Source organism: Necator americanus, chromosome V, assembly GCF_031761385.1.
Source record: "Necator americanus strain Aroian chromosome V, whole genome shotgun sequence".
Classification (NCBI taxonomy): domain Eukaryota; kingdom Metazoa; phylum Nematoda; class Chromadorea; order Rhabditida; family Ancylostomatidae; genus Necator; species Necator americanus.
Genome location: NC_087375.1, coordinates 10,818,288 through 10,934,890, shown reverse-complemented (window position 1 = coordinate 10,934,890; position 116,603 = coordinate 10,818,288). Strand labels below are relative to the sequence as shown.

Genomic DNA, 116,603 nt, shown 5'->3' with positions numbered 1-116,603 from the left:
CTTGGTACACAACCTGTATTTTCTCTTTCAAGTCTATTTTTCAGTCTATGTATACTCTTTGTGTGGCTACATGGTCTCAAGTGGAACCTCTTTCATTGTTTTTAAATTCATCGATGTATCTTTAGAAAAGGAATTTTATAAGCGCCCCTATCTCAACTTCTTTGATTCTACTCATAAATATTCGGTCTCAAATTTGATTTTTAATCAAAATACTAACCCAGAATGTCGTAGCGGATGAGCGGGTGAGGAAAATTGTTTGAATCAACATTATTTAAGGTCCCATAAAGTGAGAAAGAGACAGCATGTAAAGAAAATAGATATCTCACTTTGAAACCTCCTAGGTACAATAAAAGAAAATGTAGACGAAAGAGCAACTAATGATTTGTGTTTTCCGTAAATATGTGAAAAATCTAAGATTTCAGTAGTTGATTGATTAAAAACAACGGCAGACATATTGTCCAACATTTATCTTTATAATGAATATTTATTGCAAAATTTAGAGTTAAAAGTTAGTAGATGGTAAGTTAGTAGTTAAATCAAAGTTTTTTAGTTGGTAGATAGTAAGTTAGTAGTTAAATTAAAGTTGCTATCTGTAAAATATTAATACTAGAATTATTTTTGTCAAAAATAAACGATGAAGACTTGATGCGTTGGAACTCGCCAGTAAATACAGCAGTAATGTCGTTGTCCTTCAGAGTTCCATAAAATTTCTCAGAAATGTATTTATTTTTGTAGGAAAAAGAACAAAATCCACTTATAAATTGACAAAGGAAAAGATTATTAGTGATAAAGAAGAGTTACGTGGTATATCATTTTTGAACTTTATTTCTTTAAAAGATTTTTTTTAAATTTTTGACCTTTACATTGATCGATCCGTTAAAAAAAGTTTATGAACGGATAAATGCATCAAAATCTGCACCCATCAAAATCTGCACAAAAACTCACGTCTCACCTCCTGCGCAGAACCTTCGAGAACGGCTTTAGCCATACCTAGACAGCTTTATCTACCTATACCTAAGTAAGAGAACAAACGCCTAAAGCATTTTACTTCGTGATGGTTCCTATTTCTTGTTTTTATTTGTTTTACTTTCATTTATTTTGATATTCTACTACTTGACATTCTACGTCTACTTTAGCGCAACACTAGTAAATAGGCAAATAAATCAACAAACAAACAAATGTTGTGACAATTTCCTATTGTCACAACATTTGTTTTAAATCCTGAACAATTCGGACAGAAGAGAAGAGGAAAAAGAGTAGTGGAGAAACATAAAAGACTTTTCGTCTCCTCAAAAAAGCAGTACTCCCCCCAATCCCAAAGGTGAAGTGAATTGAAATGAGGTAATTGTTCAGTTAAAAAAAAAACTCCTTTCACATGAATAGCTAGGATCTTTTCTGACATCAAATTGGTTTTCAAGCAAGTTTTCGGTGCAAAATGTTGCGATGGTGAGTTTTTTTTTTCCACTTTCCCATGAGAATAACTTCTTGTCACTCGACGTAATTCTGGATCACGCCAGCAATACATTCCAGCACTTACGTTATTTCTCGCTTGAGTTCCGTTTCCTATCTTTTGCTTCTTTTCATCCTATATATACTATACAAGTAAATGAATAAATGAATGAGTAACAACCAATAAATTATATATGGAAAAAAAATAAATAAATAAGAAAAATATTTTCACGATCACCGTCATTCTAAACAATTTTTTGGACTTTACACGAATTAATCCGACAAATTTTCTTTATTTGATTAAGATCTATAACATGTCAAGATTTGCTATTATCTTAACGAGTATCTAAATATCTTAAAATATATTACATATATAAAAAATAAATATACAGTATTCCCCTTAATTTGTCTATATATGTAATATAAAGTATGATGTATGCAATATGATGATGTATAACTAACTTACATATCTAATACAAAGACGAAAATCTAATAGATACTGCTACATACTGCAAAAAGTTTTAAAATTCACCACACGCTCGACGAAGATGGAAAAATGTGACGTTCGGATAAATTCTGGATAGAAATAGTTTTGCGCTTCTGAATTAATGCATGTAGGATGCAAAGAGAATTAATGAGAATTGTGGCTGCATGGAAAAGTTAACGATCCACGTAGAAATCACGTTTGAAAAGAAATTTTACGGTGGCTTATTGTGAGGATTCGGACGAGTTATTGTATCAGTTAGAGGGACAAGAACCGATGTCATGCATGGAACTCATCCGATATGGGAAGAGAATGCGTATTTATCCGATGAAGCAGTGAATAAATGTGCTCTAAACTCATCCGTAGAACAAAAAATTAACATATTTGACTATTAATCAGTAGTAATTATCTTTATTATTTTTTAAAATTATTTTACTGTAACTCAGTCAAAAACATAAAGAAATTCTTGCAGATTCTCTGTTAGATGTGAATTAAAGTAGAAATTAGAATATATCACTTGTTATTGGATGTAATTCTATATGCAACATTATTTACTTATTTTTCGTTTATTTTTGTGATATGTCACTAGAACTAATTTGTTTATTTCTTCAGTGATTTCCGATATCACAACACGAAAAGGTGTGGAGGTGGACGTTCTCATTGGATTGCAGTAATGGAACATAAGTTCATAATTATTAGCTGGAACGAAGAAATCCAAGACTGTTCCAGTAAAATTAAACAAAGCAAAGAGCAAATAAACAACAGAGTGGAAATTAAAAAAAAAACAAGAGATGTTTTTGTTATTGTTTCTAAGGTTCTAAAAAGTAGTTTGATGAAAGAACGCTAAAAAACAAACAAACAAGAAACTTGTTTTGAATTGCAAACTGTTTAACGACCGAAAATCCACGAAAAATAATTGTTCGACGTTCACCAAAGAACTTGAGCGGAGAATTTGATCATTCTCTTCAAAGTGAAGCCTAGCCTACCTCGAAAACAAGTTTAGGCTGTTTTTTTGGATTGTAGCATAATTTGTGTTGCCTTCCACACTTTCTCGAAAAAAATTTAACAGGTAGATTTTGTGGAAGAAAGAGATGACTACGATAAGATTTTTAGGAAGATCTTACGGATAGAAATCACGAAGAACAATGGTTGGTGGTGCTGGTACGAAAATCCAGAAGAAGGATTAGAAGCGTAATCGCCGGCGCTGCTTGATGCTGGGGCTAGTCACGGCTCCTTCCCGAACTATGTGACGGCTAATCATTATGGAAACCAGTAACCAGAACAAGAGTCGCGCAGATAAGACGCCCGCGGCGCTTGTATCCGGCGCTCGCCTGGATCTTGCGGCATGAAGCTCGACGGCGGTGAATTAAGCGGGAAATAATGTATTACATAGTGGATGCGTCGCAACAAGTACTGTACTAGAAGAATAAGTAATGTGATAAACGAAAATGTTCATCTGCATGTGGTTTCACGCATCATATCTAAAAAATAGATAAAAATAAGCAAAATAAGATAATTAAAATAAATAATAAATAAAATAAAATAAAGATAAAATTACTGTGAGTAAATACAAAACAAATATGAATACAAAATAGCCAAAAAAACGTAATTGAAGTTTCATGTCGGATGTGAGACTTTTCCATTGAATTATCCTTAAATATCGGAGGAAATTAACGGTGAAGTCGGCGGAAAAAAACAAGAGGAATTTGGCGAAAAAAAAACAAAGAGAAGAAGTTATCGTAAAATAGACAGAAAATCCAGTAATGAGAGGACATAGAGTTAAGGAGTACGGTGTTTATAAATTCAGATATGAATGTGTCTACGCGTTCAACTTCAATTCAGAATCGTTTGAGGTTTATAAGTCAGCCTTAAAATGAGTTGCAGGGGCTTTGAAGACGTTCGAAGACAGTGTTTTGTTGTCCTCCCAGACAAGCGTGGTAGTAGTTCATCAGTCTCTTTGAAATGAAAGACTTGGCTGGCACTACGGCGGTTTTGAACCATTTATTGTTTAGACACAGGCGAACCTCTTACCGACTTAAAGGCGGATCAGGATTCCAGGGAAAGTCATTGGACTCATGAAGGTTTACTTCTTCTCCCTTAATACGCGTTGCCAACGATCGTTCAGCTGTAGATTGGAAATCAGAAATAAGGTTTAAAAATAAGTAGAAATCAGAAATAGGGCCGAAATTTTTCTCTGATTTTATATACCACTCCTATCACGACATATCGACGGAAAAACACCTAGACCATGATGTAAGGATTTGTGTCCTCCAACTCTTGAAAAAACTCTTCAGATTAGAGCACTTTACGAGTTGATTTCTGAAAAAGGAGGTGCTAGCATAAAAAAAAATTGCTTAAATTTCTTTGAGAAATGAAGAACTGCGTAATTTGCGGAGAATAGTGTTCGATGAATCTTCTGTGGATGCCTGCGATTACTTTTAAAATAGAATAAAATAACTGTGTAGTTTTTGAAAAGAAAGAAAAGAAAGAAAAAAATCTATACATATAATGGGTTTTATCAACGAAATTGAGAAAAGCGCTCCTTATGTACCCCTTGCGCACGCGTACGCACACCACACGTATACGTAAAAGTCACGGACGATTACGCACGTAGCGGATCAATGAATGAAACATAACAGAAGCAATAGATATGAATAACAGATGCGATAAACATTAAAGTACTTAGAGGATCGTATCTAAGAAGTTTCTAGCAATTTTTTTCTCAAAATAAATGGAAAAAATAAGCGTGAAATTGAAAAATGACTAGCAGCCGTGGTATAAAACAAAAACGACAAGTTTTCGTGAAACGAAAAACGTGTTCTCGAGCGCGTGGATCTTCATTAGAGGCCGGTGATTTACGGTTTTTTCATTGCTGTTCGAAAAAAAAAGAAACAGGAAAATTTTCGAAAATATGTTGAAGGAGATAAAAAATCCGAGCCAATATTAACGAGCTTTTATTGATTGATTGGTGAACACAGTGAAGCCCTAAAACAGTAGCTCAATTATTTCTTATCTCTTTTGCTCTGTCTCATAGAATCGGATAAATATGGCTCTCTGTTTTGAACGTTGAGGAATTTTGAATTTGGATGATGTTGTAAGTTTTTTTTTTCTGACTCACAGACAACTTTTACAAGTTCTGCTCCTACGAAACAATGCTCAGCTCCAGAAATTCGCGAAAGCTGTTCGAGATAAGCGGGAGAGACTAGCATCGGCTTATCTCCTTCATGACAACGCGAGACCCCACATAGCTAAAGAGACCCATCAAAAAAAAAATCGAAGAGCTAGGATGGAACACAGTGGCCCATCCCCCAATTTTCTGACTTATCCTTCTCTGATTTTCATTTATTCCGCCCTTGAGGGGGTCTTTGTTCGGGAAACATTCACCAACTTCTATGAAGTTGGTCAGGCGGTCGTCGACTTTTTCAACTCACAAATTCCCTGGTTTTGGGAGAAGGAAATTGCTGATCGGTGGAGGACTGTAGGGAGCAACAATGCAGATGCGATTGTGTTGTTGACTGATTTCCATTGTATGAAAATAAAGAAGAAAAAATTACAAAACTGACAATACTTTCTCGTCAACCTATTACAAAGATGGAGAACACACTTTGTTCTATGTTTTCCTGCAAGTAGTTCTGTTTTATTTTTTCTATTATCTGTGATTACATGTCGCTGACCGATTCTTCACGCAACGTTGGGTGCATATGAACAATTAAGTAAACAAATATCTTTACCAGTACCCCTAACACTATCGAACGAAACGGATTAGGAATCGACCTGGATGATTTCTGGATATCTGTCTTGTCTAAAATTTCTTTTCATGGATGGAGAGAGGAGATTTCATGGATTGTATACTTATAGAGCAACTAAACGCACAAATACAGAAGTGATAGAATAACACAACAACGAATGAGGAGACTCTCATAACTAAAGAGGAGGAAAACGACCATTATTCATCGTTTACTCACAGATTACAGGATGAGTGATGCGGCGCAGTCCGTGATTGTCAGAGAGAAGCGCGAAAAAGTCGCGACAGGGGTATGTAGGACTTTCGAATTCATGGATGAGTCAACTTTAAATGAATGTAGTGTTGTTCATTCATCCTGGATTTAGAGGATTATCTGAATCCTATCTTCCCTTATCCTATTAGGAACGCTTGTTGTAGGAGAGGAGATCACGGAATTTGATTGTTTCATTGATCATTGATCGTGACCCCCAAGAAGGTGCGGCATCGAAAGCGAGTAGGCCGAACAGGACGTTTTTGTCTCAAACTTTCTTTTTGCTCAGACAATTCTTTTGTTCTTGAATTTTTGTGGATACACAGTAGATTTTTGTTGAATTTTGCTGTGTTCAATAATAGAATAAATATATTATATAGAATAAATAATAGAATAATAATATTTGATAATAGAATGAAAAACAATAGGATGATTAAACTGGATAATACTAGTATGAATACAAAGTAAATAAATTTTCACCTTAGAAAATCATTTTTAAAGTGGAGTAAATTTTTCAAAATGAAGTTTAGATATGAACTAAAGAGGAGATATATGTATGTACGATGCGATGGAGGTATGTGGAGGTGACAGAGAACAACACACTCATTTCTCTTCGTTTAAGGAAAGAGACATTGTCAGAAAGATCTGACACATCCAGCCTATCAAATCATGAAAAGATGATCACCAAAAGTTTCTTGATGTTTCACGAATCGATCAATTAGGAACAAAGGAACCGCTCAAAAAAGAAGAAAAAAATTAACGATCCTTCGTTATCAACGTTCCGCGAATGGATAATCACGATGATGTCCGTCCGAAACTATTGTAAAGTTAGTGAAATTGATTTGAAACAACATTTTTTTTCTCACAGAACTATGAGCTTTTTGTTGTTGATACGAAAAAATCATCCAGCAATGATTGCCCGCCAAAAATTGAGGTCTGAAGATTTTTTTCCAGAAAAATTCCACTGGTAAAGATGCAGCTAATAAGTACTATCCACTTATTTACTTACTTTATATCGGTCTCTACGCTAACAACTATGAAATCGATCTAACAAAGAACTCTTCTTCACTAAATGAGGTTGGAACAGCAGTGGAAGAGTATTTTTCATTATGAACGTGTGAACAACTGAAGATTCACCATGGAAAATGTACCAGAAATTTGGAGAAGTAATAGTTTATTACAGTAAATAACGAAGAATCACGTCTTATAAATTTGAGAGAATTTGAGAAAAATATCGTTAATTTTAATCCTAAAAAAATTGGCGCATCAGTAAAGATTTGAGCATTAAAAGTGAGATGTGCCAATTAAAAAATTCTGCTAATATTCTTTTGATACATACTAATATTCTACTACTTTTGTGTTTGTTTCTCTCGTAAATTCGGCACTTGAATCTATTTGCTACAGGAATAAATAAATAAATAACTGAATGAATGATCACAATGAATTTCTCGATAAGAAGTAAAATGAGTGGAATATGTAGTACAAGGGTGAAGCCTCCTTGTACTTACTCTGCCAGTTTTCTCCGTGAGGAAAGCAAAGAAAAAGTATAATTTTAGGAACTTAGAGTGAATGTCTCGAAAATACTACCTATAGATACCTATAGAATACCCGAGAATAAACTCCAGGACAAAACGGAAATCCTAGGCTAATAGGACACCACTTCTAAAAAATAGATCTTCCACCCCCGGAAGCAGTCATTGCTCATGGAATCCATACGTGAAGAAGATTCCATTATGAATCCACGAAAATCCGATAACTGTTCGTAAATTAATAGAAATGTCTTGGATAAGAAAAGAAGACGAGAAACCTCAAAATGAGCACAGGGAACAAAGATGGTTATAGATTGGGCCGGTGTGAATCTCTGCCACCTCCTTACCACTCACTTCCTACTTCCACATTGGTCCGACACTGCCTCGATCGACTTCGCCGGGAATTCTCACCTCATTTCAAACTGTTTTTTTTTCTTATCAAGAGCATTTAAGGTCATTAATTAGGTGCCTAATAGGATCCAAATCAAAGCTCTGCCACATAGATCCTCATCCTCAGAGTATCGATTTTTCATTTTCACTCACGGATTCATTTTCATTGAAAAAGTGGAGGCATGGAAACTGTACATAGGTTACGGTATGCTATAGACAAAGGAAATAGTTTCTTCTCACTTCGCTTCCAGTCTCCAATTTTCGTTTTCAGTTTTTTTTCATTTGCCACACTATCTTTTTATGAGTTGCTCGCTTATTATATGTCTCTAAAAGTTCGCCAGGACAAAAATTGAAAGAAGAAAAAGAATCGAGAATAAGGATAACATTTACGCTAGGAAGTACTATTAAAATAAGTAAATTAAACAAATAGTAATTAATATTAAAATAGATATTTAAAAGTAAAAAAAATATTAAAATGAGTAAAGCAGATATAATAAGTAAATAAGTACATAAATATAATTAATAATAAAATAGTTATTTAAAAGTAAAAAATATTAAAATGAATAAAGTAGATATAATGAAAATAAGTACATAAATATAATGAAATAAATAGTTCTACATCATAGAAATTGAAATGTGGATGCTGATAGCTCAGTTTTACTATATATATGCTTCCATTACGATGGGTGCACACATTTCTCACTATCCACCTTTTTTCTATTCGGTATTTAAGCGTTAGTATCGAATAAGAGGTAGGAATTCACCTCTGGGATCAATCTGTTCTCACCTCCTTACATTCGAGCAACACAAAAAAAAACCGCGGATTTTTTTTTTCTCGATTGAATTGCTCTGCTCAGCTAAACACGTACAATACATAGTGTCTATTGTACAATTCATTAACCAATATTCAAAAATACAATCTGCACATAACAACGTAAATTCGAAGGTGAAAAAAAAAACTGGATTTGCAAATTTTAATCTAGCAAATCGAGGACAAATCCAATCGATCAAACAGGCTGTTTGACTATACACGAATGGTGTGAAAAATGTCAAAGGAAATACAGTATAAACGTGGATTCACACAATTCGAATTGAGTAATCAGGGATGAATACTAACGTGAACAAAGACGATATGGGTATGGATCAGGCCGTTCAGTGCTAAACTGTCTATGTATGCTTGAGTAGCCGTCGATTTAGTCGGCTGACAGAAAAAAAAAACGAAAAGAAACGAGATCGTGCGAAGAGTGCGGCAAAGGTACGCGGGGGCCCTTCGATGTGATATGTAGAATACGAATCTATTGTTAACTTTACGGATTACTACACAATCTCCTGAAAATCTCCAGAATCTTCAGACTACTTCTAGTGACTAGTATGAAGAGAAAAAAAAATGAAAAAAGAAGAGAAATTAAAGGAAGTGAGAATTTTTCTAGAAAATATCAACGAAAACAAACTGCACAGTACTAGTTACACGGGCATCACAGAAATGCTGACTTTGGGGGGAAAAACAAACGGAACATGCCGTGACCGTAGCGCGCGCGATATAAGCACCGTTAGCAAGAATGCAACCAACGCAACGTATATATGTATGTGTGTACGTATCGCTGTTGTTTGTTCATAGCTAAACGTAAACGGGCGTAAGATTGTGGTCCTTCTCGAACTCACTCCATCGTGCATCGTCACTTTCGTGCGTCAAAAATCGTTCACCAACTGTTTTCTCCAATAGCCGAAGGTCCGACCAAAGCTCATATCCCTTAAAATGCGAGTTATTTGTAGGTGCAAGTCTAAAAATCATTGATGAATTTTTAAAAAAAAATTGTATTTTAATGACCTGGTCCTCAAAAATAGCATCAGTCTTCCTAACTATCGATTGAAGTGACAATAAAAAAGTGGCTGATGGTCAGGGAACTTTCTGGCAATAAAAAAACAGAAAGTAATCGAAAAAAAACCCATGTAAGTTATTGTTTTTCAAAGGCACATTCACCAAAATCTACGTTTAGAGTCAATTTCAGAGATTTTTTCGACTTACAGCATCTCTGTTACAGGAAGCACAACTCCCACCTTCATAAATCTGTGCATTAGTTAGGAAACAATCTTTTGCGCACTTCTTAGGAAAACATGGGTTATTTTGGAACGAAGTACTATCTCTAATTAACTTTTTCAAATTTTTCCAGCAAGATAGAAAAAAATCGAGATAAAAAGCAGAAAATCAAGACAGTAAAACGATCGGTTGAGTATGGCGAATGGTGCTGGGCGGTGCTCACAAAGTCATGTCATGTCCAGAAGCAACGCTTCTTATCCTCCTCCACTCCCAAAAAACCGCACAAATTTTCCGAAGAGCAAGATCAACATCCAGGACAAATAGTATTTATAAATTACTCCCACCTATAGCCTCCAGTTTTTTTTAGCAAAAAAAAGCTCAGTGAGTGAAGGGGTAATTTTCCACTCGATACCTACCTGCATCCAAATGTGTGCTAGCGCCTTTGAGACTGTGAATCGTTTACTCATTTTCACCTGGAGTAGGCCGTTGATGAATTCGATTGCTGAAAGGAAAATCTAAGAAAAAAGAAAAGAAAAGAAAAAAAAAGAAAAGCAGGAAAATCTAAGAAAAAAGGAACGCATTACTTGTCTTTTATGATATTTCTTTTTACGTTAGAACAAAGAACTCAAAAATATTATTCTTTGAAACGATGCGGTTGATCGAGGGTGAGGGTATGGAAATCCTATCAAGAAATCCTCTATGATGAATAAATAAATTCGCCGGCTAGTTCTCATGTCAAAAGATATACTCCGCTACTATTCCGCTAAAAATATATCACTACTATAAATATGTGGTTTTAAATATAAAGAAATATATACTGTAGTTTCGGAGAAAAAAAAAGAAGCATTAGGATGAGTTTTAAAGAAGGGGAACCATGCCCAACCAAAAAAATCATCAAATTCTTCAATGATTTCAGACTACTACTATTGAATTAATTTAAAACCCTCAGAAACTCAAAGTCATTCACCTCAAAACGCTACATATATGTACAATTCCATAAAGTGAGGGATTAACACGAAAATTTCAAGCTAGAAATTTATAGGTATGTAATGAGAATGGAATTTATTTTGACAAAAAGCAAAAAGAAAATCTCTGACCGTTATCACCGATTTCCTTCCATAAATTAGGTGGATACATGAACTCAGCATTTTGTATTTGATCAAGAATGTCTTCGTCCTCGTTGAAGGGAAACGTACCAGAAAGGCTAGAAATAGAACGATTGATCTGCTGATTTGACTAATACGGGTTAATGGTAATGATCTGATGATCAGGTTATAATCAGTTGGCAGCGAAATTCAGTTTTTTTTTTCTTCTCTTTCGTTCTTCCGAGAAGTCTTACCTGACGTACACAATCACTCCAACACTCCACATGTCCAGAGAACGATTGAAACCTTTGTTACAAAGCACCTCCGGTGCAAGATAGGCCGGAGTGCCTACCACGGATCGACGGAACGATTTCTCACCGATGATCCTCGCGAAGCCAAAATCGCAGAGTTTCACCTGGGAAAGGAAAATTAGGGAAAAAAAGTTGAAAAAAAGAACACATCAAAAACAAATGCGAAGAAAAGATACACACCTGCGGAAAATCCGAATTCGAAGTCAACAGGATGTTCTCTGGCTTCAAATCACAATGGACGATATTTTGATTGTGGAGATAGCGAAGAGCAACAAGAATCTGCCAAATATTCCAAATAAGCAGAAAAAAACAACAGAAGGAAAGAAAATAAAATTAACAGCCAATATTGTTGCATAAATGTGGAAAAGTGGACGTTAGCGCAAAGGAAATAGATGAATAGATTAGTAAATATTGGAAAAAAACTGAAAAAAATGGAAAATGGGATTTTGGAAAAAATGGAGAATGGTTACCTGCGCAACAAGGAATTGCGTGATCCTCTCGCTTAGCCGTCCTTTCTCGCTTGACAATATCATCTCTAACATATCACCCTAGAATACGATAAAATTACGCAACTGATAATTTTAAAAAATTCTTCAAAAATCAAAAAAAAGAAATCCATAAAACACACCTTCAACTTTTCCATGACAACAAATATTCGATCCGGGGTTTCAAGCATTTGTTGGAAATCAACAACACCTGGGTGATGGACTTTCTGGAAACGATAAAAATCGTTTTAATACTAGAAGATATTTATGGGTATAAACAGAAAACAAGTACAATTTTAATTTTCCAAAAAAAGATTTTTTGTAGAATTTCTTTACGCCCCGTTTCTGTAACATTTTATCCGTTTATAGTTCGTGTCAGCTTTATTGTAGCCACATTTTGTTCCTTTCTTTTTACCCATCAATCACTAGTTACGCACGTCATAGTACTTCAAGTTAACTCTCTTACTACTGATTACGACTCAATACTCGGATGGCCCGTTTTCACTGATCGCGCGGCATCCAGCATCGTTTCCATTCATTCCCACCTCTGGCCACCGTCATTCAAGAAATTCGCAAGTTTCGCGAGTGACTTTGACGAGGTCCTTGAGCCGAATCCAGCTGATATCTCAGTTGATTCATATGTGACGCTGATACATCAGCTCATCTCATCTCGATGGCGGTCTCCCTGGAGAGAATTTAGCATCGCTTAGGATATATCCAAGCGATTTTATAGTTTCAGCAAAAGATAGAACACTCACATATCCCTAATCAGATGAATAATGATTCATCGTTAGAAAAGCATACCCTACAAAGGTTTGAGAAGACCCCATTTTGCATGTAGATCTTATTCTGAGTTCAGAACCAAAGCAAGCTGTTTCTCACCTCAGGATTTTTTTTCGCTGAGAAATAAATGGGAAATTTCTCAACTACGATGCGTCAATTTACGCGAAAAAGGACCAGCAGTTAAGCGAAAAGAGTCCAACTAAAACCTCGACCAACCCGATTCGGTCACAAAACGTTCTGACCGACACGGCACTTGCTGCGGATTTTTAAAGAAAAATAGTCCCGATCGATGGGATCAAGTGTCCCCAAGGATAGCACGCATCAAAATCCTAATCCTGGGAGGACGGTGGCGCTTTGTCGAACCGAACAAGGTGCAATTGTCCGACTTTAAAAGCCGGACACCATTAAAATGTAATGGCAAAATCGTACGTCTCCTAGATAATTTGCAACCTATTACATTTACTATACGACATACCTGCAATATATGTACTTCGGCTCGTAATAAATCCTCTTTGTTTGGCGGGAATTTCAATTTGTCTATTAATTTTACAGCAACATGTTTCCCGGATTTTCGATGAATTCCACCATAAACAGTGCCGAATTGACCGGATCCGAGAACCTAAACGAGGAATTAGCAGTTTCACAAAAAAAGAGAGGGAAAGAAGAAATCCTCCCTTCTCAACTAATGTTCGGCCCGAAATTCTTTTCTGTAAGAAACTTTTCATCATTCTCGATCATGTCATAATTTAAAAAAGTCATTCATTCTAGTGTTTTAGAAAATTTCACAGACTTGCTTTCAATTTCTACCAAGTAATCTCTTCTGTTTTATTTCTGGATACCACAAAATTCAAATAAAAAATGACAAAAAAAAACCCCACAAAAAACCACTTTCGTACAATGATTACAAATTACTGCTTCATGCATAAAAATTACAGATTTCAAGCTGAGAAACATTGTCAGAAAACACAAAAGATGGTAAATAATAAGGAATAAAAATATGAAATTTTAAGAATTTTCAGCTTTGAGGAGATGGAGAAATTAAACGTTCTCCTTTTAGTTAAGTGTTGGGAAAAATAAATGGATCGTTTCGTATAGATAAAATAGTTTAATTTAATATAATTTCAAAAAAGAAGAAAAAAAAACAAACCTCTTCAGCAAACAGCTGATAAAGCTGAGAGAATTCCTGTTCACTTTGAATAGTAGTGCCAAGTCGTCCTCTTTCGCCTAGAAAATCGTAATTCTGTGAAAAAAAAGAGTGAGAACGTAAGAGAAAATCGAAATAAAACGTAGATTTAAAAAAGAAAATTTCAAAATTCAATTATTACTCATTTAGAACTCAATCCCTAATGAACAAAAAAAAACGAAACTAAAAAAAAATTATTTTCGCTCTTTAGACGGGTATTCGATGCAATAATGAGTCGTCCGTCCCAGAATTAAAAAATAGAACCAATATTGCCTTAGAAACTCTGGAATTATCTCCTGAACGTACTTTCATTAGGGACTTTCAGTTTCGCCATGTCGTTTCCTCGTTTTTGACCAGCGGTTGACGATTGTGGTGTGACCGGCATCAGTGCCGCCTGGATCGCCGCCGACCATGATTGCGCCGAGTCCAACGAGTCGTCTCCTGATGGTGAACCAGCTGAATAGAAAGAAAAGATTTATTGAAAAAATTGAAACACTGCGAAATGTCTGCTTCTCCATAGGCGTTTCCCATAGACGAGTTACCCAACGATGGAGTTGGACCAGCTATTTTTTCACCTTTAAATTTTGCCTCCTGATATTTTTTCAGATTTCACAATTTCAACAAAAAATTTCATTTTTTTCCCTTTCCCACCAAGATTTCCACTTTTTGCCAAAACTACCTGATCTTTGAATGGAATTGTCAGTTTATCGTCAGGTCCTGTCCTCCAAAAGTGAATAGGCACTTATATTCTAAAGAGCATCAGTTCTAAAGAAGGAAATTCTTCTTATAGGGAAAAAACTTGAACGAGTTAAACAAAAATTCTCATAATGTTGTGGTCCTTCATTTAACGAGAGATCTAACACCGCAACAGACGAAAAAAAAAGCAATTTCTGACAAATTTACCTAGTTTCCCTTAGAAAGTATGTTATTAAAAAGTATGTTTGCTACGTTACAAATGCACTTTATCTGACATATTCCAAATGATATATTCACATGGATGTTTTGTCATAAACATGAGCCCGTAAACTCGTTCGAATAGAAATCACCTCGACTTGTCGACGGAAATTCTGCAGCGTAGTGATTTGTGATGTTGTTGGTCACAGGTTTTCTTTTAGAGAAATGAATGAGGGGAAAATCGTAGGCGCACAGGTAACCGGGTTCAAGCAACATCATACTGAGAAACAAAAAAAACGATGATAAACTCATCATGAATGGATGAAATAAGGTGAAACGGAATGAAAAACAGAAATATGAACGGGTTATGGCTACATATACATTGCAAATAATTTATAGGTAAAAGATTCAGAACATTTCACAGCAATCATCAAAGCATCATATTATCCCAGAGCGATTAAGACTGGCGCCGAATAATGTCTCCCAAGTCTCAGGAAAATCTGTTGATAAACTGGAAAACATCAGCGTATAACGGGATGTTGATGATTGCTGCCGATTTACAACCGCACTGTGTAGGAAAGGAGGAGAAAAAGTGGAGGAAATCAGTGAAACGTGGCATTATTTGTTGTGGAATGCAAAGATGTTCACAAAGCAGAAGCCTACTAGAATTATTTTTCAAACTTAATAAATTAAAAGACTTTTTCCGCCGAAAATTGACCAAATTATTTTTTTTCCATTCAAATACTAATAAAATGTTTTGGTACTGTCTGCGAACAATTTCTATAGCACCTCTTCCAAAATATGGTTTTTTTAATGAATTATCACTCGATTCGTTCGAAATTCGACTCGACTACGTCGTGAATCGCGTGGGCATTAAGTAATGTAATTACGTGGAAATAAGATTTGAGGACTAAGCATACATTGGCTTCATCTTCATCCACTGCAATTTCTTAATTTTTTTCCCAGGCACGTCTAGCATTTCTACGTGTTCATGGAGAGCGAAAGAAAATGCTCAAAAACTTCAACATTTGATTATTCGCAACACGTACAATACAAAAAAGAGGTGAACCATAGAAAATTGTCGATGTTTTCGTGAGGAAAGTGCATAGGACAATTGAGCCAAGTGTATACTCGTAGAGTTTATATTGAGTTATACTAGAGTGTAGAATTACGAATTTATCACAGAGGTCACGACCATAACAAAAGAAGTAATGCTGTTTTGGGATACCGCTGTGTGAAACCGACTTAAACCAAATTCTCAACTAAAAGACAAAACTGCAGTTTAGGATTTAGAGGAAAAAATAATGTTAGAACATAAGTATCGAAAATGAATAAGAAAACGGGATAATTCTGTGAGCGGTGCGTCCCAAGGATTTTAGTGGATCATTGATAGGATAAGGATAAGGATAACGGATAAAGTGCACGGCGTAGAGACAAATCTGCGCGTTCGACTTCAATCCAGGATTCGTTTGAGGGGGTTCGAGGAGGTTTATGAATGCGGCGGCTGCAGCCTACACAATGACTTGCGTGGGCGAGCCGATGAGTCAGTTTAGTGTTTCCATCCTCCCAGGCAAGTTTGACACCAACTTATCGAACCCGGAGGGATGAGGATGAGATGAAAGCATGGTTGGCACTAGATCGATTTCAAACCATCTACTGTAGGGTCACAGCCGAATGTCTAGCCGGGTTCTCTCCGACTCAGACTCCCGCAAGACTATTACTTCCTCATTACTGTTATCTGTGAAAATATTCTTGCACAAATCATAGCCCTGGCCCAGGTAACTACTGATACTAACTGACTTAAGACATACCTCTGAATCCTCTTTTAAGCGCTTACTAACGCTTAGTTTAAAAAAAGATATTTATTTACAAATAAGCACATGGCTATCAGAGATGAAAATCTCTCGCCAAATATAAATAATATAAGTATTCCAAGATAAACTGCCTAATAACGACGTGCGCAAAAACGGACGAATGCAGGAATTTCTTGGCGTATCTCACTACATACTACATTATGCTTCATTACATAAAATAAATATAAATATAAAATGACACAAGTAAGAATATATATATATATATAAATTACGCGTGATAGCTAAACCAAGCGATCTTTGGCATTGGCTTAGTCGAAGAGCAGTGTAGTATATCAAAATATGGTTTTTCGGCCATAAATGAGTTTGTATAACCCCGAGGTTACCAAAATCTAACAATACGAAGGCTAACATCCAACGAACAACATATTGTACATAGTATAGCCTTTGGCCAAACTTCGCTATAGGAGACCTATAGCGGAGTTTGGCCAGATCATTCAGGAAACGGCTAGAACTGGTGGCGAGGCGTTCGTCTCTGATAGCCATGTGCTTAATTGACCGACTCAGACACATCGGACGAAAACTGCCCTAAAAAAGCCGACAAGAAAAGCTCCACGAACGAGATAGCGGTTCGATTGGTCCCACTTGGAAGATGAGAGAGCACTTGCAAGATATGAATAGTTGAGTTCGAATATGTAGTTGTAAACAATTCTTGGACGAGATATTATTGAGTGGTAGCGAGAGTTCTTGGTTTAATGAGTTTTCTCTAGTTACTGTAGCTAATTTTTCTTCCAAAATTTTATGTTGACTACCTAAATATACGCAGAGAAGTAGCGATCAATTCAAACTACAGCTTTATTCAAACACATAATTTACATATACTTACTAAATATTACTAAATATATAAAATCCAGAACAAAAGCCAAAAACTATTTCTGGATTTTTCCGTTCTCGCCTAGCACTCTTAGCTTCTTTTCTTTTTTTTTTGTTGAGAAGTAGCGGTAATTTCAACCGCTGCAACGGTTAGAACATTCTGCGAACCGTTCGTCAAACATACGATTGGAACAAGGTCAGTGAGAACTCATGTAACTATATGGTCATAGAAAGAAGATTTATTTATTCATAATTTACGCGAAAAATCATCGCTAGTCGCTAATTTATAAATATTTTCATAATTTGATTCCACAGTCAAAAATTAAAAAAAAAACATTCACTTTTTTCCTACAGGACCTTAAAGCAAAAAGAAGGACTTTTAGGATTTAGCGATTTTTCAAAATATGTACGGTGTTTCTAGCCACGTTCCCAGCAACAAGTCGAAAAAGAGGTTAGAGAAGAATGAGCGAGAGGGCGTGTAGCTGAATGGAGGTGTTTTAAATGCAAATAGAACGGCTAAGGTCCGAATGCAAATTCCCTGTGTTTGATGTCCAGCCGAATTATTAGAGCGTTACAACTCTAAGAAGGAAAGAACGAAAGGAAAAATTCTAAAAAAAAAACTGTATGTACGCCCATACATACAAAAATTCCAAAATTAATTAGAAACATAGTAGGACTCAGGCTAGTTCAAAAAAAGTCGGAAAGCATATATCAAAAAAAACAACAGAAATAGAGGATTTTCCCATTGGAATAGAATAAATGCAACATTTCAAAGCTATATATCGGCCGAATTGAGAATAAGAATGAGACTAGGGCGTAGTCGAACCCGAGGTACAAAAATCAAGGACGCAACTATGTGACGTGAACGTATACCACCGTTTAATAGGACAACACGGCGAGGTTAGGAGGTGTAAGAAGCGCAAAGAATTGTAACGGTCGTATAGTTAAAATGCGAAAGATACGCAACGCACGGCGAGCGAAACATTATCTCCATCCAGATAGATCAGAGCCAGCCGAAGGAATGTATGAAACGAGTTCAGCGAAAGCCACAAAACGACGACGACGATCGCGGAAGGCGGACTGTGGCCGGTCGAAACGACGAACAGTTCAAATCGCCATGCGATCCGCTGTGTTCTTCTTCACTTCTTCGTACCTTTGGATTTCCACAAGGAACAGCGAACAGGAGAAAAGAAGGAGAAAGGAGAAGAAAAAGAGAAGAGAAAAAACAATGGAGAGGAAAAAATGGAGATTCTTTAAAAAAAAAAACTCGAGTCGGAGTTAAGGAAAGAGGTAGAGCGATCTAGCGAGCTATTGGCGTAATGTCTGAAGATGTGTGCCGCACAATGATGTCCGAAGTTCTGCCTTTGTACTCTGAAAGGGCTATGACGTAGTCGAATAGAAGGGACAGAAATCAAGGACGCGTTACGGTGACGTACGCGTATACCGTTTAATGCTTATGCCTTCAAAGATTCTAGAATTTTCAAGGAGGGAAAGAAAATTATTCCCGACCACACCCATTCTTGTGACATTGAAAAATCAGGATTCTTTCAGTGGTTGGATTCATTCCTCAGCAGGAAGACAAATATTTCAGTGGCAAGAGAATAAAAAGGTTAAGACCTTGCAATATCAGGTTATTTACACAACGAAGGCGTTCTTCTGCAGGCAGTGATAAGATCAAAATAGTGATATCAATTTCACAGTGATAAAATCACACCATTATTACCTGTTCTGTTTTAAAAGTTCAGTTGTTGCGACAAATTCTAAACATAGCCGCTCAGAAGTGGGTCCATATTGATATCAGAGAAAAAGAGCGAAGAAAACGACAGAAATTCTTGGAAGCTGCAGTCAGACAGGAACAGAAATCACAAAAACACTAATGTATTCTCTATGGAGAACACTCCAAACATTCAAGAGAGTAAGGTGATTGAAGAAAATTTCCGTTCTGACATGCTTCCCAACAATTTCTAATTATTCTAAGCAAGTCGGAATGGGGAGTGGGCGGAAGTTGGCGAACGCTATGTAATATGGCGCCTGTCTTTCCGGTCGAATTTGCGTAGAAAGAAAACTTTCACGCTCGAATAACAGTTTCCGTGGAAGTTTTACAATGTTTTTATTCTTTAATGATCAGATTCAATGTCATGTAGAAAGAAGTTTTTAGATCAGGAAAAAAAAAACTTGTCAAGATACCCAAATTATTACCCAATATTTATTTATGTTAGGGGGGTTGTTTGGGGGGGGGGGGGAGGAGGGGGGGGGGTTCCTCCTTTCAAGACGCTTAAGATCCGCCCCCCTTTTTTTTTTTTTTTTTTTTTAGGGGGGGGCCCCCCCCCCCTTTTTTTTTCCTTTCCTTTTTCTATTCCTCCCCCTCTCTTTTCCCCCCCCCCCAATTTGGGGGGTGCCTGATATGGAGGATAGACGAGAAAAGAAAGATAGAAGAAAAATAGTATGAAATCCCACTTGACGTTACGTATGATGACGAAAAAGTCGGATGAAATTCTCAAGGAAAGGGGATTTTCAGAAATAAAAATAAATTAAATTTTTAAATGTGTTTTCTTTCACAGCATAAAAATATGATATTATTGAACTACTAAATGTTTGGATGTTTAATTTTATTCTCGAATAGAAGGAACACATGAATTCGTGCAGATCCACATCAATAGCCTCAGTTTAAAGCAGAAAAGAGAAAATGGGGGCGTAGCTGGAACGGAGCGCCTGAAGAATGGCGGTGCCCTCTCGCCCGAAGAATGGCGTTTCCAGATGCTTGAGATAAAGACAGATTTTCTATGTAAGTAGTTTTTCGCTCTTAACGCAATGCATAAGTGTTAGCTGTTTGGTAGACGTGCTTGTCGACGTCACCGATGGTAATTCTGACGTCGATGCGTAGGTTCTCGCATCATAATCCGTATTACCGCCGCCGTCGTTTCGACGTCATTCAATCGAAAATAGACGACACAACCAACCGGTGAGCAAATCCTGACCAGTTTCGTTCAGATACGGTGTGCGTGTGTGTGTGTTTTTAGGTGATACGGATTGGTTTCGGCAAAAATCGCCTGAGAATATGGACTGGTTTCGAAGCCGCAATGAACGATCAAACCATAATCGCCAGTTAAACAAGCAGGAATCATTGACGTCAATCTTTTTCGCACAAAATCTGCGTAAACAATTTGTTGCAGCGATGTGGTGGTGTAGATGAAAATTTGCAACAAATTTGCAAAAGCTCATTTATCTATGCTCATTTTTTTCGGTCCATTTTTTTGAAATAAACTTATTTCTATAACAACTAGTTCGACATTTACAAAAAGAAATTCTTTGTGATGGAAGTCTTTCCGATAGACAAGAAATGAAATACTTCAATAGTTAGTGATTGAGTTGGTTGGGACTCTTATCGCTTGTTCCTGTGCTCTTTCGTCTGTTTCTGAAGGAACAAACTTAGAAAATGTTCGCTCTGCAAATAAAAGATTCTAGTTGCATTGCACTTAAGTGTGCACCGAATCTATCCTAAACGGGATTTTCTTTTTTTTTCGAAGTTCAAAATGAAATTCGAGGTTGAATAAGTTAGCAGTGACTGCTTCTGGATTTTTACAAAGCAATTTCTCGGCTTCTCGCCCTAGCTGTTAGTTTACAAGGAAGTATTCGGCATATCACGAAATTGACGGTGTTGGGATCTCTCCACGAAAAGATAGAGTTAGAAGGTGAAGATCACAAAAAAATGGGTGTGCTCACGCTCAATTCTTCCTAATCGTCCTGAAAAAAGGCGTGGGGAACGGCATTTGTCTTTGAAGTTTTGCTACGAGACACCTTATAACGAGTAGTCTTCTTTTGAAAATAATTTTTTTTTATATGATATGGCGAAACAAAAGCATTATGCGGTTTAGCAAACCGGTTTTGCAATGAAGTTTGGATAAGCGCGCATTTTTGTCGCTTACATAATTGCGACGTAAGGCATCCGGTGAATCCGAATTTTTTTTATGCTTTAATATTCCACCGGAGCAGAATTTTTATTTGCATAGATTAATCGTGGGATAGGCAGGGTTGTTCAGAAAGTTGCGGCTCCTGTACATATGCCAACTCTCTGAGCAGCCTAGTCATTCATTGTTTGAATGGGCAGCTGAGAAAATCTCATTGATTTTCGTTCGCCCGCTTGCAGATGCAGCGCGTACAAAGGTGGCGCGTTATAAGGTGCCTCAAGCCTAAAGGCTGTTTCGCACGCCGTTTTTCAGCGCTTTTTTTCAAACTCGTGATTTACATCCCTAACCTTATCTCTTTCCTTTTGATAAATCCCTACATCCTCAATTTTGTGCTGCTACCATTAAAAAAGTCCAAGAACCAGTTTGACAGCAAGTACATCGAACAGCAGTAAATCCGTAAGCTTCTCCAAGAAAAAAATGATTGACGCACAATGCCTGTCCCACGATTAATCTATGCAAATAAAAATTCTGCTCCGGTGGAATATTAAAGCATAAAAAAAATTCGGATTCACCGGATGCCTTACGTCGCAATTATGTAAGCGACAAAAATGCGCGCTTATCCAAACTTCATTGCAAAACCGGTTTGCTAAACCGCATAATGTTTTTATTTCGCCATCATATAAAAAAATTATTTTCAAAAAAAGCAGGGATGATTCCGGAAAAGCGAACCATTCTGCGACATCTATTCAAGAAACGTTTTGTAGAAATACTACTCCAACTTTTTAAAATGTTTGACTGAATGCTGAATAAAATTGTTTTCATTAAGAAATGAATTAAAAAAAAAGAAAACAAAATAAAGGCAAAACATACACATATGTATGTGAATCTATGTTCCATTTAGACTTTCAAGGAAAAGAAGGTAATATCTCCATCTTTTTTTTATTCAGAAAGAACTGTAGACAATTTACGTATCTTGAAGATAGTCACTTTTTTAAATGCAATTTCAGCTGCTTTAAAACCATATTCAGCTAATTAGTCAATAATAATGATTAACTTTTGTGGAAACAAATATCCTATTTTCTTCCTTGTAGAATTTGAAAAATATCCATGCAAAGTGGCAACAGAAAATTTTTCATCTGTGCACCTTTCTTTTTCGCACAACCAATCTATCAGAACTGGTGCGAAACAAAAGAACAAGAAGAATGGAATAAATCACGAACATTTCAGAAACCAGTGTCGGTTTTTTCTTTCACACGCAACTGTTTTGGTTTCTGCTTTTGTCTTCGAGAACACGACCGTCGAAAAAAAGAGGATCGTTTTGGTTGAACTTAGAGATCGGGGCCCAAAGTGAAAGTCAATCACACTGTCCTGTCCCAGTTCACAATGACATGTTGTCGTAGAAGTGCAAACGGGCAAACAGATAACAACGGACGAGCGATGAACGCTCGAAGAGCGAGAATTCAGCCAAGCAAGCACAACATTCCGGGCATTGCTGCACATCACTGGCCCCATGAGAATGACTGGTCAGGTCACTTCTTTGTAGCATGGATAGCTCACGGTTTGATATCGTCGCTGATCCAACAACAAATCCCCAGTAAATCCCAAAAGTAATAACCAAAAAACAAATATTAATACCATTAATATCTTGAGTCAGTGCAAGAAATGAGACGATAAATGTAAACACGTTTTGATTGACGTACATATGGTAGGAAGCCAGGAAGTTATCTTCGCTTAAAGGACAGATTTATGTACGCTGCTGTCTGAGATAACTATAAAATATCCATTAAAGCCTACATAGGTTTTTCTTTCTCCAAGCAATATATCCAACCAATGATAAAAACCTGTGCGCTGACTGTTCTAAATGTCACTTCTTGTCAGCGCGTTCGAAACGAATCAAAATTGAAGAATTTAGACATGAATCTGAATTCAGCAGGATGTCTTCTAAAACATAACGCTCTAAATTCAACAGTGAACAAATTATTTTACGTAATAAAAAAGAAACATTCAAAAAGTGATTTTCGATTCTGTGCAAGTTTCTCGGAATTTATACTGGGGTTAAAATTAGCGCAATCTTTCAATGAGAAAAATTACCACCACAATGCTACGGGGAGTACAAAAATGTAGTGAAGATGCAAAGGTGTGAGTCCAAAAAAGGATTTCAAGGAGAATAAGAAAAACACAAACGAGTTCAAGAAGGACACCTTCTCAAGGAGAACCATTGACTCCTATGTATAAAGAGTGGTAGATAGCCGGAGCTAGGGTGAGGGGTGGGGAGGATTGGCGCAATAGTTTGCGTCTCACTAAAACGTCCCGAAAAAACGTTCGAGAAACGCCTTACGAGGTTACAGCATCAAATTGAAGAGATTAACGCAATTTGAACATTATTATTGAGAAAAAAAAACAAAGAGTCTTTCAAGAGTAAAGTACATCTAAGTATAGAATATATTTGAAATCAGCATCAAATTTATGATCAATCTTTTTTTAAAGTCTTCTCATGCGTTTCATAGGAGAAAGCAGTGTTAGGCGAATTTCTCAAGGATCTCATAGGATTATCAGAACAATGTACGTTACGCCGTACGCTTTTTTTTAAACCTACAGTAAAATTATCATATTTACCTTTTCTTCTCAAGAAAGGTTATTCAAAAGATATTAACTACTTGATTGCTCAAATTTTTTTTGGTCACCTAATGCGTTCTAAGTTGAGATCAACTCAATTGAATCATTAATTGATTAATAGTTTCTGAGATCTAGAAGTTTTGATGAAACGAACGACAGCAATATGGAGTATAAAATATCAATCTGCTGCTAAATTCGTGAATCAGTTTTATTTGAGGTGTTCGCTGTCATCTATTTACACAAACTGAACAAACTCATCACGATCTCCGCTAATTGCTTAGCACAAACATAAGCAGCACAAATTTCGTTCTTAAATTTTATTCGCTTTTCGTTTCGAAACAACTCAAAGACAAGTGAGATTGAATTAGATAGATATCAATGTAGCATGGGTTATGCACTAAGCAAGTGGGATCAGTTTTCCTGGGAGTAAAGTCAATGGAGCTCAGGAGAAGATCAAAGGGTGAAGAGTTTGTAGCTGATACGAGGAAAGAAAAATCTAACAAAATTAACTACTGAAAAAAAAAATTGTAAATTGCAACAGTTGTTTTTTGAAAAATCTGATGCCAAAAAAATTTCTCGAAATTCTTGAAATGTCAAAACACCAAAAACGTAAATGGGTGAAATTAGCAAGCGAGTCTTTTCTTATTTTTTTCCTTCTTCAAGCGCTTCTTCTCCTATTTTCTCTGTCCTTTTTTACCCTTTCCGAAAAAAAAAACGAACGTACAGAAATCGTACCAAATATCGAATTAAAAGAAACATTGCGGCGAAAAGCTCAAACAATGTCAAGACTAGCAGTTAAATTCCATGAAAAAAGGAATAAATCCATGTTCCCACGAAATATCGGTCTTTTGCCGAGAATGTTGCGATGCTTTTGCTTACGTAACGTGCGCTAAACAACAGCGACGCGATTTTTGGACGAGATAACCGCGCCAAGTTGCAAATTCTTCGGCACACGATAGCATCGTGCGCTAAAAGAATACAACATAGCAAGTTCTTGGCAAAGCAACAAAGTATTGGGAACCTTGAACCGAACAAAAACCAGCTCAGCACACAGCGCTGAGCCGGCTGGAACAGGTTGTGCGTGTAGGTGGCTGGGTGAAAGCAAACCATGTGTTCGTGTAATGATGTCCACAAGTGAAAAGAAAACTACGAAAAATTCCGTTTGGCAATTTTCAAAATTTACGTAAGCAAATCCGAAGATTTTTTTTTATCTAATTCAGTGAAAACATCGATTTTGCTCGAAGAAGCCAAAAGACGTCACATCCACACTTCGAATTCCCAAGAAAAAAAGGTTCACAAAGTTCACAATATTAATATAAAAGAAAGAAAAAAAGAGAAACTTCAACAGTAACCAGCACAAATTTCTGGACTTCATAAATTTTCCCCGTAGAGAACTCTGAAATCTTTTCGTTTTAGTTCTTTGTTTCCTAGTAATGTGTGGAGTTTTTTGCAAAGTGACATAAAAAAAGAAAACGTGGCAAAAAAACATCGCACTGATAGGAGGAATCGAAAATTTTGTGTTCCATGACAAGACATCAAAAAAGAAAAAAATGAAAGGCAGCAAGATCAAAAATTGGAGCTGTAAAATATGAAAAAAATACAGAAATCAGCATATTCAACAGCTGTGATGTTGATGCATTTGTTTAGTTTGCTGTATAACGCACATTTTACTGGTTTCACTAGTTTGTGTACATTGTATACAACAAAAACTAAACGAAAATGGTATGTGGGTTGTTCCAATGAAGTTTTTTTTTCGGCAAAAACCGTAAATATTACCGTGAAACAAACACAAAGCCCAACCGTAACATCGAGAAACGTCTCATTTCGACTAAAAAAAGCACAAATGTTGTCTGTTAGGCAGCCTGTGTTCGTAAAAGAATTGTGAACTGAAGACTCTCCGAAGCCTGCTACGAGAGATCGGATACCAGTTACCGTAGAACCGGTTACGTAACTGTAAAACGCTATTGAACAGTCTGGATCTCAACCAAGGTCTCGGTGAATCATCGGTGAACTGGATGCTCTCGAGTCAACTCAAAAGATGAATGGGACGTCTAGAATCCAGATTTTTTTTTGTAGGATTATGTGACAGGAAAAGAAAACACCATTCAATGGGTAAAAGTCGTACATTTACACAGCAAATATGTACATATGTGATGTGTGTATGTGTGCCAAATGGAGGTGAGAAATGTATAAATCGGTCATCTAACGTTGTTCAAGAAATTTCTGGAAAATTTTAGACGATTTCAAATTGCCAGTGTAATTTGAATTTGCATTATTCTACTTCATAAAAAGATACATAATATGTACTCTAAGAAAAGAAAATTAATGTTTTTAGCCATTTACGTTTTATTTGGCACTTTTTTTTGAGATTACTGCCATCAACACCTTTTTCTTGTCATATGACCATAATTCGAAAATTTTCCAAAACAACTATAGCAATTTTCTTTATGTTCACATCTTAAAACAGCACTGGATGGGATTCGTCCTTTAATAGTTGGGCACCTTGATACTATAGAGAAAGAAAGCGTGAGACAAAAGAAAAGGAAAGAAAGAAAGAAATGGAGGTCGTAATGAAACCCACAAAGGAGGTAAAAATGATAAGAGTTGTGGGATTGTTGGCTATATAATTATTTGAAAGAAGATTTTTTCTAACTTTACGAAAGATCGTCTTAAAAATAGTTACTCAAAGAAAAAAGGAGGTGAAAAGGAAGAAAGAAAAAAGGAAAGAGAGACTGTTAGAAGAGAAAGAAAGAAAGAAAGAAAGAGAGAGGAAAACTGCAGAATAAAAAAGCTAGAGATATATCTGTTACGACTTTCCAACTACATTTAGACACATATTTAGCATGAATGAAAGTTATCCATCCGTTTTAAATGATTAAGTGTACCTAAAATATATTTCTACATCCATTTTGGGTCTAAAGAAGAAACTTATGAATGTATGATGAAGGAAAAGAGAGCGAAAGCTAGTAAAGCTATTCATACAGAAAGGAAGTCCAGGAAATCAAAGATGACATCTAAGATGAGTGAACGGTCTCACTAACGAAACAAACAACAGCAAAATGCAGGTTTGCAGAGAGTGCAAAAAAAAAACAATGATTGATATGGAAAGTTCTTCGTTCGTCTCTCTTTGGATTTTCTCCTAAGATCGAGATGAACAGTCCAAAGTAACTGAGGAATACGAAACACGTCACGAAGAAAACTATGTAATTGTTCACTTTTGCTGAGTTGTAAGACAGATATGCCAGTCAAAAAGGAGAGAGAATCCGAAACTGTTAGAAAAAAAGAGAGGTAGGAGAAAAAAAGAAGAAAAAATGAAAGAAATGAAAGAAAAGAGAAATGAACGAATGATTTTGATGTAAATAACGTACAAAATGTGGAGAAAACACACACGATATGAATAATATGACATAATCGAAAAGAATCCAACTCATTCTCGTGCTCAAATGCGCTTTCTACGGTTTGTTATCTAATTTTTACCCATCTAAATGGTTCTAGATTCATTGCAGGAGAGAGCAGATTATTTCTGGAATCGTCGGCAACAATCCCCAGCAACAACTTTTACATGAATCCTTCTATTCCTGAGCTTGACAGCGATGAAAACATCGAAAATTTCGTACTGCTACGTATGTACTGTTTCGTTGTATGGTAAGATCGTCCAGACTCGTCGTGAGTTTCACGTGTTTTTCTCTCGACACGGTCATTGGTCTTTTCTATACTGCATAACTACAAACAACTGATAAGACCTACATGTGCCTGAAATACAGGCGCACACCTTTTCGAACCTGTACGTGACTGAAACAGATTTTTGTGATCTGCTCCAGGTAGTTTTCTCCAGCTTCATAAGTGGAATTGGAGAAATTTCGAAGAAAAGAAAAGATGGGAAACGCCTATAGGAGTGAATGTATCTGTACAGCATAAAGATCGCTGTATTACAAAAAAAAACAGCGAGAAAAAAAGCGTATTGCGAACGAACCAATATAGTAGGTGCAGTCCTGGGTGCGTATCTCAAAATAGTGAGTTCGAGATCGCTTCAGCGTGTCGTGATCTATGTTCTTTAGATCCAGAACCTCATTTAATGGGATTTCCTAGAAACATCATTTTGATAATCGCCAAAGAAAGAGTGTTTAAATTTTTAATTAAATTAATATAAACTAAAACTTGGTTCAGGTTGATTTTTACTTAAAGGCATCACCCCACGAATCTGAGGTGGTACGGATTTCAGGTGGAGTATTCGCATACGGGGTCGTAGATTATAGAGAGAAAGGTGATTCCGTCCATTTCTTCCTAATTGCCATTAAAAAAACGGAAGATACGGCTACGAGCGTTCCGGCGCGCTACTTTCTACAAAGAGTTCGAGTGGAGCCAGCCTTGTGCATGCGCCTCATCTTCCAGGAAGTTTCTTTTTGCGGCAAATTAGGAAGAAATGGACGGCCCTCCCTCTCCAAAATCTACTATCCCGTATTCGAATACTCCACCTGAAATCCGTACCACCTCAGATTCGTGGGATGATGCCATTAAAAAGTGGCCGATCTCTTATCGTCTCGCATAGATAAAAATATCTGACGATGTCGTGACGACGATGATTCATGACGTCATAAGAAACTCAACACAACCCAAGTGTAAGGACTCCAAATGTGAGGAACTGTGAATGTTTGACTTGTGACGGCTATTTAGTTAGTAATTTTTGTTTGTATATTTATTATTGTACACTACATATTTGGCTAGTTTTTTTTTTTCAAACAGTATGCCCACGTGACAATTTGGGATTCGAAGGCCGTAATCCACTTGCTGCATTTTCCCCTTTGACTGATATGGAACTAGAAATTTGACGTGATTCCAATCCAACCTTTGAGTTTCGTTTTTTTTCCTGGATCTCCGAAACCTTTGTACATGTGATCTGCACGTGCTAGAGCCTACATTTATGCGAGGAACAATTTCAGGGAGCAATAAATAGGTATGGTAGGCGATTAGCTATGTGATTGACGTACATACGTATGTACGCGTAGAAAAAAACGAACAATAAAAATTCAACTATGTCAGTTGATGGAAATATTGCCTTAGATAAAAACTATCCTCGAACTCTGTGATGAGCAATTGTTTTCTAGAATTTTCACAATACTTTCTCACAATATTTCCCATTTTTATTTTCAAAGTAAAACTATTGCTCCACCCCTTTCAATCTTGAGATCTTAATCTTGAGTTCAGTCAATCAACCAAATGAGACATCAGCTATAGATAAACAATGAGTAAACGAAAGAGCCGAAAAAAGCCGTTAAAAATTTACAAAAAGAGAGAGAAAAGACGATGAATCAACTAAAAAAAAAACTCAAGAGCTCATCCATACCTTAAAGTATCGCGTCGAGGTTTCATCCTGGTACATGATTAGGCTTTTCGTATCCAATCGCCAATAGTGTTTCTTCCTCTGAAGGAAAAAAGAATGATAAAAAATGGAGGGAAAAAAGAAGAAATCTGATCCTTATTCGCTTACCATATTCATTTGATTCGTATAGTGCACCACCCAACCTTCTTTCAATACCTTATTACTTTTCCGTTTTGTTTGTTTCTTCGACATAACAACTCGCATAAGAGGAATATTCTGGAAGAGAAACGAAAATAGTTAAACTTAAATTGATAAGGAAAAGGGCGAAAGAATTAGAATCCTAGGCAAACCTGGCTCTCTGTGCTAATCACATCATCATCCGGGCTTGATTGACCGTTGAAATTTTCGGATCCATGTAATGGAGCGCTCGGTGTGTTTTGCGCCTTCTTGTGACCACGTAGATCATCTCCGTGGTCTTCTGTTGTTCCTTGAATAAGGAATATTTTAGGAATCGCTTCAGGAAGAAGGGCAAATACCGTGTTAAAACAAAATGAAGGACACACAGGACAAGTTACAACAAAGTTAAGTGAGTTTGAAAGGTCTATCTTGTAGCTTCAATGTCCCCCCTTCTTTAAATCGGTATGATTTAAAGAAATGGAATCGTTTCCGAAAAAAATAAGATGATTCTTCGTCAAAATTCCCTCACAAATTCCAACACTTCCAACAATTCCACAACAGTATCCCGTCATCAGAAATATTCCTTATATTGGCTGTCCATCCTAATAATTGTCTTTCTTTTCATCTAGTCATTCTAGGAAAATCACTCAACATTTTCCTAAAAAAAGAAATTTTTCGCATGTATTCAGTCGTGAAATTCCAGAAATTTCCTTGCTAGAAACTGTGGAGAATCATTTTTCTAGGCTTTTTTTTTTCTTTTTTCTAGAACGGAAATTTGTAGAATTTGAACGATCTACTATACTTTTTAAGCATAAACTGAACGTTTCGGGGAAAATGTTAGAAGAACAGTGCAGTTATGAATGTGTTAAAATCACACAACACATTTGAACACCGACGGTTAGTACTACGTACGGTACTTGGCGGTAGCATTCATGCGTTACTATAAGCTATGTAAGCCACACTTTACAGCACTAAAGCTAATAAAAGGAAAAAAAAATGCAAATTTACAACTCTGAAGAAAACGAGTTTGTGGCGATGCGGACACATCCAAGACTGTTCAAAAGATTAAAATAATATAGGAGTATTCCAGAAATTCGTCATATGCCATCATCCCCGACAACTCGTTCTTTTCAATCAAGATCGATAGATCAATCATCATTCGCTACCCGCTGCTTGATCCGCATCGTACGGCACACTGCACATGCGCAGATTCTCCATGCTGCCACCGAGACTCCGACCTAGTAGATCAGAAAATTCAATATTACTTTAATATTATGGGCATAGAACGATTATCTGCACTCAAATCTATGGATTTGAATCAGTTATCCAATTTTCACCTTAAAAAAGCGTGTAATTTAACACTATAAATCGCTGAAATCGGATGTAAAGGTTCGTAAGGTTTTCCGGCGGAAAATCACCGGAGAAATCCGGAAAAACTCTGGAAAATGTCGCCACAAACTCCCCATTTTCAAAATGTTCAGCAAAACTCAAATTTCAATTCAAAATTCCACAAGAAATGCATAAGTCTACATATTTTTTGTAATTCATCAAAACTCCTACCATATACCTGCGAACCACAAGTACATTCTGGTTAAAGGCATCACCCCACGAATCTGAGGTGGAGCAGATTTCGGGTGGAGTATTCGTATAAAGTATGGGAGACTACGGAAAAAAGGGTGATTCCGTCCATTTCTTCCTAATTGCCGTAAAAAACGGCCCGGAAGATACGGCTTCATTCGTTTTGGCGCACCATTTTGTACAAGAGGTTCGATTGGAGCGCGCCAGTCTTGTGCGGCGCCGCATCTTCCGGGCCGTTTTTCACGGCAATTAGCAAGAAATGGACGGAATCACCTCCCTCTCCGTAGTCTCCCATCCCGTATACGAATACTCCACCTGAAATCTGCACCACATCAGATTCGTGGGGTGATGCCTTTAAACTTTGATTTGACTCTACAAATTTGTTCGCCATCGCCAAAGTGTTGTTTTCGTGCAAATTTCCGGATCATGCAGTATTTTTTTCACAGATCTTACACTGCTGTTTTATGTCACAGTACAAATTTTTACAGTACTGTCTTACAGTTCTTTTATGTAGCATCAATTCTCGTAATTTCCATCCGACTTGCGCGTAATTTTTGTCGCGATTTCGTCCCAGCGATCCTCATGAGTCCTCTCGATATCTAATCTAAGGGATGAAGACTCACTACAGCTACAGGTCATTCTATCATGCTGGGACTGACTAATTACAAAAACAGGATCACAACGCTATCTTTTTACTATCTGATAAAACTACTTGAGAATACTAGGATATCGATTTTGAACAAAAAACAACAGTAGGGACACTAAATCTACATCAAGCGCATCAAATCCTAATTGAATAGTGGTTCTTAAAGAAATTAATGGTTCAGAAATTCTCCTTAACTTAAGGGTTCTTTACGTCTAACGGGCTCAATAAATAAACAGCCATCTCAGTCGCACTTCTTATGACAAACAAAATTTGCAGTCTGAGAAGAACCTTTTCTGGAAAGTTATGGCCAATAGTTCGTCCAACCTTTTCATACTGATACTGTAATAAAAGAAGAATTTAATCTCGCTTTTTTTGAAAGTTTTCAAAAATTTTAAAAAGTTTTTTTTTTCAATGGGGGAGAACATCCAAAAAACACTAAACTAGAAATTTGTACGTCAATAATTATGTACTTTACTTGGAGCATCCTCTAAACAACAAATAAAAATCCAGATTATTTCAAAAATTAGACCATGTCCAATTTAGAGGAATGATGATCAATTTGAAATAGCTTTGATTAGCTCGCAGTGAACTGCCACTACGGTAACCGGGACCACTCTCTCCCTTTAAGGTTGCCTCAATCCACTATATCAATACGCTAGATCGAGGATCAGCTGAAGACGGGAAAATATGGAATGCTTCATCGTTTTTTTTGTGTATGATGTCGCTATGGCTTCTTCATCTCATTGTCAGCTCGGGGAGTGATTCTGTCAGTACCTGAGTTGACTTTGATGGACATCACTTCTTCCGGTTACTGTACTCGGAATTCACCAATGAGAGGGGTCGAATAGTTGGAGAAAAGCAACGTTAGTAACGTTACTACAGCCAGCAAAGCGCCAATACTTAGCATTCTCGTCGTATGCGAGATAAAAGCGGTAGAGGCGAAGCGATTAGAAGCGATAAACGACCGACTATGAACAGACAAAGCACATTTAATAGCTGTAGCGGCTGGAAACAAATTATACTAAACTTACCATCGTCAGATGTACCCAATAAGAAGTGATTGGACGAAGTGTTACCGGGACAATCCTTAGCAACGAATTCGCTGCACTTCTTGTGACAATTATATTTGCAGTCTGAAAAACGGGTTTTATTAAAATATTTTAGCCACAATTGAAACAACTTCCCGATACTGATACTGTAACGGGAAAAAAAGAACTTAATTTCATTTTTTTAAAAGTTCCAAACAAATGTACGAAAGTCTTTAAGACCGATTTAAAAAAAAAGAGGAGCGTGTCTGGCTGATGATCGGAACGGAGAAATAAACAAATGCTTCCGTCGCGTTCAGCTCACAAACATTAATGAGAATGTCTGCGAAATTTTGAAAAGTGACATCTTTGAATAACACTACCTCCTTGAATGTTTTCGAGTCACAGAATAGATGATCTATCGCTAGCAATTTAAGAAAAATATAACCAATTCTTTGAGGACAGAATTTAAAAAAAAGATGTTAGAAATTTCAAATGTGGGAACAAGCCTAATAATAGAGTTGCTATACCCTGCTGGTGCTTGCCCTAAAGAAATTCAGCTAATGTGAAACGTCTTCTTTTTTTCTGCGTTTAGGTGCAACTATGAACTTCGTAGACGTCAATAGGAAAAGGAAATAGAAAAGACTAAGCAAATAAGTAAATATCCTAGTGAGGAAGCATCAGAATCCACACAACGAAAATGAATGAATATCGAAATATTCTGGGAACAGGAGGAAAAAGAAGAGAATGATTTGAAAGTCAACACAAGAAAAGTATCTCACCTCGACATTGTATGCCTTGACGTATGAGTCCTTTGAGGAGCTTCTTACAGTATTGGCAAACAGTTGGCCGTTTATAGCTGTGCACTTGAAAAGTGTGTGGTACCTGGAAATTTCTGCATGTTGAAAATCCATAGAATTTATTTGATTTCCATTTTTCAGGTAAAAAAACAGTGTTGAAGTGTTTGAGATTCATTTTTGAATTCTAAGGCAACAACCAACAAAAAGTCAAGCAGTGAGAAAACAATGGAAATAAAAAACGAACGGAAACAAAGAAAAATTCAGACGGTCGTACATTGACAAAGAAAAAAACTAACAGAAGAAATCTTATTGATTTCCCCAATTTGAGCATGAATTCCAAGTTCTTAATGAATATTTTAGTACATTTTTCAAGAATTAAAACGAAAATTATTTTCTCCAAAAGCGAATTTTCCTCGAAACACGCCAATGCCACGAAATAAACAGAATTACCTTGACCCTTGTAGCTTCAGCAACCTCCATCCACAATGGCCGTCCACTCCACGAACAACTGCGATCTTTTCGAGGCATTTGCAAAAACTAGACGGTACAAAAGTAATAAGCATATAGAGTAAGTCATTGTTATAGAGGGCGCATGTAAATATAGTGAAGAAGAAATGATTTCGAATGAAATCTTGCTTCCCTTACATTGCCTCCGACAGGATCACCACAATCTGCATCGGGTGTGATGAAAATATCTGGAGCCAATTGTATACTACCAATAGTTGAAGATGGTCGAGCCGTATCCAATCCATCCAGACAGGAGTCACGACGGGATTGCTGGAAATGTCCAGAGCAGTAATTAGAAATAAAAGCTAAAGTCTAACGGTTGTAACAAAGAAAAACACAGAAAATTTCTCTTACCCGCCTGTCCCCACAAAAGTTTAGCACGTTTGATGTGGTAGGTGACAATGGAATGGCGCTTGGTCTCCTTTGTCGTGAACCGTTGCAGTTGTTCGGGATCTTTGACGCGCATCTTTTATGATAGTTCAGGCCACAACCTTCAAAAAAGAGAGGTAAGAAAATATTTTTTAATGAAAAGTCCAACCAAAAAAATGTAAAAATAACTAACTGTTGCAATTTTAATTATAATTGTACTAAAATTATGTAAAAATTTAGACAAAAGCACGTAAAGGACGTGCGCTCACGCTTCATCTTCGCAGAAACACACATGCGCGCTCACGTGAGCATGCAGCGCGAGCGCAAACTCATTATTATTAAATATTGAATAAATTAAAATTGAATAGTAAATATAAGATATTGAATAAAGTTGAAAATAATAAAAATAATAATAAAATGACATAAAATGATGAAAAATAATACATTAAATTAAAATAATAGTAACATTATAAAGCAGTTGCAAGTGCAGGCAAAATAGGTAACTACGTAAAATTTTAAAAACTCGATGAAAACAAATCTTGGATGGATTTTTCCCGAAACGTACCTTGACATTTAAGTCCTTGTTTGACGAGACCGAAAAGAAGTTCACCACAGAAATCACAAAATGTTGGTGCCTTATAGGAATGCACGTAGAGTGTGTGTGGATGCACCACCAGCCGCTCATGTTGCGGGCAGGCTGAAATGGAGGTGTTCAGCACGAGGATACGAGTAATAAAAGGAAAAATTTCGGATAGCCCTGAAGTAAAAAAGGGGTCCCTTAGGGGTTAAAAATTGAGGGAATCCGTTTGAGAAACGGTAGTGAAACGGCGATGTTTTACCTATGGCTGGTAGGTGAACGACAGACAATGAAATGCAGAGATCACATTCCGTTTCTTTTCATTTGTTGTTTTTTTCATTAATATTTTATTGGAAAACTTGTTGTTAGGAAACAGATATGAAATAGAAATAGATGCTCTAGGGTAAACATGCCAGCACATTTTCCAGCGAGCGGAATTACGAGCTGATCTGAAATCCTACACACAAAAACTGTCAAATCGATTCCTATACAGATAATTGTAACCTTCAGAATGTCACTTTTATCTGCTTTTAAAAATTTAGAAACGAAATCTAAGAAAAAAGTGATGATAAAGAAAAAAAAAAGCAGATCGTAAGATAACTCAATACTAAGGGAGGAGATCGAAGAATACTCACTAAGAATTGGACTTAAAATTTTGGAAAAAAAAAACTTTATTTAACGCTTCGTTTCTACATTATATAATTGAGAAGCTGAAGAAGTTAAAGCAAAAACATTAGCCTAAGACTTGTATTTGTATTTATTTGAGTAGCTAAAAAAAACTATTCCGCTATTCCCAAAAAAAAAGAAGCCTTTCAAATAGAATCAGTATGTAGTTGTTGCGAACTTTTGAGAATTTTGTTGAATTTCTCAATTAATTTCGTCAAAAAGATTCTAAAAAAGATCTTGAAAGAAACAAATTATAGAACTACAAACCAGTACTAACTACTAATAGTACATAATAACTAGTTCGAGATGAAACCAAACGACTCAGCTTCTATTCAAAATCCACTCATTACTAGCCGTAGCTTTGTATCAATCATGATAATTAAGCTCTATAGGAATACGGAGCTCTGATGATCCAAAACAGATCATTATAGAAAGATAACGACAGTTGTTACAGAAATCTCCAGAATACGGAAACGAATGCTAACTATTCCTAGGATCAGTAGATCCTTTATTTCAGGGTTTCTTCGATGAACCCATAGGTTTGGAAGGGAAATAAGGGCTTAAACTAGAACCAACATCGTAAGAATCGCACCTTTTCCAAGTTCTTGGAAGGGCGATGTATTATTAAGTTTTCGTAGAACAATGAAAAAGCAAGTGCCTTAAATTTTATCGTTTCAAATTTTTACCTTCCTACAAATTTGCCACGAAAATTTAGATCCATGCAGCCGTTTAACGGCGATTTTCCCTTTAAGTTAAGAGGTTTTTTGATGAATTAAACGCAACATCGTTTTCATTTCAAATTTAAATACACCATTGGCCCATCAGAAAAACTTAATTGAAAATATTTGTGCGTCCTATAAATAGGCATTTGCACCTTGGTGACGATAATGACGTTGGTGTCCTTTTAAGTATGTTCGGATATATCATCACTAAGGCAACGAAGCTTTGTTGTATGAATGGCTCATGGTTGCTGGTGCAGGTTTGGAACATCAAGGCTCTGGATGGAAAAGAAATCCAGTCGTAAATTACTACATCATCATTTCCTAAAGGGCCTTCCCATGAACAAATTGCGGAAAAAACATACTACGGGTAGGTTTAGATTCCTCTTGTAAGTTACGGTACTCATGGCAACCAACCAGCAAAAACGACGGTTTTTCTCTCGTAATTCGTCCCATTCTCATCGAAGCTATAGCCGCGTGATGATGGAAATCCACTAATAAGGAATTTAACAGCCAAAGGCATCTCATTGATAAATGTTACACAGAATCACCGCAATCGGGAGACCTGACGTAGAAATCGCAACAAAATGGCAGGGTTGCGTGGTGGAAGATTATCCGAATGAAGCGTACTAGTAGGGAGTGATTAGTAAAAGTAGCAAAATTGATCGCACGTTGCCGCGTCCAGCGATTGTCGCCGTCGCCGAGGAGGTTCGGCGCGGCAAGGCGAGACATGAATAAGCATTGAAAATTGTATCCGAAAGGAAACTACTTTTTTTTCTGATCACGAAATTCAATGATGAGTTTGATCGTTGAAGAGTTGGATGCACGCAAGATTCGAGTGCCAGACTTACATATCTATATACATAAAATTCACATTTTTTTTTATTTGAAGGCTGGTCCATTCTAGAATCTTATTAATTCAGAATTTCTACTGAGGGAAGAGGAAAGTGTGGAAATCTACCAAAAAACTGGAGAATAGCTTTCTTCTTTTAAATTATTGTCCTTTATTACTTTGTTTAGAAAAGTTTCCACAGGTCCGCATAAGTTGAAAGCAAAACCAGCCAAAAAAAAACTAGTATTGCGGAAAGAGTGGAACTGTACAAAAAATCTACAAACTAGCAAGAAATTATTCGTAATGTCGTTTGTAAGATCTGGAAAGAAGTGAGTAAAAATGAGATCAGAAGTTGCTCAAGAAACCCAGGAACCACGATGTTTTAGGCCAGTTTAATTTTTTTGGAGCCTCGCTTTTGATCCAGGAAATGAATAAACTAAGAGCGTATATTCTTATGATCAAGAGCAGTGAGTCCTTATGGCCAGTGAGTCACCAATGCATCACGGTTTCTATCCTAAAAGTCTCTGGGTGAGTCATCAGCAGAACCTCAAACCGTCCTTAGCAGCTTACGTAACATCATGCCACAAGGAATGGATTCCCCTTAACGGTATGTTTATTTGGACTTACTTCTGAAATTCGTAAAATTTATTCGAATCATGGAAGTACAGTAGTACACAGTAGTAGTGAAGTCTCACTGAAGTAGGGGAATAGTCTGGGTAACAAAGGTAATTAAGGAACGGGGAGGCAGAGACGGTGAATCCTCGGAAATGAGCCGTTTAAGGGCATCACTTCAAAACACTCTAACAGGAATGATTTCTACGAAAACTATGAGCGTGAAGGGACAAAAGATATAGAATAGTAATGTGTTAGGTGGGCTACCTATTTTTTACCCACGCAAACCTTTTACAGTTTCGCAGTTTCTTTATCACAGACTGCTGATTCTTTCTTCGATACTTGTTCAATTAATATTCGATTATTCCTTTATTCGGTTTCGATTATTATTATATGTATATTATGATTGTCTATCACAGTGTTCCTTATTTTTGCGAGGGTTCTCTGGGAGCAGAAGGTTGGAGGCTGCGACTCAACGAACAACTCTACAATGCTTTTGAGGTCTGTGAAATAACTAAACATTTTTTGCTTCAAGAATGCCTAACCGGATCCGGAAGAAGCGGTAGGCATTACTGAAGCGGAGAGGCGAGGTCCACGGAATAGGGCAGATGGTCGACTAAGTCAGGGCCTCAAGTTGGTTGCGAGTGGCCGGCGATGAAATTGTGAAATATATACTTAAGTAAAAAATAGTAAACCAACCTAATACAACATCGCTACGTCACAAAACATTACTTATAAAGACTATAAAAATTAAAAATTAAAATTTCTTTCGAGTAGCTTTGAAAATCTTTGAAAGTTCCCACCAAAACTGAACGTAAAAGATTTCTTTTCGAAAAAATGATGCAATCATGCGAGATGCTTCGCTAGTTCTTTCAATTACTAATCCTTGCACATAAGTTTCTTGGCATTTTCTTCCCAAATCTGATACTATAAGAGACCTTTCCTTCAGAAAAATAAACGACTTCGAATGTTTACATGTAACATTTTCAATTGTCACATGTTAGTTTGATCGCAAAAGTTGTTCTTTTTCTCTCGGGAGAGACATGAAAAACAGAAAAAGATGATCAAAAAGAACAAAGATCAAAAGTCAAGAGTAAGTTCTTAACAAATTTGCGACAAACGTCCTAATAATCTTCAAGAAATTATGTTTAGCCTCGTTCATGAGGTAGGTCGCCCTCTTTATTTCTTTGTGCTCTCTCCAGGGACCACCACTAATGTGGCGTGGAGCTACTATACTTCCTTGTCCTAGTTCCTTTTTTTCAGAGAAAAAACGTCTTTTTCTACACCTAAAAAAGAGGAGCATCCATTCCTGGAGTGTAGTGCCGATAAATCTTAAGTTTCGCTTGAGGATATCTTATTAAGGTGGACAAAAATAATAATAAGTATCAAAAGTTGAAGATCATATATAAGTTTTTAAAAGACCCTGGATCTCGATTAACGGATTGATTTTAGCTGACATGCGCGAAAAATTCGCAAACACAAATAATAGATGACGATGACAATTATAAGGAAGGGAATGCTGAGACAAAACAAGGAAAAATACGAAAACGTCTCTTCTGTCCGTCTAAATTTTTTCAGAGAAATCAAAAAGAGGTCATGACAGTAAAAGAAAAAAGAAAGTGGGCAAAGAAAGTCGATTTATGTTCATAGAAACAGCGTATTGGATAAGTCCTGATAAATATGTGACAAGCAAGGAGCAATCAATAAGATCAATATTAATGTGTTAAACAATAAAAAAAAGTATAAATCACTCACAGCTGATGACAATCTCAACCAGCGTGCCTTCGGTAATATCGGAACTCGTCGTGATCAATTGTAGGATGTTTATCGAACGTAGATCATGTTTATAGAGCAAAATATGGTCCTGTAGCGAATCGCACACACCTTCTGGATACTGAAATAAGGTCAGAATTAATGATCAATCACTTTTCACTGTTCCTAATGTTTGGATGAAAAATAAATGTTTACAGGTCCAAATGCAAGGGAAACGATACAATCATCTTCCAAAGTTTATCTCAATTTTTTTGACGGGAATTGCGAGAGTTTATGAACCAGTAGCAGTGAATTTAAAAAGTTTCCCAGGTAAAATGATGCACTTATGTATCTTCAACATTTAAAAATGTTGAAAATTGTAGAAGAAGAAGAAAAGTTCGAGCAATTTCTGCAAGTTTTTGGCCAGTAGATATCAAAGAATGGCAAATAATTGCTTCGTGACTTTTCCAAGAAAGCATATGCCCTTCCGTGACGAACAGCTGCCGAAGCCATAAGCCGTATTCAAAAATTCACACTCATGATGAAGTCTCTCCTCTATCGACGCGGCAAATAAGGTTTATCGACTGCAGGCAAGTGCGGAGAGAGCAAAAACTCGACGAAATTATTTCTCGCACATAACCAGACAAGGATCTCTTTGCAATGCTACTCCAGAACAAAGAAGACCAAGATTACAGCAAGATTTGCAAGAATTCCTAGTCGTAGCGGTTGAGATAGCTTTAAAAGAAGCAGTAGCGGCAGGATTAAACGGGAAACGTCGTACATAACCCGAAATACGACCACGACCGCGAGTTTATGGAGCGATTACTGCGAATGACTGCTAGGACATAGGACGTGTTGAGGATATTGGGGAAATGATGTAGAAAGCGAGCAGAAAACGAGTGAGCATGTCCTTTCGGGACGTGGGAAAAAGTAAGAGGAACATGGTTTTCTTTGGCGTACATAAAAGAAAGAAAAGATCAGTTTCAAAAGGGAATTTCAAAAATTGAAATAATTCAAAAATTCAAACAATTGATGGTAGAGAAGATAATTAAATATTCAATAAATAAAAACAATGTACTTTCACCCCATCTACATATTCATTTCATTTAATATTTCTATTTGTAAATGATACGGGGCGCTAGTGCAGGGTATTTAAAAGGTTTTTTGTGTCCGCAACATGATGGATAGAAGTTTCAAAACCACCCTGGTGCCAACCAAAATTTTCATCCATCTTGGGTTGATAAGTTAGTACCGAACTTGTCTGGGATGATAAATCCACTGACTTGGGACATCCACAACACATTGAACAGGCTAGTTACACGTTGATAAACTTCAAACGTTTCTGAATTGAAGTGAACGTGATGGCGCATCTCAAACGGATTGATTAACGCCAGACACTGTACACTTTTGTCCTTTGCTTACTGGTTATCGGAACCGGAAAATAATCAAAAACAAGGGGAGCCGAATCCAAGCACGTCATCCCTAATCTAGTAGACAAAGAATGTGCGCGAAAAATGTGAAGCAAGTGGTTCATCAATGTCCATCGATGAACCACGAGGACGAAACCCTACAAGAGATTATACGGTTGGATAGGGATCCTAGTGACTAGCGGATCAGAAAAAAATCCATTCGGAAGGAAACGATTCCAGGAAGAAGGGGCTCACAAAGGGCAAATGTTCGTTGCTGCTCATTTGCTGCGCTCCCACGCGCACATGCACCGACAAGCACAACACGCATAACACAAACACACACACACACACACGTGCTTCTCTCGTCCGCCTTCTCATCTATGGCTGCACTAGCGCTGCTCCAAGTCGATACATAAACACACCACCTTGCACGGAAGTCGATGGATTCGATGTGTATTTGGACACCATCACTAGGAATCACACCGTCTGGGTGGGGTTACGTACGAGTTTTCGAATTAATAAGAAATATGTAAGGATTTGGAAAATGCCCATGTCACGCCAACGTGAACCTAAGGCTCCGTGGATGATCTGGACGTGACAAGATATCAAACTATTCCTAGAAACCTGTTCAGTATTATTATTTAGTGATATTTAATATTATTAATAATATTGACTATTCAGTATCATTCAAGACTCTATGGATATGAATGTATGAGGAAGAATGAATAGCGAGTTCAGTACAGCAATCAGCATACCAGTGCCAGTAAATCCAGGATAAGCGTGTATCTAATCTCTATTTCTAACTCCCCACAAAGCTCTATGAGAGTAAGTTTATGGTATATAATTGCTTTAGACTAAGAAATGAATGCTAACTGCTTGTCAACATAAGATCGTATCCCACTGCTTCTGTAATCTTCAGTTATTTTAAATGAAATCTTGACCGAAACTTTGAAATTTGGTGCATCAAATGGGTCATGCGCAGGCGAGTTTTCTTCGTTTCAGTTCTCAATTTTCTGAAAGCTGTAAAGAATCACTCGTTATCTCAAACCGAATCATCGCTTTTTTTCTCAAATATTTTCTGGAAGAAAAAGTGAACGAGTGAAATGAGAAAAACCAAGCATTTTTTCTTTATGAGAGTCACATAGCATCAGAAGTGACAAACTATCGATGACTTTGAAGCATACCGGATAATTAAGCCAATGTTTCACCGCTGAAGGCATCGTTGCCATTAATTTATCGACGCAAAACCGAGAACGGATTTCTTAGCCAGGATGACGGCAAAAAGATGTTTCAGTCAGTAGAACTACATGCATATGTCATGCATTCAAGAAATAAAACGCTTGCAAACAAAAACCTGTGACATATCAAAACTGAAGTGACAGATACCATCAAAAGTAAATATCTTCGGATTTTTAACAAACCCACGAACAATTTGGTCAATGTTGGGATTGATAAAGAAAAAGTGAAAGTAAATAAATAAACAAATATTATAATAGTAGCACTAAAATGACAATAACACTAAAATAAAACAATAATAGTAATAATAATTACGAACAATAACAATAATTTCTTCTAACAAATTTCAAACATACACTCCTAGTACAGAAAAAAATTTCGAAGAAAATCATGGAAAATCCACAAAAGGTGTAAACATATCGCAATCCTCAACAAAAGATGATAGGTATGAGAGTATAATATTCTGATACAGGTAAGATTACCCATTTCAAGAAAAAAAACATAGAGGCAGAGTTATTTTTTCGATATTTACACGAATAAACCAATAACAACCCCGAAACTTATAAGAAAACACATATTTTTACATTTTATCGGAATCTGGAAAAAAGAAATCGTAGAAAGAAACGGAAAAGACGTGGAATCCTTCAGTGGAACCAAACAGTGACGACTAACGTTCATATTCTTATGGGCATATGAGCGAATTCGTTTTTATTGCTTCATTTAATGAGAAGAGGAGGGAGAACGTTGAGTCTAATTATAAATTTCTTCCTCCCATATGTTCTCCACTGAAGTGTTTTCATAGATCGAACAAAAAAGTGGAAAAATTCTAGAACCAAGCATTCTCAATATTTGTCTCCTACGCAAAGAGAACAACCGATGAAAGAACTCAAAAAGGCTGAAAAACATTTCGAATATGCGGTTAAAACAATTAGAACGTCAGTATTGACGTCAAGACGGTGTGGGTGATTTTCCAATTAAATGTGCTAATAATTTTCTCATGAAACAATATGTATTTCTAAGCTAAGACGTTTTCCTAATCTAATACGTATGTATGAATGAATTTTTCCCGTCAAACCCGACCTTTAACTGAAATATGAGCGTAGGTGTTGAATATAGATAGGGTTATTTGCCCTTATCCTGACTAAACCAACCATTTCGCATTGCATCAAATAAACTAATTTCATTTCACATCCGAATTCATCCTATGTATGTAGCTGTACGGCTTACCATTAGTCTAGGATAAGCCCTTATTAGATGAAGTCTAAGTCCAGGCTCCAAATTCAACATTACACATGTATGTCATTCTATGCAGGCAAAGAATATTAAGCAGATGTTAAAATATCTTCTTTTCTCGGAACAAAAGTAGAAAAAATAAACTTAAAATTGATGTTTCGTACTAAGATAAAAGTAAAGGTTTAATGAAACCAAGAATTATAAAGTCAAAAACAAAATCAAAGTCTATACCAAAGAAAATTGTAGAAATAGAAACCGAGCTCTTCTATGCATTACGGATACCCATAAGTAATCAATTATTAGTGTAGAATTTGCTTCAGACTAGTTCAGAGGCGTGAATCCATAAACACATGTTCCTTTTTTACAATAAAATTCAAACATTTTTGTTACACCGTTGTAAAATGGCGGACAATCAAACAACTGAGGAACATTTACGTCACTGCATACTGTTTCATTTTCGATCGGATATTAATGCAACGGTTGCAAGAAAATTTGTGATCTGTATGGAGACGTATTGAAGGACAATAAGCGCCATCGCTGGTTCAGAAAATTTTCCAGCGGTAATTTTGAGTTGTCTGGCGGCGAGCGAAGTGGACGCCCTGTTGAGTTTGAAGGTTGAATGACGCTTCAAAATTGCTGGTGGAAACTGATTCCAAACTGAATGTTCAGAAAATAGCAAACTTTGGGCTACTTGGTCAACAGTACAAAGACATCTTCAAGAAATTGGGAACGTTTACTGAAAATTGGGAAGCCAGGGTATTTTAATTGCGCACCTATTATAATACGACAATGCCAGGCCGCACGCACCAAAATTAGGCGAGGAAAAAGTAAGGCAGTTGAACTGGGAGGTTTTACCATATACCTCATATTCTCCGGACAAAGCACCATCTGATTTTCGTTCATACCGATCGATGGAACATTGTCCAAGCGATAAAAGTTTCAAAAATATCGATGAGGTGGAAGCTCTGCTAGAATCATATTTTCCTCTAAAGGAAGCAAAATTTGATGAACAGGGGATTGAAACTCTACCAGCAGGATTGCAAAAAGTCCTGGACGACGACGGGAACTACATAATACACCTAAGATCAAATTAAATGCAAGCAAATTCGTTTTTGTTTGTTGCAAGAAGAATTTAATACATATAGGTACCCCTAACGCAATCTTTTCTGCTTGATTGACTCCATCCAGAACGTATTTGTCTAGAAATCTTGGCATGATCGCAGAATGAGAGGAGACGGACTCATGTGAGAAATAAAACTTGGAAGGATACGAGATGTTCCACCACCTATTCAAATTTTCAATTTTCAACGCGGTGTTTTTAATTGGCAAGCGCTCTTGTTTGCAGATCATAGGTTTTGACACCCCTTGATTCGATGGATTGAAACAATTACCATAGGACTGCTTCTCTGAAATAATCACTTAGAAAAAAGACAATGTAGACATTTGGATCGTAAGCATGGAATTAAGTCGATAGACAATTATGTAGCACGGAAGTTCATTACTTACAGAGACAAACAAAAATGTGCATTTCCACAATTATATACTATGGCACAACGATTTAGAATCTATAGATCTTTTTCTCAGGCACCTGAAGGAACTACGGCGGTTCCCAGGGCGATTTTCACAATGATTGAGAGGGGAATTGAATAGGGCACGGATCCGCGTCTTTTTCGTCTTTTTTTCATAACTCGCCTCAAATTTACAAAGTCTTCATCGTCATGGAATTGTAGCTGTCAGAGATATCAAATTATTCGCAATATTATGTAGATTACGAATATGTAACTATAATTTTAGTTTTCAAAAAATATGTTCACGTCGAAAGTTATATATCCGTGGGAGCAATTATCTCGGACTCAGCCTTGTTAATGTGTACCCGAAGGTAATTTTTTCAAAAAGTGTTTTCTTAATAGGTTCTAACTACATTTCATAACGGATCCATGCTTTTCTTCGACAGAAGACGAAGAAGATGCGGATCCGCGTCGTTTCGTCTTCTGCCGAAGAAGTAACGATCCTACTGTACTACTACTATAGCTTACAAAATGAACTTTAAATTGTACATACACGGAGATCCCAACATCGTCATATAAGACACGTGATATGCTGCCTTCAAGTTATAAGACATATACCAATTAATGAGAAGAAAAAATAGAAGAAGAATAGAATAATTCAAGCAAGACCCTGGCATGATCGACTGGTTTTGTTACGCCGTTCAGCCGGAAGAAGTATGGAAAATCCACTTGTAAACGTCACTTCCGCTTCGGTAGGTGAAATCAATGGATAAACTCACTTTATTGTGTTGTTGCTGTTCTATAAGTACGCCTCGCCCTCTTACATTGACGAGAACATCTTCTCTTGCTCCAGTTTTTTTCAAAAAGCAATTTGTCTGAGTGCTTGGGTACTCGTTTTCAAAATTACAAATGAAGAACGACATTTCTTCTTTCAAAAATTCATGGCCCGTACATTAATTCTTCGCTGCCCTTTTCGGATGGTTTTCTTTTAGATGCATTAAATGTATTTCCACCATTTTTCACGTAAAGGACTGTCGGGTGAGATCATTTATTTGCGAAATGTGATGAAGCGATTAGAAAAAGTCGTAGAACACGACTTAGACAACACAAATTCGTTTCACATGATCAAATTTGGGTTAGATTTCGAGTTAATCGAAGTTTAAGCATGCATTATGTATTCGAAAATATCTGCTGCTGAGAACGTGATAGCCAGAAAAGAAGAAAAAAGAAAAAAGACAAAGAAAAGAAGAGCTACGACCACTACTCTCTGGAACTAGCTATGATAGAAATGTGATAATTCAAAGGGATGTGATAACACAGGATATAGCTGATTCTGTGCAGTCCCCTAGCTGAACTAGGAGTCGAAGTTCCTTGGACTGCTTGGAAACAGAAGACTGCTGAGCCATTTCATAACCAATCGGATTTGGACGGCCGAGGAACCTCATAAACTAAAGATATATGCGCCCATAGGTGCGACAGGGAGGAACAGCTTCCTCAGGTGAAGGGGTTCAGTTAATGGGGTGCAGCTGAGGTGAAGGGAGTCACTTCCCCAACCGTCCAAAGTGAAGAGTGTTGGAGTACCGACTTTCGAATCTATGCGTGCGCCTAAGACGTAGACTTACTGATTCTTCGGTTGATATCCTACAAACATATTAGTTTACTAGTCGTCTTCAACTACAGCGATGCTTACGAGTACTCATCCATCCGTTGAATGCTTACTTATCCACTCATTCGTTGAAAAAGGAAGCAACGGAAAATCACAGAAATTTTGCACCCAATTAAAGTGTAAATGTCGAAAATTCGGTTGTACTGTCTGCAAATGTGAACGCCGAAATTTTGGCTCCTTTGCTGTAAACATTCTATCTTTCTCTAGTATACCTAATGCGTTCGTATTTATCACATTGAGGTGTTAATTCATTAGAAATATGGATATATAGCGTTCAAATGGAAAAGAAGAATAGAAGAATTGTTATCTTGTTTTGTAGCTACAAAAAAAAAATTAGAAAAAATAATGAGAATCTCACAAATTCTGCGCACAAGGGAAAAAAATTGATAAATACATCACTCACAATATCTTGTATGAACTTGTATCCCTCGGATCGCAGATCCCGTAGCGAAATCTCTGGTGAGTCGACGGTCAACGTCCGTTTATGAATGCCGGACTAAATGGACGAAAATAACTATTACACACAGTGAACAAATGTGAGGGTTTATGACATGTTCAACCAGGCCCACGCGCCGCGTGCGGCACGTGGTGCGACAGACGAACGGTGGTACGCTGCCTGTCTCACGCATCTCCGGTCGATAGCACTCTTTCGCTGCTTTGCCAGTTTTCACGGGGCCTCATGGCCAAATGTAGCTTCTTCTTCGCATGCACATGCCAGCTGTTTTCTTCCTCTCACCACGAGAAAAAAAAATCGAAGAAAGTAAATTTCTGAGAACATCATAGAAATGCATCAATTCTCGAGATGTGATTCGCTCGTCAAAGAATTTTTTTTTTTCGTGAGAGTTCTTTACATTATTAAACCCGTCCTTCCAACAAACACTGTCTTATCATTTGATCACTTCCCAAGGTTAAGAATTTATTCGAAATTCGAAAGAAGTTTATTCGAAATTGCTTTAAAATTAAAATTCTGTCTTCGTTCCTTTAAAAGCAGCGTATCACGCTTTTGACGTGGCGATAAAAACCGACCGCAACCAAAGGCTAGAGCTCGGGTTGTAGATTACTCGGGTTGATAGATCAAAGATGAGTGGTTCTGCATCTTTTCGTAATCGTCATTTAAAAAAAACGACGTGGAAGACGCCGTTCTTTCCTACGAAGTCAGCTGTTACGTGTTCATTTGCACACGCGCACGTCCGCAAGCGCGCGGTCCATGATCAGTGGTGATTTTTCACCAACCTTTTCAAGTAAAACTAATGAATAGGCTGCTGAGGGGACCGGAGCGTGTACAAGAGCGCGCGTTCTAACGTACCTCGTAGGAAATAAAACCCACGCCGTTTCTCTGGACCACTAGGAATTGAGCGGTTCTCGTATCTACAACCGGAGTTTTTCCTGGCGCTCCCGTACCACGACAATTTCGTGGTACAACATTTTTAATCACCAATCAACAAACGCAAGAAGCTATATACGTAGAAACCAAAGTGTTCCATGTTTATTCTGACGCTGCGAGAATGAGTTTGTTTTCGTCAACAAATTAGAGAATTATTTTTACTTTCCTTTTTTTAAAGGCATCACACCACGAATCCGAGGTACGAATACGAACGAATCGTACGAAGTACGATACGAATTTCAGGTGGAGTATTTGTATACGGGATCGTAGATTAAGGAAAGGGGTATGGTTCCGTTCATTTCTTCTTAATTGCCGTAAAAAACGGCCCGGAAGATGAGGTGCCGCACAAGGCTGGCGCGCTCCAAACGAACTCCTTGTAGAAAATAGTGCGCCGAAGCCGTATCTTCCGGGCCGTTTTGTGCAGCAATCAGGAAGAAGCGGACGGAATCATCCTCCTCTTCATGATCTACGACCCCGAATACGAATACTCCACCTGAAATCAGTACCACCTCAGATTCGTGGGGTAATGCTTTTGAAATAAAGACTGTTTATTATGAGAGAAGAAGGTGGATTTCCCTTCTTCGACCTCGGACGGATGAAAGGGTTAGTTGGAACTATGGCGCTTTCGAACCATCGGTCAATCGTGCAGTCACAGCCGAATCTCACACTGACTGTACTATTTTCCGCCCTAGAGTACGATCTAAATGAACCAGACCAAGTGTGAATCTAGGTTACTAAAGCTTAGGCTAAGCCAAATATTCCAATCCCCTCACTGGTTCAAAAGCTTTCTTCAATCTTCTATTGCCATTGGGCCTGGTTTTTCTCAAAAGATATGCATAAAAGATTAGGCATGCAGCTTCACATGTCGAGCAAATATTACACTTGAGCTCATCCAATAATGCATCGACTGCATAGCGTAGAAAAAAATAACAAAAAAACTCGGATCTTGTAGGAGAACATTCTAGTCTTTGGTCTACAGTGCGCCATAGCTGTTGCTTTAAAAAAAGACAAATAAATGACTGCTGCTGTCGATCAGGTAAAGCGTAGTGATGGGACAGAACCCCACCAAAACCATCCTCCACCGTTATTCCGTTCTGCGGAAAATACGAATGTATAACGCTGATACACTACTGACTCTATAGTTTTTTGTCTTTGAAATTTTTCTCTGCAATTGCCTTTGGCTGCGACAAAACCTCACCGGATGAGCCGGATTTTTATCATCTTCACACCACCGACTCCCTCTAAAGCGGCGACGAAGATTTCTTCCGAGTTAGTTGCTCATAGACTTTATGTTGATGGAAATTGTGTTGCTATTTTTTAGTTCGTACGTGACCAGAATATGCATTTTTTTGAAAATTAATAGTAAATTTAAATTCTTCTCAAATTAATAGTCAAGTTAATATTACTACTGTTCTGATCCTTTATTTTTCAAAATCATTTTCTAAACGATTATTTATTCCTCAAATGCACAAAAGAGGCACACTTCCTTTTGGGAGTTAGATAAATAATGATGGAAGTTAAGATACAGTATCAGATCGAAGTAGGGAGAATCTCGGATTCCCTGTCGTCAAGGACACGCTACCATAGAACGAAAGTGGCAGGGATATCGCCTAGACCACATCTGGCATCAATTTTGTCATTTATGTTAGAATTATGTGATTGACATAGAGAAATATAGTTCTCATATGATCTATTAGTAGAGTGGGTTCCTAACCGACTCCAGAATGCGGGCGATTACGCGCTGCGCGCTTGCCACTCAGACTAGAAGGAGAACATCGGATTTGACACAATAGGGTTACACTACAGTTAAAATCTTTTCCAAACGCAAGTCCTTACTTCACGAACAATCCCAATAATGTACTTATTCCGCGCCCTAGTCTGTCGCCGCACTGATGAGTAGTTAGGAAAATTCCCAAAACTGCTAAAAATGGAAGAAATATGCAAGAAAAAAAAAACACTTGAATTATCATCATTTGTGCATGATATAATTTCATTTCGTTCTTCACCTTCATGAAATTCATACGTTATCGCCATGACTACATGATTTTTGGGTTGCTGTAGTCGTCAACATGTAGCAATTGGAGCAAAAATTGTAGTACTCGCTCAAGATTTTGAAAAGGAAAAAAGGAAAGAAGAGGTGAGCAAGCAATACCTGCAGCTGAAATGTCAACCCATTCATCACCGCTGACAGAGTATGATCGACCTCCTTATAGTACGTATCCGTCTGATTAAAGCGACTGTCGGTGTAGCATAGTCTGAAAGTTTTATCCAGTAGGTGAGAGTTTCTCTTGAGAAAAAAGGAAATGATATAGTACATGTTGTAAGCTCAAGAACAACAAATTAGAAAATACAAGGAATTTCCAACATGTGGAGAAAATGGTAAAAACAGTTATCATTAATGCATTTAGTATCAAATGCCTCACTACAGTTTCCTGACAGAAACCGAATAGAAAAGTTGGTCGCTCTGTGGAAATGCATGAGATCCAAAAGAAAAAAAAAACGAGAACTGAACTCATTAATATGAAATGCGATAAAATAAAAACTTTAAAAATGAGTCTTGAGATTTTCTTCAAAGAAAACGAAGAAAACAAAGAATGTAAATGAGCGCAGTGCACACTATTTCATATTCGTATTTCGCCTGTCCTACTATGAAAAATTCGCCAAATAAATGTTCCGTACGAATTTACAGTAAACAATCATTGAATTATGTGTGAAAAATTGCACCTTATTCCCCTAAGAAGTTTCTCATCTGTCAAGTGCACATTAGAGGTGTTGTTTATCTCACTTAGAATTTGAAAGGAATTCTTCCTACGAAATACGTGTTTAAGCGATCCAAATCACTTGAAAGTAACGGAATTTCGGAAAAAATTGAAACATTTCTTTTTTTAATGACCTTATTTACGGAGAATTCAGTGAAACGGTTCATTCTCAAGGAAGCAAATTCTCTAACAAAAAAAAAAACAATCGATTGAGCTTAATAATAACACAATTTCTCCGCACAGCGAGAGAGAACAACGCAATCACCGCACAACATAACACATAACATAATAATGATGTGATGACGTATATTCGAACGAATAGGACGAAGTTTCGCAGTTCTATAAATTCTCAAAGGAAGAATTTCAATCGTCAGCTGCTCCATTAATGTGTGGTAGCAAATTTAAGTACTCATGGGTTTTCATAAGTAGTTTATCTCATTCGATAAATAAATAAGTTATTAGATATACAGATAAATAAGTAAAGATAATACTAATTTGGAAAAAAAATACTGTACATTTCAGTTTTACGCAAGTTTCTATATGTTTCGACCGTAAAAAAGATCATAACGAATAGCCGGTGGCTCAATATCATTAGTTTTAATAATGATATTCCAGCTACCGGGTATTCGTTATGGTAATAGTAAAGTAAGTCGACGTAATAAAACGTGTATTAATTTTGTTCCTAAAATATTCGCCACTTTAAAACTATTTCCATTCCAATGAATCAAGAAACATATTAAAGAATCGAGAGTCAATTTCGCTTTGGACGATGGGTGATGAATCGCAAATTCTTTTATCCTTACTATTTTTATTCACAAGACGGCTACATATTTGCCTCAAATACATACATAGCATGGGATCGAAGACTTTAAAAAAAAACTCCGATGGAATATCTAAATTTCTTTACAACTTTCAAAATTCTACCCTAAAATAACGCCAGACTTCTAAATATGTGGCTGAAAGTAAAGCAAACAGGCGCTAAGAAATAGGCGCTAGGAGAAAAATAAAATAAGAATAATTTTTTTTCATACAGGAAATTTCGAGGAAATTGAAAAAAAGGAGCGGTGATGTCTGCGAGCATACGTAGCGTCCTTAGGTTGGTTTTGATTAAGAAAATGTCCACTCCATCATTACTTGGAGAAAAATTGATGTCCCCGAAACTGAAAGGGAATGGACAAACAACACGCAAATGGATAGCGGCGAAAACGCTGCCATCCAGCAATTCACCCGTGCTTTCCGCTCAAAACAACACCGATGCCAATGCGAAACTAGCGGAAACGAGTCACGCACGTATTCCACAGCTTCCGCTCCACCAATTAGATGGAGGAAGAGAAATCTCACTGCACATTAGACTATTTACTTTGAAGGTTATTACGAAGGGGATAACAAGAATACCGAAGAAGAAATCCTATGCTTAACGAGATGAAAGGAAAGAAAATGTTGCGAGAGAAAAAAGTTGTGATTTTCCTTTGAAAAAGCTACGGGAAATTACATATATAATTCATTTGCTGCTCATGTGATCTAGCTATTTAACTTATTTATTACCGTGTATATGGGAAAATGATATGTCCTGTTTCTTCTGGAACTTCCCATAGCAATTTCAGTTCAGTTTCACTTGCATTTCTGAAGTCAATTATGGAAATTTCAATACACCTCTCCAACACATTGAATCCAATTAACATTCATAATGTTTTCAACAGAAAAAAGGATATAACACCTCCATAAAATTAAAATTGTCTATGCACTTACGACTATGTATAGTATAGGTACAGGGAATGTAATGAGTAGTTATTTTATTTATTCATTGTCTATTTTAAGAATATATAATAAAATAACAATTAATATAAATAATAAACATACATGAAGATGCGTACTAAAAAGTTACAAATGAGTCCGAAAACGTAAAAAAAATGATGAAAGAGAGATTTGCCGATGAGGTAAAGTGAACTCAGCTTGAATTACGAGCAACGTCTGTATTGGCACAAATCCTATGTAAAAGCTACATATGCATCAAAATATTCAATATGCACCCAATATTCTAAATGTCTCTAACTTACGTCAAAACCCTGCTACCAATTCCCAAAGTCTTCAAAAGTATTCCTAGTCACTGACTTTGTAGTAGAATACTGTAATGGACCAAGTACTGTATTGGAATAACTTATAATAGTAATAATAATAATTATTATTATTATTATTATTATTATTATTATTATATATTGGAAAAATTCCGCTAGAATAGCTTGTTCTGCCACAAGGAGTTTTCAATAAGATTAATTACACTGAAGCCGGACCGTTTGAACTGACGCTTTGAGAAAGCCGCTCTGGGAGGTTCAAGTATGTAAGGCGGTAAATTTAGGAATGAAAAACTTTTACTGCTCCTACGAAAGCCTTATATTTTACACAAACATCCCGCCAATGAACAGCAAAAAACGTTCGAAAAGTTCTGATAAGCGATTATGTTTAGATTTCGTAGGCTTTGCGAAAAATCGATGTTCGCAAATCTAAAAACTTGGTAATTTCAAGAATAAACATTTTCAAGACGAAGAAAGAAAGTTTTTATTCTTCCCAAAAATGTCTTTCAAAGTGAAAAACAATCAGCAAAAAAACCAAAAAAAAAACTAAAAGCTTACTTCATTTCTTACTTTCTTCTTTCAAAAAATTCTCTGGAAAAAAAAGAAAGAAAATACTTTTGTGCACTTCCTAGGACCATAGCGCCACTGATCGAACTTCATTTATAGTATTTCCAAATATATAGTATTTCCAAATATTTTATCTTCTATAAAGCAATTATAGATCTACGAAAATAATTCGCGCTATAAAAATTCCTGAACGCATGCACAATAATTCCTCAATAATTGTACGTTAGTGGGGTGGGAGGTTCAAACAAAAAAAGAATTATGAAATACTAACCTCATAAAATTGATGCGTGTTGTTTTTTCTCTTTTCTTAAGAACCGCTGCATATATGGTTCTAGATATTTTCTATCTGTAGCAGTTCCTGTTATATGAAGACATATACGCGCTCTTACAGGGCCGAACAGTGGCCGTTATGGCACTAACGACCGAGATGAATCCGAATATCTTCCCGCTGAGGCTGTTCGGAATGTAAAATATGACTCTGACGCATATATTGTTCCGGATCTGTCACGATTTCTCAAACAAACGACGAAAAGAAACAAGAAAGCCTTGGGAAGAAAATGAAGAACGCTTGTATCCGGGAAAAAAAAACGCCAAAAATCTAAAGTATTTAGAAAAGTGAGACGAAGAATGAACTAAAGTGCGTCGAACCAATTTCACAGTAATCGCTGATATAAAACCGAAAAGAAGCAAATGGTCCACTTTCCGACTTAACTCTCACTTCGTCCTGGACTTTATAATTAAAGATAATTATAATTAAAAAGATCAATTGATTTAGAAATGTGAGGTCAGTAACACCGTTCAACTTTTGAAAAAGAAAGAAAGAAAAGAAAGAAAAAAATGACTCTTTTGGAAAAAAAAAACTTGCTGGGTAAACACTTCCAGAATTACTCGAAATTATCTGGAAGGATGAATTATAGTGGCTCTCCAATAAGAAGGAGCGGCATCTCGGGCTGCATAACAAGTAATGTAATCAAGTCAACAAAAAATTTTTATCTCAGCGCGACGAATGATCCCTGGGGAGCTGTCGCAAACGGAAGTAACTCCCTCTCTCTCGAATGCTCATATCTTAATTTTGGAGAAATCAAGACTATTTTTGAACTGAATAGGTGCTCCAAGAGCAACATGGACAACGAGACTAGCCATGATTGAATGATTTCAATAGAACTAATAAAAACAATAAAATAAATAAAACTACAAATTAATTTGAATCAAAGGAATTCACTCTAACTCTCATGTAAGGATATCGCAAGACTTTTCGCTGCGTAGGGTCAGGTTCTAGCTCAAATTTATTCATAAAATCGGCACTAATTTCCACAACTAACATTATTTAGAAAAATTTCAGATTTATTTAGATTATTACATTTATTTACTTCTAGATTCAGAAAGCCATAGCGAAACCAGTAAGAAATGAAATGAATGAAAATAATGATAATAGTGAACGAAAATAAACAACAACATTCACGTTAACAGGCAGCGTTGGTAAAGAAATAATGTTTATTTCCAAAGATCCATTAGTCAATGTCTAGTGTAATACGATGCAGCTGTCACATGTCTTACCTCCTTTCCTGAACAAAACAAACAAAAAATATCGGGCGTAATGCGGTAAATCCGTTGTATCCCAAAACTATTGACCAGTCCTGGTTCAGGATTTCGTTCAGGAACGAATCAAGAACATTTCATCCGTGATGGACTTTTAAAATTATTCTGCCACTAGCATTGAAATGATGCTATTTTTACGAGTCCAGCACGTGTGTGGAAACAAAGGTGAATATCAGATTATGGTGCCGTTGTTTGCCAGAAATTCACATCCGTAGACGAACAACAAACAAAGAATGAAATTGTTGCTGTAAAAAGATGCATAGAACTCAAATCGAATAAAAACTGGTGATTCCACGCAAGACAATTCGTTTTGTGTCGAAAAAATATTAGATTGTGTTGGTTGAAAGAAAGAAATCCAAAATTATCTTTTACTGTTTGTGAACACCGCAAGGACGCAGACAAAAAAGGCATTATTTAAAACTTCCATTTTCTTCACTAGAAATTAAATAGAAACTTGAATAGTTATCCTTTTTTCCCGGAACGAAACGAAACGATTTGAGAAGATTTAGCGATATAAGCGGAACAATATCCCGAGCTCACTGCTTCAGGACATTGTGTTGAGGAATAAATATTGAGCTTTTTTTTTACCCGGAAGTGAAAGTAAAAGCAGAAGTAAATGTATGTAGGAAAAAAGACCGCACACCGTGTATCATTTGATAGACTTTTTCACCAAACAAAATTGTATTAAGATTTTTAAGATTTTTAAGTCAGTTCCAGGACGGATGTAGCACAGTCGGTGAAGCAGTTCGCCTGAGACGGGACGACTAATCAATGGTTTGGAACCGCCCTAATGCCAATCAAGCTTTTCGTCACTCCGTGGTCGAAGATTTGCTACCAGACTTGTCTGGGAGAATAAAAACACTGACCTGAGACGTCAGCCAGCCTTCACAAGTGATTGTAAGGCTGCACACGAATTCATAATCCTCAAACGATTTTGAATTGATGTCAAACACGTGGGCCCATCCCGACATGGATTGTTCAATGCTGTCCACTTCATCCACTTCACTTCTATTTTTTTTAGTTTGTTAATTGTCTCTTCTCTATTCAAATCATTAAAATGAGTTGTCGAAGGGAAAAATTTACGACTTTCTTCTCCATTTTATTTTCCATCAATAATTCCTAGGAATCTACGGAGTATCAAAGATCATGTCCACAAAGTTCATCCGGGTAAGGTTTCATGTGAACAGAGATGTGGAAGAGACAGTGCTGCTGCAGAATATCCCATCAATTTCATCCTCTTCTGCCAGGTTATTTTGGATGCACAGAAATATTAATGTGAACACTTTGACGACAATGCGAATCGCTCACGCTTGAATTCACGTGGAACGGACGCACTTTGAACTATTAGGGATAACAATGCTATTAGGGATAATAAGGATAAAAGGGAAGGTTAAGTCTTTGGCGTATCAATCCGCTTGAGATGCGCCAGCGCGTTTTTACTACAACTGGTAATCTTTAGGGATCTTTAGGAACGTGTGTTAGCCCATACAATGAATTCCGGGGTCTGACCGATGTGTCGAGTCAGTGTTTTCATCCTCCCACGCGAGTATGGCACCAATTTATCGATCCCAGAGGGATGAACGGCTTGGTTGGCACTAGGACGGTTTCAAACCATCGACCGTGCGGCTACAACGAGCCTGTTACCGACTACGTTAGACTTCCTCTATTAGAGATAATAGATTCATTTTGTTTCCCACCTGTGTTACCATACCTACTTATTTTACGAAAAAAAATTACCGGTCACCTTCTATTAGCACCTATTCGTTAAAAAAACTCACATTTTAAACTGTGATTCACCGGTAAATCACTCAGTCATTGACGCTTTAAAAAACATTCCAAAGAAAACATGAAAAGATTGGGAATTGTTATTCAAACGATCGTAGCTGTGTTTGTATTGTGCATAAAATATAGCTGTACTTGTACTGTAATAATATGCTAATACTGTAACAATCACTTGGTAAGACAGGAATGTTAAATTAACATCTATGTATATTTAAAAGAAACAACAAGACTATTTTTCTTTAAAAAAAAAACAATGTGAGTACTTAGTACCATTCTGAGGCTACTGAATTCACAATTTAGAGGAAATAAACGTGAAATATTGTTTTTCCAGACCAACTACACATCTGTACAAGAGCTAAGCCGAAGAACTTCAAAATTTTCACCAATGAACTATTCGAGGAATCCTTTAAAATCAAGTTATTCGAAATGTTTACTCCTCAAAAGAATATCTTGTGAAGCCTAAATAAAGTACATACACAAGCAGTTTTTTTGGAATAAAATCGAGCAAAAGACAATAATATTGTTGAAGAAATAAGTGGAGAAATAAAGAAATAATAAAAAAAATAAATAAAATATGAATAGAGAATAAAATACAATTGCGCATTCATTCGCAGAACTACTAAAAATTCCTGAAAAGCGAGGAGCAGTCTGAAATATGAGCTAAAACCTGCTTTTTGGTATATGATTGAGTGAAAAAAAAGAAGAAATCTTTTCGCGAAATTTTCTAAAAATTACTATTAATTACTTACTATTAACCCTATTTATCGCTGAATTTATCCTAGATAACACTAATATCACCCACTAATTTGTAGGTTCTAAGTCCTAAAATTCGAAATAGGTGAATGGCTGAAGGTTGTATGGTGGTTACGACCGTCCATAGGAGAAATTTATCCAGAAATATGTCCACAGCAGGAGAAATAACGTCTGAGCGAGGGTAATGCAGCGCTGTTCGCCGGATCGGGCCGGATAAAATTCACAAATGGATTCTCTCAGCTGAGCCTTGATATTCCCAGGAAGTCACCTACACGCGCGCACACATACACGGATACATACGACACATTGGCACGTCGAAAATGTAGTTGCGCAAGCGAGCCGCGAGCGAGCAAAAAAGTAATCGGATAAAACAAGTAATTGGAGTGCTAGCAATCCAGACAGCGCGCAACGAATGTCTTTTGGATTGGAATGACTTGAAAATTGAGATTGCAGAGCATCCACAACAGAAGAAAAAACATCTTCCATCACGACATTGTTTGCCTCTTTTAATTTCAGACAGCGGTAAGGTTACTATGGAGTAATGATGGGTTGGTTCTGCTTCAGGATGTTATTGAATTATTGTTATTGAAAAAGGCTGCAGTTTATAGAAACATTCGAGAAATTTCAGATCTTACAGGGCACAAAGTTTTCGTTAATCTCGTTAGGATCTTTAAAAATGCCACACTTTGACGAATGAACGAAGAGCTATGAGAAAACTGCGATCTTCTGGAAGGATGCGGAATATGACTGGACTGGAATTGTCGGTAAAAAGACACATTTCATGAAGATCACAAACAAAAAATTCACTCGTTCCTCAGGGAAAAAATAAGACATACATCCGGAAATCGGCTTAAAAAATGAAAGAATCATTCCGATCATGCACAATGGATTTTACGGAATGGGTGATACTGGAACCAGAGAGGAAAACTGTTGAAGAAGAGGCGAGGACAACAGCAGCGTGGAGCGATAAAAGAGAGTTCATCACAAATCATTGTAACCTAATTAACAAAAAAGTTTATTAAACACCTTTCATTTTTGAGTAGCACCAAATCCAAGTAAAATTCCGTTACTTTTCCGAGAAATGCATGTTTGAGATGAATTTCACGAGAATTCATATAGCTGTCGAAGTAAGATAGGGTACATTCCTTCACAACAAATTTTGTGCTGTGTCAAAGGCAGTCAAAGAAAAAGCATTCTTTCAGAAAGCTAATCAAAGTCGAATCAAATGAATTCAGAAAATGCAACGATGTTAAATTGAATTATTTAGTTTTGGAAATTGCAGCAAAACATCCGCTCAAGGTAGATGGTATAGACAGTTAGCAAGTACGGAAAATCAGTTCCTTATTACTAGAAAAGAGAAGAAAGGAGAAATTCGGATGAGATCCTTACGATCCTGAAAGAAATTTGTCACCAAACCGTAAAATTGAGTAGTAATTCTCATCGTTAATTAGACATAAACAAAAAATTATTATTACTATTAAAATCATCTCCGAAGAAGAAATACGAAAAACAACAGAAAAAGTAAAAGAGAAAAAAGGTGGTAATGGCAAGAAATTTTTCGACACGCAGATAGAGATTTGTCGCGTTGAGAGGGAAAAGTAATCTGGCGTCGCATTCCCTCAAGAGAGGTAAAAAATATGTAAACACAAGGAATAGATGAGCGTTGACATAAGCTTTTGCCTCTTCTCGTGCTGCTCGCTCGGTTAGGGTCTACTCAAGTCAAGCAACAAGAAATTGCATCCATCTTTGATTCTGGATGAATTCTAATGCATGAATGGGTTTCTATTCATAACTTTCTGAGGAGAAGAAGTATGAGCGATAAAGAAGGAAAAGATAAAGGAGTTTTTTTTCCAAATGTAGATGGGTATCTGCTTATTCTCCAAGCCTACACCTAGTACAAACCTGTGACGCCAGGATAGCAGAACTACTAAAATATAAAATTAGGCAAATTAGCAAATTAAAACAGTTGGGCTTATTATTTACAGGGGCATCACTTAATCCCGTAGCCGTATTCACCATTAAATCAACAGTGAGTAGATCCAATTTAGCCTATAATCCATACCCTCTAAATCCAAGGACTCGAATCCACACATTTACCTAAAATGGGTAAATGACTGCGAGCTAGCAGCACCAGACGAGATGAACTAAATAATTTTGCCACAATTCTTCAATAATCGGGTCAAAAAGGAACTTCTTCCGAGGTTACTGCGGTCAGCTCTCAAGTGCAGGAAAACGTGGTAGCCACTCCTATGTATACGCAAACCAAAGTAACGTAACTGTGAAAAAAAATGAAGACTATGAGGAGGAGGATTCAGGAAATGGAGCTTCCATGCTGCTATATTCTCTTTTTCACAGGATTCCTTTCCCGAAACAATAGTATTGAATGAGGTAACGTCGAAGTGATGATACGACACACAAAACAAAATTTCAGAACCAGTAACATCTCGGAGAATAACCTCATTCGAGAGAAAAAGGAGAGCTTCTAGGAAGGAATTCTGCAGTCAAATTGCCTATTTTGCTGACCTCATATTTTACGCCGTTCGACATTTCTCACGGCGGTCATGTGTGAAAGCGTGCTTAGTTGTTAGCCGTTAGCATTGAAAACAATGTTAGGAACCGAATTAAAAGCTATTATTGGCGATTACGTTTTTCGTAACTTTTGCAAATTACAAGAAAAAAATCACCCATTCTCCCTTGACCTGAGAACTTTTAAAAGAAACCTCAAAAACTTTGTTCGCATTTGATTTGAGCGTGCCTGAGAAACTTAGCATCAACAAGAGAAGATGCGTGCAGCTGACTTCTCACTGTTTCCATTTCCTGAGAAATTATCTCGTAATTATCGTTAATGTCTATGATAATAATGGCTCATGTCATCACTAACGTTTTTTTTGAAGGCTACCTTGAATGTGTAGGCTTTCACGGTGAAAAACTCCCGGTTGATCCTGGATATATCTCGGATAATGACTACTTATTTCTCGAAATACCGTCATTATAATTTCAGCTGAGCTTCCCGTACTTTCTAATGTTTAATTCGAGTTCCCATGAAATTAATCTGAAATAGACGATAAACTTTAATCAGAGGAATTTGCACCTTCGATCAAATTCTGGAAGGCACAGATTGTCATTAAAATTTCTTAACGGAAATTTGAAGTTGTTAATTTAAAATTCCTTAAATGTTGAAGTGATTCTAAACGTTCCAAATATTCAAATACTTTACAAAAGATGACTAGCAGACATGCAAGACAAGTTCCCTTCGATAAGGGACAAGGAGTTTCTGACAGACAACTAACAAAATTCTAACCATTAAAAACAGGAACGGAACTATCAAAAGAGTACAAAAAGATTGTTAAAAGAGTTAAAAGAGCTGCTTAAGCAATGATAGAGTGTTGAACCTCCGTAGACATTTAAATAGTTCACTGAAACCAGTGTTCTGAACTCTAATGTCATGAAGTTTTTGAAAGACGTTTATTGATTGCACTATGACGTCGTTAACAACAACGGCTTAGAGCACGTTTATTGCAGCCGAGATTCCTCCGGAACAAAGACATCCAACAGATGACATGAAGGTGTGAACAATAATGAAAAAGTTTCCTCGACTTTACAATTATACAGATTGCAAGAAGTGCGAGCAGAATGTGGAAGAGAAAGGGTTGAGAGGAGCTTCAGTTAACCAACGATTCATACGGTTTTCAGCGGCGATTCGGTAACGATGGAAAAAAATCATTCGATAGCTTCTAATCACATTTTACGCGATCTCTCAACTGAATCCCTGTCTACGATAACATTTTATCCCTGAGTTTTTTTCTTTATTTCTCTTATGTTCAGTGCGTCGTGTACCAGTCTAAGACTCCACACATGTATTTTTTTCAAGTTTTCTTTTCAAATTTTTTTTCCAAGCGATGAGGAAGTTAAGTGGTTGAAACTCATACGTTGTACATTTGCAGGGGAGGAGGCTATTCTACATTCTGGAAGTCTCATGTCAGCTTACCCGAATGCCGCGCTCAGCTGTTTGCAGAATATGAAGGATTTCTTTAATCACCATACCTAAAAGGGCATTACTCACGAAAAAAATGGATTCCTTCGAGAAATTCTGCTTTTCACCTTCATTGACACGCCCAAATGGCTATTTGGATTTCGGGGTACGCAAAAAGAAAAAAAAATACACGAGAACATACTTTTATTAAGGTGTAGACGTTTGGATGCTGCTTTGTTTTTTTTCATCTTGAAAAGCGACTTCAAAAATACCAGTACACTTCAGAAAAAGTAAATTTCTAGAAAATTCATCCCTATCGTGAAGAAGTACCGGAACTGTCCCTTACATAGACATTAAACGAAACATACGAACATGAATTCGACAGAGAATCCTCTCCATTTTCCCCATTTTCTCTATTCAAAGCGAAAATTGTAATCAGATAAGCAAACAGAAGAAGGATGCGATTATTCATCTAAAGTTTTCTCTCAAATTCTGTTCTAACTCCTCATTAGAAAACAATTGAATAATTAGGTATCCTAGAAGTTAGAATCCGGATAATAGTTTGAATAGTTTTGTTCTCTTTACTTGATTGAATCGGGGAATATCAATGGATCCATAAATATGTTTCGTTGCAAGAAGATCGGTGCGATTTTATGACGGCTATGAGCGAAACTGCGCATAAAAGCGCTCTCAGTTGATGCTAAGAATTCAGGAACCACATGCTACCACACAGGAAACCTTGTTCTCTTAGAGATTTCCTAGTGAAAGGCTACAATTACAGTGAAATCGTTGAATAAAGCTGAGGTGTTGATGGAAATGAGAAGACATGACGAAAGCAAGCAGATAAAAACCTGTATTTTGGTCAGACTATGGCTGACATCAATTTGAGCCTGACCAACGCACATATTTTTTGGGCTCTCAATTTTTCTGCATGTTCATGCTCAAGAAAGAAAAATCAAGCTGCATACCAGCTATTTTTTAAAACAAACTAGTAATAAGTGGTGTAAAAACTGTGAAAACTAAAAATTGTTCAATAAATGAAAGAAAAACGTTCAGAGGTACTCCGAAAAGGAATTTCTGATGATTTAAACACTTTCAACTTGAAAATTTTGAACCTTTCTTGCACTGAAGAAACGCTATCGCAGTTTAAGCAGAAAGGTGCCGCAAAAAACTTGTTCATGCATTTTGCCAGCAGATAAGTTCCTGGTCCCCATTCTGAAACTACGTCATGATAGTTGAAATTGTTCGCTCTAACCTCTAACTTCTGCGTTTTTCAATTTCCAATGTCAATTTTTTTTTCCAACTTTTAGTTCTGTCTCTGACGCGATGATTTTTTTCCTGCTTCCTCTTGAAATTCATCTGACAAACGCGAAGACTTTTTCCATCAAAATTTTATCCTTCTCCGAGCATCTCTCAGTGTTTTTACTTTGAAGCTGTAAAATTACGAACTTTCACCAACCATTATTCAACCAAAAACTTTGTAGAAATAAAATTACCTTATACATATATAACTGTTACAAGTAAATATCTTTGGTTTTACATATGTGAACTTCATCATTTAAGAGAAAAAATAAAAGTAAAACATCAAAATCACGTCTTAGTCTTTAGGTCCCCTCACTCAAAAAGAGGAGTGAAGACAAATCTTAGTTGTTCATCCACTAGTTCTTTCAACAGAGGAAAAAAAATCTTTGAAAACCTGCTTAGGAGAAATGTTGACATTATACGCTTATGCATATAACGCTTTCATATTCGGAAACTATGGGAAATATGTTCCGTTTAAAGAAGCATCACATTTCAACAATTAGGATATAATTTCCTCGAATAATAATGTAGAATAGAAGAAAAACGCTTTCGCTCAATTATTTCCTGCAAAAAGTGCTGGAAAACATCGAAGAGAAAGGCAAACAATGACGGTGAGGAGCTATACTAAAATGATTAATTGTTCTTCCAATTTTCGATATTTAATTTGAAACGCGGCCTCCTTCCCTCCCCTGACTAATTTCTCCATTAAATAACACATTTCCTCTCATATTTTGCCTTTTCTACGACATCCGGAACCAATAACCACATCGCTCGCACATGTATCTCAGTACAACTGCCCCTAAATCCAGTAAAATGTGTCGTCGGTGCGAGGAATATGACAACTCGTTGACGTCACAAGCTGCTTCTCGAATGAAAATCGCGCGCCCCGAAAACCGAGCTCTGGCTCCACCGAATCAATGATGCTGAATTCGGACAATTCATTTATGATTCGCCTCCAACCTGCATCCAGTCTTCACGGTGAAGAGAGAGCAACAAGATAGGATTCTCGGATAAAAGACGCGGCGAAAGAGTCGAAGAGAAAAAAAGATGAGTCACAAATTGAAGTGCTTTCGTTTGAGATCCTTGTGCATCACAGACCAGTCCATCAATGTTTTTCTTTCCCCGTCTAATTTTGTCAAGCCTCCCCCAGGTAGAAATGTGAGACATACACATAAAATACCTCTAGTGATTTCTTATTTCATTAGTAGAATTTATATCCAATTAAAACAAAAAAGGTGCAAAGGAACTACTGTAATAATATCAATTAAAGCCCGTTGGATTATTATTTTTGGCCTTAGGAAAGTTGCCACTTCTTTCTGAACTTTTTTTACAAGTTGCAGGAATCAATTGATGTGCGATGAAGTTAGAATTGGAAATTTTCAGAATATTTCCTGGAGCCCTCCGCAACTTTCGAACAAAAACAGTAGATATTTTCTCCCAAACTAGAAATATATCGGTATTTTAGTCTCATCTCTAATTTTATTATATGTATGATCATTTTAAACGAATCACGGAAAGGTACAAAATGAAAGTGAAAAAATAAGAACGACTTATTTCAACGTAACCATCCTTATCTAAGTCATGTTCTCCAAATGTTATTGTTATCTGTTCTCTCGAATTTTTCAGAAATATTATTTTCAGACTGGGAACAAAAAAAAAGTCAGAAAAAAAAGAATTTGTGAAATTTCTAGTCATGTAATACTCCATAGCGTCTGAAAAATAGGAAAGATCATAGCTGCTTGCGCTCTCTTGGATACTGACGCATTAATTCGTGAGAAAACACATTAATCCATAGCTCTAACGCTTCAAAACACAAAAGAAGTGAACATAGCCATACAATGAAAATGGTGCTTATTCTACTTTATGGTTTAAAAAGCCAAAAATTGCAATTTGCCGACAAAAACTGATCAAAATCCCCTTCAATCTCACAGATAAGGTGCTCATACATTAGTATTATACTGTATGCATACGTAGTGGAATTTTTACGCTTCTGCATGGAGAAACACAAAACCCTTAGAAGAGAACATTTCAAGCAAACCTACATATGGGAAATTTAGAAACGTTTCTAGCAAGAAACAAGAGAAATTACAGCAATCAAATCTGGATGAGGCGTTGAAATTAACGTTTCGTGGACGTCTCTTTATAGAAAAAGAGAAGAAAAATAGACATAATATGAAATAAAACAGTGGTGCATAGTATACAAATCAAAAAACAAAAATATTGGTTCGGTAAATCTTTTTGAAAAGTTAAGCATAAAAGATTAAAATAGAGGATAAAGTGTCCGGTGTTAAGAAATCCGTTTGGGATCCGTTCACTTCAATTCAGAATCGTTTGAGGTTTACGAACGTGTGTCCAGCCAACTTGCTGGGCTAACCAAAAAATCATTTCAGTGTATTTATCCTCCCAGACAAAGCTGGTACCAATTCATCCATCCCAGAAGAACGAAAAGCTTGGTTGGTACTAGGGGGGACTCGAACTTCCAATCGGTCATCTGCAACCGCATTGGAACTTCTTATACCGCCTCATAAGATTAAAATAGGCTTCAAAAAAAGACGAAGATGACCTCTCAGCTGATTTGACCAGTGGCAAGTTTTCGAAAAAAAAAGCTGGGATTCCCAAAGTACCTTTGCGTTGACGTAATAGTAATTTGTACACTTTAAAGCTTAAATCTGAATTGAATTGAACCAAATTTATTTGAATTTTTTTAAAACAAACACAAGCGTTTTTAATAAAGGACAAGATCCAAACAGCTTAGGATTATTTCCACTACAAAAGGAAAAACGAGTTGTTGTTGCAGCTGTTGCAAATACAATTTTGCAACGTATCGACCTAACTACGAAGTAAGTAGGAACTGCAGAGGCTTTTAGTAATATTTTCATCCCTTCAGCTATTTTCTTTGAATGATACGGAAAAGGCGAGAAAAATGACAGACCATGCTTAAACGAAGATCAAAACACGAAAATGCTTGAACTCGACAGCTGAAACGCTCAAAACGACCAGTAATCCAATAGATAACAAGGGAGTCATTTAATGAGATCTGGGAATTCCATGCTTGAAAAAGTTCGACGAAGGCCATAATGAGAGCAAATATCGCTACGATAGCTATGAAAAAGCTCAGTAATTATTCTCATGAACCCATTACATCACGGTGCAAAGATCACACAAACTCATATAAAAAAGATGAGAAGATTTTGCAGAAAAAATCGACATGAACTCAATGTTTTTTCTCACTGTTTTTACGCTCCTTCAATTCTTCGCTACGGGAACATTATCGACTGTTCTCTGAAGAAAAAAACATAAATGCACGTTTTGTTTCACTTCCTTCGAAAGAACCGGTCATTTAAAAAAATTTGTTTTGATCTTCTGCAAAAAAAAATGTCAAAAAACGTTTTGCAGAAAGATGAATCAAATAGAATTTAAAAATCACCCTACATGACAGAGATAGAAACGTATACAGCAATATTTCAAACGGGGTTTGCGCTGCATATCGCTACAGTTTTTCTCCGAAGGACACCTGTATGCAGGATACAGTACCCCACCGCGAACTAATCGGACACAGCAATCATGGACACAGAAGGAAATTCTCAAGAAAAAAAAGAAAAGGCAAACGTATGACATTCATAACTTCATAATTTGTTGTTGTTTCACGCAAAAGATAGATTGACAATAATTACATTTTTCAGAAATATGCATTCAACCTATGTGTTTCATTTGCTTTGGTGAAATAATTGTACCTACTCCACCTAAAATTACACGTTGTTTAAATTGGAAAAAACATTAACTACCAATATTAACTGACTCAAATATCAGCTGACAAATAGACGTCATAGAAGGTTCCCCCGAAGAAAAACGGATCTAGTAAATCTTCTCCCGAGCAATTTTTTGCGAGAGGAACTACACATCACTAATCTAAGAGAGTTCACATCGAAATGAGATGGATCTCTAATAAAGAGATCTAAGTATTCCCTTTTAAACGCGCCCCATTTCGGCTCATCAGCAGAAAAACGTCATGCCATGATGGTCTTGCATCTTTGCTCTCTTCAGAAAAAGCAGAGCGCGCAACTAAAAAAAACACCACCGCAGCGGATAAGCGATGACATGGAGCGATCATATTAATAGAGCGGCTCATGACGAATGAGTACATAGAAGATTATAGAGTGTGAAAACGAGTGTAAGTGTGATCAATAGCGAGTCTCTCACTCAACCAGCAGCCTGCGGCGATGGACCAACGCATAGGGGCGGGGCCGGTGTGTGCGCGTATTTGTCCGTGTGTGAGTGAGTGAAAGGAGCGAGCGAATGAATGAGTGAGTAGTGGACTAGCATCAAGTGCAGCTCGGCTACCGTTGAAGATCATAGAGTAATTAGAATTTTGCAAAAGACAGGTCCCTAGCGAAGCCGCTACGGCAGCAGACGAACAAGGAACAACCGCAATTCTCTAGGAAAAAAATCCACGATGAGATGAAAGCCGAAAATTCGCCCAGCGATTCGACATTCATTTATTCAAGACTATGGAGCTATTCGAATGCTTGAACCAAAATGAAAACTTCCGAAAAAAAAGTGTGCTTCAGAAAAAATTAAGAAATGAAGCATGAATGAGAAGACGAACCATTAAAAATATACTGACGAACAAAATTTTCGCTGATATAGCAGGATAATTGGCTGAAAAAAGGAAAAGGACAAAAAAGGCGAAAAAAAGAGGAGGGGAAATCTGCAGCTTTTTTTCTCGGTCATTTTTTTTGAGTACCTTTCCACGTGAGAAAAAAACCAGAGATAGTAACAGCAGGCTATTTCTTTAAATTCTACAAAAAATTAAAGTTCTAGCATGATGGATTTAGTCGAGGAGGAATATGTCCAGCAATCTATCGCCGGAATAATATTGGACTCGCATGATCTTAGCCCGTTAATAATGCAATCATCAGAGCTACGTATGCACATATAGCATCAGGTTGATGATGCTCGCAGTAACGAAAATGTAACCTCAAATGGATGCGATGCCCCACCCCTCCTAAAAAAAGGAAGGAACAAAAAGGAAAAATCCTGTTACTTTCTCTCTCTCTCTCTGGATCTCTAACCGGGTAAGGACAAATGAACGAATTTCAAACATTTAGAAAATTAGCAAGGTAAAGCACGCATTAAAAAAGACGAATAAAAATAAAATGAATAACCTACAGCGAATAATCCGCTTATAAGCCTATTCTACTGCAAGCACCACTAATTGATGCACTGAATCGGCGGATATGTGCAGATTGCACGGAAAGAATCGAATATAAACAGTCGAGATGTCCGAGAAGTTTCTAGAAGAAAGAACAAATTTGCACAAATTAACATAACAGGAACGCATACGAAAGATTAGTATTCCCGATTGCTTCCGCAGGAAGACAAAGGAAGCTTTACCAAGGGAAAAGGGGGAAAACTAAAAGTTTCTTTGGGAAATAACTGCAAACTGTTTACTTATTATCAGTAAAGTTTCATCGAAAAAAAAAAACATCAGCAAAATTTATCAGGAAGGTTGGTACGTACATCAGATTTCTAAACCACTCCTACTGCTCGCAAACATATTTGTTGCAGAAAACTTCTCAACCTGAGAAATGAATCTTGTAAACCTAGTCCTAGTCAAAATCTTACTTAGCTTAACTGGTTACTGGTTTGTTTATTGCGCAAGAAAAAACAAACAATACGATAAAGGCAATAGATGGAGAAGTGTTGTTGATTTCGACTGAGATAATGAAGATAATGAAAACATTCGGTTGGGGTGTTACGTCATTTTTTCTCTTCCGAAAAAAAAATCGGTATTGTCAGAAACGTTTGTTGTGATTGCAAACAATTAATTCGAATGGAAGAGGGGATGATAAGACTTTGAGACGAATAAAAGATAGTATGTTCCGTAGAATAGAGGAAACTAGCCTATTGCCTAAGGGCGATCGTGCTTATTTGTGAATATACAATGTTATAAATATACATATATAGTTTGTTTACACGTAGAATAGTAGTAGAAGCAGAGTATATACATAGACATATAATTTTTGCCATCCTTAGCCAACACGCTTTCACATCTTTCCTTTTTGGAACCTTCTGCCTTTTACACATCTCAGAGTCGTAGCATTTCTCCCTCCATTCGGATTGATTGCTTGCTTGATCACCTCGATCACCTTGACTGCTATTCTTCGTCGATTCGCCAGCGGCTCATAACGAACACGCGAGCGGGGACCGGTAATAGTTCGGTTTCGTTGGTTGCCATCACCACAAAATTCCCCAATATTATCGATTTTTTCGAAAGACAAAAAAGATCGTGGCGCTAGCTTTTATCCGGATTATGTTAAAAGCATCACCCCACGATTTTGAGGTGGAACGGATTTCAGATGGAGTATTCGTATAAGGCATAGTAGATTATGGAGAGGGGTGTGATTCCGTCCATTTCTTCCTAACTGCCGTAAAAAACTATCCGGAAGATGCGGCGCGTGCAGAAGGCCGGCGCGCTCCAATCGAACTCGTTGTAGAAAGTAGCGCGCCGGAACTCCACCTGAAATCCGTACCACCTCAGATTCGTGAGGTGATGCCTTTAATCAAGAACGTTTCTCCATCTTGTCTTTATCATAGTGTTTTAGCAGTTCAAATAGAAAAAAGGAAAAAGAAAACAGTAAAGATGAATGTAGGAGTATTGTGCCATCGAGGAATCATTGGCTACTCTTCCTAACATCTCAAAAACGATCAAATTTCTTCCGACATGTACTCTGGATTCAGTCACCCTTAATACAATGTGACCATATACGCATACGTATAAAAAGGATATGACGTCCATAAAGCTATTTTCAGTGTCGATATGAGCTTTTATGGACATCATAAATAATAAGCATATGCAGTGTTTTAATGGTTCTGAAGAAAAAAAAACAGAATAACTACGCATTTGGCGTTCTGGATAAATTCTGAAATCCACTTCTTCCGCATACTTCTTAGCAGCAGTCGAAGCGTATTTTCCGAAATTTCGTTCGTGAAAGGGTCGTAACGATCCGGATGGTGCTACACATATGTTCTCAGAGGAAATAGATTCTATTTTATTCGGCATTCCATTAGTAACTGCTGGCGGATTCTGCTTCACGGTTCCGAGAATAATTCTAAATAACTGAGTTCTAATGTTTATGGCAGTATCGGGTATAAGCGTCCGTTATTCCACAATTAAAAGAATCTTATTCTACATAGGTGAGATTCTACAAAAAAAAAGAAAGGAAAAAGAGAAATAAGCAAAGAAATAAATTAATAAAGAAGGAGAGATACTGACAACAAAGAGGAAATAGTAATACTGTTTTCTCTGGAACCTATTTGGCTCCTCAACCTAAAGAAAAATATTCTAAAATCTCATGTGCGTCAAACTTTCTTCCTCTTTTGTTTTCTTCCCATCTGCTCCACTAACCCCTTATCTGTGGAATAAATTGCGGTCACATAAAAAGAGTATGACATCGTTGAGGCTATTTTTAGTGTCATCAGAAGCCTGGCCATTATGTTTATACATTTATTGCTTTTGCATTATTTAACTACACAATGTAAGTGTAAAGTTCAGTGAAACATGGCTTCATAATTGAGCTCAGCTTATTGCTCACCGCAGACAACCGAGTAAGCAAATTGAACAGAAAAGGAAAAGAGGAAATAGACAATCGTGATCTGAGAAACAGTAAATGCTAAACCTATGTATGAGCAACAAGTCCAGAGTCCCCCTGAGTCGTCCTGAGCTACACAAAATATTCTACTTTAACATCATGAACTGATCTTTAAAAACCTTAAATACCTTTAAAAACCCCTTAAAAAGGATATTTAATTAGAATTGGCTGCATTAGCATGGGATATAACATGTTCTTTGAGATTTCTAATCCATGGGGATTAAGAATATCTGTTGCGGTTCGAACTCAGTCGTCAGCATACGATAATTGGGTCCCCGACTTATGTCGAAGATACAGTACCTAGAGAAGAACTTGCATCACACACTTGTACTCTAATCTTTACTACTGTTTTTGGGTTGCACAATAGACGGAGAAAGACTATCTTAATAAATTCAGAGAAATCAGCGATCTAACTAAGGAAATGTAAAAACAGTAAAATAAATGAAAGAAACAATGCGTTTTAGCTGTGTACGATGGTCGCAAGATAGATTCGGACTTTTCGGAGCTGACTCAAAGAGGCTTCCATCATGGTTAGGAAGAAAATGACACATGGATTTTTGAAAGGGCAATTTTGGGATGTGCTGCACTTTGTAATTACAATGTAGTTACATTCGTTAAACAAATTCGTCCACATATAGTTTGAAATGCATGAATATTATATAAATGGGCCTATAAATGAAGATCTGAAGGTGCCAGTAGTGGACGAGATCATCGACTCGTCACATTTTCGGATTGGCGGTAATCAGTCGATAAAACCCCAGCTCCCAGAGGCTTCAAGGACATATTTCAAATATTTCAATGAGTTTTTTCATTAAAAGTCTTTTCATTTTTCATTTTCAGAAATTTCTTCGAATGGATACAAAAAATATCAGACAAAGAATTTGGAGGAAGTTAGAGCGATGGATCAAGCAATAGGGATAGGAAGAAGTTAGGAAGGCAAGCGTGTGAAAGGATGCGTTTTAAAAGAGCATTGCTGTCGAAATAGAAATAGAATTTGCGTGCATAGAAGCAAAAGCATTGTTTCAAAAAATGGTCCTAAAAAATGCAATTATTCACTACAAATTTATAAAAGAGGCGAACAATAAAAAGCAATAGAAGAGACTTTTCAAAATTCAAGCAGAAGTTTTGGACGTCATTTTACCGGGCTCTTTTTTTTTCAAAAAGTTACAAAAAGAAAGCGGTAATGCGAAAAATATGGCAATTCATTCCACGCAAGTCACATAGTGGATATATGAAAAACCATGGATCAAAATAGGAAGAAATCAGAACAAGAAACAGTTTGAAGTAACCATCTAAAAATGAGTGGTAGAATTTTTAGCACGCATTAGTTTCACAGAGCTTGTATGAACGATAAAGAACAAACAATTTCAAACAAACAAAAAATAAAATGAAACAATGATCAATATTGCACCGTCGGACACCAACAAATAAAATTTAGCGCACACCGCTGGTTGGTTCCGTTGATCTACCGGGACCTCCATAGCTCTACTACGTCGGCAGACTTATAGAAAGTATCTCAGATCGACAGAACAAGCGAAACTCTGAGCATAAATAATTTGGGCTGCTAGGTTGTTCACGAATGTGGGAGCGAATTTTTGAATTAATTCTAAAATATTTAACTAACTTTAACTAACTCGGTATTATTTGAAAGTGAAATCAGAAATACGAAAGCCTTGCCAAAAAATATATAGGCGGACGCTGCTATCAACAAAAAATTCTTACATGAATGACTTCCCAAGAAAATTTGTTATATTGTTCGCCGATTGTTTACAAATTTCCGCGCTTTACTTGTTTATCTACTATCCTCTATTCAGTCTCCTCACCAACGGCAACTCTTGGAAGTTCGGGAAATTCACCGGAACGATGCAACTATTGAATAAAGTCAAAATCTCTGTCTCGTTCATGTGAGAACTCCGAGTACTTCTGTTCGTACTTAATTGTAAATATTTATACAGGCAAAAAACTCGCAATTCGCAAAGCACGTGCTCGACGGCACCAATTGACATCTATCTAGAGTTCAGTACCTAATTCTCTCTAAAAGTGATTTTTCTTGTTTCTCTGAACTTTTACAACTTTTTTCCATCATACAAAGTTTTCAGTGAATGTCCTCATTTATTGGACTTTTTTTTGAAGCCGTTTGACTTGCAACCAAATACAACTCAAATATGTAAAACAAACGTCAAACTCGGATGTACAAACAAAAAAAATGCAGATATTATCAAACAAAATCTGCCAACCCTTCAAAAACAATAGAACTTCTATAGATGGAGAGTGTTGATAAACACTTGTACGACCCTCCCCTCCTCATCCATAGAACTTCTACTGCTAGTAAACACTTGTAGCTGATGACAAAACCTACATACAAATGCAGTAGGAAATACATTGGTTGGTGGATGAACGGGTGGAAATGCTAAGGAAATTAATCGCAAACAGCGCCGATAGCATAAGCAAATGGACATGGATGGGAAGATCGATTTCGGCTCTTAATATGTGTAAACATGAGGATCCAAATTGCATTAACCCCATTCCATGCACCCCTCAAAACTGAACCACATCCTCTGAATCTATGACGGGAATTGACTTGCTTAGTCATTCGGTACAAAATCTGGATACGGGAAAAATTACTTATTTCCAGTAGGGGAAGTGCACAGCGGTTTGGTTTGTTAGTACCACGCTGTAGTTGTTGGATATGATAGTTGCCACCCAATGCAGAAATCTCTCAGAGGTGTTCGACGAAGGAGAACGCGAATAGTAATAACTAGTTATAAAAATCATTCTGTTTGGGGGTATAGCGCAGTCGGTAAGAGGTGCTGCTGTGTCTGCACGATCGGGACAGATGCACGATGGTTCGAAAGCGCATTAGTGCCAACCAAGGCTTTCATCTTTCCCAGGTCGATGTGTCCACAAGTCCAGATACGCGTTCGTCAACCTCAAGCTATTCCGAATTGAAATGAACGCGTTGGCGCATTCCAAACGGACTGCATTACTCCAGAGTATTCATCCTTTTATTCTGTTTCCCCTGGTTATCGATTCTTCACTGGTAAATCTTGCCCTTGTTAGCACTGTACATACATATGTACTTCTCCGAACTCATAATTATTGAAAAGATTAGTTTTGACATCTGTCCTGCCCTTAAAGTGCCTGATTAATAAGGGAGTCTCTATCCGCTGTGTGTAGATATGAGAAAAGGGGAGTATTACTATGATTCACAAAAAATGCAGCCATTTTACCAGACTTCAATACATGCGCCGTAGATCACAATATGCCAGGAAAAGAAAAGGGAAGTTTAGTTATGATCAGCAGAGCAAGGCGTATATTTGCTTGTCTCCACCATTAAAATAAAATGGTCTACTGATTTTGGCGCCTCCTATCTTCTTCAATACCACTTATGCAGATTGGTCACGACAACCATAGTCGAGTCTAAATGGCCTGAAACTGCTCTCGAAGCGGTGGGGTTGAGCCAGCGTTTGCGACTGAAGAGGAACCCCCATTAGCTGCACTTATCCTGTTACCTAAGTGGAGCTACCGATGATTCTACGAAGACCACAACCGTTAGCCCCGATGCGCCAACCCTACACAAGTGTTTCAGATCGTTCTGATCCATTCTACAAATTTTGTTCACTCGATCTTTTGAAAGCAGCATATCACGATCTTGACGTGATTGCGGCAACCACATCGAGAGCGTAGACTTTGGGTTGTAGATTACGGGAGCCTGCGTGAATCTTCCCCTTATAGTCATAAAAAATTACGTGGGAACAGCCTGAGCTCCTACGTTAACTCCTACGAGGTACGTTAATGCGTGCACCCTTGTACACGCCCCGGTCCCCTCAGCAGCGTATTCGTCGGTTTTGCTCGAATAAGCCGGTGAGAAGACCTCATCGATCATCCACCTCTTGCTCGTGGACACGGCGCGTACCGGAAAGAGGCGCGCTGCTAACATCTACAAGTCAATCTCTAGGCTTCTTTTTCTGGTTCCCACACCACCACGATTTTGATGTGATGTGGAAAGACTTTAAGCCGCGGTTGTGGAACCAATCCCTTATATATATATATATATATATATATAATATGTATAAAATATACAAAATATATCCTATAATACAAGTTTGAGGTGTTCTGTGGTTTGAAAAATGCAGTATAACAGGTTTATGCAAACCTATTTAGTATACAGTTTATCAGAAGTGGAAGAAGAATATCTCGACAGAGATATTGAAGTTCGTCTTTTTTGAGCACTTGGCAAAAACATTCAACACTACATACGACGTGCAGTAATTACATTAGAATTAACTTTTCCCACTGACAGCCATGTTTTTTGCTAGTGCATCAAAGTTCCTTATTCTTGGATATGCGCAGACTATTAAATCTAGCGAAGGAGACTAGAGAAAATTGGTGCTACAAGCGCCAGACATCAGACTTCTTGTGGTGCACGCTTCGTCCGCCTTTATCGATGAATAGAAATTTAATTTGATGGCATTTTCCGTAAAATTAGATCTGTATATTTTCTAACAACGCTTCCTTCGCTCTTTTTTTTTTGAAAAATTTTTTGCATAAATGAAATGATGATGAACTGAAGTGATAATTTCATGGTTCTCTTCCTGAATGCATCAATACTACATTTAGAAAGTGTTCAAACTCGATTTCACAGCAATATTTATTTGATCCCGTAACAATTCAAAAACGTAATTGAGCTTTTCTTTCTTTCTCCACAACAATTTTCTTTCTCAACATAAAATAAACAACTACTAGCAGAAGTGACATGAAGGTCATCAGCGTACTGATAAAGAGTAGGTTCCTATCAGATCATGTATGTACAGATAATAGATGTACAAATGAGACTAAGACTAAGAGACTATTTAAGCAGCTGTTTGCACTCGTATTTTTTTAAGTTTTGAGAAAAGGATGCTACCAACCTGAGGCAAACGAGCGATGGAGTACATAGAGGTGAAGCGCAACACAACCATAAAATGGTTCACGTTTCATTTACTTCTTGAGAAACTCACTTGGAGTTATTGTGCACGTATAACCCATTTTGCCGTCCTTAGGAGCCCGCGCCCCAATTCGACTCCGTAAGGTCCGCACCACCAAATTTTTTCCCTTTCTGACGCCGCCGCACAAATTCGACGCCGTGGGACCTGTCCAACCCCCTTCTATCGCTTTCCGGCGCCACTCATTTGACGGCGCTGGATCCGTTTCACTGCTTTGTGGAATTTCGTTACACACACATATTCACAAACACACACGAACACAGAATGAGCCCGTTATTATATGGCATAATGACTAGCCTTCATTTCAAACAATTGTTAAAGAATACTGTAAGCTGTGGAATAAGTAAAGCTCGCATCATTCAGAAAAACTTCGACTGTCAGTTTCTTCAACTTTCAATTCAAAAAACAATTCAAAAACAGCAGTGGTCGTATAGTTGCTACAATCCTCTTTTCCTCTACAATCTCTCTTTTTTTTTGCGAAAAATTCTCTAAGAATGAGACGGACCTTTGTTTCTACAATGACTAATTACTGTTCATACACGTATTCCATAAAGACATCACCCCACGAATCTGAGGTGGTGCGGGTTTCAGGTGGGTTATGTCTATACGGGGTCGTAGATTATGGGGAAGAAGGTGATTCCGCCCATTTCTTTCTAATTACCGTAAAAAACGGCCCGGAAGATGCGGGACGTGCGCAAGGCTGGCGCGTTCCAATTGAACTCGTAGGAAACAGCTCCCCGGAACACTCGAAACCGCATCTTCCGGGCCTTCTTTGTGGCAATTAGGAAGGAATGGACGAAATCCTCCTCCATCCCCATAATCTACGATCCCATATAGGCATAATTCACCTAAAACCCGCACCACCCCAGATTCGTAAGGTGGTGCATTCAATTCTTCTTGTGATACTGGGTTACTGGCCCATCATCGCTAGAAGAAAGGGGAATATGATACAACTCCTGAGGTGAATTGACCAGATGAGGAGTGTAAACGAAAGAGAGCTCAGTCCTTAAAGTCGACACCAAATTATGATACGACGTTACTCACCTGTTCACAACAGTCTCGACAGTATTGTGATCGTAGTATTCTACATCCAACCACGTTCTGTAACGCTTCATTAGTTAAATATTCGGGTCTCTACGTCACAAATGTTCTAATTCCGTTCCAAAACACTCTCATCTAAAAACTGAGGAGCAAAGATACAACGACGTACCTTTTATCCATAATTAACTTCTTTAAAACGAGGAAGAAGAGAAAACAGAAGTTGAACCGCTTGCAGGACAGAAAAGTTACAAAATCAATGAGATGTTGTTGATAAAGCTCTGCGTCAACGACCAATTTAGGGTCTACGTCGAAAAGACGAACAACGCGCGACAAAAAAAAACATTGCCCAGGAAAACAACAATTTGGTCGATCTGTCGTTCACTGATTCTTTTTTCAAAGCAGCTATTGTGAACATTCTCAAAGCGTCTACTCGGTTAATTTGTTCCGTTCTTCTTGCCCTGTTGACTCTTTTTTAACGGTTGCTCTGCTTTAAGTTACAGAAATAATAAACATAGATCTTTTTAGAATTTTTAGAATTTTTAGAGTGAAAATCATCAAAATACGCTTGAAATAAAAAAACATATTGACTTCTCATTCAGCCATTTCGTCCCATCTAGCCATCTAAATAACCCAAATTAGAAAGCTCCGGACATTTCCTGAATCAGAGCCATAATCGTTCTCTGCAGCACAGAAATCTAATATAACCTTGACAGCAATGATCCACAAATTACCGCAAATGCAAATTGTATTCTTGGAGATTTCTAAAGCAACCACTTCTACCACGAAGATAACCGTTATCAGATAGCAAAAATTAGATGTGACAGCAGGGTTTCTTCCAGAAAGTTGACAGTACTGCTGGCTAATTTCTATTGTTAAATGAGATAACTCATTTCCGATCGATGAAATGGTCCATTAAAATTAGAACACTTTGGAAAATTGATCAAATGGTCCATTAAAATTTGACCAAAGAGGTAATGTGTAGGACAAAGGAGTTCTCGAGAAGCTACAAGTAAACCTAGGTAACGTGTAATTTTGTCGGGCCTATCATGTATGAAAAAATAGCACCTGAACGAAAAGATGTCAATCAAAGAACAACAATAAAAAAGCAGTCATAACCGAATAGAAAGTAAACTTTTTCAAATTTAAACCATTAAGTATTTCAGTTTTTGCTGTCTCGTTTTTTTTTGGAAGGATAGAAAACAATGCAGAACCTTATCAATTTCATGTTTTGAATGTGATCGAGATAAGCAACTGCACTTTCTTACTTTTTTTAAGTTCGTCTATGTATTCTCATATTTTTCCTTTCATTTGCTTTGCGCAGGTGGTGTATGAGCTCGGAATTTGCAACGTGACATAATTTCCTTAGAGGTAAAACTTTCCATATGACCATCACGACTGATACAAACCACGGGCAAGCCTTAAACACGTTTCCCTATAATTTTCTTTCACAAATCCTTAACGTTTTCAACTCGACGCTTTACGTGTGGATATCCTTCTTTAGAACATGCACTTCTTCAGCACTCGTCTTCATCAAAACTTTTGTCCCCGCATCTGAACCTTTAAACCACCACCGCATGCATTAAACATATTGGTAGCGAATATAGTCCACAGTGCGGACTCCAAGCGCGGCTACTGCGTAGGCGTAGACGGGTGAAAACAACATTAAGCACGCTGCAGTTGCGCAAGCGGCTGCGCTCGAGAAGGCGAAGCTAGCGGCTAGGATCGAGGTGGAATCGATAAACGAGCGGAGAATGGAGCTAGTGAAGGTTCCACCTCGTCCCTAACTGCTCCATAGCGCCGCTTCGAGCGCTGCCGCTTACGTAACTGCACGGAGCCCCATGACCCTACCACATATATCAGTCTAGCAGTTCGGCCTCTGGTTCCTTTTCAACCCAAAGATTGAGTTAGGCGAGTATTTCAACGTGCAATTCTCTGCGGATCAACCATAAGCACGATCGAACGTGACATATCAATGCCAAATTTTCGAAACTTCTTTAATTGGAGAATCTGACAGTCGAAGTTTTTCTGAATGATGCGAGCTTTATTTAATCTTCAGTTTACAGCATTCTTTGGCTATTGCTGAATTTTTGAATTTCCTCTCCTCCAGCTTCTCTTTCGAACTATTAATTGAATACAAGAGAGTGAAAACATCGATGATTAGCAAGAAATTGTCTTTGAAGCAGTTAAAATAAATAAATAAAGAAGTAAATAAATAAATATATATATACAGTTCCCATAATACAGCATTTTTCACGAGCTTCTGTCAATAGTGCTTGTAAAGAAAGCACATGATGACGAATAGGAAACTTCTTACATCTGATTCTAATCGCGCCTATCAAGACGCTAACATTCTTTATAAAAGATTCTTTATTAAATCATCCTATCTATGTGAGAATTATAAGAGTCAACTCAGATATGAAACAGAAAACTTCAGCAGTACAAAACCTGATGTTCTCCCTCCATGAACCCATACGCAATGCTTAGTTGTATGAAAGAATACAGTATTATCATAGCACCTGCCTTAGTACCTTTACAACATTCCTGACGAGTCTAGTTGAATATAAATCCGTAATTGAGTGAGTAAAAAACATTGGAAACCCTTTAGAAAATTGAACAAAATAAAAAAATAAAATAAATGAGCATGAACATAATATGAGATTATGGATTTTGAGTATTTTACCAATAAAACAAGTTCTCCTTCCAAGGGTGAAGATAGTCAAAAAGCATTACAATTAGCTTAAAATAATTACATTACGCAATACAGAAAATACTATTTTTAAAAATCTTTTTTGATGGCTAAAAATCATAAGCATGTTGTCATTTTCCTTTTCATTACATTCCATCTGCATTGGATACTCTGTTCTTTTTTGACATTTACCACTTTCTAGGACTTTAGTTCCAAAACAATATATACAATATATAACTTCTTATTTATATTAATATTATTCACCGGCTATATTATATATATACACATATTCTTCCTTGTTTTCAGAACGAAAATGTCCATTCAAAGTTTTCTATAGAGTTTATAGTATACAAGTTCTAATATTTCACTTTGTACAGCATTTTTACGTAATGAAAACCCGTTTCACATAATTTTTGGCTTCCGAGCAAGAAAAAAACCTAGAACCCCATATCAAACACTCACACGAGCAAACATCGAAGAAAAAACGCGACAAACCTCGGTGGTTTCGGAGGTGGAACGATTTGAGTGAGTCCGGACGAGCCGCCAATTTTCGATGAACTTGAAACGTAACCAGACGAAAAGCTTCGAAGCGATGATGATGACATCTGAATTGGAGTTATTTTCAAAAACAAGCCTTCTAACGTTCTCAGAGAATGAGTCAGAAAAAAATCCAACTTTTGGAAACTGTCTAATCCGGTGGTATCCATCTGATTCTTAGGAACTTCAAGAAAGAATAAGAGGGTCTTACGAAATCAAACTTCGATGTCATTGTTCACGAACATTCCAGAAACTTAGATACGCAGTTGTGAATAGTCCGTTTAGCGAGCATTATATGACATCAGATAATTCAAGCGTTTGTCCTCTAACATGTATGAAACAGCCTTAGCGATAAACACAAAGACTTCTTACATCAAAGAAAAAGTATGGTTGTGAATAGAGGCACAAAGAGCGAAGAAAGAATTGAAAGCGGCGCTCTGGTTAATTTCAGTCCTGGACTGGAGACTAGAATAGGATAATCCCGAGCCCCGAGACACAATTATTTTTCTGGATCAAGCTCAGAGCGAGTGTGGAATGCTAACAGCCACGAAAACGACTGCATCGTAAGAATACAAGGGGCATGCCCGCCTCCTTTCTATAGCTAGCTGGTTAGTAGTTAATTACTGAGAGAATAACGCGCGTAGTGTTCCACCTGTTGGTTATTAAATGCAGTGATAAAAAAAAACTGAAAACTGACAGCGTTTTTCTGCCAAAAAGAACCTCACAAATATAAAAATGAGTTGGGTTAAAAGAATAGAGAGAAGAGAGAGGTAGAAAGATGAAACAGCATTTTCCAGAACCTTGAGACGACATCTCCATCTGTGGTTTTAGAAAAAAAAATCATTAAGCGAGAAAATCCGTCAAGCTTGACGAGTGCGCACCTCAACGAAAGACTCCAGCCACACATTTGACACCTGGAGGTCAAAATCGACGTTGGAAGTAGCTCTGTCTCTACACTATATAAGAATAGTCCATTTATTAATATCTAACTACTCGGCATTTCACTCGTCAATGAGCCACGAAGACTATCTAATTACAAACTTAGCTCTTGGGAAGAAATATGGCGGTCGCAATTGGCATTCTTCGACGAAATGTACAGGAACCATAGCTAGCTGCCTCGTGAAACAAAAATCGATGGTTCAGGTATCATATCCATTTCTCACCTAGTGCCTATAGCTTGACTTACAAATTCTTAGTTTACGTTAAAGGCTGCGTAGCCACGGAATTGACGTAGTGAGGAAACCCAATGGAACCCAATGAAGTTTGGGGTGTAGATTACGAACATAAGCGTGACCTCAGTCAATTCTACCTAGCCATCTTGGAAAAAAAAACGGAGTGAGAAAAGGGTTTGTTCCCATCAAGTAAGTTAGAATGCATGTCTTTGTACACGCTTCGGTCCCATCAGCAGCATACTCGTTAGTTTTCTTTGAATAGACTGGTGAGGAGACTTCAATGATCTTCGACCGTTCGTGGTTGCGGCGCATACACAAGGGTGACGTTCCAACCCACCTCGGAACGGGAACGTGCCCTTTCTCACACCGTTTTTAGGACATCGAAGGGAAATTGAGAGAGGCCACACTCAAAATCACAATCCACGCACTGAAATCTATGTTATTCATTAGCTCCTGATATACTTCCTGATAAGGTGGATTTAAATGAGCCTCCACTATTTTTTTCCACTAACTTATAGTCATCGTACACAGTCATCTCTGTAGAAATGGCACACATCCTTAGTCCGAATAAAATATTCTGAATATGTATAGCGTTACAACGATCACTGATGACTTACTTATTGCTGAATAATGCAGAATCTGATCATTAGTTAGCCATGAAAATATGGTTACGCGCGAGAGTTCCATAAATCAGAATTGCTTCAGAGTAAATTATTTATGATTGGGAACAGCAATGTCTAACGGAAGACATACAGGTACTTTTCTGTTGCTAGTGAATGAAATAAAGAGCATGAAGAGTTTGGAAGGATCTACTATAGACTTCTCCATTTATTTTAGAGAATAAAATTTTAAAAAATTTCAAAAAGAAGAACAGTGGTAACAAATTACAATAATAAAAAAGTTACGTATTCAAAATGCCAAGATTCAAGGATAGTCAAAGATGAGCACTACTCAAATTAAAAGACTTGAAAAAAAAAAAACTTTTAGTTACTTCAGATATTTTTGATGTTACAGATGTTAAGGCCAAGAAAAGAAAAACATCACAAGTATGAACATTCAGCGGTGGGATAACTCTCACGTTCCTTATAACCTTGAATGGATTGAAAATGAAATAATGATTAGAATGCATACCAGAAGAACATACATGCATCATCATCGCCACATTCGTCTTTAAAAAAAAATCCAGACAAGTAGGTGATACACTCAATCTGCTCCTTCAAGAAGAAATTTGTTTTTGTGTACCGACACAACAATTCAATGGCAAAGTCAAGAAGCATGAATATCGAACATCAGTTGTTGAGAGAGAATTATGCTTTCAGGAACAGATACGAAGCCTACAATTCCCTTGTGAAGCTTCTGAGAGGTAAACATGGAAAGCTTGGCAGAGGCCATTTTTTAAACACTTTGCAGTCCAGTTTCGCGGCCCTATTGCGGATTCAAACGATAAATGTTCCAAGCAACTTGTTTGAATTTCAAGCATGCGAAGGCAAATCTAATTGTAGCCAGTAAGTGTATGGGCTCACAATAGTTCCCAAATTTTTTGTAATAGTAGCAACTAGTGGAGAAACTCAGCGTAGTGCACATCGAGAACATAAAAATGCTTGTAATAGTTAATATGAAGTTCTTGAAAGGACTAAGATCGGCAAAAGGCGGGACTCTTCAGTTCCGGACGAGAGAGGCGGCGTAGCCACTAACAATGACAGCTTCCTAAAGTATCGCCCACTATGAAGCCGATGGATGCGCTGCACTTCGGATTTTTTTTTACTTCAAGACAGTATTAAGTACAACAAGTGTTCAGCGTGATATTAATTGATTGATTTGAAACCTTACATTGAAGAAGGTGCGAAAACATTGGGATAACATGGATGCAAATTAGTCGGGTTTGAGCAAGGCATGTATGATGAGGTAATCTCCAATAAGACAAACAAATAGATTTTCCTCGCACATGGAATAGGCTGGAGATTTATTATCCATCCAAACACATTTCTCCCCGACAAGTTTCCAGGCGTTACAGCCCCATTCACTTCAATGTGATAAATTAGAAGCAGTATACCACGAACGAATTTAACGATGTTGGGAGCGTACCACAAATGGATAGGCGTAGGGGTATAGTTCACAAATACGAGCGTGATCACGTTCAGTTCCCAACAGTAAACAGGGAAAAAGCGTGTGAAACACCCTTAGCTGCACCAGTGGCCCCAACGATACGACTTCTTGCGGTGTGGAAGGTTAATGCGGTGCAAACGAAGATTACTGCCTAAATTACTAGGCGGCATTAAGTGAAATCACATCCATATTGGTGAACTACATTCCGACCACTATCTATTTGTGGGAATTTTATAATATATTGCCTTTAAAGAACGCCAAAAAAAAAAAAACAGCGACTTAAAAAGTGCTTTTCCGAATGAATCATGATAGTCACTATTCCCTTTTGATTTCTATAACCAAAAGGAGAAAAGCTCACGCACCTGGTCAATATTTTAAACTGAGAAATAGAAGACAAGAAAAGAAAGAGAACACAACATTAAAAGAAAAGGGAAAAAACGAGAAAAAAAGAGGATAGAAATGGACATAACACTGAAAGTAAATGGTCTGGAATAAATTTCACTACTGCATTTATGTGAATGTGTCGCTCAATGGAGCCTTGCATATGTTGAAAAATTACTAATTAAAAAGCTGAATAAGATACAGTTCCTAGCTTATAGGCGGCATATCACGAAACTGACGATGTAAAGGTCTCTGTAGGCAAATGAAGAGTTTGGGGTGTAAATTATGAGTATGAGCGTGTTTCCGCTCGACTCGCCCTAATCGTCAAAAAAAGAGAGCGTGGAAACGGCTCTTATTCCTACGAGGTGCCTTAAAACGCACTCCTTTGTACTAAAACGGAGTGCGTTTTAAGGTACCTCGTAGGAATAAGAGGCGTTTCCACGCTCCGATTCCCTCAAGAGCTCATTCTTTGGTTTTATTTGAATGGGCTGCCGAGGTAACCTCATTGATTGAAACATGTTTCGCTCGTAAATCCGGCGCATGCATAACAAGCCATTGACGGCAGCATACCATGAATCTGGCGTGGTATGGATTTCTCATGGAAAGCTTCTATAGAGGCCGTAGATTTCGGAAAACCACGTAGTTCCGCTCATTTCTCCGTGATCCTCGCAAGAAACGGGATGGGAACCGCTTTAGTTCCTACGAGGTGCGTTGGAACGCCTCTTCATGTACACGATCCGTTCTTCTCAGCAGTCTACTCACTAGTTTAACATGAAAAGGCTGTGTGAGGAGACCTTATTAATCCTCGAATGCTCGCTCGTTTATGCGGCGCGTGTGAAGGACTGCAATGCATGTCGCCGTGGCGGCTTCCGAGCCCTAGAGATACAAAGTCCATACCACGTCAGATTAGTGATATGCTACCTTTAAAACACAGTAGGCCAGATTTTGTTTCGGCGGCTGCGTTGCCGCGCAATGTTAGAGTGCGGCATCCCCTGAGGGATGGAGTGGCTTGTGGAGCCGTGTATTCTTACCTCCGTAAAAATGTTGTGCATATTATCTTTTCCTTTTCTGATCGGATATATCATAATGTCCAGGTTTTAAGTACCTTACTGTTTCGTGGACTGCTTTCCAGGTACTGCTCCAACACAATTTGTACCGTTATTTACAAGCTTCTTACTAGAAATCGTTAATACTTGCAGCCCAAATCACAAGCAGAAGGGGAAATGCTCAGCAGGGTAGCGACATCTATCTCCATTTCCCTACTAAAGAATTTTTGAAGTTTTTTTTTGTTGGCATCCCGATAAGTGAATCAAGGATTGAAGAAGCGTTAGCGGACGCTGCTTGGACATTCATTACTGCATCGTTCACGATCGTAGTTTTCTTACTCATGTTTAAAGCGATCACGAATCTGGGGTGGTTCAGGCGTAGGCGTTGGCTGTATAGGCGTTACATGCCTATACAGGGTCGTAGATTCTGGGGAAGAGGGTGATTCCGTTCATTTCTCCCTGTACCAGTGTAAACGGACGACCGGAATACCGCTTCTTATGACGGCTTCTGTTGCAGTGCGCAACGTTTGCGGCCCGCCCCGCCTGCGATTCGTCGAAAACCCATCCGGTACAGGGAGAGATGAACGGAATCACCACCTTCCCCAGAATCTACGAACCCGTACAGGCATTACCCGGCTAAAACACGTACTACCTCAGCTTCGTGGCGTGATGTCTTTGAGTGATCATCTTCAACATGGAAAGGTGATTTATAAGATTTTGGCGACAACAGATTCATCACCTGTGTCTGATGATCTCCTACTCACAATAAGGGTTTTCAGGAAGGATTTGCTGTGTTCAAACGAAAAAAAACAAACAAGCGAAACCGGATGTTTCCCTTCATTCCATTTGTGGCCATCAGAGCTGCGAAATGAGTGCCATCTCACTGATAAAAAAACCAAATATTCTAGAACTCACCTCATTTGAGTCAAACTCCAACTATATAACGGAACAAAGAGTCTGCGAGAATCTTAGCCATTGTTTTTTTTTTTTCAAAAAAAAATCACAAGATAAATATGGATTTACCTTCATTGCACGATCGTAATTGTGCAAAAACGTCTGTTTTCAAATAAAAATTTGTTGAATAAATGAACACACGCGTCAAAAATAGTTTAAATCTATTGGTTCGTGAACTAAAACAAATCCGAAAAACAAATTCGTGAACTAAAAAAAATCCAAAGTTTTAAGCATATCCTCCTTCATCACATGTTACCAAGATCATCCATGTTTCAATGTCCCGAAAAAAATTTATTAATACTTAACACATTAGTTTCTTCCAAATACAATTGAAGCTTTTTCATTCGTTTCTTCACTATTTTTCTTAACATGGGCCAATACCATTTTTGGATGAGGTTCCATTTAATTTTATATTCCACAAACATTAAACATGTCCAGTCGCTACATCCATCCTTTATAGTGAACATTTTTCACAAACCTATCAAAAAGAAACACGGAGGATATGAGGTACGTTCATGAATCGGAACAAGGATATGAGGCTGCAAATGATGGATACTTCAGCATCAAATGAAGAAGCCGATCTTAATCTAGCAAAGTATATCCTACACCATGCAGCCTATCGGTTTGCTCACAAAAAGTAGAAGTGAATGTGATGCTGTTTGCCTGGCCCTTATATCATGAATTCCTTGAATTCCTTACTGCGATGTAAAAACACAAAATAGGCTCGCTCCACGAAGACCCCAGTTATAAGTATTCCTTGTTCTTCATGAAAGCTAGCTTCTACTCGAAGCGATTTGTAGAGAACAACCCACTTTGAACTCTCACTAGTTGAATATTTGTTCTCAAGAATCAAAGTTCTAAGCGAATCTATCCTCAAATCAGTATTGCAGGAAGTCACTTTTTACTGTACTTATACCTTTTATTTCACTGGATAACGAGTAGATGCGACTCTGAAGTAACTACGCGAGGTTAGAAACAAAAACATGAAGCATACAGTTTGATAATATTGGATAGAGAGCAATGGAACCCTGGAGGGGGTTACTGTGCTCCATCGTGGCGCGCCGCGACCGCCAGAACAAAATCTGCGCCCCAGATGTGTGTCAGTGGCTTGTGCGTGCACGTAAGTGGCGCGTTCTCACGTATCTCGTTGGAACGAATGCCGCATCCCATCCCGTTTGACAGGATGATTAGCGGGAATTGAGACCACCCACTGTTATCCCGTAATCTACTCTCTGATTTCTGTATTTGCCCACAGAGACACCAAGATCCTCAGTTTCGCGATAGGATGTCTTAAAGAGCTTAAGAGCTATTTTACTTTGAAACATTCAAGAAGGTAAAGTAATTCATACTGCAACAATCGATGGATGAGAATCATAATAATCAATCAGAAGTGGCAGACATCTGTGCAGTTGTTCGGAAATACTGCCAAATATTTGTCACATTTGTCATACACAAAATATGAGTGATTCATGAATTAGCCGAAAAAAAAAATTATTAGGATTCGTATTAGGTATTCGTATTAGGTATTCGCTGATAAAAAATTAAACAATTACTCTGAAAACACTCGCGGATTTCGCAAAACTATCTACTCAATTAAGGGAATAAAATTTAAGCACATGATCTATCATTCATCCGATCGAGAAGTTTTGGAATATAGACTTTCTTGGCCATTTTTTCATCTTGTGGCTTTGTGAAGGATTTTCAGACGCCATAAGACTACGAATCGCTGCCCAGCTTTTCTAGACAGAATGTGGACAAGTTCTTTTTCTTTTTCTTTGAACGAAGTGAGACGGATATTAATCTGATAATGCAGTGTTCCAACAGTGTAAAAGAAATGGAGTAAAATGAAGTTGGGGGGGGGAAGGGGCGGCACTCAGTGGCGCCCTTATTTCTCGAAGTAAATATTTAAGTCTATCGGGGCCCTAACGCCTAAGCATCAACTTCTAGAAGACATCCTTAGAAGATCTATGACATGGAAACCAAAGTTACTAAGAGAAAAAAGTTAGAGCGCCGAGAAATAAGAGCGCCACTAAGTGTCTCTCCCCCAACTACATTTTTCCCAAAGAAATATGACTAACTGGAAGAAAAAAAAAGGTTAGAACTCACAACGGAACCGTAGAAGTCACCTGTAATGAGGTCATTGTCCATGGATATGTTATGGAAGTGGTCGAGCAATGTCACCATCTTATCAGTCGTCTTGATAACGCAGGTCTCTGAAAATCAGTCTACTGACGAATAATGCAAAACCAGTAAATCGACCACACATGCAACCTAACTATGAGATAAAGCTTGGTTGAGATGAAATTTTGTTCTCTATAAGTTTTAACATATCATCAGCTTCCAGACTTCCATTTCTAAACCTAACTTCTAAATCTGAATTCCCCACATAATTATAGAACAATTGCGCACGATAGTTCGATAAAAGCCAGGGTCAAGCGTATAGTTGGGAAAAATCCCTCCTAAAAACGACCCGCCCCCCCCTCGCAGACCCTCCCAAAAACGACCCCCTCATCTCGTTCCTACCAGTATAGCTGCCCACACAGCAATGAAAATTTGGGTATAATAAAAAAATTTAAAAAAACAAATAAACGCCTAATAAATAAATTAAAACAATACGATGTAATAAACAAATAATAGATTATTTTAAAAAATAGTAATGCTACAAGTAAAACAAAATACATATTGTAATGCAGCGATATTAATGGAATAAATAATAACAAGAATATATATATATATACATATATATTCATGTTAATTATATGTTCAAGATGCCGCGTGACGTGTGCCAGATGGAAGAGGATCAAGAAAAATAAAAGTTTTAAACAATAAACAAAAGTTCGATCCCCGCCGGAACCATTATTTTTGCAAAACGAAAAAACAGCTGGAAAAGAAGGAGAACACCTTTTAAAACAATTTTCACACTATTTCCGACTATTACCAAACAATTTTACTCATCGACAACGAAAATGAACGGATGAGAGTTCGATCCCTACTGGAATCTAGATTTTTGCAAAACCGAAAAAAAAATCACTGAGGAGAAAATTTCACCGGCAATTTCTTGAAATTGTGTTTAGAGCACTGTTTGCCACATACAAGTGTTATACAGAGGTTATTTTAGTGATTAAAACCAGGTCTTAATTGGAAATTACTGCTGGACAGGTCGGATTTTGTTATCTTGAAATAAACATGAATAACTCACTAAGGAAGAGACATAAGAAGATAAAGCTGCATGCATTGTGTAGAGGAAGATTTGCGCTACAAAATGGTTAAAGAATCTTTTGCAGGGACCCTCTGGTTTTTTTGAAAACTAGTTGAGAAAAAGTTGAGAAATTTGGCGTTTTTCTCAACTTTTTCTCAATTAGCTTTTTTAAAGACGAAAACTACCTGTAAAAACGCAAAAGCAAACTGTGATAGCGAAAGTCTTCCTCTACAACACACTTCAAATCGAATTTGTTTTTACAAACTATGAGCTGAGTTATGGAAGTTTGTTTGAAGTTACACAGATTTTGACGCCTTGCCTTTTTCCCGTTGCGAGGATACGGTAGCGCCGTTGAAAAATTCGACTCCATATTTGGATAGAGCATCAAGGAAAACCCTTAACTGCAAATTTTGGCCTCTGGAAGTGTTCTGATTTTCTCAAAAGCTAGTTGAGAAAACTCGAAAATTTGAGGCAAAAATTGGGATTTTTCTCAACTAGGTTTCAAAAAGACTGGGAAAGCTAGAGGCACCAAACTTTGCAGAAATATAGGAGAAATCTCTCTCTACAGATCGCAGCCAGCAATATTGCATAAAATTCACTTTGAGCGTAGATATTTAGAAACTCGTGGAGCCCACTTTGTACTAATTTTAACCCTAATTACGCCTGTAGATGTCTTTTTTTCGCTCAGTAGCAGCATCAGAATTGCTTTTTCGACTGAAAGTAAGAAGTTCGTCACTGTGGGATGAGAAATGTGCTCTTCAAATTCTTTTACATCAAGTGCAAAAGAAGCACGTTGGCAGAGATTGATCTCTGACCGTCTCAATGAAAACAGTGCGGCATCTCGTTGAGCCATCCAACCTTGCTAAATCACCAGCACCAGCCCTATTTCAATAGAGCTTGTAAAGGCCAATTAACAGACGTCCTTATCGAAGTCTTTGTAATCACGCATAAATAAGTCTGCACTACACTTACCAACTTGAGCCAGCGTACTTGCTTTTCATTGCAGCTATCCTTTTTCTTTTACTTAGTGCTCTTACACTTCTGTTAGCTTCTGATATTGAATTGGCTGTGACGAAGAGTGCCAAAGCACTGTGCAAGTTATGAAGATTGCCTTTTATGGTACTCAATGCGAAGTCACCTCTGGTTAGTTCCATTTCTTTCATATAAATTAGTAACACACAATTTTGTTGTGTAGACTGTAATTTTGTAATTTTGTTTTGTAGAACTGTAATTTTGTACTGCTTAGACTTGATGGGTTTGACAAAAAGTCGATTTTTGAAAGAACAAAAACTTTCAGGTAGTTAATTGCATTTAAAATAATTGGTTTCTTATTTTATCACATCACAACATTATCACTTTATTTATTATGCATCACATTTATTCAAGATTTCAATTGTTTTGGTTTGCGCCACCGAAGCGACTCCGACGTCATCAAGCATCAGTTGGAGCAGCAAAAAGTGCTAATCGTCCATCTTCAAGATTGGCTCAAAAAGCGCAGTAGTTCTATTACCAGAATTATGAAGAATAAATTTTTAAAAACCATTTTTTGGTTTGTGTACCCTCTTTTTATCCTAACTTTTTATGCTACAATAGTCTTCCTCAACTGCAACCGCGAGTCTTCTTCAATCGTTTATTCGAATATTAAAAAAAATTATTTATTTTATATCATTTATTTTTATATTAAACAGAGCTCAAGTACTGAATATGCATCACTGACGTTTTTTCTTCTTTGAGACAACTCTTCCATTTTTTAGTCGCAGATATCGGGACCTGAAAAAAAAAACCTTAGAATACGTTTCAGTTGTGAATATATTCTGATATGCGGTGAAAACATGCCATTCACTGCTGATCCTCCTTCAAGTTACAGCACTACGTCTGAAAAAAAGCAGTTTTCACTCTTGTTTTTCTGCTGAATGTCGCATACCTAAATTACACTTCATTTTGTACACCTTAATATGTGTTTGTTTGAAAACAACAACCCCGTCTTCCTTTTCTCTTTGCTCCTTTCATTTTTTCTGATTTTCCAACTCCTACTTAAATTTTTTCTTAATTTTCCGACCCCCTCTTACGACCCCCCCCCCCTGATCCGACACCCCTCTTACGACCACCTGTTGAGAAATTCTCAACACACGCTTGACCCTAATAAAAGCAACAGGCAGCAGCCGCATCGCGTCTGCAGCAACTTGGACCTTCACGAGTGATCTGTATGAATGCCTGCACGTCGCATTCATTAGAGCATTTTTGCCGCCAACCATCTTACGATCTAGATCAACCATCTTGCGCATCTGCTGAAGGTTTCGTCGGACCGGGTTAAAGGCAGCATACCACAGATCTGAGGTGGTGCGGATTTCAGGTTGAGTATTCGTATACTGGATAGTAGATTATGGAGAGGGGTGTGATTCCGTCCATTTCTTCCTAATTGCCGTAAAAAACGGCCCGGAAGATGCGGCGCCGCACAGGGCTGGCGCGCTCCAACGAACACCCCGTAGAAAGTAGTGCGCAGGAATGCTCGAAGCCGCATCTTCCCGGCCGCTTTCTACGGCAATTAGGAAGAAGTGGACGGAATCACCCTCCTCCCCATAATCTACATCCCCGTATACGAATACTGCACCGGAAATCCGTACCACTCCAGATTCGTGGGGTGATGCCTTTAAAGTGTAGTTGGAAGGGGGGTTGGCACACAACCTCACTCTTACTTCTCCATCCAAGTGAATAACTAACACAGTCGCGGCCCAGAAAAGTCTAAACACTGGTCTTAAAGGATCTATGACATGCAACCTCAAGCTACTAAGAGAAAAATACGAAGATAGATCTTTAGAAATAAGAATGCGGTTGAGTACCTCTCAGCAACCACATTTCACTTAATGCACTGTCCGTACAAAAGACACACCGAAACCTGGTTGAAAAGATTTGTATTGGTTATAAATAGCGGGTGTGGCGCGGTCGGCAGGAGGTTCCGCTACCTGCACGATTGATCGGAAGTTCGAATCCGCCCTAGTGCTCACCAAGCCTTCCATCCCTGCGGGGTCGATAAATTGAAGCCAGACTTGTCTGGTACCAATTTATCGACCCCGCAGGGATGGAAGGGAGTATAAAACACTGAATTGACACATCGGCTAGCCACCGCAAGTCACTGTATAGACCAGTCACACGTTCGTAAACCTAAAACGATTCTGAATTGAGGTGAACGTGGGGACGTATCCCAAGCAGATTGATTAACGCCAGACACTTTCACACACTTTTTATATAAAAGTATGCTAACATATATCGATTTATAGTGGGATCCAGTGTGAACGATTACATACGAAGAGGAACTATCTTCAAACGGAACCTGTTACCTAATCGCGTAGTGACAGGTCATGCTCACATACGTTCACTACACAAAATTTTGAAATAGAACAAGCTGGGAGCCGATTATTCTAAAAATAAGCGCAAAACATGCAATAACGACCGGTATAAAGTACAGTCAATACAACGGACAAAAACGGAAGCAAAATCATAAAGTTGTCACTTGATCTGTGTTCGTGCAGGAATAACAATGGCATAAAAACAAACAGTGACGAATAGCATGTGTGTAGAACTGGTCCACTTCATTTCGTACGTTTTGACCATTACCACTATTCCAAGTGGAATTAGTGATCCCAATGTTGTTATTTTGGAGGAAAAAGGCTCCGCTTCTCATTTACATAGCTATAGATTCCAACGAAGAAATTTCGACATCCTTGTTTTTGATCCAGCGCTATCCCTACGTCCGTTATTTTCTGGAAAGCCTTCAGGCACTTTTTTTTTCTTGTAAGGAAAACCAGAAGCGTTAGGCCGCCCGCAGAGTTCACAGCCGCCCGCGCGGGTCTGCACCTGATGGTTATTGAGCGCACTGTTGTGGGCAGCCAACAATCGCCAAGACCGCAGAGCCGCCAGACCGCGCGGCCGCGCGGTTCTGAACTCTGCGGGCGGCCTTACTGTGCTCTCCAATGCGCTAAGTCTAGTCGAAAATTTATAGATGTCTAGTGTATCTGCACAATCTGAGTGGTGTGAGCGGACGGGTGCTGGGATATCAACTGCATAGGTCCACAACTCATACATCACTCTACCGATGTTGTCGTTTAGTCATCAGATTTGAAGATTTCTTGGCTCCACTTCATGTCAAATCACAAGATCTTCAGATAAGTTCTTACAACCCAACGATAACATACGAATGGTTGTTTTCCACTGGTTTCTAGTTTTCTTAATTTTGTTTCGATTTTTGGTCTCGTAAGACTTCATGGAAGGTTTCGTTTCCGTATTTGTAATTTGTTGAAATATCAGTTAGTTGTGTTTAATCTCTTGAGGGAAAAAACAAGTTCGGGAACTTGAAATTTCGCCTATTTGACTTTTCAAATAAGTGTTCTTTGATGAGTACTCCGCCTAATCCTGGTTCAGCAACGAATTTTCGTGGCCTCGCTTCTCGCTCTGTTGACAATTTGCGTGTCGACCTTTAACGTCTTGGCAGCGATGATTCATTCGTTGGTTTCTACGGGAGCGCATGTTTCGTTTTACATTTCTCTCTTGCTTTGTCGCATTTCATTTTTCTTTCTAAAACATTATTGTGGATTTATTTATGGAATACAAGTCTTTTCTTAGAAGTCCTCAGTAGCAGCGGACTTCCAGAGCTTTTTAGAATCCTGGGAATGGTTTACTTGTTAGTTGTGCGCAAGATAGAACAGCGTGATAAGCACTGGACGTCGTGACTTTTGCATACAATAGTTGTAGGCATGTCTATGTGGAGGGCAACGATAGGAGCAAAGCCTCCAATAGCTCCGAAGCCAACCGAAGATGATGAATGGGAGACCGATCCTGACTTTGTTGTTAGTCTTTTTCTTCTTTTACCATCCAAAGAATTACGGAGCGTGACCATTTTGTGATGCAACCTTTGATATTGTAGTTTTCCGTCTTTCTAGACTCTATTTAGTGCCTATTGTTTTTTTTTTCTCTCAAAGACAACTTTATTCGTACAGAATGACATCAGTGAGAAAGCCAGCCGTTGGGGAGCCAAGACAGTGGAGGGTTCCGGCCATCAAGAACATTTTAGTGTCGAAAAACTGAGACAAGAAGCACTTGCCGCTGACAAAATCCAACAGGTTTCGACGTCTATTTCTTCTTTGTTGACACTCAATTTTTCCTTCTGCCCTTGATTCAGGAGAAAAAGTTGGAACAAATGCCGAAAGCTAGCGAGGGATATGGAGGAAAGTTTGGAGTAATGACCGATAGGATGGATAAAGTGGGCATTCATTGTTATAAAATATCAATTAAATGTTGAGTAATGCTGGGAAAATTAAGTTGGGGCACTAAACCGCACTCTTATTTCCGGAAGCTTTATCTTCCTTTTTATCCTCGTAATTTTAGCTTATATCTCATAGATCCTCTATCAATAATGCCTATGTTTTAGAGCCCCGAGTGAGTAACATAATTCCAGAAATAAGAGTGCTTTTGAGAAGTCTCCCAACTACACTTTATCCGTATTATACAAGTACAACTATTTCGAGGGATTTTTCTTCTAATCGATCTTTCAAATCTCAGGCTGCTGTATCTTTCGACTACAAAGGTAAAGTGGAAGCCCATGCTTCTCAGAAGGACTACGCTGTCGGATTTGGTGGCAAGTACGGGGTTCAGACAGATAGGAAGGATAAATCTGCTGCCGGGTGGGATGAGAGGGTTGAACTTTCCAAGCACGAAAGCCAGAAAGGTTTGCTAATTGTCTTCTGGTTTTCTGCTTTTTGACGTTTGTAGTAAGAGATGGTTACATTTCCTTTTTGCACGTTTTAACACAGCACTGCTCTACAGTTCATTTTCACACATTCTTTTTATTTCTACGTGGTCGTCCTATAACGATAATATATGCAATGATTAGGGGCTGAGCCAAGAAATTTCCGAGTGAAGGTTGTTAGAATAAGCGTTCTTGCCATTCACTTTGAAAGCTCATGAGACAGTGGGTAAATCATCCCTTTTTGGGTAAAACCTTTTCCTGCCCAAAGTTGAGCACTTTCTTTACCATGATATTACCCGGAAAAGATATTGGAGTGACCACCTTCTTGACTGTATTTCGTTTATATTACACTGGCGTACCTTCTGTCATAATAGTAGTTTTTATTACAGAATGTTTTATATTTGTATGCCCATTCAGATGCTTCCTCTGGATATGGTGGTCGTTTTGGTGTCCAGAAAGATAGAAAGGACAAATCAGCTGCCGGATGGGATGAAAAGGTTGAGTTATCGAAGCACGAAAGCCAGAAAGGTTTGTTAACTTCTATTGCCCTCATAAATCAAGATGTTTTCTCTTTTCGTCATGATCTTTCTTTTCCTTTTCGTTGATTCGTCTATTATTAGGATACACCCTTGATTACTAAGACTGTTTTTCTCGGTGTCTTATTACTAATGATGTGGAATGTTCAAACGAAAGGGGGTTTTGAAAAACTGCAACTGATATGTTTTATACCGTGGAGTCATCTCCGTTTGCTGGTTGTTTAGATGTACCATCAACAGTGGATCTTTCTTAGACAAAAGGTTTCTAACCGTTAAGCGATGCATGTGGTGCAACTTGAACTAAAACTCATGATGTACGTCGCTTTTCAGCCGAGATGTCATTCATGTCAGCTCATTTTAATTGACATACATATTTACGGATTTCCAGTATAAAAGATATACTTACGAAAATAAGGCCATTTAGGATTTTGGATCTTTGAAGGGAAATAGGATAATTGCATTCAAATGAGAGAACTTCGAGGACCAGTAGCAGCGTCGTCATTTTATCAATCTAAATGAACTGTTTTTGCAAAGGATAGAATTTCACAGTTTTCTCGGGTGATTTACGAACGTTGTAAGATTTCGAACCAGTATCAATTTTCTCACTTTATTAAAGGCTGCCATAGTAAAGTAAGGATAAGTAAGTAAGAAATCGATTCTACAATCGCTTCGGCTCGGCAGTACATATTTATACCGAAATTGGAGCAACAAGGAAATGTAGCATGTGTGATCACTGAGCGAAACATACAGTTTTTCCCTTATTATTTTCCTCCATGTACAAGTCATTTGCTCAGATTCTTTTGTGAACGCACTACCGTTCTTTGTCTTGCTCCCTTTACGATGCATAATTGCACGATTTTGTGTAATTTTCGGTTTATCGCACATCTCCACGTTCGATGCCTGCGCTGTGACTCAGAAGCGGTTGTTTTCATTCACGTGAACATAGTTTCGCAATTTGTTCAGGAAAGAGGAGCCTGGAAAACTAGTTTGACGGGGAATTATTCGACAGTATAGATTATATTTCGGTTACTCACCGAGGGGAATTCTGTTAATTGAGACAGTGTTTTTGGCAAGAGAATTTTTCTGTTTTTGTTTACCTTGAAATCATTATGTTTACGGAGTATGGTGTACTGGTACCGTGTTTCTGCGCAGGCATGAAAAAGGAGTTAGTTGAAGTAGTTGCTATCAATTGCAATCAATTTATCCATGTCCAAAATTTAATTCCAACTTAGTTGTTTCAATATGCTTTTTCTTCATTTCATCTTTAATCAATTTTTCCTTTCAATAAATTAAATTGTAAACTGAATTATTTTGTACATTTTTCTACAGTCCTTGTGATCCAGTTGCTACTACTTGTGTTCCTTTTCTGTGTATAAATTATGGATAGGTTTTTTTGTAACTTTTTGTTCCTATGATCATAAAATTTCTTTCCATTCCTGTTTAGATGCTGCTACTGGATACGGTGGTCGTTTTGGTGTACAAACAGATCGTAAAGATAAATCAGCTGTAGGTTGGGATGATCACAGTGATCTAACGAAGCATGAAAGTCAAACTGGTGAGTGGTTCTTGTGTTGAATTTATGACGGTATTGGTGTGGGTGGGGTGACATTTCTATGGGAGGATTTTTCACTCGCTCTGAGTGATGAGAATTTCTTACCATTCGCTGATGGTACCTTCTTCTGTAGACTACAAAAAAGGATTTGGAGGCAAATTCGGAATACAAACCGACCGACAAGATGCCTCAGCTGTTGGTTGGGACACGTTAGAAAAAGTTCCTCCGCATGCCAGTCAGAAAGGCTTGTTATTTTTGCAGAATATCTGAGTTGTATTTTTCACAATCTCGGTAGTTTCTTAACTTCCATTATTCGATGCATACTTGCTCCTACTAATAGTTGTTCTTTTTTTATAGCTTCCCTAGTTAAGGTCTGCTTACCTTTTCATGCATGAAGTTGGTATTTAAGAGTTTCCTGGTTTTCAGATTACAAGCAAGGTTTCGGTGGAAAGTTTGGTGTTCAAAAAGACAGGCAAGATAAATCCGCTGTCGGCTACGATTCGCATAATGAATTACAGAAACATGAGAGCCAAATGGGTGGGTGTGCAGTGTTCGTGTGTTGATCGTGCAGCAACTACCATATTTCTATTTATGTTGTATTCGCTTACACTTCTTTAGACTACAAAAAAGGATTTGGTGGTCGCTTTGGCGTGCAGAACGATAGGCAAGATCGCAGTGCTGTAGGATTTGAATATCATGAGCACTTGTCTAAACACGAAAGTCAGATAAGCAATAAAGGTAAATCATTATTTTTGTTGTTCTCCCCCGTTAGTCGTAGCCTTCTACCTCTTTTATAGTGTATACATTCACCTTCTATATTTTCTACTTATCATCGTACCATCGTTCCATTTCAGCTATCGACAAAAGCAACGACCAAAGTCGTGGTGACTCTGCACCTCAGAAAAAGTCACCTCAACGTGAAAATGTGCCAACTCCAGAAAAAGGAAGAGCTTCTGATCTACGTGCTCGATTTGAGAAGTTGGCTGCTGGCGATGTGGGTCTTTGTCGCGTTAGTAATGCATAAAATAGCAGTCTGATTTCATGTTCTTGACTATATGTAAGAATAAGCAACAGATTCTTCCCTTTGAGATGTTTTATCTTCACTCTCGTTATCTAACGTAACCCGATTAGTGAGAATATAAATATATATATATATATATATATATATATATATAAATAATATAATATCTGTTCTAGTCTCTATAGCCTATTTCTATTTTCAAGTGGAGGAGGGCTTTTAGCATTGTGAGGGCCGGCAACGATCCAGGATTCTGACACTTGAGAAGAGCGATCTTTTTCAGACTGAAGATCGTGTTGCTGCTGAACGTGAGAAAAGAAAACGCGAAGATGAGGCACTGCGAGAACAGCAGAGACGTGAAGAGGTCATTATTAAACACGGTTCTTAATTTTAAGTGGATAAACATTATTTAGGAGGAACGAATGCGCCGCATTGAAGAGCAGTGGAAGAAACAGGATGCGGAGAACCCGTTAGATGAAGAACAGCGACGAGAGGCAGAAGTAGCCAACGAATTGTCTTACCAAGTAAGACTGTTTTTTTTTTCTAGTTTTCTTCTTTTTTGAATTGTTTCTCAGTTTTATTAGTTGATTTTTTAACGTCACTTTTAATGTTTTATAACTACTTTTATTTTGTTGCAGCAGAAAACTAAACGACGAAGTGCGGGACCAGCTCCGGGTGCAGTGCCTATAATGCCAGGTATTTCTAAGCAGCCGCTATCACCTGAGCCAGAACAATCAAAAGAGGAGCCACCTGTGAGTCTGCAAATCACGTGCCTCAAAATTTACCTAAAGATTAGCTTATTAGATGTCTCCTCCACCAGCTCCTATACAAGTGTTGCCATCGGTAGCAAAGCATCCACCTCAGCCAGCTGTGGCTATGCCTTCAGGTTCGTCTAATAACTAGAAAGAAGGAACAGCTATTCGGTTTTCTTGTACGACCTGGATATAAGCCAACGTTTATTTAAGCTCCTGTTCTTGCTTGCGAACTTCGTCGCCCACCATCAAGTGACGATGAAGTTGACAATGAAGCAGAATGGGAGGAGGAGGAGAAGAACTTTAAGGTAATATTTTGATGTCTCCATCTCTTCTCTCCTGCAATGTAGCAGTATTTCTCAGTTAAGCAGTGGAACAGGTTCTATTTATTTTGCAAAGAAAAAACACAATCCGCATGTTGTTTTTTCTAGAAACAACCTCAAACCGCTCCTGTACCCACGAATCCTGTTCCGCTACCTACTTTTTCTGAGGAGGTAAGAATTAACGTATGATGAGTACGTTTAAGCTGAAAGTCCTTTTCTTTTTAGTCATTTATAGCTTTTTCCATTAGAAACGTGAGCATTAGAAGACAACTAAAATGGTCTTCATAGTTGCCTAGAAATGCTGATTATCGTGAAATTTCTCAAATTTTCCACAGTGTTCTCTGAAAAACCTGCCGCGTGGTCATGACGGAGGATGTTAATTTGAGGTTTCTATAGATATCATTAGTTAACAGCTGTGGAAAAACATTCACATACGCAGTTTTGGCATGAGAAAGCGAACTACTTTATCTCTCTATCTGGATTTGTGTCTCAATTATAAGATGTGGTTGCGCTCAAGACAAACACTTGCTAATTCATATTATATAATGATTGTTTCTGCTTTTCTCTTTCATAAACAGACTTTGCTTTTGTTGTCAAGTACGTTTAGGGCTGAGAAAAACGGGGTCTACCGGAAAGCCATAACATTAGTTTTTCTCGAAATTTAACTCCGTCAGAAACAAAAACAAAAGAAAGTGATACCAAAAGAGAGGTAAAAATTTGGAGATGATAGTTAGATACTACAGTCATTTGTATCTACGTGTTTATGGTGTGAAACAAATGGTAATTCTATTATTTTCGTTCGCTAAACTGTTGACAAATCATAGGGCCTAGTGTGAGTAAATGACAGCAACGTTTTGCACGACTTGAGATCAACTTTTTGAAGTTCCTTACAGTTACAAGTTACACTAAATTGCAGCGACTAGACGTACCATTGTTCTTTTCTAACGTTTACCACTTTAGCCAAAATCGTATGCACCACCAATGACTGCCATTCCACGGTACGACGTGGTTCCTGGCGATGACGACGTCGCCGCTGTCCCCGCAGCACCCGCTGCTATCTCAGCTCAGTACGAATTGCCGCCGTGTGACGTACGTCAAGCGACCAGAACATTTGTGAGAAGAATGACATTTCGAAAGTTATTCATATTCTAGGAACCTGCAGCTGTCGTTACGCAGTCGCATGCAAATCCACAGAAAGGAAAAACCCATCCACTAGACTCCTCTCAAGGTCTGACGGCAGTGGCTATATATGATTACCAGAAGAACGATGATGACGAAATCAGCTTCGAACCGGACGACATTATAACAAATATTGAGCAGGTCTTATTTTAAACATGATTTTTTCTTTTTCTTCTGAGTGAAATAAGTGAGTTTTGAGTGCTATGTTCAAGATTTAAAAATGTGCAAAATTACAGATCGATGCTGGTTGGTGGAGAGGAGTTTGTAATGGACAATATGGCCTATTTCCGGCAAATTATGTGGAATTGAGGTGAAAATAGGTGCTGAATCTCTTCATGCCTTAACTCGCTTCACTTTTGACTCGGTAACTTTCAACTCTATTATCTGCCCTTCCAAATTTCCTCGATATTTCTTGTTACTGTGTTTATCTACCCCTTTACTTAATACACTTGTACTGAAAAAGTTTTAATCCTTAGCCGGTTTATATTCGCAGTAATTCCGACATATGAAAAACAGCTCAAAATGTGTATTCAATTTGCTCGCAGTCTGCTTCAAATTCTTTTCTTATATGGGAATCTTTTTTGTAGAACATTTAGTGTGGACACATACTCACCTCACAACATGTATGGTTTTATCCACCACTATTTTGTAGCAAGTATGGATTTTTGCACTACTATTTATTTCGTAACGTGTAGATAACCTTGTAAAATATAGTGATATAATCTATACATTCTTGAACATTGTTTTAGTTAATAAAGTAACCATAAAAAAATATTAATCAGTTAATCTTCGAATATTCACAACCACTGCTCTTGGCCACTGTTGTATCTACATTTCATTGGTCAGTTTCTTAATTTATATCCTTTTATTTCTTTTATCATTATTTGTGGACCGATTTCTCGAATGAATTTTTAAAACTTGTTATGTTATTAGACGTTCATCAAGGTTTCAGTAGTGTTCTATAATTAGTTCCGTGCAGCTAAATGCTGGGACATCTGAAAAGGAGAGACTAGAACTTCGCGTAGTTCGTATAGAAGCAGTTGAACCTTATTGGCAACGGCTCCTGGTACTGTATTGCGGTAGAGCCGAAACATTAAAAGAAAGATTCTCTAGACAGAGTTACGGTAGTTTTGGTCACACTTCTTTCGAAAGGAATTGAATCTGCTATTTATGTGGTAACCCTGGATGAAAAAAGTTGTAGACCGCGAGTATCCTATTCTGTGGAAGGCGCTCAAATCTCAAGCGAATCGAATGATCTGTGTAGATCAAAAAGCTAATCTGTCCTTTCCTCGAAGCGGCTAGTCAGCTCATAGTGGTGAAAAAGGCAGCCTTCAACCTACATAGAGCAGTTTGGTTGCCACAGAGAAGGGGTGTAGTGTTCCCGGTTCCTGAGGAGATCCATACACGGAGCAGGAAGGTATGTCCAGGTTGTGGTGATACCGCCGAAACAATATGAGGGAAGTTGCCAGGCAGAGTCATTTTTTTCTATTTGGATGGAATATTTTCTACTCTTACTGTCTCTAAGAATGAGGTTTCGAGTGCGATGATCAGGAAGCGTTCAGGTACCGGAAACTTTCATAAGAACGCGTGTAAATACCGCTGCAGAGTTCTCGGATTAAAGGATAGAGAAGAGCGTGAAGTACACGGTAGGCATCTATATCCGTCACAACTAGACGAATCACGCTAAACTGTCTGAGGAGATCGCTTTGGTCCTTCAAGTACCAAAATGATCTTTTCAGATGTTAAAACAGTAGCGTTAACTTGTACCACGTTAGAGTTACTGTATCCAATCGTCGATTAGTGATCTGTTAGATCAGAGCAGTTTGAACACCTTTTGTAATCGGAAAACAAACATATTTAAGACCCGTACCCAATATCATTTATCCAAATGGGTAATTACACTCTGGCGGATAAGTGGCCCGGATTAGATATACCAGAATCCAAGAAAAAAGAAAAGAAAGAAAAGATTGTACACGGATAAATACATTACGCAGCGCGAATACGTACACGGTTGGATCAAAACGACGTGAAGCTCGGTGGAGTTGCGTAAACGGTTGTGCTTGAAGCGGCGCGGTAGAGCTAAGCGTTGGGATCGAGATGTGCCACCACGAACTGCAGCGATTGGTGGCGCTAGCAAAGGTCCCCTTCGATCATAACCGCTAGGTACAGTTACACCGATCCCAACGGTTAGCTCTACCGCACCGCTTCGAACACAGGCGCCTACTCGACTGCGCAGAGCTTCATGTCGTTTTGATCCGACTATACCCACGCCTTAGCACTGGAAATTCTTTTCCAACAATGGATTAGGTCCCGCAGCGAAACACCGTTGCACTGAGTTTGCACTGGAAAGACAAGCGATACTTGATGGTGGTTTTGGAAAAAGAAAGCGAACATGATTCCATTTGCATTGTAGTTATTTTCCCGAAGAAAAATGTGTTGGATCTCATACTTGAGAGACATACTTGAGAAAACATTAAATATAGTAGCTCTATTCAAGACTAAGCTCTATTTGGATGCATCTTTATGGAAGAATAGCTCAAGAGGTTTTGCCAGTCATTGACGTCATCAGTCGTTAACTCGGATATCTTTTGTATGCGCGGCGTTTCAAGTGAAAATGAGTGCACAGCACGATAAATGACACATTTCACAGCTGGAGATGTCTACGCGACGGAGAAATGATCGCTAGGAATGCGGAGCTTATCGAATCAGCACGCTATGACTTCCCGTTAGCATCGCATCGCGTTCCTACCCGCGTGAATCCCCTGATCGTTGCCGCTCTTCATCTCATCTCAGAATTAGGACAAAAGTAGAAAGTCGAAAAATTTCACTCTTTTTTTTTGTCATCGTGCAATCACTTCAAAAAAAAAACTCCATTTTTCTTTCTTCTTCTGATGTCATTTCTTCGGGTTTTTTCTTCATTAATCGACATCCTGGAACAGTTTGATATCAGTATTCGTTGGTTGCTTCCTTGTGAAGAGTTAATAAATAGAGTGTATGGATACTAATGACTTTCTTCAGAAACGATTATCCGACAGTAGTACAATAGCAGCATTTTCAAGAATTCCACTGTTGTGGAATTCAAATATAACTGAATTAAGATAAATATCTGTTAAGGTAGTCAAAAAAAGAAATGGGAGAAAATTTTTGAAATTGGCAAAGCCGTTGAAGTGAAAATACTAATTCACCTGTACTTTCGTTAACAACTAATCCGCGTGGGTTCCTTCATCACCTCCAGATTATTGAGCATACAAATTATCATAAATTAATTTGTAAATTATCGTTCACTATGAATCCTGTATTTCTCTTTCTCAAATCTACTAATTTGATTTCCTTAAAAGACGCCAACTTTTCCCGTCGAAATAACATCTGCTTCATTTAAAATATTGCTTAAGTGATTGAATGTGAATGGTAATCAAATCTTTTAGTAGTAATTTTCTTTTTGGTAAAAAATTCTCTTGATTTTCGTATTTGCTGCTAATTTTACAGCGAATGCTTCTCACGATGATTGTGCTTTTATTCGAAGAGCTTTTTTTCTCAGTATCGTTTCTCTCATTCCGTTGATATACCTCCATGAAAAGTAAATAGGTATAAAATAGGAAAATATGCGATAAAAAATAAAGTTAAAATAAACATGAAATGAATATAAATAAAGAAAATAAAAAAAAATCTCAAAGTCTGGAATAATTTGATTCTCTGAGTATTAGATGTTTCAGTTGAAAAAAAAAATTGTTTCTTCTCACCTGTGGTCTACACATCATACATAGCTGAGAACGGGAACGGGAATGTGGTGAGAAAAGTACAGATTTTTGACGAGTTGTTGATCGTACGGACGTGCATTACTTATTCCAGAATATCAAACCATCTGAATCCGATTACGTGACTTTTGTCGCTCGTAGAGCGTTTCGGCTAGATTTCAAGCACACCACAGAATGTAGTCACATTTCAACTATTCCTACAAACGCGTACCGTTTTTGTTTAAAAAATCCTTGAAAAATTTGAAACTTGGCAAATTTTCTAGTGTTTAATGCTTTCTTTACAAGTGCTCCTACTTTTTTGCCTCCTTTATTATTATTATTATTTATTTTATATTATTTGTTTTTATTTTTTATTTTTATTTTATTTTATACCTCTAAATATGAAAAAGATAAAAAATATGAGAATGTTTAAATAACCTATAAAATAAGTATAAAATAACTTCAACTTAATGTGATCTAAAGAAAAATGACTCTCATTAGACCAGAGAGCATATATAGCTTATTAATAGATTGTGATTTTTTTTCTGTGTGCATAAATATGCTGTTAAATCTTAATATTTTTGTTGATCTACGCTTGTTTATGCAAATACCTCTATAGTTATTATGAATTCTCAGACTTAAAATGTATAAATAAACTATAAATCAATAACTAATCTAATATCTAAAAATTTATAAGTAAATCAATCTAAGATAAAATCCCGCTCGGGGTCTCCAAAGTAAAGTTTTCAAAAATATCACTTAAATACAGCTGAATTCAAGGTGATAACAGAGGTATGTACATAAACATTAGCTGAAGTTGCGGAAACCAGGAAACCAGGATGACAGAAAACTAAACAGAAACTCGAACAAACATCGAGGTTATTTGTTTTCACATGTTTTTCGTCATGCGCTCAGCTGAAGTTTAAACGTTTCTGAAAGTTTCCACCAATTTATTGTTGGTGTTCAGCCACGGATAACAGCTTCTGTCTGGTAGCGACCTCTCAAACAGATGGAATTATTTCCTCTACTTCATTATTCCTGGTTTAATTATGCATAACTAACATTTACAAGATTTTTGTTGTTTTTCTTTTGGCTTTTCAATGGCAATTAGATACCTCTTAGCAATAAACAAAGTAAACACACAAAGAAACACACAGAAAATAAACTATAATAAAAGAAAACGAGATGAGGCGAAATTTTTTGGCGGAAAAGTTTGTGAACTTACTAAAGGTTAGTGACTTGTACTTGGCTTGCTTCACGCTTTTTTTTTGTATTTATCGAATTCCTCAATGCTTTTAAAGGTATCCTAAATTGCGTGATTTTTTTAAGGAAGGACCAATTTCTGAAGCGGATTCGGGAACTTATTCCACTCCAACACTGGAAATATCAACGCGTTTTATTAGATTTAAATTCATTTATTTACTTTCCTTCTCTTTTTCCTTTAATTTCCTATTTCCTTCAATTTGATATTTGTTGGAATGTCAATTCATAATTCACTTCCTCTTTTTTTTCAAAATTTTCGCTACAAATAAAAGGGAGAATGGTAGAAAATTAAATTTCCACCAAACAGAATGAATTGACTTGTTTGTATGAGTATTCAGAAACGATCAAAGATCTCTCATTGAGGGATTTTCCGTGGAATTTTCCGTGAAAAATTAAGCTACACCATAGGAGCAGCACTCGCGCAACCATTGAGCTGTGTGTGAGCATAGCTGTCGGAAGACAGTTCACTTTATTGTGAGCGTGTGCGCTGTGTAATCCTCTCGCATTCAACAGCAACCACCACCACCACCGCTAGCAGCAGCGCCATCACCACGACCTCCTCCTCCTCGTCCTCCTCCTCGTCCTACTCGTTCTCCTCCGCTTTGTCTTCCTCTCTTTCTCAGATTCATTCGCAGTACTTTAACCCCCCGTGAGCAAACATTAGCGCTGTCACTGGCAACAACCAGCCAGTTCTTTCATAGCCGTCACGGTCGTATGATTTTTGTTGTCAGTGCACCTCAGCTCAGTTTGTTTAGTCGACTTTTCTGCTACTCTTCAACAGCTTTTTTTCTTTATTTGACTTAAATGTACTGTCAGTTTCTGGATTATTCCACAACTGTTCAACGACAAATTTGTCGTTCTTCAAGGATTTTTAGGCAATTCAATGATTTATTTCCTACCTGATAGTACCCCGCTAAAAGAAATATTTTTTATCAAAGGAAGTTTGTCCGACAGTTAGAGGATGTGAGACTTTTAGTGAAGTACCGTTGAACTTAGTTGTTTGCTCAGAAGAAGAGGAGGCTAAAAAGTGCATCAACTTTTCTTCCGTGTTCTTATTCCCACCACTTTTTTCTACTACTTGAATATTTTTAAATTATTTATAATATTTTTAAAGTTTTCAAAAGGTCTTAATTATCAGAAAATTCCGTACCTAACACATACAGTACAGAATGGAGGGAAGTCTATACGTTCTTCCAGCTTTATTTTATTCATCTATTTATTTATTTCCCATCCGATGATTGAGCTTACAAAGAAATGTGAATTTTCTCCATTGCATACAGTTAGAGTTTTCTAGCATGGAACGAGGATTATCGGTGTATTAGGTTATTTTGAACCAAATTCGTTGAGAAACCTACCCTACTCTTATCTCAAGATAACATTGCCTGAAAATGTAAAAATGATTCTATACTTTCAGGAAAAGAGACCGAAAAAAGTCCATTAGTTTTTAAGCAGTGTTAATAATGCAAACCATTTAAATTAAGATATCAAAATTGGGTTAGGTAGGAACTCAGAGCAACAGCTGCTCACCCATGTACCTTTGTTTGTGTTTTTTAAACCTTTTTTATGGAAGCATTTTGAAATATTGATCTTAACACAAAGAGAGAACTGAGAAGGTAGGTGAAAGTTATTAAAGTCATGTTAAACCAAGACATTATCAAGCTGTGCAGTAGTAGTTGGTTAATTCTATAAGAAAGTAGAAGAGAGAAAGAAAAAAATTCTAACTTATTTGTCTATAGCCTAAAAATATGAACTAATCACTTTTGACGCTGATCTTGAGGGTGTCAATACATGAGTTTTCGTTTTCCTTCTCATTCTGTTCGAAAAAAAAAATCACTTTTGGAGTTTTACATCAAATCTTACAGCATTACATCTTCGGCTGTGTAACTCATCGAAAGAACTCATCCGAGGACATATAATTGTACATATTTGTAAGCGAACTCATAACAATTTTGCTTTAGAATTTCCATTCTGCTTTTGCATATCTATAATTCTGTCTTAAGCATATAAAAACTACTTTATGCCGCATTCATTCATTCGTGTTCTCGGACATTAGCAGACTTCGCTGACGCTAAAAGAACGATCTGCGTTTTCGTGTGATTCATAAACCAGTTCAGTTCACAACTCAAGAATCGATGTCTTGTCTTTTTTTGGAGATTTTCCTCTGAAAACTGGTGGGATGGGAGGAAATTAAACGACGATTGAAAACAAAGGAGCGGCGCAAAACTAGTGGATACGTTTGCTAATCTTCTCAAATAGTGCTATCAAATTGTTTTCCTTTCTCTGTCTCTTCATATGAATTCTGCTTTTCTCAATTGTTTTTTTTTCCTTCCTTTTTTAAGTTTTTTTTCATATATATGCATTATCTAGTGCTCGTTTTAGGATATGTTTACTTCTCTCTACAGTTGTTTATTTCTTTTTATGTTTGCTATGAGAACCATATTCTATAGGGTCAACTATATTCTTCTCTATTCTCTCTAAATTTACGTAATTTCCGACGAACGCACCGTCTCTCGTATCATTGCTGTCGACTTGAGGTTGACTTTTCCTCATCGATGGTTTGAACATAGAGGAAATAAGAAGTGAGTAAACAGAAATGCGCACTGTTGGTAGCTGGATGAAGGATGCTGAATGGTTAGACGAAGCGATTATTTCTCGGAAAATCACGAGCTGATTTTTCTTTTCCCTTGTGGGTAAAACGTGATTCGATTATTGAGGCGCTGGCAGTTACCATGCATTGCTCCATGAAATACTTTCAATATTTCTTAGAGGATTTTTTCTTGGTCAACGGAGCAGTCTGCGACTTTTTTGTTCTACATAATAGGTATTTTTGAGGAATCATTCCATATAGATTGTTCATTGATTTTGGATAGATGATTTTAGATTTTGGATGGATCCCATTAATTTAAATTAATTTAAATTTGACCGTGGGTTCCTTCCTGAAATTCTAGACGTTCAGCTGAGTCTTTCTGGGATATGCGGTAGAATATCGGTAGAAGACATGAGGACATGAGGTAGTGGGGTTTTAACCCGATCATCGTATCATTAGGGAGGTTGAAATTCTCGTCCTCTCCCTCTACTCTCTTTTTTTTTGCAGAAAAGGACTCTGTTCCTGTCTTTTCGCTTTCTTTCCATTAAAAGTATCGGTGGGCCTGTATTTGACCACAAATAGGTACTTCTAAACCAATCCGACACTATTTGTTTCATTCTTCACCACAGTAGCCTTAGGCAATGAGAGCTATGAAATCCTTCTTTTTTTTTCTTTTTTTTTTGGTATAAAGAGAGCAAAATGGATGCTTTATAGGTCCCATATCCTTATAAATGTCCCAATTATCTATAAAAAAATTATCTAGGTTCACGAGGGCCCTGATTCAATCAGTGATTATAAGGAGCTCAAATTACTGTACTGCACTGTTTTACGATGTTTTTGAGGAGAAACCTCATTATTCTCTCTTACGATTTTCGTCGTTCATCAAAAAAAAAAAATTCATCGAGAATTTTGTTTTGATTTTTTTCTTGAATGCTGATTTCTCTTTTATCGGTTGGCGTATTTACGAGCACATCTCATCTATTTTGTAAGATTTCCTGCTCTGTGTTAGTTCCTCGTGATTGATTATCGACCAACGATCGATAGAAGTCTGGAGGGTGATCATTGCGCGGCAGTGTGTCTCTGCTTTACAGCCTCCCAGGATTCAGCGTAAACATCCATTCCAGCTTGTTAGCACTGTTCCAGTATTTGTTCAGTATAATATATAGGACACAAGAGCATTATTTAATCTTTTTTTAGAAATGTGCATAACTGTTTTTTTATAAATATGATTACCTAAATGCATTGTGAAACTATTTGTTTAGAGAGCTCTATTGCTATCATATAAATTTGTTTACATTTTTTGTTTACTGCTGTTTAATACAGCATTTTCTTTCGTTGTTTTAAAAGATCATTCCCTATCTTTTGAGATTAATATCCATTTAATTCCTCGTAGCCGCCCACATCTCCGCCTCCGCCTTTCACCTTTTCTTCCGCCGCTGATTTTTTTACTAGTGGTAGCTAAACGGCGTTTAGAGTGATTAATGTCATGTCACTCACGAAATCATGCTGTTATTTTACACTTTGGTTGCTATTTACAGTTGAAAATTGGTGGATTTAGAGTTAGATTCTTTCAAGAAAGGTGTGGGAAAGAAACGAAGAAGCATTCACTCTTTTCTGGATTGTTTAGCCTCAACATTCGATCAGTTTTCCTGTATATTTGACGAATGTTGTCTCCTTTAGCCTGTTAGCTCTTGCTTGAACATTTTTTCTTCTTCTCTTTTTCTTTCTCTTTTTTTTGCAGTGTACGCAATGTTTGTTTTATTGCGCTTGGATTGAGATGTATCGTAAAAACAAGAAAGATGCGATGATTTAGAACTACGTGCAATCCGTGGACCCTCACCCTGCACAACAACTACTAACGATTGTGCTGATCAAAAAGCAGATCAGATGTGATTGATCTGATTATTAGTTCTTTGCCTGGACACATGTTATGGTGACAAACATTCCGCTGCTCGCATTGTGGCAATTGATAGTCGTAGGTTCAGAAAATAAAAAATATCGGAATATCGGAAAAAATATCGGAATTCTCCACGAAGGGCGCTAGGTTCTTTCCCCTACCGCCCTTCGTGGAGAATTCCAAGCACGGTAGCGATCAATAGGCCTAAAGGTCATTAATTGTATGAGTACTGAGGTCGTATGAGGTTCGGGTATAGAAATAATAAGCAGCCTATTTATTTTCTAACTAGTCCTGTTGCCTCAGGTCTACAGATTTCGCCCTCTTATGCTCATCTTCTCCTAAACTCTTCTTCTTCATTGATGAAAATTCTATCGCATATGCACAGTGCCTCAAATCAGTACCGGGGCAAACTATCTGCGAATCTACAGAACATTTTTCCCTTACGACTATTCCTTTTATTTCTTGGATTTATGCTGAGAAAGCTGGGTTTGCGGCATTTATAGTAGGATTGATTGGTTTCATCGATTGGACTCATTGATTTACTACTTTTGTTACTTCACTACCCACATGCTGAGTCGTGAGTCGTTGCTAAAAATATCCAGAACTTGTCCTTTGTGGGAAAACAATAAATAATAATACGGTTGAGGTTCCTTTTTGATACATGAAGATTTCAGCAAAATCGCAGTTTTAAGAGTAGCAGTTTTTAAAATGTTACTGACGTGAACTTTTGGAAATCTAGTCCTTATTTTGAGACAGGAGAAAAAAAGTGGAGTGTTCCTGAACATATGTCACCCGAGAATTAGCCAAAAATTACACGAAAACTGGGCCCATGACTACTCAGAAAGTTTGAAATTTTTTCAACTTTCAGAGAATGAGTATTTCAGCGTTGGTCCGAAGAGATATTTTCACGGTTCTCGTTTTGTTTTTATTTTGCAAGATAGCAGCTTCTGTTGTACTTTTTCTCTTGTTCACCGACCTCACATTTTTTTCTTTCAAGATTCTTAGAAGATTTTTCCGAATAGGTGAGCAGTCTGTGAATTCCTCGCTCTACGAATAACGTTTGTTTTTTGGAAGATATAATTCGAAATAGCTGGTCCAGTGGGTTCCGAAAAACCCTATTAATTGAAGTCTATTTGAATTTGAGTTCCTGGAGTTTCTAGACGTGCAGCTTAGTCTCGCTGGACTAGTCGGCTGTTCTGTCACATTCGAGAATGTCAATCCCATCAGACACACACAAATATTGATGATGGGTCCGTTCAGCAGCAGCAGCATGGTTGAGGTTGAGAGCCGACGTTGAAAAAACTTGTGTGTTCATTAAGCCTTTTCATTAGGATTATTCATGAATGCGTAACCTAAATAGACAAACAACTTTAGGATCCGCTTGCATCCATTAATCTCTTATGTTGCAGAAGGTTTCGAATATATGATCTTTTCCATTATGAGTTTTGTGATCTACTGTATTTGAGCACAGTTGTCTACAGTTTTTTCGAATATGTTGAAATTTTTACGGCTCAGCACTGAAAAATACTGCTTGACTGTTTTTATTTAAAGCAATAAAAAGTCTTTTATGTCAATTTAAAAGAAAACTTCCCAACTTATCAGAATAGACAAAAGTTAAGCTGAGACAAACAAAAAAAGTGGAATCCATCTACAAAAATGGAATTACAATATAGTTTTTCTGGATTAGAAAAAAAATAAAACCCAGGTGTATTCGTTCAATGAAAATCATCACTTATTGATTGCGGTTGAAGCATCTGTTTCTTGTGTCACCGTCACATTCGACACATCCCGGAACAGATGTTCAGATCCATGCGGTGGACTTCGTTATCCGATTCCCATATACCGTATACTAAATATGATTTATATGTTGTACTATAGTAAATATTTATTTTCCGAACTGTTCTCTATGTACAGATGGCGGCAGCGAACTATTGCCGGTGCTCTTTGTGGATTCTTGTTTCTATCCTCCTCCTCATCCTCCTCCTCCTACTCTTAATTTTCTCCCCCTCATCTCTATGTTTGCCGTAATAACTATTGCGTTTCTGTCTAACCAGTTCTTCTGAATTTCGTCACGCTTGATGTCACAATGCTGTAAAACAGTAACGAGTTTATAGTACTTGTGGGTGTGTCGTCTCGGGAGAGAAAGTTCACGTCTTATGAGATTCTTAATTGATTTGTTCCATACATCTCTCAAGTCGCTATCGCCTTATTTTTTCAAATTAATCAAGTTATGAGCCGTTCCATAGCTTTTAATACCACTGTGCTGGACACCGAACAGGAACGGTTGAAAGAATACTCGAGAAATTCGAGGGTTCGATAAAATATTTGTGTATCGAACGCTGTTCCAAACATAACTGCTTGGTATTATTGATCCAACGAAAGTTTTTGGAAGTCCTTCCAGACAATCTTTGACAGCCGGCGATGAGGGAAAAGATGTGAAAATGACTTTTTAGGTAAAAGAAGTCTTATTAGAAAGTAAGCTGGGAGTTAGGATTGAAGTTAGAAAACCAGGAAACCACCACAGTTCTAGCACCACCTCGTTACCATCAGATAGGTAGGTCATGTTGCTCTTGGGACCGAAATATGATTTGTGGAGGAAAATGAAAGATAACTAGCTTTAAGCAATGTTCTTTTTCCTCCGAGCTCTAACTGGACATCCAGAAAAAGCTGTTGCTTAGGAGATCATCTGCTCTTTCTTACAAATATTTTGCTTTCCATTTAATTTTTAATTTTTAATTAACTAACATCGTAACAGGAACTAAATTAAACTAGACATCACAACTATACGGAATGGATTTCCTACAACAGTGCAGATATTTCATGCGCCTACCGATGTTTTCCGAATGTTTTTTTCGATGACTCATTTGTTTTTGTGACGGAGCCTCAGCCAACGGTATAACACACGTCATTTCATCAGTTCATCCTACATCTTCTCTCGATTTCGTCTCCTCATATTCGTTTTCTGCTGCGTCGTGGATTTCCTCTCGTTCCTCAACGATTTGTGCGCTACGGAAGAAAAATGTCTTTCGTCAAGTGCTGTTGAATCATATCTTTTCTCAAGTGTGCTGTGGATTTTTGGCTCTCATTGAGAGTTATTAAAACACGTTATTAAAACATGATCGATCTGATTTTACATTTATTGATGTAGCTCTGGGAACTTCCTTTCCAAAAAAAGTTTTCGTTGTCATAAAATTACCAAGTATAATTTCTATCAGATGTTCTTTCTTTGATGTCTCCAGTTATCCATAGCTCGATCCAGATTCTATTGAGTTCTCAAAAAAATGTCGTCGCACAACCAGAGCTGGCTCTCACAGTGTGAAGTCACAACATCTCTATCACGTTTCGCCTTCCTTCCATCTGTCAGCTCATTGTCTCTGTTGAGGTGTGGACCTTTAATCTCACCTACATTCCTTACCGTATGCTGCGAAAAGAGATTTTCACCATTTCACTGTTCCCTTCTCTTTAGAACCTTCTTCTTTCTGTTTGAAAATGTAGGCTTTTTCTCGTTCTTCCAGGTATTAGCCGTGAATCACTTGAAGTTTTGTAATTGATAAGAAAAGAATAGAAATCGCCGTATGGTTCTAATCTTTAGTTGTCAGGATTTCTCGCTTTCACGTGTGAATTTACGTTGAAATTCGAGTAATAAAACCACAGATCGAGGTCCGTCCTCATATGTTGTGCAGCCGCAAGCCACCTGACGGTTTGGAGAACCAGTGGACAGCAGAACAGCTGCATCTTTGTAGCCGACTACTTGGAACCACATCGATTTCCGGGTAGAAATTCTTTCCGGGTAATATGATGCTTAGAGGGAGTTTTCTGAAAAAGCCTGTTGTACTGCATCAAACCTACATGCTGTTCCTTCTTAGAAAAAGGAGTCTTCTTTTGTCGTGCTGAGGTTTAAAGTCGAGCACGAAGTTTCTATTAGCATTATTTACAAAACGAGAAAGAATAAAGTGTTTGGCCATGGTCAATCCGCCTGGGATGCGCCAACGCGTCCACTCCAATTCAGAATCGTTCGAGGTTATACGTTCTACGCTATGCCCAATCTAGCCACCTCGGAGGGATGAAGGGCTTGGATGGCTGCAGGACGGTCTCGAACAACGGACCGACCATGCAATCACGGCAGAACCTCTTAGCAACTGCGCTACGCCTGTCCTATTATTTAAAAAAAGCATAAATGATGTTTCTGTAACTAATTTGAATTTGTCGCTAAAATTCTCCACTCGTTCTTTCACAGTTACTTGCACTGGGTTCTAAGAAAGGCATTTTCCTGAAATCAATCACATTTTACTTCTATTCTGAGAGGAGTTTCTAGGAATTCCTCTTTCCGAATGACTGTTTTTGTAGAATCCAATTCAGAATCGTTCGAGGTTATACGTTCTACGCTATGCCCAATCTAGCCACCTCGGTGGGATGAAAGGCTTGGATGGCTCCTAGACGGTTCCGAACAACGGACCGACCATCAGTCAGGGCAGAACCTCTTAGCTATAAATTGTAGAGATGAAATTATTGGTAGAAACTTTCACATTTCCCAAACTAATGTCGAGAACTTCACGTTCCTACACTTCACGTCCCAAAACGTTCATTCCATTCTGTAGCAGTTGTCCTGTTCCTCTCTCTGTATCTATCTCGCTCCAGTGGTTCTTTCAAAAAAATCTTTTCATTTATTTCATCATTTTTAAAACGATAAAGGATAAAAATATAAAGACAGATAACGTCATTTCAAAAGAGAATTGGAGAAGAATCCGACTGAAAAAAAAACTCGTCTAGTGGCGTTGCAATACGTCCAGAAAACTGAAAACAGGAGAAACTAGTCGAGAAATAAAATTTTCTTAAAAAAAATTATGGAACAACTTGTGAGATGTGAACGAGGGCAATACTAGTACTCTTCTGACCGGTTCCGTTTTGTCAGTCGAGATAATTTGTGAGGTTTGTAAAATGAGCCTCTCTTTCACGTTGCGTGTCTGTCTGCATTGTTTGAGAATGCGGCTTTTGAGTTTACGGTCTGCAAGGGTTTTTAGCTCAAGTCATGCTCTTCTTTTTTTTGTGCAGCAGCTGCACTCGCTCTTACAATAATCTTCGTCACTTTTCATTCCTTTCTCTACGCAAATAACATCCACACGTATTCATGTGACCATAACACTACCATATTAATAATGTAATTTATGTTATGTAGCTTGTTCCATAGGTGTAGCTTGTTAATCTACACTTGATTTAATGTAATTAATGTTCTGCAGATTTTAATTACAATGACAATGTCAGAAATTTAATGTCAGAATTTTTTTCTTTTTTTAGTATCTCTTAATTTTTTGGATGAAAAAACACTTTTTAAAACTTCTTTTCTAATCTGCTTGATACGAGAACGCATCAATGAAGTATTATTACTAATTCAATAAATGCAAGTTCTGTAGACCGCATAAAATATTTGTGATAATAATGAAAGAAAGATAATAGCAGCAACACTTCTACACTTTGATTTTCATTAATTTTTTTTTGCAAATGGATCAAAGTAGTACGTCAATGCATTACACGAACATTAATTAAAAAGATTCAAATAGAAGGAGGATCTGGTATACTTAGATTAAAAAGTGCTATTTCGAATTCAAAATTTACAACGTTACTGGATCAACGGGAAGATAAAATGTTGGATATTTGCAGCAGGTAGCAGATTTCTCCACCAGCTAAATGAATTTTACTTTATAAGTTATCAGCTAATACTATTAGTTTTATGTTTTATGTTTTGATTTAATTTTTAATTTTATTTTTCTACCTAGAGCTGGGTGTAGCTCAATCGGTAAGAGGTTCCGCCGCCTGCACGATCGATCGGAGGTTCGAATCCGTTCTAGTGCTCACCAAGCCTTTCGGGGTAGACAAATTGGCACCATACTTGTCTGGGAGGATAGAAACACTGACTTGACACATCGGCTAGCCACCGCAAGTCATTGTATAGGCCAGATACACGTTCGTAAACCTCAAACGATTCTGAATTGAAGTGAACGAGGTGGCGCATCCCAAGCGGATTGTCTACGCCAGACACTTTATCCTTTATGTTTTTATCTACTCATTGTTGTTTTTCCATAGCAATATATTTTAAATTTTCGGGTTTGTTTTTGACGAATAAAAAATGAAGCGGATATACATAAAATCTCTAACGTTCATCCAGACTAACACATTTCCAGCTGTTAATCATTTAAGCTGCAAGCTTATCCCACGAACAAATGATAGATCTTATGCAAACTTGGATGTATAGTTGGAAAAGGGAATACGAAGTGATCACATAAAAAATGTCCCACCAACGTAGGCGAAATATTTCAAGAAATTCACCATCGTCGCCTGAAGCGAGAACTGTTCAAAAATAAGTGAGAAGGAAAATATATACATGTATAGTCATGACTAATGCTGTTTTTCTCACTCAGACCAACGCGATAAATGTTTGGATGGAAAATCCGCATAAGATCAATGAAATTACACTCAATCAGCGAATATGTACTTAATCATTTAATTCAATCGACGCGATAGCAACCTAAAAGAAAAAAGAGAAATCAAAAAGAAAAATCAACGTTTGTCGACTTTGGACCATTTTTTTCCAACTCGTTAAAAAAAAATGTCTAGCATAAAAAGGTACTGAATTATTAAATCAAAGATCAAAAACTGATGTGAACATCGATTCTCTCAGTGTTTGAAGAACACAAAATTATTAGTGACAGAAATCCCGGACGAGTTCCCGTTAAAAGTAAGAACTAGTCCTTACTTTTTAATTTTTCGAGATTATCGGTTATCGGAGGCCCTCAATTCCCCATTTTCATTGAAAGTTTACGTTCTTGTGACTGAGCGCTGTCTCTTTTTGCTAATTAGTCGGATTCTCCTAACTTTTAGGATATCCTCGAAGTCAGCTAGTACCCAGTCTACCTCAGATTCCCCATGACTTATTTATTACCTTTTTATCGAGTGTACAACTGGAACATTTCTTGGAACATTGATTTTCACGAAGAAATGGAAAATAACAATGAAAAGAACATATTCTCGAGGAGAGAAGGACAATCACCTACATATTTATCTTCTCTTGAAAAGTGCGTGCGGGTGAAAGAGTGGGCCAGTTAAGATTCCGCTCAACAATTTTGCAGTTCCTTTTTTCCCTTAAAATACGGTGTAATGATTGTAACAATACAACACTTTACTCTCTCCAGCTGCAGTGTTTTTCTTTTAGGAGCGAATGATAGAGACATCCATTTCTCATGCATTCAACGCCAGAGCACATTATTATTTCTGTTCGGCAAAATATTTGTTATCTCTATGATTGGGAGATTCCTTGAACTGCTATTTTCTTGGACAATAGATTTTCGATGGCGGTGGACAGAGCGGGCTGGATGCACAACTGGTTACTTGTAGATTTTTTGCAGCGACAGCTGTGGAAGAAGTTTTTCAACAGATATTTCGAATTATTGTATCATGGAGAACTCGTCCAGGATTTCTGTCACTGCAATATTTTTGTGTTGTTCTGATACTGAGAGAATCGATGTACAAATCAGTTTCTGATCTTTGATCTAACAATTCGGGACCTTTTTATACTAGACTTTTTTTTTTGAAGAAGCTGGAAAAAATC

At 37.5% G+C, this 116,603-nt stretch overlaps 2 protein-coding genes across 6 annotated transcripts; one reads left to right on the top strand and one right to left on the bottom strand.

Annotated features, from left to right (window-relative positions):
* Positions 1 to 9,465: 9,465 nt before the first annotated feature.
* Positions 9,466 to 91,433, bottom strand: RB195_013519 (uncharacterized protein; the record flags this gene model as incomplete). 4 transcript variants are annotated; one of them, XM_064203375.1, is made up of 27 exons in its annotated part: positions 9,466 to 9,597; positions 10,302 to 10,387; positions 10,983 to 11,089; positions 11,225 to 11,385; positions 11,462 to 11,560; positions 11,752 to 11,829; positions 11,910 to 11,993; positions 13,025 to 13,168; positions 13,697 to 13,773; positions 14,039 to 14,188; positions 27,808 to 27,919; positions 29,179 to 29,256; positions 29,323 to 29,430; positions 29,505 to 29,641; positions 30,498 to 30,569; positions 32,587 to 32,688; positions 33,363 to 33,465; positions 33,831 to 33,917; positions 34,026 to 34,157; positions 34,242 to 34,378; positions 34,822 to 34,953; positions 39,418 to 39,556; positions 46,870 to 46,962; positions 50,003 to 50,105; positions 79,517 to 79,626; positions 87,324 to 87,430; positions 91,307 to 91,433. In XM_064203375.1, the coding sequence occupies 27 exons, from the start codon at positions 91,431 to 91,433 to the stop codon at positions 9,466 to 9,468; spliced, it is 2,997 nt and encodes a 998-aa protein (XP_064059256.1). The 4 variants fall into 4 exon arrangements, with proteins under 4 accessions (XP_064059256.1, XP_064059257.1, XP_064059258.1 ...); XM_064203376.1 differs by lacking the exon at positions 30,498 to 30,569; XM_064203377.1 differs by lacking the exons at positions 87,324 to 87,430; positions 91,307 to 91,433 and adding an exon at positions 81,862 to 81,876.
* A 1,734-nt stretch (positions 91,434 to 93,167) lies between these two features.
* Positions 93,168 to 99,833, top strand: RB195_013518 (uncharacterized protein; the record flags this gene model as incomplete). Of its 2 annotated transcripts, XM_064203373.1 has the most annotated exons (19): positions 93,168 to 93,260; positions 93,411 to 93,533; positions 93,593 to 93,673; positions 93,973 to 94,138; positions 94,577 to 94,687; positions 96,140 to 96,250; positions 96,381 to 96,491; positions 96,674 to 96,784; positions 96,866 to 96,985; positions 97,102 to 97,241; positions 97,549 to 97,629; positions 97,679 to 97,789; positions 97,904 to 98,017; positions 98,070 to 98,151; positions 98,231 to 98,325; positions 98,449 to 98,511; positions 99,301 to 99,429; positions 99,493 to 99,660; positions 99,756 to 99,833. In XM_064203373.1, the coding sequence occupies 19 exons, from the start codon at positions 93,168 to 93,170 to the stop codon at positions 99,831 to 99,833; spliced, it is 2,088 nt and encodes a 695-aa protein (XP_064059255.1). The 2 variants fall into 2 exon arrangements, with proteins under 2 accessions (XP_064059255.1, XP_064059254.1); XM_064203374.1 differs by lacking the exon at positions 96,381 to 96,491.
* Between the last annotated feature and the right edge of the window lie 16,770 nt (positions 99,834 to 116,603).